At 38.6% G+C, this 144,179-nt stretch overlaps 3 protein-coding genes across 10 annotated transcripts in view; 1 reads left to right on the top strand and 2 right to left on the bottom strand.

Annotated features, from left to right (window-relative positions):
* The window catches only part of MYO6 (myosin VI), a 100,213-nt gene extending 73,828 nt beyond the window's left edge, over window positions 1–26,385 (bottom strand). Inside the window, exon 1 of one of the 2 annotated variants that reach the window (XM_042830171.1) lies at window positions 26,373–26,385. The gene's annotated coding sequence lies outside the window, so the exon portion shown is untranslated. Of the gene's footprint in view, window positions 1–26,067; window positions 26,116–26,372 lie in introns of those variants that run through there. The other variant, XM_042830162.1, reaches the window with a different exon arrangement.
* Window positions 26,386–40,384: 13,999 nt separating this feature from the next.
* On the bottom strand, window positions 40,385–107,075 carry SENP6 (SUMO specific peptidase 6). 3 transcript variants are annotated; one of them, XM_042822817.1, is made up of 24 exons: window positions 106,975–107,075; window positions 88,009–88,102; window positions 83,103–83,166; window positions 81,877–82,019; window positions 77,265–77,366; window positions 73,450–73,470; window positions 68,136–68,206; window positions 66,636–66,778; window positions 62,948–63,335; window positions 61,805–62,037; window positions 59,097–59,270; window positions 58,145–58,187; window positions 56,718–56,897; window positions 52,596–52,822; window positions 51,882–51,988; window positions 51,675–51,791; window positions 50,705–50,827; window positions 50,367–50,459; window positions 48,466–48,899; window positions 45,901–46,004; window positions 44,090–44,178; window positions 42,603–42,671; window positions 42,376–42,526; window positions 40,385–40,695 (listed from the first exon to the last, which is right to left on the bottom strand). In XM_042822817.1, the coding sequence occupies exons 1-24, from the start codon at window positions 107,024–107,026 to the stop codon at window positions 40,486–40,488; spliced, it is 3,432 nt and encodes a 1,143-aa protein (XP_042678751.1). In that variant the 5' UTR covers window positions 107,027–107,075; the 3' UTR covers window positions 40,385–40,485. The 3 variants fall into 3 exon arrangements, with proteins under 3 accessions (XP_042678751.1, XP_042678842.1, XP_042678917.1); XM_042822908.1 differs by lacking the exon at window positions 73,450–73,470; XM_042822983.1 differs by lacking the exons at window positions 40,385–40,695; window positions 42,376–42,526; window positions 42,603–42,671; ... (4 more) ...; window positions 50,705–50,827; window positions 73,450–73,470 and having other exon boundaries at window positions 51,671–51,791.
* A 32,684-nt stretch (window positions 107,076–139,759) lies between these two features.
* Window positions 139,760–144,179, top strand: part of FILIP1 (filamin A interacting protein 1) — a 103,925-nt gene continuing 99,505 nt past the window's right edge. For all 5 annotated transcript variants that reach the window (XM_042819226.1, XM_042819218.1, XM_042819191.1 and 2 more), the window contains exon 1: window positions 139,760–140,238. The gene's annotated coding sequence lies outside the window, so the exon portion shown is untranslated. The remainder of the gene's footprint in view (window positions 140,239–144,179) is intronic.

The following is a 144,179-nucleotide window of genomic DNA, read 5'->3' as shown; positions in this document are numbered from 1 at the left end:
ATGAACAAAAAAGGAAGCTCAGCTCAGTGAAGTATGAAGTACTGGACAGATTCAAAGCTAAGTCTGTACTATAAGTGTGTAACTTTATAGATATGTATACACAGTGACACAAATGTAATGAATCATACAACTAAGAGAGGCTTGTCTTTACCTGACTTGGGGTGCAAATACCTTAATTTCTGTCAAGGGCACACATCCAGGTACGAGCTGAGCAGCAATGCAGTCCTTTCTCATTTGAGACAAATGAACGTATACACTTCTAATACAGCTGGGCATATGGCTCTTAAATAACCCTTTTATGTATTTCTTACAAATATATTGATTTTTCATACTATTCATTTGAGATACTAACATCCAACACAGCAACGCCAAAACTCTCCCTGTTAAGGAACTTTGACCTTATTTTCTGTAAAAATACGGTGTGAAAATAGTTTTAGATTATGTGGAATCTACAATACACAAGCGAAATAGATATTAAGGCCAAGACATTCAAACCTCAGGCTCCTCAAGTTATGCAGCTAAATAAGTTCCCAGTTAAAAGAAGTATTTGATTGCATGCAAATCTCATTGAACTAACCAGGAAAGCTGCCAGCATTGGCACAATCTGAATGGCTAATGGTGCCATTTTAAATATGCTGAATGAGTTCTTTTTTTTGAAACCTACTTTAGAGTCCTTACCCTAATGAGAATAGGGATTCCTCACAGCTTGAAAGGCTCACTCCTCCTGGCTTTCTCTAATTTCTCCTCCAAAACTGATTCACTTACCAAAGTGACACGTTTTAGGGATCCCAAAACTTGTAAAAACATTTGCCACATCACTAAGGTGGAACTTGCCCCTCCCAGCAAGAATCAAATGAGCCCGCAAGCCAGAAAGAGAACACTGGCAGCAAAGTCATATGCTAGGAAACAAGTCCCATGTTCGTCTTTTCCTCACATCTGAACGAAAAAGGAGCTTCAAAACATCTCACAGTGGGTGCAGATCCCCTGATCACAAGCAGTGGCAAGGAGAAAGGTCATTGTCCCCCCAAGGAAGTTTTACAAGCACAAGCCAGAAAGGACATTCTCATCTCACTGAGAATGTGTCAGGACATGCTTCACATGACCTGCTTTTTGCTGCCTCCAAGGAATTTAAAAAGGTCTGAAGAGACAGCAAAGCCTTGCTGAGATTGCTTTGGGAATGCTGCTGGTCTTAACATCTTCATTGTCAATGCATAAGGCAACCTGTCATTACCTTCAAGGTTAAATAACAGAAGATTTAAAGTAATTCTAAAGCAAAGACTTCGGAATGCAAAGTCAATTTTTTTTTTTTTTTTTTTTTTTAAAAAAAAAAATTTTTAATTAAATTAAAAAAAAAAAAATTCTTAATAAAAAAAAAATTTTTTTTTTTTTTTTTTTTTTTTAAATCAAGTAATGTTCATAAGAGACTTTGAAAAAAATGGTTGTATAGCATACTTCATTTAAAGTAAATATCTCTTTTATGTTTAAATATACTCAACTAATCAGTTAATTTTTCCCCCTAGCATGCGGTTCTGGATGTGTAAAGGTAATGAGGATTTTAACACATGAAAGTTTATAGCATATTCCAATCGCACAGCTCATGCTATTTAAAATAATTTATGGAACACAGGAAGCCTTACAGTTTATTTTCCCCTGTGGTTGGAGCACTTTAACTTCTCTTAACTGCTTACAAAGTTTATGTGCTACAACACTGAGCATCGCATTCGCTTCTATTACTTCCAGCCTCTTGCCACATGCCATGAACTCTGCATACCAGGACCATCGTTAGCATGTTGCCAGCAACATGGGATACATCCTGTAAAACAACATCTGCAAGCACTCACACTTGGCTGCTGGCCATATTCTCTTTACTGTAGGATACTGTAAATCAGACCCAAGCTACATCACTGCTCTGTGGGTTATTTCTTCCAGCCAGATCTGACCTCTGATCACTGCCACAATGGGTGCAGCTGCTAAACATCTGAGTTTATTTCTGGATATAACCAGGCCTTCATTTCTTCACAAGCCTATCATCTTTTAAAATCCTACTTCAACTGGCACTTCAGCCATAGGTCACACACCACTAAAAACAAGGCTCTCCTCTGCATTCAGTGTATGGCCAACTCTCCAGACATAACAACCTTGCAAAAGGAAAAAAAACTCAACAGTACTGCCAAAATTTCTGCTTCAACATGAATCCAGTCCTTCTAGTTGGCATCTGGAGGCTTCTGCTTTGTTCACCTACAGAGACTTCTGCATTCTTCCACAGTCTGAAGTCTATTTCATGCTTTATTAACGAATTATGACATGGTAATGTCATGAGCTAAAAAATCCTCTTGAAGGACAGAGCAATGAGTGAATTCAGCCACCAGAATGCAAAATGCACGTTTGAGAAAAACTAATTGAGGTTTTGCAAGCATGTAAGAATCCACTGATTGCATCAAAATTAAATGTAGTAGTTATTCATGAGATAGCTAATTAGTTTTAAGAAATACAGTCTTCTGCCTGAGAAGCATCACAAAACCAGTGACTGTAACATTCTGCACTCAGCACTGCTGAGTATCTCTATTAGCTGGGACTCTGACAGGCTTCTGGCAGCACAACAAGATCAGCTGCTGAAACCTATCAGGCTGTACCTGCTCTACTATCTACCTTCCCATCTGATGCAGATGCCCCTGCCCTTGGGACTGATGCATGAAGTCTGTTCTGGAACCAGCTCTTGCACAGCCAGTTTTCAGCTCAGCATTCTGAGATAAGCTGAAACACAGAAGTACAAGTTCAACTACCTGAGACAAGTTTTTTAGGAAAAGGCAACAGCATTCTATTGAAAGAAAAATGAAAATGAAAGAAAATGCTTTATTGATTAAAACACACAGATCAGAGAATGCAAACTAATAGCAGCATTTCTGCTAATCACAGCAGGTTGAACACCTTAGAAATACAGACCCAGTTCTTACATGTCACTGCCTAGTGCTTGCAGTTTCTCACAAGCAAGTGCCTTCACTTAATTTTCTCTGACACACTTTTGTAGCTGTACTTGCATTGAATTTACCATTTGCATAAGAAATACCTGCTCTGCTGTTGTCTTTATTACTCAAAACATTTTTTAAAAGAAAGCCAATACCTTAAAGCAGAATAGAAATATAGTTTTATTTTCTCTGTAGTAAGTGGGACAATTCACAGAAAAATCCTGGATCTCAGCAAAGAAAGCACAAAATTCTCTGCATCACTGGAGCATTCACAGATCTCTTCCCACTATCTTATCAGAAATAATTATAAATTAGTTCTGAAATCAGAAGGTGAAATAGCAAGTGAACCCAATCCTGGAAGAACAAATGCTATGGAGTAGAAGAGGTGATGAGATACAGCCTACAGACCTATACAGTCTGTACTATACCATCTCACTCTCCTGTTTCTGAATTTCTGCTCTAGTCAGGTTAGCACAGCTCCATTCCTTGCTTTGCTTCCTTCCTGTCCACCTTGAGAAACACCGGTCTTTGTTACAAGAGGGTCCTGAGTAAGAACCAGAGCTTTGCAAAAACACACATCCATTTCATCTGCAAATATTCAAATGGCTGCTGCACAAAGAAAAGTTCTTAACAGCAGCCAGATTTACAAACTAATAAGAAATTTCCTTCACAGGAACACAAATATTTTTCATGTTTACCACTATTCAGAAAATACAGTATTACTTGCACTGTGCTGCATACAAGAAAAAATTGACATTTAAAAAAAAAAAAAAAGTATTTGTACAATGTTTTTTCAAATGTGCCACATCTAATCAATTTCCATTTTTGTATCTACATGCAACTTTCACAGAGCTAAAATGCAAGCCATTAAATCAAGATGAAATAATTAAGAACTATCATAAAAAGCTATCATAGAAAGCATATCTAGTATGTGCTTTAACTGAACTGATTTCAAAGGTCTAAATGCTGTTTAGCCATTATTTACTAAGTGACAAGAACCTCTGCACAATTAAGAAAGAAAAAAAAAAAAAGAATAAAGACCTATACAGCACAAGAAAATCAACCAAATAACATCTCAGTTTTACAAAGCCTACCTAAAGGTGTGGGGATAAGAAGCCCAATGGAAAACCTCTTATTCTGAAGAAAGAATTGGCTTACTGGAGAAAGCTTCGTTGCAGGTTCTGCCAACTGGGTTTGCTGGCTTTTTTAGAAATGCACTCCTCACCAGACAATGTCAGCACCAAAGAGCTTTGTGGCAATCAGTATACAAAAGGAAGAATGAATTTTGTATGACACTAAGTTTATAAAACTCCAAGCTTATGGTCTTTTGACTATGATACTGAGAAACTAAGATTGATTCACATGAGGATAAACATTTGCTGATTTCCTCTGTGATTCTTGTATTTCTGTCAGCTTTTCAAGCTACCCATCTGTTAAGAATACTGCTCCTACTTCAGTTTTTACTAACAACGTACACTGGCTTCTATCCCAAATCTCATTAATTAAAATAAACCAAAGTGGAACTGCCTGATAGATCAAAAAAAAAAAAAGAAAAAAATTACATAGAATCTACAGGAGTATTCAGTCAATTCAGTGAGTAGTCAACTCACAGCAAGTAATAGCAACAAATAGAAGTAACAAAACCCAAAACATAATGTCAAATTTAAGTAACACTAAAAACGCAGTCAAAAATAAAGCTGAAGTCAAAATTAAAGGAAGAACTCTGGACACCACTTCAGAAGCCTTCCTAAACAGTGGGGGGAAACAGTGAAACTGAACTAGAAACCAAGGCAGCAAAACAAGCTGAAGATGGGCAGCTCAAACCGCACTCCTGAAGGCTGCAAAAATCAGCCTGGGTTAAACAAGGAGAAGGGCACAGAGCGGCAGTGGGGAGACACTGGGAAGTTCAAGACAGGTTTCATCATTCAGATGAAGATCTCAAAGTAAAATCAAGCCATATCACAACAAAGTAGAAGGATCATGAGAGCAGAGAGGCACACACTTGCAGGTCTACCAGTAGCAGCTAGTGAATCTAAGCATGAACTCAGCAGTTTGTGTTGCTCTGGCTGAGGCACAATGCTGCTGGACTGCTAGGCCTGAACTCACCAGCACACCCAGCCAGTAGCCAAGGGCAGGGAACATCAACCTCTCCAACCAGCACTGGAACAGTTTATGCCCTCCCACAATACCTCTTTCCAAGAGTACATGCAAGAAAGAAATTATTATTTTTTCAAGAAAGAGGTTCTCTCTTGGCTGAGGAAGTTTAGATTTCCTTCCAGTTGGGTCACTTCCCAACCTCCCGCACCCAGCAATCCCCATCTCCCCAGTGGTTCAGTGACTACCTGCACTCCTTACCCATTACGCTCTGATGCTAGGCTGTAGCTCATTTTCAGGTGACCCAGTGCAAGAACTCACTTGTTCAGTCTCCTTTGAGAACACATGCCCATCAGTTTTTACCTCAGCTTTTACCAAGCTGATCCAGAAAGAGGCTGAGCTAGATTGAATCCCAGTAATTCACACGAAGATAAGCCCAACAAATTCAATTCACAAGGAAGTCATAGGCATATTTCCAGACACAGATTTACAAACAAACAAACAACAACAAACAACAAGTTTTGACTGCTTTTGAATTTTTGGTAATTTGCCAATTGTTCTTATGTTTTTGGTTGTTTGGTTTGTTTGTTGTTTTTTTTTTTTTTTCAGAAAAATACTTGAAGTAAATACACTACAACAACCAGGGATACTACTGTATGTTTCATCCTTTTAAATGAGTCATCCTCAGACCTTGACCTTCAAGTAACTCTACAATTTCAACAGAGAAAGTCAAGGCTGAAATGTAACCTTAGTCCATGTTGTACTAATAGCAATGTTGTTCTCCTTGGCTGCACTGGAGAACAATTTAGAAACCCCTCCAGGGCTGTGGGGAGTGGGTGACCTGTCACACACCAGCACACAGCTCTCACTCTTCACTGCACCCACTTGTCTTGTCAAGCTTTGAACTCCAGGTCTCCAAGCCTCTCTCTGCAGTGGAATTTAATGCAAAACACAATAAATAAGTAAATTGGAAGAAAAGAAAAACGGCAACCCAAACTGTTTTATCAGTCTGATAAATGCTTATACATATGCTTATGTATGTAAATAACAACCAAACAAGACATCTAATTGCATTATAATGTGGGTTGTTTTTTACTTTTTATCTTTTTAAGTCCAGCAGTAGGAGAACATTACCACTTCCTTCAGGTATATACCAGAGTGAAAAATGGAAACACAGAGACAGTTTTAACCTTCTTTTTCATTTCTCCATATCAGCTTGTACATCCTATGAAAAGCATGGGCGTAACTTATAGGTGCTGTAGAGTGACAATCTCAGAGATGTCACTGATAAAATATTTGGGAATATGAGACTAAAGGCATTCTCTTAATATAAATGAGCGTAAAAGCAATCTAAGACAGTCTTACCAAGGCCAAAGCTACCCAGAGAAAGTAAAACAGAACAAAACAGAACATTTTGTCAGTAAGTCCATCAGGTTTGGGGAGCATATCAGTATAACGGGCCATTTACAATGAGGCAAGAACATGAAACAGTAATTTCAATGAAAGACAGTTTACTATTTATCTAGCTCAATTTTTAAAAAAATATAAGGAATGTATGCTTGAAGAATAAAATCCATCTGAAATAACTTTTAATTCTTGTACTGATCTAGAAGAGCTAGAAAAGCTTTTCAAAGAAGCCACAGTGCAATAAGGACTTAGGCATCTGAGCAGCAACAGATCAGACAAAATCTGTTGTTGGCACCAACAGGAATTTGGCAGCACTAAGAACTGCAGACCAGAACAATTTCCACATTCTGACCACATCCTGACCATAGCTGAACTTTGATTTTTGGCAATATATTCATTTTCTTCAAGGGCTTCCCTAAACCTTGACAGAGTGCCGTGCAGATTATGGTCCCCAAACCACAGCTAATCTTGGATCAGGTTTTGCCACAGTGCAATACAAATGTACTCCTCCTAGCCAGACCATTTATCTTACTGTGGGCTCACAGTCTCTGGGCCTTGCAGCAGATGGCCAATGCAGCTCCACTGTTCGCTGCTTTTACAGAGAGCAAACACTAAGAAATCTAGCTCTTATTCAGAAAATGGTTAGACAGGCTGATGTAGAAGTCCAAGAGTATTGTATTGATTTTAAAATCTCAAATCAGAACACTACTTCCAATCACTTAACAGCAACACCACAAAAAAAAATGCCTCCCTGCTCAGAAGATTCTGTTCAAGTCAACACTGACCAAAAACTACCGAGCAGCATTATCACAGAAATCGAGATCAGTTTTCTGTTTCAGTGTTACAAAATTCATAAAAGGGACCAGGTTTGGTCAAACTCATCTTCTTGAAGGAACCTGCGGTAGCAATAAGGCTATGGCTGCAGGCACTACAGTACAAGCACTGCCTCTTCAGAGTCAGAAGAGTTATCCCTAAGGCTGGGTATTGTACTGAAGCAACCAAAGGCACACATGATCACAGCACGTCTGATGTTAAAGTAATCTGAAAATAACGCATGCAGAATCATGACTAGCAGGGTCGGCCCTTGAGCATAATTACAGATTCCCTTACAGAAGCTTATGCAGAAGGCAAACCACTGTGGTCACATGCTCTGAACACCCTATTTGTTTTGGCAGAGAAGCCAAAAGTAGAGTCAAGGAAAGCTTTCTGTCAGGTTGTAAATGCAGCCACAAAATGTGATTCAGGTGTTTTTAAATTCAAAACCTCCCAAGCAATTACAGCAGAAAAAAAAATTTCAAGAATAGTCACTGTAATGCCACCAATGCCACTTCCCAATCTGAGTTTGTAGCTCCAAGATTAGATATAGCATTGATCTATGACACCCGTGCTCTTTGAAAAAGATTTTTTTTGTAATCTGAAATGTGGGCTAACCTTGAAAGACTGGGAAACTCCTCTAAGAAATGAGACATAAAGTCACCACGTCCTGTCCCCACATAGTCTTCATTCAGACTAACTGGAGTAGTGTCAATTCATATGCCTAAAACACATCCATCCCGCGATAGCCTGATGGCTAGATACATTGAAGAAGGACAGCACATCTAAATTCCGAATGAAACTGAGCATCTGCTAAATAAAAGGTGCTGTAATATTCATGACCACTTTTCCTTTTCTTCCTTCAGTTACATGAGTAGGCATAGTCTTCATTTTGCTTCCCTTCCTTTAAGAAATACTGATGGGCTAGCATCCATCCTACATGCATTTTGAGGTGTTAACTAACTTTACTCTCTGCCAAATAGCTTTGCCAGATCCAGTCTGGTCTCCTAGAGAAAATGTGAACAAAGAGCTGGGGAATATCAGGTGACCTGCTAAGGAGCATCCTCCGCTTTATTTTCACCCCAAAGGAAACCAATTGGTGTGCCTGGAGCCAGAATGCAGCGAACGCAGGCAAGCAAGAGGCTCAACTTGTGAGCAAGCGCCTGAGATAACTAGCGCACACATCTCTAATCAGCCTTCATCCAGATGCTAATAGTTCCTGGTACGGGAAAGGAGAGAAATTGTAGACCGTTGCTCTACAATAATCAGGGCAGGGTTAGGGCTTCTTTTTTCTTTTGCCCTTCATTTATTTGCATTTTATCTTCAACTTGATCATAATTTTAATCTAATCTCTATGTCTGGATACAGTGCATTAGTGTTCATACAACACATAGCTACCAATCACATCACATTACTTCATCAGCAAGAAAGGGAAGATAGCTTACACTTACAAAGGAAAAAAAATATTCAAGAAGCCAAGTCATTCTTCTTTTCCCCTTCCCTAAGGAAGCACTATTCCTTCTGCAATACATTTTGCCTTAGACTCACAAAGTTCAGGACTTCACATGCATGTTTATGTTAAAAAATTGAGCTCAAGCATCAGCCACAGTGAGACTCCCCTACAGATCTTATACAGAGACCGTGATCTTGCCCTGTAAAAACAACACATGATTAAAATTACCTTCAGTTCTCTCTCAGTTGCCACAAGAGGATCCAGCTGGGCTTTAGGCCATGAGCAGCCACCAGGCAGCTCTCACAAGCCCAGCTCATCAGCACTGTGCTGCCCTGATCCCGCAGCCCCAGCTGCAGGGGGAAACCATGTGCTGGGACAGTGTCCTGTAGCCCAAAAAGGTGTCAAAATACTTGGACAACAGGCCTCAAGGAAAAATGGCCTACCTGCTCCTGCTCACTCCCCACAGACGATGACATGAACTGGAAACCTGGCAGCAGCAGGATCTGAAGTGCAGGGAAGCTCTGTTCCTTCATGTCCAGACATAACATTGTTCAGTTTTTCTGAACAAAGCTGCTGCTTATTCAACCCGCACAGAGCTTTAATCCTCATGTTTTGTCTAACACCGGGCCACAGATTCCTCTGCTTGTGGAATGGATGAGACATAAAATGGGGCCCGACATGCCAAAGCACAGCCAGTGCAGTCGTGCAGTTTGATTCGAGTGTCAAAATTTCCAATCATGTCCTTCAGCCACATCAACTTACATAAGCTTTTCTTTCAGGTATGGGCAGCACATAATAAAATGTAAATCCAAATTGTTTCCAAAACACATTAGAAGACATAATTTTAAAAACATTATTAAAAATAACTATCCTTGAAAACCATGTACGAGGCTTACCATGGAAACTTTCAATTTCCACATACAAGATCATACAAGCAGAATGTTACTCTTCTCCACAACCTATAGACACAAAAGTATATTCTAAACGCTCCCCAAAAAACACTCTTCTCCTCCCCTTGGGAAGATTCAGCCTCCTTACTCGCTACCTAATGCTTACTCCCCATTAAGTGGGAAAACACAAAGACCTAACAATTTGTGACTTAGGAAAGAGCATCAAAGAACAGGTGAGGTAATTTGAAAGCTCATTGCCCCAGGGACAAAAGTCACTTTTCCCAATTCTCTATCCCTTTCTCCCCACCTGGCCAGCACCAAGCCCAGAGCTCCTGCAACACTAACCAGGGTATCCAGTGCACCAGGACTGCATTAAAAAAAAGATCTCCAAAGGGGGATGGCTTCATGCATTTTAATAATTCCTCCCAGATCAAAATGAAGATGAATGAACTTCCATTGCCAGCACAAAGTAGCAAATATAACACCAAGAAAGCAAAAATCAGAGCAGAAACTCCTCCAGGCAACAAGCTTTTACATTGGATCTCCAGTCTTGAAAATCCACCACATGTGAAGGCTGTGAAGGACACAGGTGTAGAGAATGAATACAGACCAAGTATCACTTTTTCAAGACAGAAAACTAAGTCCTCTCGTACTTCAAGGTTCAAGCAGACTTCATCATTTTTAACATTCTGTACTTCCTTAGTCATGACAATTTCCTTCACTAAAACCAAAATATTTAATGCAGAAACACAAAGAAAATGTGACATACATAACATAGAGTATTTTTGTAATAACTCAAGTTAAAAACTCAAACCTCCCTAAACCTAATGGTTTCTCCACTGCTTTGAAGATTTTGTTCAACATTTCACAAAAGGCGTTGCATTTTCTACCTCCCCCAGCTGATGATATCTGCAGCACGTTGCAAAATTCAGCAAATATGTGCAAGCACGGCCTGAATTACCTGGGCCTCACCTTGACTTCAGATGTTCACAGCTGATCCAGAGAATTATGAATTTTAGTTTCAGAGAATAAAGGCACGTTTTTAAATATTTCAAAGAGAAAAACATGCAACAATTTTTTCCTTCTTTCCGTGCTTTTGCAGCACGAACATAATAGAAACTCCACTTGTGAAGCTTTCTCAACTGATTATTGGCACTTTTCTGAACTATCTGAGGTCAAGGATAGTTGAAACTGTATTCTCCAACTACAAAAGTAGGGTACTTAATGCGGATCACAGAAAGATTTGATCAATGTGACCTCTGGGATTTAAATAACACACTTCTAGACCAGTTGTTTTTAACTGCTGGTTCAAAAGTCCCCAAAAGAGAGATCAAGAGAAGTAGTATTCCAAAGAACATACAGATGTGAAGTTTCTGACGGAATCCAGCCACCCAATAGAAACATCAGGGGAGTATGAAAACCAGGAGGACTAAGTTGTTGTTATAGAGTGAAGAGAAAAACATAGCAGCTGACTTCACATGTTCAAATAATGTCCACATGTACAAAATGGAGTTGAGAAAACTGAAAGGCAATCAAATGGAACTGCCTATACTTGTGAGAAGGACCAGGCATAGGTGGAGCACTAATGCACCAAGCAGCCATTCTCACTTAGCGCTTTCATTTCATTAACATTCTTGAAGAAATTTCTAATTTTCTCATCACCGCTCCCGAGAAACAGGCACAACTTCATTTAATTCAACTTGCTCTACATCATTTGGATTCACTTAGGTGTCACAAGAGGAAAAAACAGACATAGTTAGATCAATTCAGATCAGTTGCTATAAAATCCATGGGTTTTGTCATTTGGCACATTTAAACCTATTATCCAGTTAATCAATTAGAGAAGAGGATAACGTGAAATAATTCTTAAGCACACTTCAATGAAACTTAAATCTTCTTATACTTTTTTGTTTAATTCAAACACCTTCTGTGATCAAGAAGAGCACCTTTAAAGCCTTCCTCCAAGCCTAGCCCCATCTATTAACTGATGAGTTTCAAAATCCTTCCCGTTTAAAACTTTATTTTTATTAATTTCTAAGTTTTAAGGCACATCCCCTTGATTCTTCCAAGGCCAAGGCAAAGGCAGTGTATTTTCTTCTTGCACATTTTCACAACTTTCTTATACTTCTCCAATTCCAGTAAAATAGAAATTCCGTGAAGTTTTAAACAAATTTGTTGCCTGACAAAATAGGATAAAGATCACATAATTACATATTAAATATACACACTACATGGAAAGCAGAAAAATCTGTAATCACTGGAAATATAATCACTGGAAACCACACACAGACCAGAAATAGACAATATTTTAAATACAATGGCAATGAATCATTTGGAAAATTCTCTGCTAGAATTACTTCCAACGCAGATCCTGATGGTTCTTTCCTTCTTCCCAGGTCAACATGTTTCAGCCAGTGACTCACAAGACTTCACACCCAGTCTGCAAAGCAGCTGCCTTTTTTATTTTAAACATAAATGTGGCCAAATGATATGTGTTATGTCCTTTTAACAGTATCACTCGAGAGAATTTCAGTCTCAACATTTGCAGATATTGCAAGTACTCAGAAACACTAACAGTGGCAATCAAAACATGAAGGAGACTGTCAGAAATGTCACGCATAACCTTCTGGTGACAGAAGCATTCAATCAATGCATTTGTAATTACAAGCCAGACCCTCACTGCTGACTGCCCACAGTTCAACATGAAACAGTTACTGATGTTTTTTTCCCTGCTGAAGAATGAGAAACACAGTTCTAAAGCACACAGACATAGCAGTGGCTGTACAGTAACTGAAAACCATATGATCTTTTGGAACTTATTTCAGTGAACTCACAAAAAAACAACCTGACCACTTCCTTGCTTTCTGCAGCATCCTCTTCAGCTTTATGGACTTTTCAGTTCAGGAAAGACGTGGAGCTCCTAAATTGGGTCCAGAGGAGAACCACTGAGATGATCAGAGGGCTGAAGCACCTCTCCTATGAAGAAGGTTGAAGAACTGGGCTTGTTTAGCTTGGAGAAAAGAAGACTCCAGGGAGACCTCACTGTGGCCTTCCAGTACTTGAAGGGAGAATATAAACAGAAGGGGGAATGGCTATTTACAAGAATGGATAGCAATAGGACAAGGGGAATGGTTTTAAACTGAGACAGAGAAGGTTCAGGCTAGATATTAGGAGGCAGTTTTTCACACAGAGGGTGGTGACGCACTGGAACAGGTTGCCCAAGGAGGTTGTGGATGCCCCATCCCTGGAGGCATTCAAGGCCAGGCTGGATGTGGCTCTGGGCAGCCTGGTCTGGTGGTTGGTGACCCTGCACACAGCAGGGGGGTTGAAACTAGATGATCATTGTGGTTCTTTTCAACCCAGGCCATTCTGTGATTCTGCAATTCTATAACTTCTGTCTTACAACATTCCAACTGAAGTTCACTGATGCACACTATCTGGGACTCCGATGTGGTGGTCTTAAGTCAATAAAACTTCTTTGTATATTCATGCAAAATCAGAATTCCTCAGGAGCTTAAATTGGAGCCACCAGGAAATTCTACAGAGAAGGCAAACACGATTGATTCAAACTCTTTCTTGATAACAGAAGTATTTCAAATCTCCTTTCACAATGGATATTTCTTCACACTATTACAGGATCCAAGCATGCTTGTGGAGAGGAGGGGAAGCACCAAGCCCCTCATAGATTTCCTGAAATCACTGGAGCTGTTTCCTCTTTGGAGGAAAAGTATTCATCAAAGTAGAGCTTTTGTTTTTGAATTTTTCAAAGGAACCGGTAAACTAAAGCTTTTACATACAGCTTCTTACAGCACCATGTATTTAGAAGTCTTCTAAGATCATCTTAGAAAATACTGAAAACATAACGTGAAAGAAAAAAAATCACATACAGAATAGAAATGTAGTACCACAAAGAACTCTGACAGTTAAATGAAGTCAGACACTTCCCGAGGAACTCAAAAAGCTCAAATCCATTGTTTGGTATTGAGATAGACAATACAGCAAAAAAAAAAAAACAATGTTCAGGCAGATTCCAGAGACCACTGCAAAAAGCTTAGAGCATCTTGAGGCAAGACCTCAAGAATAATTGAGTTCAAAAAAAGTGAAGGTAACAGGACAAATCAGACCAATCAACGAAACCCAAATCTCACTGAATTTAAAAAAAAAAAAAAAAAAAAAAACAACCAGGTAACAACAAACACAACAGCCACACATCCCATAGACCCATTTTGGAAAGTGTATCGTCAAATAACAAATGAATCAGCATCCCCATCACACCATGTTACTGGAGACTCCACCTCTCTTTACGAAGACTCATGTTCCACCCTTCACAATAGCATACCTGTATTCAATTACATGGACATGCATGCTTCCTTTTGCTGACTGAAGGACAGACCCAAGGTCTGAAGAATTATCTTATCATTTCTACTAAAAAATAGAGAATTTTTATAGGACACACTAGATTGTAATTTGAAATACTATATTTAAGCCTGGAGCGTATTTTTCCCAAAAGAGCCTACAAAGAATAAAAGCAGCTGATATCTCTTTCTTATTAGACAGAAATAAAATTAATAATATTAATCATCAACCTGCCTTTGTACTTCAGTATAGGTGCTCTGTTAAAAGGAAAATCCCATCTTTCAGATTTTCTGCTTCAATTAGGTAACTTAGAAACAGAATTCATTTAGCTGTAACTGCTTACATTGACAAGCTTAGAAGTAAATAAATAAATACACAAATTAAGGCTTCTTACTCAATTGCCATTTCTTGGAAACAACAAAGAAAACAAGAAATTAATCAAATCCCTTTTCTCAAGCACCCGCACAATCTGAAAGTCTTTTCCTACTCCCCTTTCACAGACAACAATGAGAATGGTGACTCATGCTGGCTAACCTCTCAGTCCCATGACCTGTGAAAGATAGAAACCTGATTCTGCTAGAAGAAAAATACCACTGCCTCTGGTCTGTTAACAGATAACATTATTATTATTATACAGAAGGGCAGAGTTAGCAAAATTCCCTATGTTCAAATTAAAACTGAGAACCAAAAGTATATTTCAAAGGCTATGTAAAAATAAGCTTCTTTTTTTTTTTTTCCCATTTCTATTCTGTAAAACTCATTCAACTTTTACTAGATGCTTTAACAATTAATTTCTTCACACATCCAGCATGCTGTGTGACACAGTGATCTTCTTCTGATATGGAAGTTTTTGACAGCATTCCTGAAATGCATACAGCGCCCTGTCATAAGAGCATAGGAAGCTACAGTAAGCCAGGCGTGGCTTCAAGAAGGAATACTGAGCCACCAGGAAATGCTGTAATAACTATGGAAGCCTCCCTGTAGCTTACTGCTGTAACGATCTCAAACCAAGTTTTTACTGAACAACATAATGGCAGGGAAGCATGGGGCAGAGGTTTCACCTGATCTGTTTCACCTGATCTGTTCCTTGGAGCAAGAATACAGTAAAAGACAGACCTTCATCACTGTGAATGATTTTAGTCTTCCTTTCCACTCATCTCCCCGTCCCTCTAAGGTATTCCACCTCACAGCCTCTGAATGATTCTTGCCATCTAAAAGGGGAGCAAATCACATTTACAGTTAAAATGTTAGCTATAATCAGGTCAACCAACATGGAAATAGCTGTATCGCTGGTGATATCTAAGAGAAAACATGACGGCAGAATGGCCACATCCTAGAAAATGGAGTGACATTATTCCAGGCAAGAAATTCTCCCTGAAGTGCTCTAGACTGCACTTGGCTATGGAGAGCTTTGGCACTCCCCTTGTAAAACGTTCTCTAAAAGTGCCTTCTCCTTTAAACATTAAGCTGCAGTGGAAATTAGCTTCAAAAGCACATCTTTAGCTCAATATAACAGTACTTTCATTCTCAGTTTCTTCCACTTTTCCCTAAACAGGAAAATACTGCTACTTTAGTCTAGGAATTCATGAGCATTTTGTGCATCAAAAAGCATAGGGATTTCTTTGCTAGGACACTCTTGGCACAGTGAAAATGTGCTACTGTTGACCAAGAACAACATCAGTGCAATATCATCCAGTGCAAGGACCCCAGAGGAGTCCCTAGAAGAGCAGCAATCCTCAATAACGTGCAACAACAGAAAATACTCCATCCTATGGATTTAGACACAGGCGAGAACTTTTCATTGCTGGTCTTGCAAAGCTGTGCGCAGCCCATATGAGCTAAGCCTCCTGGGACAGGAGCATTGCACACAGTAAATGTCACTTCCACATCACTCCTTCAATCTCAGAATGATTGCAAGGGAAACTGCAGGTTGATAGCTTCCAAGTAATTACAGTCATTGCCAATTCAGTGCTTACTAGCAATTCCACATTGGTCATCCTCAACATGGAAGGCAGAGTAGAGAAAGACATGGATTTTGATTAAAAGAAACTCTCTTTCCAATTCTTAAATTTCTCTTCCACCAGCTGTCCTGCACTGTCTCTCCATTACTCTTCTCATTAGTCATAAAGTCTGGTTGCCAAGGAAATCAAAAATCAGCATCTCTTTCATTCCTTGAAAACTGTAATGCTGCAGCCAGTTTTACATGCCATACTGTACAAACTCCATTTGAAATCTATCCTGATTTATGCAGTCCATGATGAGCAGGGAGATTGTGAAGCTGCATTCACATTTGTAGGACTGATGCCATGTAAATGCTTTTCATTTCCAGGAAGCTGTGAAAAACAAAAGGCAGGACAGGATATCCTGGAACTAGAAAGGTAAAAGCAAAAAAAGAAAAAACAGAAAAACGTCCTGGGAATAGCCTTTACACAGAGCTTCTTTAAGGACATCAGCTGATCCTAAAAGCAGAAGTATTCTATTCACAGGGAGTCACTTGGTGAAGCCACACACAAATACCTGCACCTGACATACCACAGATCAAGGTCACACCTTTGTTGCAGCCTGTAAAGATCCAGGTAGGTAATGGCTAAAATAACGCAGCCCAATCCAGATGACATGCTAGTAACATATCCTGGAGTGTTCACTATGTTTTATGTTCCAGTGAACTCCAAATAAATGCTATCACATGCATCTGGGTCAAAATTTGACTGCCATTACACCCGGCAGTGCAGAGATGTGGTATCAGCTATCACAGACCCAACTATGACTCACTGCAGTCTGGAGCCTTGCACCAAGTCATTCCCATTCCAGTTGGGTGGGTGCCCTTTGGGGAGACACCACGTACCTCCCCCTCAGCTGGAGAAGGATCATTAAAAACCCGTCCATAGTCTTCTTCCATTCTCTCTTCCTGTAAGTATTGAAAGATAAGTGAAAACCATAACAGAACACAGTGAAACTGAAGGCTGTGTTTTCTAAATTGCCTAATTCCTAAGTTCATAGAATCATAGAATAACCAAGGTTGGAAAAGACCTAAAAGATCATCCAGTCCAACCATTCACCTATTACCAATAGCTCCCACAGCACCTCAAAAAAGCAGGAACCCTTACAGGAGATTAAGAAAAAAAAACACCTCTATTTATCACATGGATGTGCTTACCTCAGTGTCAGACCTGACACTACTAGTTAGACTTCTGTGGGTATGCCTGCCTAGGATAAGTTTTTCATGAGAAAAATAGGGCATGAATCTAAAAATGAAGCATCCATACAACCCTGGTGCACAGCTGTATCTTGTCAGCTGTAATTTCACCATAAAATTCATGCAGTGCTTGAAGTGACAGGTCCTTATAAGAGGGCTCCTGCCTCAGCTGTCTCCCAGAAACTTTTTTTGGCTATTGTAAGATGGCTGACATAAAAGAGACTGCTCAAGAGAGGATGTTAAATTCGAGGCAAACATGAGCCAATTAGTTCTCAGAGACTACATCTCACCATGCCACGACTCATCCTCATCTTCAGGCGTCACTCCAAAACATCTACCTGTTAAAACAACATTTTGCCTCAATGTCATTCTTCAAGCATTCCCTTCTGAAACTTCCAGACTCATTCTGACCTGCTCAGCTCACAGGCCTCTCCTGCCTTGGCATCTTCCCTCAGTTCCCAAATGCTTGCCCAGAAGCAGCTTGTCTCAAAATTCTCCTCTTCCAGCTAGTTGCCTTCTCTCTTGCTCCTGCCTAGAACTAACCCAGCACAGTCACTGAGCAAACATGCCAACAACATAAAGTATCCTTTGTTCACTTTTGTCCCTCCCACAGGGATTCATGAAGAAACCAAGATTAATACAGAAAACAACCAATCTCTAATAGCCGTTTTTGTGTGAAATTAAACAGATTTCCACAGCCATTTGGTGCACTCAAAGTATATACTTACTAGTCATGTGAGCTACCTATTTCTGACTGAAAGAAATAAAAATCAGGGAACAATAGAACTGCATTCTTTTAGGGCGTAAATACGTTCTCCTTTTACACAGCTCCGTAACTGATCCACAACTGTAACTGAAGGGTTTGCAACAGAAGCTGCAAATGGCATTCAAAGAAAAGTCTAGGAATCAGCTCAGTCTCTTCAAACCACTGATTAAATGATGACAACATGAACAGACACAACTCCTTAACAAATACATAAAGAAGCCGACTTCCCACACTTGTAAAAAAAGAAAAGAAATTGGTTCCAAAGAAATTCAATACAGTACTTTAAAAATAAGTATATGCATGAAAAAAAAAAAAAAAAAGGAAATGCAGTAAGGATTTAAATTGAAAGAGTATACGGTCAAAATATTTTCTATATTTTTCATCACTGCTTTGTGCTTTGTTAGTGAACATATCCACATGTAATCAGCACGCAGCACAGAAATCTCCAACTCATCAGATGCCATTTTGTTTCAAGATTGTATTTATTTACCATAGGAAAAGAATGCTACAGCCTGAAGAAGAGCATCTATTTAGATGACTGCACTGCAAAAGCCACGTTCTGCGGGTGTTGACCGTAAGACATGACTTGTACAGTGTGACAGCACACTAAGAAACATCATGTTTAAGATTTCTCTCCCTAGCTTAGTAGCATTATTTATTTTTCTTTGAAAAGATGCAGAACTTCAAAGTAAAACATACAACAGCAGGTAAAATTTCAGATTACAATCAGAAGCTGATGGGAAACATATTTGAAAAAGCATCCTTACCCCAAGCCAAGGTTAGAATTTCTGCTTGTATAAATGACCAAAAAAATACTGAGATGTTGTGGGTGTTTGAAAAGTAGTGTAACAAGTCAGCGAACAGCTGAAGAAAAAAAATTATTTTCATTTCTGACACTTGTACAATGAACCAAACACTTGCTCAAAGTCCATATAATCTGAGATTGTGTGCCTGACAGTGGCTGTTTTCCACGGCTTGTGAAGACACAGCACAGCTCTAATTGGACTGCTCTTTAAAGACCAACATCACAGCATCATCTCTGGAACTTCTTCTATATACTCACATTTAAATACTTTGTTCCTAACGTTTCTGTTTCAGTACAGCTATGATAAATGAGCCCGTTTCTATTCTGTCTTCTGGGAGCTGAGAAATTTAAAACAACATTCATGCCATGACCACAAGAAGATCAGTTACTGATATTTGTAAAAACATTAAAGCCTCAATGAAACAGCTTCTTTGCAACTAAGAGCAAATAAGGACAATAAAGCAATGACGCAACACGCACGTGTGTATGCCCACAAATGAATACACAGCTGGTAGGTCTATTTTTAGGAAAAAATTAAAAGAGGAGGAGAAAATGGGCCCGGCAGATTGCTCATCAAAAGGGAAGGCAGTGAGTAAGAGCTGGAGAAACAGCATCACTCTGCAGCACCCACACAAGTAATACTCCTTGTGCCACAACGCAGAATGCCATGCATGGCCTGAACATCTGCTGAAGACGAGCTGTGTGAACACAGGGAAATGATCAGTAATGATCCAAGTGATCAGAAAACACTGTAAAAATAACCACTTACAAATTAGGCAAAGGTTTATCTCTTCAGTTTCTATACCTTTGTAAGGTACAAAGGTGAGAAAAGAAAGGAAAAATAAATCATTGTAGATTTGTCATAGAATCATTTCAGTTGGAAGGGAACCTTAAAGGTCCAACTAGCCCAACACCCCTGCAATGAACAGGGACACCGACAACTACGTTGGGTTGCTCAGACCCCTATCCAGACTGGCTTTGAACATTCCCATGGATGGAGCTTCTACCACCACCCTGGGCAACCTGTTCCAGTGCCCCATCACCCTTATCATAAAAGACTACTTTCTTATATCCAGTCTAAATATCCGCTCTTTAATTGTGAAACCATTTCCCCTTAGTCCCTGCTGAAGAGTCTGTCCTCTTCTTTCTTATAGCACCCCTTTAAGTACTGAAAGGCTGCCATCAGGTTCTCCCCAGTGCCTTCTCCAGGCTGAATAGCCCCAGCTCTCAGCCTGTCCTTGCAGGGAGATGCTCCATCCTCTGGATCACTTTGCAGTCCTCCTCTAGATACACTTTAAAGATTCTTATTTTCATACAGTAATAAAAGACTACACTATTTTAGGGCCCAGCAGAGTCCATGATTATGTAGAATCTTTTGCAGTCCTACTGTTCCAGCACTGAGAATCCATACGCATGCTCCTTACTTCTGCATTTCTCTCTGCTAATGAAATCAACAAAGGGTTACATAGGTTTAGAGGATAGCAAAATGCTGTCGTTTCTTGAGGTGGGGTAAACTAAAGCAGTAATCTCTCAACCTCCACCCTGCATTTCTGCTACTGTGTTGCTACCACTGCCCCCGTCTCCAGGCTCCAGCACTCATTGTGTCCCCTGCAGCAGGGAGATGTACAAAGGACTTTCTGTTACCTCCTGCAGTCTGCAAAGACAGGTGCAGGAGCAGCCAAGCTGCTGGGGGAACTGCAAGCAATTACATCCGTCCAGCTATGCACGGCATTACAGCCCTAGAGAATCATTGGAATTGAAGCCATTAAAACATTTGTTAGCCTTTTCATTCCCCTAATGCTTTGATCTTTCTCCTGGAAAATGCAGTGTGTAAGCTCTGGTGTCTGCAACAGAGGAGGTCAATGCATATGTGAAGCCCTGACCTTGCAGACCAGTTACAGAACGTTCCCTTTGCAGCACACTTCACTGTCTCTTCCTGGGCAGACCCACAGGCAGACGCCCACTGAGGAAATGGAAGATGCAGCAAAACGGCCCCTCTTCATCTCCAAACATTTTCTAAAAGATTCTCATCGCCACCACCTCTCCTGGAGAGTGGCTGCAATGCAGTGCACTGGAATAAATTTGGAAACATTTCAGATGGGAGCTCAAAGAACCGTGTGACCCCATACAGTCGCCCAGCCACGGCCCTGCCTGGCCTGGTGCCCAAGCAGACTGCAGCCCTTCCACAACCGATTCCATAATAACGCGGTCATTCCAACATCACCTCTCAGTCAGCTCTCTGTGCAATTAGGAACAAACCTGGCGTGACCAAAGCTTTGCCAAGTGATAATGAAAATTCCCAGAAAAATCCATGAGAACAGCTCTGATTTAGCTCAGGAAGCTGCTGCTGTCACTCCAGCCACCCATCCAGCTGACGTGACAGAGATGTTGGTTGGTCAAGCGCTGAATTGTCACATTCTCTACTTCTGCTTTTTCCCCTCCAAATTTCAAATCAGTCTGCTAAGCCATGCTAATTATAAAGAAGCCAATTCTTTCAAGATACTGAAAGTATCAAGATATCCACTATGAAAATATATTTAATGAAAATATAACTAACTTCTCTTGCAAAAATCAATTCAGCAAACTCACTGCATGAATTGCAACGTTGCTCCAAAAAGCAAATAGAAGTTTTGTTTTATTTGATGTTAAAAGGCTTTTTGTAGGATTACTTACGAATTCAGGATACACTCAGATCTCAAGGTGATGACTGAGAATTTTCCCGCTGTGGTTCTTAAGAGCAGACTGGACCCTGACACTCGAACATACTGCCCTGGCAATCCTCCTGGCCACTCAGATACCAACCCACACAAACCCACGGCTCCATAACGTGTTATAGCAGTAGCTGTGATGTGGCCTGCACAGCTTGAGCATGCCTACAGGAGCTGAGATCTACACAGGAACTGCAGGACAAGCACAGCCTGGCAGCAACTTGCTCCCACTACACTCATTCACTGGAAAAAACTCAGTGTTCTTCAGAGGCTCCCAAACTACCTTCCATATCCACGGGTAACAGCAGGTTTCCATTTTGACCTGTGACACAGCAGTGGCAGTGCCAGCCTGAACTAGCTCCACTGTGGCCTGCCCCATTTTTGCATGCTATTCAGCAACAGGGAAGTTGACACTTCATCTACAGAGATCAACTCAAAACATTCATTTATTTCAATGTGTTCTTTGCAGTATTGGTGCCAATCAGAAATACATCTTTTAAGTCTCAGTTCCCATTATTTACTACAAACATAACACATCCATTGCAAACAAATCTAAACATACAGTATGCTATGTTAAAATGTTACATCACAAGTCTGTTTTTATTTGCCCAGGCATAGTTCAAAAAGCAGATTCAGAATGAGGGTACCAAAATAAATGCAATCTATTTTACAATTGATAGTTATTAAAAAAAAAAAAAAAAAACCACCAAATTTGACACTGACAATTGTTTAAAATCATGTCAGAACAGAAGACACTGGAACATTTGGACACAGACTACGAAGTGACATACAGTGTATACTACAGTTGATGACAAATACTTTAGTTATTATCCCTCTGACTTTCCCGGTTTAAATCACAGTGTGGTTGCAGAACTACATTTCCTGCAGGATTACAGGCTGCACTACTAAGCCAGAGCGTTTTGGTGTTGAACACATGTTGCAATAACCTGCCTCAACACCAGCAACTTTAAAACAAAATGCATTCAGCTGTAACAACAAATCACCAGAAACAACTGAAATAATCTACTTTTGTATTACAGAATTTGGATTTCTCTTGAGCATTGAAATGACTTTTTCTTGATAAGCCCAGGACAGAACACAAGAAGAACCTGAAGAATTCATCAAGCTCAAAGCTCCGCACGAGAAGTCAGAGTGTCCCTCATGCAGGCTCCGTCCTTCTTCCAGTAACTTTCTCAAAAAGCAGATTCCACAACCTCCGCTCACTCCAAGGTTTTCCTGAAGCACAGCCACTGTTACTAACTAAATCAAATCCTTGGTACAAACTGGCTTCATCTTTTCTTGATAATTACCATCAGAAGAACAAAGACTCAGCACATTTAAGAAGGTATTGTTTTGTCTCCTGGTCTCAAATTCCTTCTGCTTGAACAGAACTTGCTTGCCTTTTGCATTTGCAGATCAAGGGCTATATCTGGCCTTTACAGATCATGCTTTCCAAACCCTTTCCAAGCCTTGATGACCATTTCCAGATCATAGCTCACGTTTATCTTTCCTAAAGGGCAGCAAATGAAACTATGCACATTATTCTATTAGCTTAGACTTCACACCAAAGGTTAAAAGATAAACTCTCACATTACTGCATCCTACTTCTTACTACAATCCCCTGAAACGTGCAGACTCATCCCCACAGCACTGCTGCCAATCTATTTGATGGGAACTCTTTTCTCTGAACACAGCATTTTGTACTTGATCACAGCCATGAAATTTATCAGAAACCCCTGTTCTCCAAAAGACAGCATCAAAAGCAAGGCTCGGAAAGCCTCCTCTGTCTCCTCCAAATTCTGTGCTAACCCAGAGCACAAGGATGACATCAGATCCGCAGGTGCCAGAACTGCCCTATGGTACTGCTTGAGCTACTGTTCCCATTTGACAATGACAACACAACTCCTCGAGAGCAGCCAACATACTTAGTATATTCAGACACGGTTCCTTAGGTTCAGCTGGTACCAAATTCTTCATATGAGCAAATAGTTTCCCCAGAATCACCTGTTTTGGGTCAAAGAGCAGATCTGCTGCTCCTGGGGTGCTGCCTGTAGCACTGCATGCAGCTCTACATGCCTAGAACGCATACAAAAGTTTGGTAAACACACGACAGTGCTCTGCCTGCATCCCATCCCAGCTGCACCCGTGGCCAACCCTGAGCCACAGCAGCTCTACAGGATGGGCCTCTGAGGAGTTTTCTTCCATGAATTCATCCGGTTGCTTTTTTTGTCCCTTTGAGCTTTTAGTATCCACATGCTTCAGAAAGGATTTTCAAAGCTTAAGTAGCTACACATTGGGTAAGTAAAAAACACCCTTTTGTTTGCTTTGAACCTGCCAGCTTAATCTCATGCTTTGGCATTTTGTACTGAAAGCGACAGTAAAAAATTATTCCCTTCTCACCTTGGCCACAACACTCACATCATCATACATTGAATTTCCTCTGTCAAACCCTGTAACATCTCAGGGTCTTCTTCAGATTGCCATTATTAAACACCAAGAGAGTGTGAAGGTTAGAGGGTTTTGTTTACAAGACTGCCTTTGCACGGGGAGCCAGGAGTTGACCTTCCTTATGGGACCATTGTGGTTACTGTGTCCAAACACCGATAGCGCACGGAAGACTGCAGGACCATTATGGTTACTGTGCCCATCAAACACTAGAAGGCAGTCATCCTGGATCCCAAAAGATACAGAGCTCAGGGCAGGTTGCACACTGACACCTACCCAGCTAGAAATACAGGGCAGGGGAAATGAGCTCAATTTGCAGTTTCTGCAAGCTACTACTTCTTCTTACTTCATGAAGTTAGTAAGCTTCTTCTTACTAACTAGTAAGTTAGTAAGTGCTTCTTACTTCATGAAGTTAGTAAGCCTTGCAGCAAACTTCTTTACCCCTACGTTTGCTTGCTGGTTTTATAGCTTCAAAAAGACGCAACTGTGTTTCCACAAAATAATTTATTAACTTACACATATTAAAAGCATATCCACTAAAAATATAAGCTAACTCTTAACTTCTACTTCTGAAACCTTTCCTATGTTGCTTTTACTAACTTGTGCTCCAACAATTCTGATATTTACCATCCCACCCCAGCAATAAACTCTTCCATTTTTATTCCTTGCAGTTATTTTATAAAATGTATACTTCAAATCTAACTTGCACATTACCACAGCTTTATGGCCTTTGAGCAAGCATCATAAGATGACATTTGCTTATGGTTATAGATTCGCACAAGGAAAAATTTTTTTTAGTCATTTAATTGCTTCTATTGTCCTTCAGCCTTTTCCCAGCATTTTTCTTCATCTTGAAAAGACAGCAGAAGAAAGATTGCAGGTTAATGCTAACTCAGGAGTCCATCCCTGCCCCTGGTTAATATGCCACGCTTGGAATAAAGGAAGGTTGAACGCAATGGCCAACCTTTGTCCCCCAGCACCTGCTCGCCTAGTCCATAGGCCACACTGAGCCTGCAGTGCCAGCAAGCTATGGGATGACTCCATGGCTTGTTTTCTCCCAGGAATAAGGTAGGACACCAAGGCTGGAGACATGACATGCTACTTCTCTCCACTTCTGCAGAAAAGTGCTGACAAGCAGCAATGTTTAAATGAAATAATAAGTAACAACCATGCATTCTTGCAATCTGTAAGCTTTTAATTCAGGTATTTCAATTTTATGGGTCACTGGTAGCATCAGGATTTACTAGTCAGGAATGTGATCACCCAGTATCAGGCAAGCATCAGCAGTACCTACAATTACACTGTGAACCATCTTCAAGCAACAGCAAATGAAGAGGAAGACACTTTTAGTTCTTCCTATTTAGCATCAAACACAAATTGCAGAAATCATAGCTGGGTTTCTGGCAGCTTATCACACTCATAGGTGCACTGCTTTCCCACAGGCAGCCTGCCACAGCACTTCGGCAGAAACCCTCCAAGAGGAACTGCAGCTCAGACCATGCCCAGTTTTGTCCGGACAAGGCTACAAAGAGTTTGTTTCCTTTACGGGGACAATCCTACAAGCACACAAGTGTTTTTGAAAGGATAAAACTCAGCGTCAGCTGGCACGTATGGCATTTCACAGAGAGAAAAAAAATAAGGGGAGAAGAGAGGGAAAGTTCAATGACTTTTCAGTGAAGGAAGTAAGGAGAAAGCACTTTAACCCCAGCAACACCTGATAAGGAAGGTTTGAGATGAATTCCTCCTACGGAAAGCGCTCAGGAAGGCGCCCTTCAGGCTCCGGCTCCGCACGGCCGTGCCGCGGTGCCGCCCGAGCCGCCGCCCGCCGCGTGCTGCCGGGAGCTGCCGGTACCTCCGCACATCTCCCGGCCCCGCGTTCCCCGGGACAGGCCTTGCCCGGCTCCCGCCGCCGCACCGCGGCCTCGCCCGGCCGCTCCCGGCTCCGCCGAGTCCCACAGCCGCAACTCCCGCTCCGCGCGTCGACCGCCTTTGCTGCCGGAAAGCCGCGTACAACCCCGCGCACGCCCCCATCCCGAGCCCCGCCGCCGGGAGCCGCCGGCACCTGCCCCGGGGCCGCCCGGAACGCTCCGGCGAGGGGAGGCCCCGCCGCCGCCGCCCCCCGCCGCCGGGCAGGGGGAGCCCGGCCTGCGGCACGGCCGCGGCGTTACCTGCTAACGCGGCCGCCGCTCCACGTCCCGCTGCCACCGCCGCGCCGCTCTGCGCCGCCCCCCGCAGCCCGACCCGGCCACCCGCCCGCACGTCAGCGCCACAGGGGCCGGCCGGGGGCGGGAGCTCGGCGGCGGCGGCGGCGGTGGAGGAGGAGGAGGAGGAGGAGGAGGAGGAGGAGATGGATAGGAAGCTGTGCCCAGCTGCCGGCCTTCTCCGCAGCCACGGTGGCCAACGAGGCGCTAGGACACCGAGGCCCGGGCCGCCCCGCTCCCCTCGGCCGCTCACCTGCGCGGAGCCGCCTCACCTGCGGACGCCACCGAGCCCTCACGGCTGGAGGTGGCGCTGCGGGGCGGGAGGGCTGCGCCAGGAGCTCCTGGGCCTGCCCCACCTGCTGCTGTGCGATGGGGATTCCCGTTGTTTTGCTAGGTGATGTTTCGTGCTGTTTTGTCTGTCTTTTTTGCGGAGTCCTCACGGACCTGTTGGAGTGTGGCCAGAGGAGGGCCAGAATGATCCAAGGGATGGAGCACCTCTCCTACGAGGATAGGCTGAAAGATGGGGCTGTGCAGCCTAGAGAAGGCTCCGGGGAGACCTGAGAATGGCCTTTCAGCATCTTAAGGGGGGCTATGAGAAAGAAGGGGATAGACTCTTTAGCAGGGTCTGTTGTGACAGGACGAGTGGAAATGGTTTCAAACTTAAAGAGGAAAAATTTGGATTGGATATAAGGAAGAAGTCTTTCATGATAAGGGTGGCGAAGCATTTGAACAGGTTGCTCAGAGAGGTGAGGGAAGCTCCATCCCTCGAGATCCCTTTCAGCTGAAACAATTCTGTGATTCTATGTTTCTTTAACTGTATTGCTTAAAAAAAGAAAAATAAATAAATAAATAAAAGTTGGGTTTATGTTAATTAACCCTATAAAGCAGGGCAGAAGATAGACTCTGGTTTCTATCCTGCTGTGGAAAACCTTGAAAACTGGAAATCATTTAGAAGCCACTCTGTTCCTTCCACAGGAGCTCCCCTTGTGTGCACCCCGCTGTGCTCACTGCCACCACGGCTATTTTTTGGGAACCCACAGATACACTTCACCTCACAACATGGAGGGGCCAGGGCCACAGCTGTGCAGCATACATGCCGAGCGTCCCCCAGTGTCTGCATCCTTTAAATGGAACCAATTTTCACCTCATCCTGACTGGTGCTGAGTGCCCAAGCTACCCTCAAAGGCAAGGGACACTCAAAACACCTCATATTTTATCTAATGAGCCCTGCAGGTGTCAACAAATATGCTTCAATCTGCAAACGTGCCTTTCTTGCCATCTGTGTTACCTGGTTAGGCTCGTGTCCTGGATCACATCATAAATGAGACTGTTTGTCTTGTCACCCCCACTCCACTGTTTATGTTTACAAGACTCTCTGCTGCAGAGAGCTGGGCAGCACTGCATCATACCTGTGACTCATGCAGCCTAGGACACGTATAGCCACCCCTTCTTAAGCACCCACACGTGAGCTCTGTGTCATCTCCCCCACCCTGGTTTTTATGGGCAGGCCTGGCACCACCCGCTTGTTGGCCAGCTGGCCATAAACACTTCTCTCTGTGCAGTGTTTCACAAGGGCACAGTTGTCCTGACTTCACATTGTCCCCCCGCAGACCCTGAAAGCCTTGTGAATTTTGCTGATGGAGCAAACCCAACCCATTTTTTTTCCTCAAAGCCCCTCCTGGTTTCCTTCATCTTGCAGTCCAAGCTATATTTCTTCAGCAAGGTGCACTTAGCACCTTTGTGAGTGTTTGGAAATGTCCAGGAAGGAACTGAGCACAGCCAGCATCTGGTGAACAGTTTAAACAAAGTATTTTCTTCCAGTCCTGTCTTCTCCCGTAGACAGGACAGTCATAACTGTGTCTTGGCCTCTGTCATGGGCAAGAAGAAACCCTGGGTGGTTTCATAGATTCATAAAATGGTTTGGTTTGGAAGGGACCACGAAGCCCACCCTGTCCCAATCCCCTACCATGAGCAGGGCTGCCTCCCACCAGTTCAGCTGCCCAGGGCCCATCCAACTTGCCAGGGGTTGGCAGGGATGAGGCACCCACAGCTTTCTGGGCAGCTGTCTGGCGCCTCACTGCCCTCCTAGGGAAGACCAGCAGGGATGTGCATGTGAAAGTGGCACCAGGGGACTCAGCATGCAAGTAATCCTGCAGCTCAGGCAAAGCGCTGGTGGGCGTAAATCCCATGTCCAGATTAACATTCCTGCCACTGACAGAATATGTCGAGAGCTTGCTGGAGATTTTAAACACACCTGCAAGTGGCAAGTTAAATTTGACAGTGGTGTACTTATCTGACATGACTTAGGAATGTTCAACAATTTTGACAAATTATTTTATATGTTCTCAAAAATGGGAGTTTAGCCATGTAAACCCATGTACATTACCTTTTAGGCCAGCTCTTTCAGCCTCACTTTTATCTGTGGAAGATAGATAACTATTGTCTGGAAAGGGGGGTATGGCTGGGAAGTTAAATGAAAATATAAATTCGCTGACTGGATAAAAAAAATAATGCCGTTCTGTTATCAAAACAGGATACGATGTCAGGAAACGTCCAACCAAATATTGTTGGTGCCAACAAGCCTGTGATTGTTTGTGACCTGGAAGCGCTGCAGCCAGGGGCTGTCCCACGGCCTGGTGCCCCTCCCTGATGAGGAGGAGGCATTGCTGCTCTCCCTTTCTTCTCCCTGGGAAACCCAAAAATATCCCAGAACACAGCAGCATCTGTTCTGTAATTCTCCTGGGAAAAGAGAGGAAGATTCACACACCAGTGAAATGTGAGCTCAGGAACTCGACCTCAGTAAAGGGAAAAGAAGATGAAAGAGAAAGTGGGTACAATGTATTTCAGTGTTCCCATGTTGTCTGCATGAGGAGGAAAGCAGGAACCATTTCAGATGTCCTCTATAGAAAAGTTACATTGAAACGACAAGCTGAGGCGTTTTGGAACTGCAGGAACAATAGGGATGGCTCGGCAAAACACTTTTTGCTCAAGAGCTCTTTCAGCCTATGGATATTGATAAGGGGCAGATGCAGCTCAGTGTCTGTGAGGGAGCCCCTTGTGCCTGTACCATGAAGGCGTTCCTCCTGTGCCTCAGTGCGTCACATGGGGACCCACAGTGCAGGTCCGTTCAGAGGTCCTAGCACACAGGTGATGTTCCCAGCTAGAGCTCTCCTTCGGCAGCAGGATCACACAGTGCCTGTCAGCTACAGGGACTGTGGTGATGGACAGGAAACCTGTTAACAGCATCTCCAGCAAGTTTGCAGCTGGCACCAAGCTGAGGGGTGTGGTTTATAGGCTGGAGGGAAAGGATGGCAGCCAGAGGGACGTAGCGAGGCTTGAGGAGTGGGCCAGTGCTAACCTCATGGAGTTCAACAGGGCTGAGTGCAGACTGCCAACAAAAGGCACTGGAGCTTTTTAAGAGAACTGTTGAAGTGCACGTGTCTCCTTGCTGTAGTCCTGCTGCAAAGAACTGACAATGTTCTAGATGTCTGTGGTGTCTTAGTTCACCCAGATATTATAACTATTTACATTTGAATTGGGGTCATTACAGATTGAACACTTTCTGTCTCTAAAGTTGCTGCATTAAAACAAAGAAAATTATGGTAATTTTATGGGCCACTGTCTTTTGACAGACTTGATGAATGGCGAAGTATTTGAAAGGACAAGCAGGTTAAAGGATCCCATCTAACTTCTTAGAAAACCCTGGGAGGATATTATGTACGCTTGCTTTTCAAAGAATACCACATAGTGTCCAGGCTAGTTGAATTTCTAAGAAAGTGAATTCTTATTTATAATTAAGTTGATTAAGATTTACACCAGCTAAAGACAAGAGGGTAAAGGATCCCACTGGTGGGGCTGGCAATCTCCCTACAAAGGTAGTTACCCTCAAGTTGTTGATACTGTGTGTTAAGTTTCTCCCTCCACACTCTATTATGGAAGATTAAACGCAAAAATCAAGTTTGACATCAACTACTGCCCTTTGCTGTAGGTGTCTCTTTAGACAAAAAGCTTGTGCATAAATTGTGCTGTAATTAGCTGGGTTTTGTTGTGGTCATATGTAGCTTCAACTGTTAAACACGTTGCACCTAGTGAATAAAATTCAGCCTGTAGAAATGTCTATGGGCATTGACTTAAGCCAACAACTTAATGAGGCCAGGAGTTCATTTACTTTACATTGCTTTGTTGACATCACTAAATATATATAAATGCTATGTTATTACAGCGTGTCTGTGTTATGTGGTCATGCTGTCAGAGTCAGCTGTTGGCATTTCCTGCCTGTCTATATCTCTGTTTAATGCCATGATACTCCCTAGAATCATTTTATAATTTTGCAGTTAATTTCTGAAAGAAAAAAGCCTAAAAATATGGAAGTTATCACCTCACTGGTTTCCAGTGTATTTTGGATTTACCCACACAGAGTTTCCAAACGTAGCTGCCAACTTAGTCCTGCTGGCAAAATTTATCTGTAATTTATCCAGATAAAGAATAGCTTGCTCAGACATTTGCAAAAGAGCACTTCTAACTTCTAACTTGATCAGGGTTTAGCAGCTGATGTCCAGAGACACAGTTCAAGAAAGAACTTTTTCTGGGATTTATATTTTCAGTTCCAAGAGGACTCTCCTTTCAAAATCAAACTCTGGTTTCTTTCCCAGGAAGTTTTCTTTAGATAAAAGGCATCCAACCCCGTATCATGCAAATTACTTATTGGAAATCAGTGTGTAAGCCCTATTTTATCCACTCACTTTCACTTAGCATTATATGTGTATACATAAATCTCTTAATTTTGACAGCTGTGCAAAGATATCTTTTTTTTTTTCCTCTTTCTTCCCCATAGACTTTGCATGAACAACCCTTGTGACTATAGCTAAGTATTTCAATAGTCTGACTTTTCCACAGGCCTTTTTTATTCCAGCCACTCCATTCTGGTTGCAAATAAATCAGATATTAGAGCTTAAGGCAACAGCTTCTCTTTGAAATCTTCTTGCTTCATTTCAGTTCATAATAGGTTCTTCTGTCACATTATCAGAAAATGCGTTATTTAAAGACGGTTGATGGTTTTGCACTTTCACTCCTTGCAATGTACAACCGGTTGTACTTGTTCCCAACTCTCAGTTGGGAATAAGTCTTCCAAACCAGCCCAATTTTTCTGTTTCCTCACCTTACAGGGTAATCAAATTAGGCAAAGAGATTGTTCTCCATTTTGAGTAGCTTGAAGCAAAGGAACACAGGATAGGCTTGCATAAAATAATAGTGTGGTACTACATGAGAGGGATCCCTAACTTGTCAAGTCACAGAATCACACAAAATCCCAGAACCGCAGGGGTTGGAGGGGACCACTGGAGATCATCCAGTCTAACCTTCTGCTAAAGAAGTTTTCCAACAGTAGGTAGCACAGGAAAGATGGGTTTTGAACATCCCTGGAGGAAGAGGCTCCACCACCTCTCTGGGCTGCTTGTTCCTGATGTCCATTGCTTTTCATTTTATTTGCATGAGCAGATTAATTCTATAAACCCAGATTGTGAGGTCAAGAAAATAAAATTGCAGTACCCCAGAGTAGTTGGAAGATATTCTTGGAGTCTTCCCAGTATTTCAGGATTCCAGTCCTGATGCAACACATCCATGTCTCAAGGGGAACTATTTGCTTTTGTTTTGACAAAATCTCCCCAGGCCAAGAGACCAGAGGCCTGTTCCCCTGGCTACAAAAGTAGCTTGGGATACCCTATCTCAGATATTCCTTCTGGAGATATGGAAGTATCCATAAAGTAGGAATAAGAACACAGTAAAAGTCACACAGTAGCAATTATTATAAATGTTTTCCAATTTTATCTTTTTATTAGTATTGTTTTTTTTCCCCATCTACATTGTGATCACTCATAAGGATTCACTTTTCAGTGGTGAACAGCTGTGGTCAATTAAATAACTGCAGGGCATGCTACCAAAATATGCATCTTATGTGAAAAACAGAAGTAGCCTGTGGTAAATAGGCAACATACAGTTATCAGGCACCGGGCTCTTCTACTTTCATTGGAGCAGAAGCTACCTGCCTGGAGTTAAATGAACTTTAGTATGGGTAAGGTAAGTCAGTGCTGAAGGCTTCTACAATCCTTAGTGAAACAGAGGGTGTTTTTTTTGTTGCTGTTGGTTTTTAGTGAGCTACGTGAGGGTATTAACTAATTTTTAAACTTTTCTGTAAAGGCCACAACTTATCCAGCAACTTTCCAACTGATTGTATCCTGTTAAACATGACATGAGGATTTTTATTCCATTCTGTTTCTAATATTTAATTTTAGACAGCTTCAGTTTTTAAGCCAGTCTTGGGAAAGGAAATCTGATGAGGAATGAGTGATCCCAATGAAATTCTGACACTCCTTGGGCTGGGAGCAGAGCAGAGGAGAGCTGACAGGAATGCAGTTCACAGAGGGTCCAGAAGTGAGGGCATAAGGATCCCTCACAGTTTCCCTTGAAGCGAGATTAGAAGTTATAGACTCAGTTACAGACAGTGAGGGGAATACGCTACTAGCCTGAAAAGGAAGATCACAAATGAGAACTGGCTGAGGTGTGGGGCCTGGAGGCGGGTGATTAGTGGCACTAAGCCTGGCTGGAGGCTGGTAAGCAGAAGAGTGCACTACTGGGTGCAGTCCTGTTGAACATCTTCATTAAAGTGTGTATGTCCAGTGCAGGTACTAGAAAGGGGGTTGTTGTTTCTTCAGAAGCAGCAAAATCACATGGATTCAGTCTGTAACCACTGCCATAAGCCTGGCTTTGTCCTCTTTGCACCCTCCCTTCAGCTGTTTCTGTACACTGATATAAGTATTTATATAGAAAGACTGAGACTGAGTCTCCTCTGGGCTGAGCAATCCCAGCTCTCTCAGCCTCTCCTTATAGCAGAGATGCTCCAGTTCCTTCATCATCCTGGTGGCCCTTTACTGAATTATTTCCAGCCTGTTTATATCTCTCTATATATAGAGATATAAATATATATATCATATATATCTATATATGTTTTGTACTGGCAAGCCCAGAACTGGACTCAGCGCTCCAGGTGCAGCCTCAGCTGTGCTGAGAGGAGTGAAGGAGTCACCACCCTCCACCTGCTGCCAATACTTTGCCTAATGCAGCCCAGGATGCTATTAGCTTTCTTTGCAGCAAGGGCCCATTACTCTCTCATGTTCCACTTGATGTCTAGCAGTACCCCCAGGTCCTCTTCTACCAGGCTGCTTTCCAGCTGGGTGGAACCCAGCACGTGCTGTTGCCTGGGGTTATTCCTCTCCACATGCAGGACTCAGCACTTGCTCTCATTGGACATCCTCAAGTTCCTCTCAGCCTATTTCTCCAGCCTCTCCAGGTCCCGTTGGACAGCAGCACGACTCTCAGGCATATCAGCAATCCTCCCAGTTTAGTAGAGTAGCACCTGCACGTTTGCTGATGGAACACTGCTCCATCAGCTGTATCCTTAATGAAGATGTTCAATGGGACTGCACCCAGTAGTGACCCTGCTGCGCTCTGCTCCTTGCTGGCCTCCAGCCAGGCTTTGTGCCACTGATCACCCGCCTCCAGGCCACCCCTCAGCCACTTCTCTATTTGGCTGCTGTCACGGATGAGCGTGCTTGTGACCATGTCACAAGTATTTTCCAAGTCATCAGCTGTGTTCCTGTTTTCAGGTGCCCAACCTGAGATGCTTTATGGGAGTATTTGCAAACATAATGCAAGTTATTGACAGCTCCACAAAAATACTGTAGGAAGCACTCACCTGTGTGAGATCAGAGCAAAAACTGGAAAGAGGAGTTGGGCACTCAGCTGACACTGAACCGCAGTGCCCAATTTTCATCTTGGTGATAATGACATTAGGAACTGTGGTTGAGGTAAAGGCTGAACTTCATTTGGAGCAAGTAACCTACATTACTTGTTTACTTTGTGTGATAAAATGAATGTCAAACTAGATTTAATTTTAGATTCAGTGGTTTTAGGATTAACAAATCCTAATTTATCTTATGCTCCTATCTCCTAATTGGCCTGAAAAACGTGTCTAAATAAAGTCACTTGAATCAGATGTCTTTATGAAAAGGTACATCCTTTGAGTCAGAGAACCAACTTAACTTGCTTTAGAATCACAGAATCACCAAGGTTGGAAAAGACCTAAAAGATCACCCAGTCCAACCGTTCACCCATTCCCAATAGCTCCCACTAAACCATGTCCCTCAACACAACATCCAGCCTTTCCTTGAACACCCCCAGGCTCAGTGACTCCACCACCTCCCTGGGCAGTCCGTTCCAGTGCCTGACCCCCCTTTCTGAAAAGTAATACTTCCTCATGTCCAGCCTGAATCTCCCCTGCCGTAGCTTGAAGCCATTCCCCCTGGTCCTATCACTAATGACACGAGAGAAGAGGCCGACCCCCAGCTCACTACAACCTCCCTTCAGGAAGTTATAGAGAGCAATGAGGTCTCCCCTGAGCCTCCTCTTCTCCAGGCTGAACATTCCCAGCTCCTTCAGCCTCTCCTCATGTGGCCTGTGTTCCAGACCCCTCACCAGCTTTGTTGCCCACTTTTGAACACGTTCCAGGGCCTCAATGTCTTTCTTGCAGTGAGGGGCCCAAAACTGGACACAGCACTCGAGGTGCGGCCTCACCAGAGCTGAGTACAGGAAAAAGGGATACAAGTTAGATATTGAAATTGAGCTGTCTCCATTGCTTCCAAATTCCTCAACAGTCTGAGAACAATTAGAATAACAGGCAGCAGCATGAAAAACTCAAAATGACTGCACAGTAAGGTACAGAGTGACCTTTAAAAATGTGAAGAACTAATAAACTAATGCAAAGAACACTGCCTTTCCAAAAGAAAAGCCTGGCTTTCCTGAGGGGTTACTGGGGGAAAAAGAAATGAAAAAACAGATAGCTTTCTGATTAAACCCCATCATTACACACTGCCTGTACAAACACATTCAACAAATTAATTCAGACCTTTGTGAAAAACACGTGCTCAATTCTGGAACCTGAACATCATCTGCAGCTAAAGAAGCCAACACAAATTTTGTTTGAAGTCCAGAAATTTCAGTGGCTTTGTAGAACGGGACGGAGCTGAAGAACTTCTCATGGCCTTTTACTGCCCTTTTGTAACACTGACAGATATCATTACAGTATTGTTTACAAATCAGCTCAGCTTTTAGAACCAAATAACATTTAAATAAGAAACATACTCCATTTGCTTGCATTCCTAGCACAAATTAGGTTCCATTTAGTTTCATTTTCTGCTAGAAACACAGCATGGTTCTAATGGTATTTCTTATGGGGCTGGCTTATCTCAATTTTCTGTACTGCAGAACCCACACTCTACCTGGTGTACTGCTGTTGTACACTATGAAATAAATTTCCAGGAGCTAAGTGATAAAACATGAAGTTCTCCGGAACTAAAATAAGTATCCTACTCTCTTTTGGCCTTTTTCATAAACAGCAAATTCATCCTACAGCTTTAAAATCCAACTAATTCCCAAGAGCTCCTATGATGAACACTGTGGTTTTCACCCAATATATACTGGTTTCTATCCAAGCTACCACTACACCACTCCCATACATGCAGAATATGAGTCAGGAAGGACAAACTCTGATGCTCAGAGTCTGACTTAAAGCTATCTGAGGAAAGTGGGGATTATAGGTTTGTCTGCAAACTGCTGCTGCAAGTCACCATCAGAATATTGAGTAATATGCAGTTAGATTTAGTACATATATTTCATTGATGCCAGTATAGGTGCAAAAGTAAGCCAAGTTTCTGAACTCAGAGATATGGTTAGAGAGATGGTGATGTATGAATATTTGATAAATTTCACAAAGTTAGGCTGCTGGGGAAGTCTAACATCCTTTAAGCCCTGGGTTAAAGGTCAGATTCTAAGTGTAGAATGGCTCAGTAGCCTGTAAACACAACACGACCACGTGTCCAATGGAGGGCAGCTTTCTCTGAAGCGGTCTTCTCACAGATCACATGGGAACAGATGCACAGCTGCACTAGTAGGGCTCCCCTCAACCACGCAGGTGTTTGGTCAACTTACAACAAAAGAGAACCTGGCCCAGTTGTTCAAATATGCAAATGTCATCTAAGTCAGTGGTGTAGCATCAAATGGTCACGTATAAAAATGTGGATTTTATTATTCCATTAGGAGAAACCATTTACTTGGAAAAGGATATGCAGGGGTTTTTTTTGTTGTTGTTCTTCATGATATACATAAATCTCATTTTTAAAATAGAAATGGTATTTTTTCTTCCCACTCCTGAATTATTTCTCACTCTATACTGATTCTGGTTTATGCTGGTATCTTGGTATGCACTGTTTTGGGGGTCATACCCCGAAGAACTGAGAATTTAATTACAGAACCCAATAAAATAAGGAGCGATGTAGAAAGAAATACATAAGCAAAGTAAGCTCCTTTATTTACCATAAAATCATGGTAAATCTCATATTTACCAGAATTTGGATACATCTTAATCCACAGAACCTTCTGTTCACGTGTATTCATATAGAACATAGTTCACGTATAATTTAAGTATCATGTATCACAAGAAGTGCTGTTTACTTCCCTCTGGGGAGCATCAGCTGAGAGCACAAATGGGGAAAAAAAAGGATCTAGGAAAGAAACAGCTTCGCTGCTTGAATGTAGGTTATGGCTGGCAACTTGTCACAGAAGCGCATCCTGAAGGTACGGTGTACATTACCAAGTTTCCCTTTGTAACCACAGGGCTGCATGAATCCACATGCAAATTTGTCACAAGCAAAGCAAAATCTCGCCTGTCAGAAAACTACAACAAACCACAACAGAGAAAGCAGTCCTTGTACATATTACATCCTTGTCACCAGACTGGATCCTACAGAAAACTTTTATTGCATCGTTCTTTGAGCACAGATAGCTGATATAGGCACAAATGATTTAGTTTTAAGACAAGATGGCAAAAGGGAAATAAAACGGCTGTTACCTCATTGTTACTGTTGCAAAGTTATAATTCCTAACATCAGTTCCCCAGCGACTGCCAGAAATAGACAGGAAGAGTCAAAAGACTTCGGGAGGCTGAGACCCTCTGTGAATTCAAGCACACAGCACAGAGGTTTCGTACTGAGCATGTGGAGCTGAAGGATAACAATGCAAAGCTTTAACCAGTGACTGGAAGTGTTTTCATTTAAAAAAGTCCAAAAAATAAAATATAGTGAATCTGCAAAGTGTGGAAGCTGCTGCTGTTTGCTCATCAGAGAGGTTCACTCAAGTTTCCAGAGGAGCTACGTTAACAGGATTCAAATTGAAAAGCTCCTTGTTCTCCTGTTCTACTTTGTAAGTTTACCACGCAGTAACAAATCAAATGTATATATGCACACATATGTATATATATAAATCACATGGTTTCCTCATCATGGTAAAATTTGATTTTTCAACTCTTTCTTTGATGAGTGTTTTAGAAAATATGTTCTTCCAAGACAGGAGTGAGCGTACCCACAGCAATGAACTGAGCAGTCCCTGTTGGAGCCTCTGCTCTTCAGATGGCGAGCTCAGTTCTTTCAGCAAGGAAAAACAATGTCTCGAGGGACTGCTGAGACAGCTCTTGTACTTCTGCAGCTAACCTGCAAGCGTGCACCAGAAGCACATCCATTTTTCATGCTAAGTAATCTAAAACTTTTAAAGGAACTCTTAACTGTTATTCTATCCAACGTGAAAAACAATACAAAGAGATACATTTAATTAGGCAGGAAGCTGATACCCTGTGCTGCACAACACAGCTGTACTACTCAATGCATTTGCGATCTGAAGGTTTATAAGGAAACACAACTTTCCTCAAAGTATATTTGTTGTCATAAAAACATTTAGATCCCTCCCTGCTCATCTCTGAATAGCTCTGATTCGGGAAAGTCAATGGTGATGCTCCTCGTTAGATTGCAGAACAGTGTTGCAGCTAATTCCTACGGAATGAACAAATGCCTACAGAAAGCACACATAGCAGTGAACTATTTAAATCAAGTCAGCAACATTTAAAAAAAACTCATTCTTAATTCTTTTTTTTTCTATTAACATCACATTTTATTAAAAAAATAAGTTTCCTATATTTAACATGTATATTAGCTTGCTATATATGACTGAAGATCTTCAGACCTTTAACATTGTAAGATAAATCAAACACCTTCTTCACAGCTCTGAAAATTGGGAGGGAGGAAGATGAGGACAACAGGAAAGAGGAAGGAAAAGGAGGAAGCACCAGGCCATTCCTAGCAAGAGAACCGAATAGTTCCACATCAAACTATGAACCTGCATCACAAACGTCAGAATAAGGCAAACTATTATACTGACCAAACGTGGATATACTCCATACCATGAGAACATGTAACGGGGGGAAAGTCTTAACTGAGAATACGTTGCACTTGCAATTGTCTCTATATTTCCAGGAAATTACTTTCCTCTCTGCAAGCCATCACTGATTCATGTGTATTTGTAAAGAACTATTCCAATACATCAGTTGCACTGAAAGCATACAAGACACCGCAGGGAAACAATCTAAAGTTATTTTAGTACTTATTTTCTTTATTTTGTTTTTACGGCAAGAATAGTAGACTAATTCCATGGCAGAAATAACTCCTACACGTGTCCCTTACACATTTAATTTGTAAACCAGAAAACTGCCCCCACATAATACGACCAAGAAACCCATGTAGGAGTCATCTGTAAGAGACATGCGGTGCTTACATATGCACGGGGACCAGAGTCTGCGTAAGAAGAGACGAAGGAATGAACAAGTCCTCCCCAGATCCCACGAGTCACCTGTGCAAAAAGTTAACAGCCCATGGCTGCATTGCTCTATGTGCAATCACTGCCTCAGTGAGTGAACTCAGTTTCAGAAATGCCCTGGCAGGAATGTCATTAGCAGCCATGTTTTCAGGGTTCAGGGAGAATGGAAAGTCACGGAGAAACCTCAAGTACTGAGGCTTCAAGTACACTTGATCTCGCGTGTAAAAACTGGTCTTGGGTTACACAGTTCAGCTAAGGAAGTCTCTGCTGCATCTGTTGAGGAGAAGGGAATTACAAATTACATTCCCAGTAGAAGAACCAGAAGAGAAATCCTGTGTCCAAGGAAGGATAGAAGGCCCCTCTCTACCTGTGAGAGACTCTGTCCCAGAAAGGGACGGCTTCCAGCTTGCTTCAGAGACATCTAAACTAGCAGCAGACTGGATATACATCTCTTTGTAGAATCCACTTCTTATTCTACTCAACTGAATACCAAAGCCTTTTTAACAAGGATAAAAGGCTGTTTGCACTGTAAGCAACAATGGCATTTTAAACTATTTTAAAATCAAAATGCACTGGAAATATCCAAACAAATCCCAGCATTAGTCTGATGCTACCTAAAGCCAAGAACAAACAAGCAAGCAATGAACACTGGTTTTTTTTTTTTTTTTTTTTTTAGTGGATATTACAAAAAATAGTAATCATACACTTTTTTTTTTTTTTTAAATGTTCATTACTTAGATAAAGCACATATGAATGTAACATTCAGAATTGTAACATAGAAAATGTAATGTGGGCAATCTGCTATTCCAAGTACACTTACCAAAATACAACTTTATAATGAAGAAAGTCTCAAAATACACCTGTACAACAATTGGGATCCACAAAATATGATTTAATAGTATCACTCAAGATCACTTCATCGAAACCACTTTTATAATACTGTTTGAATAGTAATCTCTGGTCAAAGAGCATTCTCCCCGTTCCCTTAGCCCGTCCCACTAAAGCAAGTGAGGAATTTTAATTGCAACGTGTATCTTTTAAAATCCCAAATCTGAAGCAGTCCTATTAACTATTACACTGCCTACACTTAGATACTGCGAGGATGGGAATCACCCTCTCTGAGGCCATGGTACACTGAGACACTTACCCATATTACTGTTTGTAGCGCAAGCAGAATAACCTTGTAAAGGGCAACTAAACAGGGTCAAAATATGAATTACCTTTCTACCAAATTATTTGCTACATGTTACGTAAGCCTGTAACATTACAGCTTTACTGAAAAAGAAAAAGTTAACCATTTTATCCTATAAATATTTTCTTTATTTGCTTTATGTTTAGAAGTTGCTATTTAAGTTCTATTAACAGAAATACATAACAAAAGCTCCCTAACAAGTGGAAAAGAAGTAATTACAAATGCTGAAAAAGGTTGGCCTCATTAACATATGTACAGACTTGCTTACTTAATACACATCTTTGTGGAAATTAAATCATTTTATGACACACATTTATACAGGCATTAAACATTCCCAAGTAACTTTGAGCAGAGAATACGTCAAATCTTTATTTAGTCTGGGCAGACAAAACGCATATTTCAGTTTTGATTGTGGAGCTAACATGCAACAGATACAACATTCAGTCTGAGCTGCTGTTGAGAAGTTGTTCTGTTTTTTCCTGCAAAGATCTTTCTGCTGCAGCTGGGTCCTTCTGTCCCTTCTTGTCTTTGTTCTGCTGTTCCTGCAGCTTCAGGATGATTTTTCGTATTTCTTCTCTTTTGGTTTTCATCCGTGGGCGTGGAAACCAGTCTGTTAAGTTCATTGGTAGCTCAAAACTCAGAATAGGATTCTGAAAAGAAAATTGGTTAGCACATTAAAGCGACAGGTTATGACCTAAAGAGACTGGAGAGAACCAGAATGGGAAAATGGGCGTTCTTCTCCGCCTCATTCCCTCAGCACGAAAAAACGAACGGTTTGCATCCTTTCTACATGTACAGTCAAGGTCATAACAAACCAAGTTTCAGCATGCAACAGCACAGCGCTCACCGAAAGGCCCCAGCACTGGGAGCAGCAGCACCGCCCCTCCTCCCCCCCCCCCCGGCAGTCCCGCCGCGGCTCCACCGGCAGTAGCACGCCCCGCCACAGTGGCGCCCGCCCCCGCCGCGGCACCACAGCGCCCCCAGGCGACCGCCGTCGGAGCCGAGCGGCACTGAGGGCGGGAGGCCCGGCAGGCTGTGGGCAGCCGACAGCGCGCAGCCGCTTCCACCGCGTGCCGTCTCCAACCAGCCTTGGCTTTACAAAACCCTACGCATCGTGGCTGTAATGCTTATCATTAAAACGAAGTTTAAACTTCAATCAACCCACAAACGCCCCATTTTACACACTAAAACTCAGCTTGCAGAGCTGCTGACAACACGTGAGACTTGACGGAATTTTTCAAATACAAGCTGAAATTATTAATTTGGTAATGTAAGGTAGCCAAGCGTCGTTCAGCAGGTGTAGGTTTTACATCCCCACTCAGGTCACTGCTGAGAACACCCTGCTCCTCACTGACACATCTCTGGGCACATGCAGCTGCCTCACCCTGCAGGAGCAGGCAAGACACAGCCAGCTGCCCTAATTCTACAGCTGGTTTGCAAGAAGGAAAGGTGCAAGATTCTGCAAATGGGTTGCTCCACATAAACCCTATGTACAGAAGAGAAAGCTCTCTAGGGCAACTCTAAGTTCTAAAGAAAGGCAAAAGTGTATTAAATGTTTGTGCTTTGTTTTGTACAAATACTCTCTGAAAGCCTTGCTGCTTTCTCATTAAAGTATGAGCAAAGAGAGGGTTTGAGGACTAAAGAAGTTACCGGTTTTCTAGGAGTAGGAACAGTACTCAAAAGCACTACGGATGGTAAGCAGGCTTAATGCCCCATTCAGGCACCATGGTCACTCTGTTTCTCCTCCCAGCCCACACCTGACAGAGCTCTGCATTCCACTTCTAAGAGGAGCTTCAATTTGAAGGCTGAGACAGTTGAAGTAAATAAAAGCTCAACCATTTCCCTCAAGAGAATTAACATTTCGCTTCTAACTGTAATGACTTTCATGCTTTCATGAAAGCTTAGACAGTCCAAACTAGCTGTGTTACGTTAATGAATTTATTCAGTCATCTTTCTCAGGTGAAAAACAACAAGCTTTTTTGTACCACATCTTCATTTTAGTTTTTGAACTCAAATGTGAACCCTTTTTGTGTAATTCTAAAGGCACTGTAACAACACAAAGGAAATCTCTCAAAATATTTTCTGAATGTTTTCTCAGAAAATTCCATGACTTTCAATACCTGGTGTGTACGTGCAACTAAAAACAGTAACTAGTTTATATTCCTGAAAGTATTTCTTATTATGTTAACATATAAATTACTTTCTAACGCATAATCTAATAAACAGCTGTAAAAGTTACACTAAAGAACCTTTTAAAATTATAATAATTTTAGCAGGACACACTTGATTGTTGCAGGAGACAAAACAAGCAACTACACAAATACACATACCTCAAAAAAGCTCTCTACATACTGCAGTATGTACACTCCACAATCACTGAAGTTGTTTTGTTGTGGCACTTTGGGGTTGGAGCCTTTCACGACATCTTTGGAAAAGCTTCTTTTATTGCCTTTCCTGACCTCCCATTCTACCTCTAAATACCTATGACAAAAGACCGTAAAAATTAAAACTTTTTTCACTTGCAGAATTTTGCAGAAATCACAGACACAAAACTTACTCCCTTAGTGTTTTCACGACATTCGACCGGGAAGGGCCCCTCAGTGAATCCATAAGCAAAATGCAGGGCCTATGAGAGAACACAGTATTTTACAGCAGCTCAGAAAACACAGCGTTAAACAGCTAGCAATAAAATTATTTGTGGGATGACCTTGAACAAATCTAGTTCTATTATAAGTATTATTAAAGTTTTGCCTGTACTGCTATAATCCCCTAACGGATAGCTGAATGCAAAGCTGAGTTATCTTTAGATTTATACACAAGTACAGAGAACTTAGAACTCAGAGAATTCTAGTACTGTCAAACTGAAGCCATTGGTTACAGGCAAAATCTAGTTACCTAAAAGCCCCTGAGGTGTCTAGTGCTATTTTAGACACACAAGGTATCTGGGACATCTGCAAGAGGCAAAGAGGCAAAGAACCCACAGACATCCTTCTGGAGTAGCAGCAGGAGGACAGACAGAACATCTATAGCACCCACAAACACACTAGATTCATTTGTTCTAGAAGTGATTCCAATTACTGAATTACTGAATCTAAAATGCATACCAGATAGTTACCTATAAAACACACACACTGTATTTGAAAGACTTTAGAAAAATAATGCAACTAACCAAACATTCTGTCTAGAACTGTCTGTTTGAACGCTTTCTTGTTGACTTGCATCACTCGGTCTAAAAGACAGCCTTGGCAGTAGACATGCAATGCTTAAATTGTATCAGTCATCTTACATGCAGCAGCTGGATTTATGCATCAGAGCAAACTCATTCCACAACTCAGAATCTCAGCATTAGATGTAAGTCGTATTTTAAGGGATAGTTATAGATTACTTTTCACAAAGCTCTTTTTTTCTTTTTCCTAACAATAATATACATGAGTATTCACAGAATATGCTCTTTATGAAAATTGGAGACCAGTACATTCAGGCTAATTATATGTATGTATTTATGAATAGGTTGGTTTATTGTGTAAATTATTTTAAACTTACACAAATTTATGACAGCAATATTCTCTTAACAACACATGATCCGATTTTTTTTTTGGAGGAGGGGGAACAATATGGGGAGTGGAATTGAAATCCTTGTCAAAGGAATTTTCTTTTTCATACAGAAGAAACTGAAAACTATGGTAACAGTGAAGTATTGAAGTGCCCTTAACGATTTGCCATATCTGAGTGTCAGAGATCTTCAGAAGGTTCATATTTGGATTAAAATAGTGACTTGGTGGAAAGTATTACGTACTGATAATCATCAGCATGGGAAAATTTAGCTCAAATATAATTGGAAGTTCATAGCACTATCAAATATTTTTAAAGCTGGTAACAAAGGTGGATTTTTACTCCTTTGTTACAATGCATCAGGTATACCACCTACACATTCCATATGCTAAAAATTATTCCCACTTTCCTGTACTGAGTAAACTTCATAAACTTATAAGATTTTAATTTGCCAAACATCTTAATAACCATTTTAACTGTTTCACTACTTACTGTTTGCAGATAGTAGGCTTTAGGTGCCACTGTCCCATTTCTGAATTACAGCTGTCATCCAGAAGGCCACCATCATCACTACTGTCTTCCTACAAAAGCAACATATTTATAGGTGTTTTAAAGTTCATACTATTTTTCAGTTTCAAAAAGGAAGTACTGCTGTTCTTCCAATTTTTATTCAAGACAAATAAAATCTAGTTTGATAAAGAAGCAATAGCTTTCATTGAAAACCATTCAATATTTGTACTACTATATTTTAGTCTCTCTCAAATCCATGCTGGAAAGACACAGAGCTAACAGTGCTTTTTTTGTAATGATCATTGAAACTAGAAAAAAAAAAAACCAAACAACAACCAACAGCTACTGACATTTTCTAAGCAGTGCTGACCTAAAAGCAGTGCTGACCTAAAAGCAGTCCATCTCCCTTCAGGTTATAATCCATATTGTAAGTATTTTCTCCTCCTAATAATTACTAGGAATTTTTCTGATAATTTTATGTATGCTATCTTCTAGAAGGAATGGGACAAAATCTACAACGAACTCAGAAAGTCTGATTCCTGCTCCAGAATCCACCAACTTGGTCCTCCAGGCAAGGGAAATCTGAAGGGAAAACGATGTAACTGCATGTTGCAAAACTGACATGCCACAAACCTGAGAATGTTCTTTAAACTTCTGATTTCAGCACTGATTGCTGATTTCCTACTCTACAGAGCTCACTATTACTACCACAGACCACTGCATTCAGGGCCAGAGATGCTTTCCAAAACCACAAACTACCATATCAGCAAGGCTGGTGAACTTGCTTCTTCACTAACAAGCAGGATCCTATGACCGAAATCCTCATGTTACACCATTAAGATTTTATCACATTAGACAACAGCTGCCTAATTCCTATTCCATCTGTTTCTGTTGCAGCTTCAACATCATTTTTGGCAGATATGAAGGTGCATTCAACCTGTCCCGGTTTAACATTTCTATACTTGCTTTGTGCATTTGGAAAGGTATCAGTGACAGCTTCAGCCCAAGCTAAATTCTAAGCTACTGAAACCTGGGAACTTGGCATCTTACCATCCTCTCAAGGAACACAGCTGACACAGCTAAGAAATAAGAATTGGTATCAAGAATAATTGCTTTCTTCACTGCCTACACGCCATTTATTTCAGCTTCGAAGAACCCTACTCATCATTCTCCATATTGAACTTACACTGTATAAGAAATATGGCTATGGAATCACATGGTCATAGCCTCACACAACTGAATCAATGAAGGACACTGAATGATTTTGTGGACTTTACACATCCCTAAAATCTAAGTCTTCCAATGTGAACAAGAGCACTGCCTAATTATAAAACCATTTACTTAAGCATGATTCAGAAAAGCATCAAGTAGACTGAACAGCAGAGTAACATCATCTTATAAATATCTCTGTTTATGTCCATAAAATGCAGTTGAAATAACAGTAACTTGTTCTTCGGTCTGCTACCTAAACATGGGAGCTGGGGAGATGAGAAAGTTTCTCATTTCCAGAATTTCCACTTAAACCATTGTGTAATACTGCTGCTATGCACAAGACTCACAGCACTAAATGTAAGATCAGTACAGCAGTTTCCTGATAGTTTAAGGAATGAATATACAATTTTGTTCTATCAGCTAATTTGTAATTTTTTTTTTTTAAAGTAATCAGTGTTTTGGATTTGACATTTGTAAAGATATCTAGCTTTGGACAACAGACATTTACAACACAGATACTGCCCATTCAAAACATAACACAATATTTTCCATTTCCTAAATAAAACCGCTGAATATTTTACCTGATTATCTTGGTCTTCAGAAAAATCTATAAGCTCATCTTCATTTAATTTACCACCATCAGCTGAGTCTTCACTGTAGTTTAGCCTGATTTTGTGCAATCCATCTGTACAAATCACAGACAGTAGAATTGTGTATTTAAACATCAAATGCTACATCGTCACTGACAGCCAAAATAATTTTAAATTACCTAAGAGTTGCTCACAATGACTGTGATACATCTGGAGAGCAGCATTTTGCTCACGTATATAAACCAAAAGTGAGAAGTTTCTTTCAAGTAACACAGCAAAGGCCATCACTGTCTTCCCGTACCACCTTTTAAGTCCCCAGAACACAAGTCGAAGGAAAAACTAATGAACTAAGTGAGTGTAAGCAATAAATGCGTATCTCATGTCAGCAAAACTTGGTATTTTCAGAATAAAACCTTCCCTAGAACATAGTTGTATAATGTATCTAAACCATCTCAAACTTAAAAATGTTGTTTCTTTTGGCACTGAAGTAATAGTATGCTATCAGTTACTAAAGAAAACCAGATCTCTGTAAGAACAGTAAATAGGACAGTGAACTAGCTAACGGAAAATCACAGAAGATCTGCATTTGTTGAAGATTGGAATGAGGTTACTAGTGGATTTCCATAGGGACAAACTTTGAAATTAATCTTACTCGCTATCTTTGAATAGACCTTGGTGAAGAAAATAGGCCATATATAATGGAGTGACACACTGCTGACAGTCCTGAAAAATAAGAATTGGTATCAAGAATAATCACAGACGATATAAAGAAGAATTGGATGACCCTTCTATGTTGATCATAAAAAGAGGGTTAGTTAAGTAATAAAATATAAATATTTTGGATGGTCTCTTCAAAATTATTTTGGCATTCATGCCTACTGACTTACAAGTCCAACACCAGAATGCATTTTGAGATCAAGACTTGCATGTTTAGGCCGCCTGTAGTAGGCAACTATGGTGAAGACCACATACAGAGCAGCTACTCAGCTGAACAACTACTCTGTGCCTGTTTCAAGTGTGAGAGGAAGAGCTCTCTTGATTTCACTAAGTATATTATCAAAGATACAGCTGCTGCCTTTTGAGATACCCTAAGATATCTAGCACATAGATATGGGCGGTTTGGCAGAGTCAAGAGCAACAGCAGAAGGCTGGACAGAATATCAAAGATCTACATCCCCATCTTCATCTGACTGCAACAGGAGTTCAAGTTCATGGTTCATCTACATTTAGCTCCCTAAGCATATGCTCAGTGTCAATCTCAAACTGAATTGCCCTCTTGAACCATGACGGTGACCAATAATAGTGCCTGCATTAATCAAAGGGTACGTCACCTGCCCTAGCTGGGAAAGGAAGTCCAGGTGTTTTAGTCTTTGACACAATGACCACCAGTGAGGCATCAATACAATGCAGGCATTAAAAAGGAAAAAAACCCATAATCCTAGAAAAAACGTATTTCATGAGGAACATACTCATTAACGACAGACAAATAACAACAGCATCATCCAAGATAGGTAAGTTAATGTACATAGTGATATCATATACTGTGACAATTGCACGTAATGAAAAAAATCAATTTAAGCAAGATCAGCTCCTCCTCTCCCTACCCACAAAAACAAAAAAGAGCTTCTAGAAGTGACAATGTTATCATAGAAGAATAAAGTATCTGTGAATAAGTTTTGACTAGAAAGTAGGAAAGGGTTTACACCCAAAGATACGGAAGTTACAGTGGTCTGCAGTATACAGAATAGATTGATACGAGCCATATGATGGATAGAGCCTTTTTGGACTTTGTCCTAGAAACTAAACAACTATTTACTATACGTAAATTAAGTCAGTAGGAGTGCCATCAAGGCCTGACATACAAGTTTTCTCACCATCAGATATTCTGTACTTCATACCTCAAGGATCCAAACCTTGCTGTGAGCAGAGAAAAATATTTTCCCAGTTCTTTATTTTGTCCTTAAAATTATGTCAGTTACTTTGTTTACTTTGGTACAAATGCTGCTCTAGATGAATGCAACTACTGGTAACAGCCCCTAAAGAAGTGATGCATGGAGAAAGTCTCTCTAAATGCAACAAGGAAGATTGATGTTTTTTTGCTGGTTTGTTTTTTTGTTTAAAAATTTCTTCTCAGTCTTTCTACATGCCTTCATCAGGACATTAAAGAACTTAACCGTACCTCAAATGCTAGAAGACACTAAGGTTCATCTTAATTCAGCTGTCCCTCATAGATACATTATGAGGGTTAATGGTCTACTTTTTTTCTTAACAATTACAGTTTCATCTGATTCAAAGCAAGTGACATTTACAAAATATTCTGCATGAAAAAGTGTCACATAACTGACAAATTGATCTCTCGTATCTCTAGTCTTATGTGGCGAGAACTGAATCAACAGCCACAAACCAATTTATACACAGTGACTATAAATTACTTATACTGCAAGCAGTCCAACTGGAGTCACACAAGCATTCAATGTTTACGCAACTGTAAATATAGGAACAGATATGAAGCTTTCAATTTTTTCATTAAAGTAAGTCCATTTTATGATAACATACCCATAGATTGGCTAGCAGTTGTGAATTCACCCTGTACACCATTTTCATCTGGAGTCCTATGGTCCAGTCTGTGGCATGCCGATTCAACAGTATTAGGTTCTTCCACATCACTGTCTATTGGATTTAGTTTTTTGAAACCGCTCTTTACCCTACAAGGACTTCTTCTACAACACGAAGAGTCACTGTCCTGCGTTTCAGTGCTTGAATCAGTTAAAGCTGTATTGTATTTTTTGGTCAATGTCTTCTTTGCTGTGGATTTAGAAGGCGAGTTTTGTGTATCCAACTCATTTGGTAAAGGAGATGGTGTGTTGCTCTCTCCATCGGAAGAGGAAGATTTTATCTGTGCTGCAGCATTTTCATGGTAGTGGGGATTTGGTTCATATTTGGGTTTCTCTAAGCCAGGAAAACAGATTACAGCCAAAAACCAGTGGGCACTGCAAAGAAAAAATACTTTATTAACTAGCAACTACATTGGGGCTGTTAAACCTTAAATCTGGTAAACAGAAAACAAAATGCTGTGCATACACATGCACACACAAAACTGAATCCTGCTTCTCACAGTCATCAAAGATAGACTGTACAAGCTGTTCACTTTTCTGAGCAGGTTTTACTCAAGCCTTCAGAGATTTCTGTTAAGGTAGGATCATTCCATGTAAGTAGTCACTAACAAATATATTAATATGATGCAGTTAGTGGAGAACAGGTGCTAAGTATTATTTCAGTTTGACCACCATTTATAACCATCTTTTTATCCTTTGAATAACAACTTATTTCTTTTTGAATATTTATCACAGTAAGAATTAAGCCACGGAGTTTATGCTTTATGGTTGTACAAAATTTTCAAGAATCTCATAATTCCTGGTGAAAGCAGGCAACTCAACAGTGACATGCTCCTGCTGTATATGACACTTTCCACTGTTAAAAACAATCCTGTCACCAGTGAAGAAAAGAGAAGAAAAAGATGGTAATGCTATCACCTCAACTCTGTTGTCCTATTTACCCTTCACAGAACTACAAGGAAGAGAACTGACATTGCAACACTTTCAGGGTCAAATACAGTAATATCTTCTAACTCACAATAACATAGGAAGTAAGTTTTGTCCCACTTTCTTCCTTACATTCTTGCCATTTCAGACTTGACTGACTTGCCTCTCAAACAGAAATGGAGCAGCAGGGAATTCAGGGATTGTGGCATTGAAAGTACATTTACACTGATCCTATTTACACATTTTCTGAAGGCTTTCTGATTTCCTATACCAATTAACAAAATGGAATCTAGCTACATATTATATGCAGATGAAATCATACTCGAATGTGCTTTAGAAAAAAGAGCAGTAGCTAAAATGCATGTCTGACATATTAAAAAGTTAGTTAGATGACTATGAAGCCCAAATTCCATCAAAAGTCAACGGCAATTAAAGTAAATGGCCTTCCAAAAGCAATAAACGAAGTACGGATGCATTTTGATTTGAATGATTCACCACACCTAATTAATGAATTTATTGCAAAACCCTGGAATATGGGCAAAATTCTATTAACATATACCTTCTGTACCAATTAAGTAAACAAATTAGCATTAACCTAGATTTGAAAAGAAAATAGCTTGTAACTTTAAGAACTAATTATTTCCACTGGAAACTTGAAGTGTACAACAAAGGAGAATGACACACTTCACTCAAGGCCAAGTCACACATCTCATTCTTAAGCTAATTCTTCTGTAGATTCATCCTTCCCAGGATGCAGTTCTTTGTTATTGCAGCTCTTTGAGTGAGACCATTGGAAAGCGAAGTTTATTCTCTTCATTTTTGATTTCATGTCACACTATAATACACCTTCCTATTGTAGAACGCAAAGCCTAAGCTTTTAGCACGTGTATTCAGTAATAAAGAATGTTTACTTACGCTTCATTAAGAGGAACAAAAATGAAATCTTTCTCAAAAATGTCAACGTGACGTGTCCACGTTTTTACTCGCCCATGTCGTTTTTGTTGTATTCTGAAAGAAGAAACACAAATGTGATTTGTGGAATGGTTTATTTGCATCAAAAGAATACCTTTTCTTGTATTTTCACATTAACTTTCACATAGTTTCTAAGGATTTTCAAGGTATATTTTCTATTTGTTATAGGTCTGGATGTTTCCTAGTTCTGTTTGTATCACGATACTGTCTGTAAGGAGTTCATCTCCTGTAATCTTCATAGCATTCAGCTCTTTGTAATACAGACTTATCAAAAGACTTACGAGAGGTTTGAAGTTTCATGAATATTTCTTCTTTCTCTTTGATTAAGGCGTTTGTAGAAGAATGAACTGAACACATGTATTCTATCAGCATCTTCTTTTTTCAGTTTCTCAAGTACCAAATACCTAATTAAAAAAAAGTTACAGAGGTGTCAACATACTGAATTTATCACTTGAGTAAAATGGACTGCCAAGAGTACAACTCCCACAAAATTGCTGCAGCCTCTTGACAGAAGTGAAGAAGTTGTAACAGTATCAGGGCTAACTAACCACAGTACATTAACGAGTTCTTATCTGTGTCAGCATTTCAAGGTAGTAAGTGCTCTGCTAAAAAAAAGCAGAAAAAAGTTGTTCTGCTCTGTTCTGCTGTGTTTATTTTCATATTATGACAGAAAACCAATTTGTCAATGAGTTTCTTACGTACATATCTAGAAATGGTCTGTGTTTTGTAATTGAGCCACTGAATCTCTGAACACAGCCCAGACTGCTGCAATACTTTTCTTTCCCCCTTCATCACCAAAATTGTACACACAGTCCTTATGCACAACATAAACATGGCAGGTATGTATGAACTTAATATGCTTCTAACATCTGTGGCATCACTGACACAAAAAGATTAATTTACGCATTACGTTATTCAGAAGAAATGAAGTTCTAGGGAACACAAATACTCTGGGGAGAGAAAAAACAAACAAAAAAAACCTATAAGTGCACTTTAAAAGGTAGTTAAAATTCCACTTCAGATGCAGAGAGATTTTAAGGAACCACTATTCCAAGTGAGAACAACGTCACTGTCAAAAGAATGACACACCAAACAAACCAACATTTCTACTAAACATACAAAACAACCTGTAAAATCAGTTACAAGCAGTTGACGACCAAGTGTTAATAAACGACGTAAAGAGTTTAATGTCAGAATTTCTCAGTTTTCTAAGGAAATGAATACTAAGTATGGATTTGAAATAAAACTTACTTTAAATAAAAATCAATAATAACATCATTTAAAAATTCTCCTTCATTTAGACAGTGGAGGTCTTCATTGGTCACAGAAATACCACCTTTAGCTGGAGGAGGCGGATAAACTATCAGCCTGAAATGAAAAAATACATTCAATAATTCATGTGAAAGATCAGAAAAGAAAACCAGAAACACAGTCACAAAGCAAATAGAAATATCTTACTTTTCTATGGGACCAATAAATACTGTATGTGGTTCTCCAATTTCTTCTTCATCATCAAAATATGGTAACTGTTTATTTCGCGGCTGCACTTTGGCGTCAGGAGCAACCTTATAAAAATAAAGCCAATATTAATTTGAAAATCATGCTCAAATTTATCAAAAAAAAAAAAATAAAATAGTAAAGCCTTGAGAAGTCCAGAGGTGTAAGACCCACTACTTCTGAGAAGGACTTCAGTTTTTTTCCCCCTTCCCTGGTACATTATATTACAGTTATCCCTGTACTCATTTCTTGCAAAACCACAAAGCTTTCAAATTCCCTCAATATGTAGTTTTGTTTAAATGAAGCATTAATTAAATTTAACTGTAACACCACAAGCTAATTCTCATAATAACACTGTATTTTACCAGTAGATGAATCTGGAGACAATTATATTTCAAATTATACTACAAGTTTCTCATCCTTTAATCATTCTAAAATAACATTATGTGGGGATCAGTGTGCAACCCTACAAGTAAACTAAACACACTAAGAACTATGAATGCACAGACTATTTCCTAGAGCCTAATAACCCACTATAGACCACTATGATGGTCTTCATAAAAAAAAGCAAGCAGGAGTTTTTGAGGTATTTGCCTAGAGACTAGCACAGTATCTTTAATGTATTTGTAATCCAAATGATAAAACAACTTTGTTCTAAAATGAAAATACAATTACATTTTTAATTTTGTTTTCTCTATGAGAAGGGCTTCCTTTGGAATTGTCTTCCAAGCATTTAGTAAATGCAACAAGTCTGCCATTGGCTTCTTCAAAGGAAATTTTCACGAAGAAGTCAGAAATATTATTTCTAATACCAATGTCAGTGATTATTTTTTCAAATATTGAGTTTGCATGAGGATCAAGGCCAGTTTCAAAAATTAAAATGATGTACTGTTCTTCTTGACCTAAGAAAAAGCAGAGAAAAAATTATTCATTTAGAAACAAAGTAAAGTGTCACATTTATAAACAGATGTCAAAGAACCACGAGACAACACACGTATGCTCTCTGCTGACAACACATACATGCAGAAATAAACAGGTTTGCAGACAGACAGCAATCCCTACTACTTACATTTGAAATGAGTATATTCAATTTCTGCCCTTAGGAATATTAAGCATTATGCCTTACACATAGGAGACATACCGAATGCAAAGCCAAAACCTATTTCAAAATCAGAAGTTGCCTGCTAATTGAGAATAAACTCTGAGAACAATTTTTTTTTTTCCTATTATGGTTCCTACAATAACTTTTCAATACAATTACATAAATTACATATGAAGCATAATTCCCTCTCCATATAGGAAGCAGCACACATTAACTTCTCAAGAGAAGCACATGCATTCATCTGTGGAAAGACAGAACTGATTTAGAGGTGTAGACAGGCTTTCGTGTTCTCAATACTAGAAATTCTCAGAAATAGTGACAAGTTGGGAAAAAAAAATCCTATTTTAACTGGAGGTAGCAAACAAATAGAATGCAAAATGATAAACCACTGCTTAGAAAATACACTGAGAACAACTCAAACAACAACAACATTTTTGAGATGGCTTTTTCCAGATGTAAGTGAGGAAAAGAAGCATGGTGCTTTTCCAAGTAGCGGATATAGAACTGTACACCACACATTAGAAGTTCTAACAAAATTACTGCTGCTGATTCCAGGCACAGATGACTTGAGTATGCAAAAAGTACAAAAGCCCATAATGGCAATTTCACAAAAGAAACACTTATTTTTTCCTGATCAGATTTCGGTTACCATAGAAACAGAAATCTCTTAAGGTTCTTTGATTCAATCACAAGAGAAAAAAAAAAAGAGAAGAAAAAGTATGCATCTGAACAAGGAGAGGAATGAGAGGAATTTAAACTGTCACTGATCAAAATCTTCACATCTTTCCACACGAGAAGGGATCTTACCACCTAGAATCAGAAAAGCCCTGCTTTCAGGCCGTGTAACATAACCAAACCCAAACTTACCCACCTCAGGTGAATATTCTGGAAACAAAATACCACCTCTCTCTCTAATGAGAAACAGTGGCCTAGCTTCAGCAGGTCAGCTTGGCCTACCCCTTTACCAGAAAGTTGGGCAATGAGATCAATTAGCCACTGCAGAGAACTGCTCCCATCATCTGACAAATAAAAAGGCAGTAAGCCCCTAAAAAGAATGAATTAGGCACACAGTTACAGGAATAGTATTCAGGCTGCAAATTCCTGCCTCATGCAGTTGGCTAACTGCAGGGACCTATTTTTCTCTAACAGAGGAGTTTCAGGCACTTGCATAACCATTTCCTATTCTTAACTCAGCATGCAAACCATTGTGAAAATGTTATTCAGCAGCCTGCCTTCGAATTCATTGCATTCCAAATTTAAGTGTCTAATTGGATTTTGCTAAGTCTTATTTTGTGAACTAGGCACCTACTCGCTATTGCTTACATGGTTATAGATACAAGCTTCAAATAATTTCATCATTGAGAAAGCAAACAGCAACTGTGTTCTCACAAGGTATTCATAAGTACCAAGTACTACAAAGCTGCTGTGTGAGAAAATAGCTCAGAGCCATACTCTCAGAGGAAAAAGCTTGGGGTGGTAGAGAAAGAAAGGTTGAGACAGAAAATCACAGAATCACCAAAGTTGGAAAAGACCTTCAAGATCATCCAGTCCAACCATCCACCTATCACCAACAGTTCTCACTAAACCATGTCCCTCAACACAAAATCCAAATGTTCCTTGAACACCTCCAAGGTCGGTGACTCCACCACCTCCCTGGGCAGCCTGTTCCAGTGCTCCGTCACCTTCACCTAAAGAAGTTCTTGCGCACATTTGTGCAGAACTTCCTATGCTGCAGTTTCCGGCCGTTTCCCCTTGTCCTGTCTCCACTCACCACTGAAAACAGTCCGGCCTCACCACCCTGCCCCCCACACCTCAGATATTTATAGACCTGGATCAGGTCCCCTCTCAGTCTTCTTTTCTCAAGGCTGAACAGACCCAGTTCACTCAGCCTTTCCTCATAGGAGAGATGCTCCAGGCCCTTCACCATCTTTGCGCCCTCTGCTGGACTCTTTCCAAGAGATCCCTGTCTTTTTTGTACTGGGGAGCCCAGAACTGGACGCAGCACTCCAGATGAGGTCTTACCAGGGCAGAGTAGAGGGGGAGGATCACCTCCCTCGACCTGCTGGCCATGCTCTTTTTAATGCATCCCAGAATGCCATTGACCTTTTTGGCCACAAGGGCACACTGCTGGCTCATGGCCAACCTGTCGTCCACCAGGACACCCAGGTCCCTCTCTGCAGAGCTCCTCTCCAGCAGCTCATCCCCCAACATGTAGGGGAGGCTGGGTTAGGGTTAGGTTGGTCAAGCAGAACCTGCCCATCACGTGAACCCATCACTGCAGCCTGGATTATCAACAGAGGGTAATAATCAGAGGGGCAGATCAGACTAGGAAGTTTTCCAGAAATATCCCTGATCCGGGTCCCAGGGAGGCAGCACACCTCCCTATGGGTAGGGGCAGGCCAACATAGTGGGCCTTCAGTTCCTTTTAGAAGGGAGTCACCTATGACTGTCACCCTCCTTTCTTTACTGGAGGATGCAGTCATCAAGTGTGGAGCTGACCGCCTCTCCTTAGAAAAGCTTGGAGGCAGTACTTCCACCTCATTCTCAGTCACCTCACCCTCCAGTTTCAGGGCTTCAAACCTGTTACACAGAGGCAGCAGGGGAACTGAAGTAGGTTGGGACGGGCATTGCCAGCACTGCCGAGGTGGGACCTGCTGCCATTCCTCCTCTCTTCTCAAGTTGGCTCTCTGTTTGACTATGGCAAAGGAGAGGGTCCACTACAGTTTGGGGGTTGCAATCTCTGCGCCTTTCTCGCAGAGTCACACCACCAGTCTGTCTCCCTCTCACACTCTCTGATGGTTAAAGAAAAGATTTCTTCCCCAGCCACGTCAGGAAGTTTTGCCTTTGTTCACTTGTGGACACCTGTGTTTGGCTGGCGGTCAAATGCCTGCTACTAGGACTGTTTGTATCATCCCCTGCAGGCTTTTCAATTACTTGAGTAATTTTAACACTCCTTACAGCTTAAACTTTTTATAAGATATGGAAGAGCTCATTATAACAGTATTTTGTGTTGAAAGCACACAACTCTGACATTATTGAAGGTTTTCTTCTTCCATTTGCATTTGAATGCATCATGCTTACATAAAGCCGCATACAAGTATAGATAAGCACAACAATTAACCTTAAGAAAAACGTAATTACTTGAGGGGAAAATGACTCTACGCCAATTAAAAAACAGAGTGTATACAAACACTTTAGACCCTCAAGGACTACGTTGAAATTAATTTTAAGACGTGTGAAGACAACATGCTTATTTTACAAACAAGTATTTGTCTACATTTTAGAAAAAAAGACACAAAAGCCAACACCACAAATAAACCCATACAGAAGTTTCTACTCAAATCGTGGCCTGAAAACAGAACAGAAAACAGAGGTACACATACCGAAGTCAACAAAAAGATATAAAGGCATCTAGAAAAACACTAAATAAACCAACTTCACTTTGGTTCAGTAAAACTATTAGTGAAAAAAGTACTAAACTAAACTAGCATGTATCTGGACAATGAGAAAACTGTAATTTTACCAAGTTGTTCTGAACTGTTCTCCCCGTTAGCTAGGGAAGGCAATACCATCAGGAAAAATCTACATCTGCCCCAGACAACGATGCCAATTTTACTTCTTAGTGCACTCAGTCATGATCCAAACATTAAAAGATAATTTGAAGTGAAACAGTGAATTAAAATTGGTTTACTTACTGTCTCCTTTACATTCGTACCAGACATTATCTTTACTCATTTTCAGCTGGTCTCTCAGGCTACTGCAGGTTGATGGTACTGTTTGTAGAAAAACTACTGGTAATTTTCTGACACTACACCATTCACATTTGGTAAGTTCTGAAGTTTTCAGGTTTATCTCTCGGACATCACTCTCTGATTCTAGAAGAAAATTATGCAACTGTATCACAACCCAGTCAAAATGCAAAGATTTCCTTGATCATTTCCCCCTTGATTTTAATAAGAGATCAAATGCATTCATTAGCCACTAAAGAAAGTTTTAAAAAAACTGAAAGAAACACAAGTGATGTTTGTTAAAAGACCTACTTAATTCTGATGTCACCTGGCAAGTAAGAAATTTTTAAAACTGTTTTCTTCTCACCAACTTTAACCTAGTTCTTATTTCACAGAAGAACAGAAGAAGAAAAGTGACCATCTAAATCTGCAACTGTGGATAGGACACATTTTATGGTAGCTTTGTAAAACATGCTTTGTAAATTTATCTTTGTCCAGAAAGTAAATGTATGCAGATAACAAAAATCTGATCACCTATGGAAAATAATGTCCTGCATTTAATTGACTATTAAATAGAGAGAAATGCCAGAAAAACAGTAAATTGTTAACATATGAAAAAAAGTTCATCTGAAAAAAAAAAAAAAAAAAAAAGTACGTATGCACCTGATTTTAGATGCAACAAACACCTGAATGAGAAGAGTCTACACTTACTTTTGCAGGCCTTGTGAGACATAACAGTTACAAAAAGTGATGGTTACCTCACAAATAACAAAAACAAACTTCAATTTTAGGTAGGACAGCATTTTCAAACAAAGGGAAGAGGAACAATTGTTAGCTCACCTCCTTAACTACATCACCATATTTCTTTCAGTAACGTGAAACATACATGCTTGAGAAAAAGAATGTTTAAAGGAAGACACACACAGGAAAGATATTAGGCACCTGTCTAGCTTTCACTTTACGTATTTGAAATACAGATAATGTTTTAGAGAAGGAAGGATTCTCCTGTTTGTGGTTTTCGTTAATCATTTTAATTAAGACCTTTGCGCCAATCACCACCAGTAAAACTGAAGTTCTTCAATCAAGTTGAGGGTGAAGAACTAATGACCAATTTGCACACACACCACAAGTTGCTAATTCCTGTCTGTGAATTTTATTTCCGTCAGTACGAAGAAGAGAATGTAAAATCATTCTGATTCTTCTTCACTAGGCACCTCAGACCAAATTTATACTCTTGATTCTTTTGTTCTGATGACTACTAACACCCAGTACATTTTGTTACATATACAGTAAAACCAGATTTGACATTTCATTGTGATTCACCTGTTAATTCCTTTGATAAAGTCAATTAAAAAGTATATATTGAATATTAACATAATGGGAGAAGCACTCACCTTCTTGACTTTCTAAGCGTATTTTGATATAATCCAGACAAAACTGTGGAAGATAACACAACAGTAAGATTTCATATCTTCTCCCTAATAAAACTGAGTTAATGTCTTCTAACTGTTACTACAGGGGTTTCAATAATTTTTTTCAAATACAAATGTAAAATGAAATACAATACCAAGATAAACATTTTATCACAACTCAATGTATCAAGCATGTTCTCTACAACTTGGTACTACTCCTTGGTACTACTCCTAGTCATACTGTCTTAAAATTTAAAACATCTATGAAATACTTTATTTCCAAAAGGTTCAAAGCATTGAAAAAACAATGCACCTGAAAAAATGCTATGAACTCTAAGGAGAAAGAAAATCCTCAAAAGACAATATCATCTATTAACATTCAAGTGAATCAAACAACAGATATTTGTAAAGAAGTGAAAATAAGTACCGTTATCTGTTATTTGTGTAGATACTTGGGTAAGAAACACACATTTCATGTGGCCTACTATATGTCCTTGGCATTCAAAGATTCCTTGAAGCCCCTCATGAACGCAAAGTTAGCAAAATATATTTTTCTACAGAAGCAAAATTAAACACGTGTAGAAAAAGACATGGTTCTTCCACCAACCTATACATTTATTTGCTTTTAATAACCATGCCTTCCATTTTCTTAACAAATGTACCCTAATTCACACATTGCCTTCCCCCCAAATACACAAAGTAAGAGAAAAGGAAGGGATTTTGTAAACATGAGGTTTCTCTCCAATACCAGAACAAGACAGTATACATTACTACACAACGGTATCTATGTAATGTGCGTGGGAACCTTAGTCTTTGAAACTAGAGACAGACTTGCTATTACACAGATAAAGGCAAAAAACAGTATGTTGTTCAAGTATGAAAATACACATGCCCAAAACCAGAAAGGAAGTTTGTAAATAACAAGTTTACTCACAATCACTGGTTCCACTACCATTCTTCGTAGGGTTCCTATTCGTATACTTCGACAGTTCAGAATGACACTTTCACATGAATTTTGATAAGTTAGTGGTGGCACAGCCTCAGTTACAATTTCTTGAGAAATCAGTTTACGACGTTTTATTGGAGTGTTAGACACAATGTTGCCAAACTGAAAAGCAACGTTCAAGGTTTCAGAATTTTTCATTACGATTTATTGCTAAAACAAGCTGTTAAAAAGTACTGACTGATTTTTTTGGCTAGTTGTCTGCTGTCAACAAGACTGTTTACATTAAGTCCACCAAAATTACATATAAAAGCTTGAAATCTCCTAAAAAAAATAAAATCTTTTTGCAACATTTGAAGATGTCAGTATTTTAAAACTTAAGAAAAAAAAAAGTTTACACTTGTAGATATTTTGCTAAAATTTTGAAGTCATAAAAATTGCCAAAACTGCCAAAGAATAATTTAGGTTTACTTATATTCAAATACGGAATATCTCAGCAAAATCAGGTTATTTAAAATACATTTAAATTCATTTATACAAAAATAAATGTAAACAGTAATGCTGCGTAAGCACCTCAAATACTGAAGATTTTTTTCATTTTTTTATTAGCATAGACTTCTGGTGACTGAAAATATTGACTTATTACTGAAGTACAGTGCAATAAAACACTAGCAGTAGAATTTTCAAGAAATATAAATAAACAAATACAATCAAAAAACCATAAAGGAACTCTGAAGAACCACTAATGTGTTTTTAGGACAGACTCCTGCGTTAGAAGACTAAACATTGAAACAAGGCCATGTGCAGTTTGGCTCCAGCTCAAGAAAATCTCCAGGAGCTGACTGACTACAAAAAGAGCAATCGTTCCTGTTAGTTTTTCTTACAAAAAAAAAAAAAAAAAAAAAAAAAAAAAAAAAAAAAGAAAAATAAGAAAGCTGTCTGAGAACCATCAGAAGAGAATATATTTATTTGTTGTATTGCTTTAATTGATACATTTTGTTAAAGAATTTTCTGCACAACAGTTTTGATGTTTTGCTCTTAGATACTATCTCCTTATTTCTGCCTATAAATAAACATTCTTTTAAGATAAAAAATACAATTCAAATGCCACAGAAAAATATTTTAAGGGACTTAATACTCCATTAAGACTAAATCTTGAGGACTACTTGAAAGCCTATAATCATTAACCTATCTTGGTCATAATTCATAATATTCTTTTGGATACTTCATTTAAATACAGGTGAGAAGACAGAGAGGAGAGGATCTACATCCCTGTAATTAAATATTTTCCAAAGACTCTTATTGAAGATAGCTGTCCATTTTTTCCACTGGACTACCAAAATACTGTAAAAGCTCAAATCTCAAAGACAAACAGTAACACAGTAAATCTTCCAATTAGCACTCCATTCAAGGACTCTCTTCAAAACTGAATGATTGCTTATAAAAATAAACCACCTTAAAGGATTTTTATTTCTTTTCAATCACACTGGCAAGCGTTCTGGTATCAGTACTCTTATTTGTTTCCTTGAGACAAGTTTGTGATAAGTTTCACAAAAATAATGTTCTTTTCTACTATTCACTCAAGTACGCAATACATTTCTAATGTAACAAGTGGCTGTTTAAGGGCAGTGGACAGGAATACGAATATAGAAAGGAAAACGTCTGGGAGACAATCATGCCTTCACAATGCAGTGCGTTCACTTAGTCCAGCATATAATGCCAGAGTAACAGAAATTCCAAACTATTTACTGTCCAAGCTTTAAGCCTCACCAGGCTCAGAGGCTCACAGATTTACACTGTGATTATGCACCACATCATAAATGTACATCGTTTCATCAGTTAAGACAGTAGACTACTGGCTTCTGAATCTCAACCTTGCTTGAAGGTTTCAACATTACTGGCATTCCAGTTCAGAAAAAAAACGTATAGATTTCAAATCTTAGTCACAATTCCAATCAGATACTCTTATTGGACCAAACTCACAACAGTGAAACTGGACAAGAGAACCAAGAATTATTTTAATCAGCAGAATTAACTCAACAATCATCACAAGGAATTTATTTAATTTATTTTCCTCCTGTCTCACTATGAGGTAGGTATTTTTTTTTGTTATTGTTCTTGGTTGTTTTTTTTTGTTTTGTTTTTGGTTTTGTTTTTTTTTTTTTTTTTTTAAACATACCATGAAAGCTGTCCCCTTTGACAGCACTTAAGGAGTCTGATCATGGTACATTTTTTGTCTTTGTTTATCCAATTCTTGCAGTGGTTCTCAACCAAAAAAACAAAAGCCTCACCATGAAATCCTTAAAGTAAGTGCTGTTAATTGGGACAGTTGTCAAAGTATTTTATTTATAAATGGCCAATACTGTTCCAAATGTTTCCTTTCCTTTTCAAGTTTAACTATACATGTCCCAAGTCTCACCAGGAAACAGTTTTGACACTTTTCTGCAAGCTGAGAAGGCCCTGAGTTTCAGAGATAACCTGTCCAGTCTCAGAAAGCAAGCATTCAACACAGAAGCATCCACGTTAACAGCACATTTTCTTATGTTTGCAATACTGTATAAGCAGAGATATTAGTAGATGAGCTGGTGAATAAGAAAAGCAATAAAATATAGCCAACTTCCAAAAATGCAAGACAAACCTTCACACTTCTCATTTATTATTTGATTTTTGTTTTCTTCAAACAAAGCATGAAATAGTACCTGATCTTTCATTCTTGCTTTTCTTGGTAGTGTGACTGCAATTTCTGTATCTGTTGTAATACTACCTATTCTCTGTTCTATTCCACAACTGTTTTCCTTTAACGCTGCTTCCACCTTTCCTGTAGAAGGAGCTGGGGAGGAGCGGGCTGAATCTGCAGGACGAGGTGAAATGCTTTCCATTCTCCTAGTGCTGCCACTATCCTCCTCCTCATCATCATCACTAGATAAAACAACTAAACAGAAAATATTAAATTCTCAACCACTACATTTTTCTGTAACAGAAATTTCTTTACAAGCAATAGCTTAAAAAATAATTTATGTAATTGTCCTGCAGTAACAAAAAGCAGTCCACATTCACCATTATTTATAATGCTTTTACTGATAGTTTTTTGGAATCTGCTCACAGATGCTCTCTTCCTCACTTTTTATTTCCCACTGTTAGCTATACAAGAAAGATATCATCAACCCCCTTCTAGACATAGAAATGAAATCACTCATGTCATGTATCAACAAAGAACTAACAGTGAACATTAAGACCCTCTCTCTGGGAAGCTTAGGTTTTAAAAGGTTATGTAAAATAGGCAATGTAAAGAAAAAAGTCATAACTCCTTTAGTCAGTTTAAGTTGCTCAAATCAGTAACATAACACGGCCTACAACACTAAACGTAGAACAAGAGCCACGATTCCCAAATTCCATTTCCCATCTGCTTATTATTCTGAGTCACACAGTGAAAACAACAAAAAATAAGATTTTAGAAAGCATGAAACTTAAATGAGAAAACCTAGGTAGCATTCAGATGTGTAGCTCAGAACAAAATATGGGGGAAAAACAATATCAGAAGTATTTCCTTTCTGAGAAAAGATGACAGTTCTGCTAAGAATACATTTTAAAAAAATGTAAAATTTACATCTTTAAAAAAAACCCATATATATATATACACTTTTTTTTTTTTCCCCCCGTGTTCACCTTTCACAGAGAGTACCTCAGGGTATGAAAAGGACATAAAAAAGTATGTTACACCCCTCTTTCTCCAAGAACAATCCCATAAAAAGAACTCCATACAAAGTCAGCAAGTAAGCTTGTGTGGAACGTTTCTTCATTATACAGTATATAATACCCTGTATTCATGAAATGGTACTTACTTGGATCATTTAGTTCTGATGGTCTTGTATTTCTCTGTCTTAAGTTTCCAGTAATTTTAGCATTTTTTGTCCCAGCTAGAAGACCAACTTTTCCATTCTGTCGCAACAGAGAATGTCCTACAACTTCATTACTCAGTAGAATATCTGCTGGACCTTTCCCAACAGCAGAACTATAAAACTTCTTTGTGTTGAACCCTGTACCTGAAGATTTTTGCCCCGCTGAGTTCTGATGTATTGAAGAACGTGATAAAGGTCCCACAGATTCACTTAATGTTCCAGCTTGTCTGGAGACTCTTTGCAAATTTTCACAATGTCGACATTTGGTCTGGTTTTCATTTGCCCGCCCACAATTTGGACAATCAGTAGAGTACTCAATTGGTTCCAAAAGCTAGAGGAGAAAAGAAAAAACAAACCCCAACCGGTAACTGAACGATCTGAAAAAAACAAAGATACTACTTGCAAATTTTGCACTTAATTCTTGTTCAAGATGAAAACTGTCCACGATACGTTAGCAATTACAGTAAGCACAAAGCAAATACTAAAATTCTGTTACATGTTATCATTTAGGATGATTTCTAGTATGAAAAAATGTTTTAAAAATTTTTCTGCAGCTTAGCAAAGCTACACATATCTGAGCAAAAAATAACAGAAAAAAATACAAAATTCACAGCAGACATATGAGTGATTTGAGTGATGGGACAATATGTAAAGTCACGGGAAAAACAATGTTGTGCCTCAGTGCTGAGCTACAGAATCTACTTTTTACAATAATACTGCTAAGCACATCAAAGTATTTTGATCAGACATGAAAACATTCAACAGAAGCTACCAATTATATGTGAAAGATCTTAAAATACAGAATAAATATAGACCTCCACCTCAACCACAAAACAAAAGTTTAGATCCAATTCTCTTCTATGGCTTGAGAGCCTACATTCTGATAGTAGGGGTATCAATGTCTGCTTAAAAAGGGCAAACTCTTTTTTTTTTAGTTGGACTCTATTTCAAGATTAATAACTACTTAAGTAGATGTTTTCTACACATATGTATGTGTTGTAACTTGAATATTAAAGCATCCATAAAACAAATATTATAAACTTTTGAGCTAGGTTTGTAACATATAAAATTTTTGCAAAATTTCAGCTTTTTTTTCAGTAAGGATATACGAAACAAAATCCTCCATCTCATAAAACTTCTGTAAATTTTTAATAACTACAAAGTGCAACCTGTTATGCTGTAAGAAGATGAAAACCATTTGTATTTTGCCTGAAAAGTAGTTGGTTGTTTACAATTCCTTGTCATGAAACCACAATTAACACTCCTTAATTTTTCAAAGGTTCCATTCATTTAGATACTCTGGCAATGAATGGTTCATGAAAAAGCACAGTCATGAAAAAGTTCATGACAGATGCATAAAACATGTCTTAAAAGCCTACAAAACCTTTAAAAAAAGCATTGTTTGTCATTAAAAATAATAGAGTTCTGCTAATAATATCAGTTGCAGTGAGATTTTTTCTGACTTCCATATTCATCCACAAACTTGTAATTCACAGCAACAGAATTCTCTCCTTAACACGTCTATTATAATACCTCCTCCTCTGTATCTGTTAAATTGCTGAAAAGTAATGCTCCTACTCAGAACCCAAGGCTCAAGTTAACACAATAGGCGCTACATGCAGAAAAGCATATCCACAAACAGCAATCATAAGGGATCCTCTAGGATCCTCTAATCAACCCTGAGGTATTGGAGTAAAGGTTGATCTGGCTTTGTGCCACACTTCTTGCACTTGCTGGCATTGGGCAGCACAAGAAACAAAGTTAAGGACATATCTTGCGAGCTTCACATAAAATGAAATTTAGGCACCTGCTGAATTACGGGTTTAACTTAAATCAACCTGTTTGATACAATTTGTGAGGCCACATCATTATTAATCTCTCGTAACGCATTGTGGAAAAAAAAGATAGACTCTATTCCCTTTTTAGGATTACTGTTTCACAATTTTACTACAAGCACAGAGCTCTTGTGTCTGAGAAGGAGTAACTTTCCATTTATGAACTCAGCGTTCTCAACTCTACACACTTCCAAGACATAAACAGCAAAAAGCAAACAATGTAATTATTAAATTCTTTTTACAAGCACAATCTGTCTGGTGGTTTTAGAAATAAAATCAAGACCCTGAAACAACGTAATCAAGTCCACCACTTTTTCCATCAGAGACACAGAAGACCAGCTCACTATAGCAATGTGGTTAGCTACACATGGCCTAGCCCAAAGATTCTAATCTGGAACAGTTCTAGTGTGCTCTTCCCATGTGTGGCAAGTGGTTCTAGAGCTCACTACCATGGCTTTGTAATAGGAAGGAATAGTATGAAAGCAAACTTCACTTCTACATGAATATGGCCCTCCAGCTAGACCCAGAATTTGCTGCAAGATAGCCTACAAAGATCAAAATCCATAAACGATGAGGCTGCTCTCCCTTCTCCTGAGCTGATTCACATAACTTGAAACAAAAAAAAACAAACCGAAAAAAAAAACCCAAAACCCTCTACACATTAAAAGATGACGTTTTTTAGATCCTCTGAATGAAACTTCACTACACTGCTTTATCAAGGCCATGACAAGATTTAATTTTTTTTTTTTTTTAACATTTTCAACCTACAAGATTTTCCCGCTTTTGTCCCTTACCTGACAAGACACAACATGTAACGACTGTTTCACTTCTTTAAAGGAACATAAACTAAGCATCAATGTCTTTTAAGGTTTGTGGTGTTGTTTTTTTTTTTTTAAAACTGTTTTGTTATATTGATTTTATAGAGTATTTAAATACTGTGAAGTTCAATGCATCTGTAGTTGAAAAGCTCACCAAAACATCCAGTAACATTATATATTTAGTTAATAAAGCAGTAATATAATTGAAATGTCTAATAGTAGTGTCAAGTGTTTCATTCCAATGAAGAAATACAGGTTGACTGAGTGACTAAAACACAGGAGAAAACAAAGCTGATTATATATAGTAATCATAGATCTGTTTAATTTTTACCATGATCCCCTTCCAAGTTATTCCACTTTGATAGGCAGCAAGATCTGAACACGTGCATTACAAATCTTGTACAGTAATCTAATAAGAAACATGGAAAGAAGAATTTCCAAGACAACTTGCATCTGACATTCAGAAAAAATTCTGGCTGCCTGCATTTAGGCAAGAAAATGCCATTTGCATGTCTGCTGGTTTCACTGAGAAAGAAACCTTCTTAACTTCTTGAAACTTTGTAATACTGCTGTACTTACTGAGTACCCAATTATTATTTTTTTCTTTTTTTAATGAATTCTGACAAATAACAAAACATTAATCCTCTACTTCACAGACAGCAAACCAAAGTTGTCCGTTCCTGGCTTATAAAAATAAACAAGAATCAATTTAAACACAGGTTCTTCTGATTTCCTGTATAGCACTTGTATAACTCAGGAAACATGTATTTCATAATAAGCATCAACAGTTGAATATCTTTATCACCATACATATATTTTATATGTATGTATTTTTTAGAATGTTTAAATCTTTCTCCTATCTCTTACAGATGTTTGGAGTACTGACTTATTTCAAAACTGGTTTTTAAAATATGCTTAAAGACTGAAAATTAAACTAAAGTTTACGTGGTTTTTGTTTGTTTTTTAAATCTAGCCCACCTTCAACTGGGTCAAGCCTTTTTTTGCTGAAGATAGTGACAAGTCAGACTGAAATGAGTTGCAGTGACGTTTTTGTTGCACTTTTCTCTTAATTTCAGATTCAGATTCTGACTCTGACTCTTCTGTGTTTTCCATTACACTGTCTAGGAGAAAAAAAAAATGCAAACGTGTTAACAAGAAACGTCTGTTCAGATGTGCTTACTTTACGGTCTTATTTCTTCCCAAACTCTAATGTTAACAATAACTCTAAAACATTCAAAAACTACACTGTTTAACTCATGGAAATAAATGTCTCATGATTCTTATCATGAGCAGGTAAGAAAAATTTCCTCCAAATAATTCTGAGAATGTTGTTTTATTACTATTATTTCTGTGTCTCTTGGGGACAATTTATAGCATCGTGTCTTTGGAGGAGGCCTGGGTCTCAAGAATATACAGCAAATTCACTACAACTGGAAGCAAGTTTCTGCTGAAAGGTGATGAGGAACTGCTACATGATGCTGATGGTAATTTTCACAAAGAGACCACTGGTGAATGTATTTAGAATAAATGAAAATATTCTGTGCAATTTAGGATTTATTCCTTCCTCACAAAACTCAGCAAAATACAATGAATTATACTGCCATGGCTTGTTTTATATTGGGGTATTAATTTAAATACTAGGAGAGTACAGAAATAAAGAAGCCCACAATTCACTGCAAACTAAAACATACAGAGCGAGATTTTGTTTATAAGGGTCTTATTTCAGTGCAATGTAAAAAAGCCAGTCTGATTCACTAGTTTAATTCCTGTTTCCATCCTGAAGTTTTTAAAAGGCTACAATTTTAATATTATATATGAATACTTTCTCAATTCATATACTGAGAGTCAAGCTAGTTCACAAGTTATCTATATCAGTATTGACAAAGCTGAAAAGAACATGGTGATTGTTATTGTTATTATTTTTTTTTTCTTTCCAATTTCACAATTTCCAACCCCTCAAACCAAATTACATTTTCCCTCTTGCATGAGGTTATCTCCATAGATGGTCTCTACCAATGAGATAAGAGCGTATATTAGGCGACATACAGGGCAGGGCTGATGCTGGGCTGTCCTACTCTTTCAGTGCATAAATGCACTTCTTACCAAGTGTGGTTTAGCATGCTACATTTTGCTTATACTAAAAGTATTACAGAAATTCCTCATCTGTAACTCAAGAACAAGTTGGGGGCTTGGTGTTAAGACAATAATCTCCAGACATCTGTTTCAAACCCAATAATTCTCTGGTTCTAAATACCATTTCATCTGCATCTAAATTAGAATGCTGTTAAAGTTCATTAAAACATCACGGAACAGGTTGTAGAAATCTGTCAAAAAGAGCAACATTTTTCATACTTGCACAAACGAGAAGATATACTAAAGATTACTCAAAGTTTGGCAATACACCTGCCTAAAGTACTGATTAAAAAAAATAATTCTGCTTAAAAGGAAAGAGAACTCCAGTACTCTTAGATAACTTACCCAGTCCTTGAGGCCGTGGTAACCTAATGTGGTCTGCTTCTACTTTCTGAAGCTGAGGAGGGTATTCTTTTCTGGAAAATAAATTACACATACAGTTGTTCTTTGGAGAGACACCATTATAATTCTGGCACAATTACAAAAGAAAAAGAAAAATCAGAACTGCATCTGAAAGTTATGAATGAGTAACAATTACAAGAGAACTTTAAAAATATATATCAGAATGCTAGAAACCGCTACAGTGAAGGCCTTGAGTATTTCTGATCTAAATCCTTATTGATAATAATCAGTAGTTGAAGTCCCACTTTCAGACCAAAGTCTTCAAGAACTGATGCAAATATCTCCTCCCCCATATTCATGATCTATTAACATTGATACTTCAAAGGCTAAAAATGGAAAACAACTATTATTTTAATATTAGATTCCACAGCATAGAGTAGAAAAAACACAGGCAAAACAGGAGAGACATGCAATGTCAAAAATTGTGGCCAAAACCAAAAATAGCATAGAAGAAATAATTTCTACATCTTTAAGAAAACAATACTGTGTAGACAAACTATTTGACAAGGGAACTTTAGACAGTATAATTTGCATACTATCACATTTTTATTCAGTCATATAAAGCATTATAACCTGATTCTCCTGAAAAAAAATTTCAGTTGCAAACAAACGTGCCAAATTATCCTACTGTCAAATTAAGATTCCAAATACAGCACCTTAGTTACTACTTACGACAGCCATTCCCCTGCTCATGCACTGATCCACAGCTGTAGATTACTGTTATGTTATAACATAAGATGCCATACACCTGAAATACAGTAGGCCTTGCTAGTAGCCTACTTAATTCACTGCTGTGCAAATGGGTCACATGCATTACATAATGCTTCCTGTGATTGCAAGGACAAAAATCAACAGTGAAGGAGGCAAAGGAAACATCTTCAACAAACACAATTAAATCTTGAGGGTTCACCTGATAAAAGAAATCATCTACGGTTGAAACAGACCAGAACTAGGAACAAATCTTAATTTGTTTCAGTACGTAATCTCTTGAAGCACCAAATTATCAGGACCTTTGAAATTATCACGTGGGTTTTGATTCAACTGTACTTATATGGTAGGCAGGAGAGGTGGAGATAGGCCTGCACTGCACCCTCCTCTCCACAGCTTTCTGATGTCACTTGCGCAGTCCACACTCAGTTAAGCTATGCATAACTGACTCATGAAAAATAGTTAAAAATAACAAAATAATATTAAAATTGTACATCCTTGTGAGGCCATCTTACTAGTCGTCCAGGGCAGTATGCAGCTCACAGCTTGGACAGAACTGCTGTAGTTGAAGAACGAACACTTTGTTAACAAGTTTGCCTTATTTAGGGAGAACAAAGTAAATGCCAACCATGAAGCTTCCTTTGTTGGCTTGGACCCTCAGTTTTATGCATAAGCTCTCAACCTGCTCCTCACTTTCTAGATAGCTCTGTGCAGCCTATCTATTTTTTTGCAGAGAGGGCAACTGTCCCAGTCTTCCTTCCTTGTCTATCTCCCGAACAGTGTACAGCTACTGACTGACTGCAGTGCTTCAGCTGTGTGATTCATCCCACCAAGTTTCATTAACAGTGTTTAGATCACAGTACTCTAGGCACACAGTGACTTCCAACTCATCCTGTTTGTTACCCAAGCTACCTGCACTCCTGCACTGGGCACAGAAAGACTTCAGCTGGACTACTGTTACTTCTCTAGTGTAACGTGCCTTAACACTATGGACATTTCCCAGACATTTCCCTGTTGGCTGCTAATACATCAGCTTCTGTCTCTTCTGCTATTCAAAACTCCACTATCTTTTCTCCACTTAGAATCACACAATGGTTTGGGTTGGAAGGGACCTTTTTTAAGATCATCTAGTTTGTCTCCCCTTCCCTGCTATAGGTAGGGACAACTCCTACTAGATCAGGTTGCTCAAAGTCCCATCCAGCCTGGCCCTGAATGCTTCCAGGGACAGGGCATCCACAACCTCCAGGCAACCTGTTACAGTGTCTCACCACCCTCACAGTAGTCTTCCTTAATACCTAGTGTAAACCTACCCTCTTCCAGTTTAAAACAATTTCCCCTCATCCTGTCACTACCTGTCTGTCCCTATAAAAATCCCTCCCCAGCTTTCCTGCAGGCCCTCTTCAGGTACTGGAAGGCCACTATAAGGTCTTCTCAGAGTCTTCCCTAGGCTGAAGAGCCCCAGCTCTCTCAGTTCATACTCACAGTGGAGGTTCTCCAGCCTTCTGATCATCTTTGTGACCCTCCTCTGGACTTGCTCCAGCAAGTCCTTGCTGTGTTGGGGCCCCAGAACTGGACGCATTCTCCAGGTGGGGTCTCACAAGAACAGAGTAGAGGGGCAGAATCACCTCCCTAGACCTGCTGGTCACACTTCTTTTGATTCCCCAGATGCAGAACCTTGCACTTGGCTTTATTGAACTTCATGTGGTTGGCTTGGGCCCACCTATCAAGCCTGTCCAGGTCTCCCTGGATACATCCCTTCCCTCTACTGCATTAACTGCACAACTCAGCTTGGTGTCATCTGCAAACTTAATGAGAATGCACTTGATCTTACTGTCCATGTTGCCTACAAAGATCACAGAATTATGGCATTGCTCAGGTTGGAAAAGACCTTAAAGATCATTAAGTCTAGCTGCAACCTAACCATACTACTCAAACTCTACCCTCCACTAAATCATGTCCCTGAGCACCACATCCAAACAGTTTTTTTTTTTTTTTAACACATCCAGGGATGGTGACTCAACCACCTCCCCAGGGACCCTATTCCAGCACTTAAAAATCCTTTCTGTAAAGAAATTTTTCCTGATATATAACCCTGGAGCAACTGAAGGCCATTTCCCCTTGTCCTGTCACCTGTCATCCGTGAGAAGAGACCAACCCCACTTTCGCTGTAAGCACCTTTGAGATATTGGAAGAGAGCAATAAGGTATTCCCACAGCCTCCTCTTCCCCAGAGTAAACAGCCCCAGTTCCTTCAGTCGCTCCTCATGGGCCATATTCTCCAAGCCCTACGCAAGCCTTGTTGCTCTTCTTTGGACCTGCTCCAGCACCTCAATGTCCTTTCTGTGCTGATGTGCCCAAAACTGAACACAGTACCTGAGGTGAGGCCTCACCAACGCTGAGTACAGGGGCAGGATGACTTCCCTGGTCCTGCTCACCGCACCATTCCTGATAGAAGCCAGGATGCCACTGGCCTTCTTGGCCACCTGGGCACACTGCTGGCTCATATTCAGCCAACTGTCCATCAGTACACCAAGGTCCCTTTCCATTAGGCAGCTTTCCAGTCATTCCTCTCCAAGCCTGTAGGGTTGCCTGAGATTGTTGTGACCAAAATGCAGATGTTAATAGCACTGATCCCAAAACAATCCCTGAGGAATGCCACTCATTATGGGTCTCCACTTGGACATAAGCCATTGACCACAAGTCTGAGTGCGGCCATCCAGCCAATTCCTGAAGAAAACTGAAGAAAAAACCCAAACTCAACCAAAGAAACCCATACAAACAAAAAGGCAAGGACTACTATAGGCATATAGTTTTTACTGCTAAACAAAGACTTCTTCAGCACAAAAATGTGCTGTCTTTTGAACATTGGCAGATCCATTGATACATTCTACAGTGAAGTACTTAACACAGTGAACAGTTTGTGTATAAACATAAAAACATAATGCAGAATGGAAATACATGCTTTAAAAGATGAATAAGTCATCTACTCATCTATCCTTAAAAGGACTATTTGGAAAAGAATTTCAGTAGTTTTAGAAAAGAAAACAATATTACAGAGTATTACAATGCATAAAGCACTTCAAAACAAATACCTTTTTGCTGTTAAATCCTGTTAATGAAACTCAAACTAGTAGTCTTCCTTAGGGATCAAACAGCTGAAAATGCCAGACTATCTACACATTGTATCTAATAAAGAAGGAACAAGCAGGGATTCCAAAGGGAAAATTTAAGATCACCAGAATGCGACTCAGTCCTAGTTTTCTTAGGGCATAGAATACCAAATTAAAAGCATTAATGACCAAATGGTTAATCAATAACAAACACAGAACAAAGAAAAACATGGAAAAAGTACGTGAAATCAAAGCCAGGCCAGTAAAAGGGATGACCAAACATCTTAATGGTTTAAATCTGTGTTACAGCAGGTTCATTAGACACTAGGAAAAAACTTCACTGATAGAGTAGCTATAAACTAGACCAAGGCTTCCTAAAGAGATGGTTGACTTCCTGCTCCCATCCATGATTAAGAGGCGTTTGGATAACACTGTTAATGATACATTTTAACTCTGATTAGCCCTGAAATTGTTTGAAAGTTGGATGCGATGATCTTTGCACGTCCCTTCCAACTGAACTACTCTATCCTATTCCTTGCAATAGGGCTAAAGCTGACTGGTCAGTACTCCTTTGTTACTCTCTAACTAATAACAAAGGTAGTTAAACAAAAATGCCTGGTTTTACTACTAAATTTGAAATAAATCTACAAAACTGTGAATTGAAAAAAAAACATATCTAAAATAGATTTGTTTTATATTGTTACTGGTTAAACATTATAGATGCATTTTAAACAATTAAACCTGATATCAAGCTTATACTGTCAAAACCACATACAGATATATAAATAAATAGAAGTGAATAGATTATTACCAACAAAACGAAATACAAAATATGCTGCTAAATGAAAAACCACAGGCAGTAAAAGAGATGTCTAGCATTTGACAAACATGCGACAAGCCTTACAGTGTATCTGTTCTTGCTAACACTTCTTCAGTTAACTGCTTTCACATACACACTTTATTAGCAGAATGTATGCAGTAATACAATAAAAGCCTTTAATACTACTCAAACCAAGACGAAAAAATAAGAGCTAAGAGTTTAAGTTGTCAAACAATCTACTAAGATATGCCTCAGAAACATTCTATTACATAAACTTTGTTACTCTAAGAAGGCTTCAGAATGAAACTCCAGAGAAAGTTAAAACTTATCTCTTTTAATAATATGGATATCCATACCCTTCCCCTTCCCCCAACACAGATTTCCAGTGGAAATATACCCAAAGTTCACTGCAACATGGTATTATTCAGAAATGGATGTAAAGGTTCTTTTTGTGGTCTCATTATCATCTTTTATCAAGAAAAAAAAACAAACAAACCAAACAAATCCCTCACATAGTTATGATTGACTGGATTATTTTTTAATTAGCATTGATACAATATTAATTCAGCTGATTTTCTTAATGCTCATTGCCATGCTCATTTCATCAACAGCAAGCTTACCTTTCCTTTCGGTCCAGATTGCTTAAAATATGAAAAAAGAAAAAAACACATAAGATGCAAAGCCTCACATGTGTTGCACATCACTAAATTCAAAAGTTACTAGATGTAAGCTATAACAGTTTCACTGCCTCCTGTACTCACTGCACTAGCTTTCAAATGAGCATTATTATTATTATTCACAGCATTTTTGCAATAGTAACTATAAATGCACAAACAAGAATTACTTCACAGAAAGCAAAGGTCAGTAGGCTAAATGCTACTTGCCCCCTTTTCAGTGTATAAAATTTAATTCTGAACAAATTCTGAAGAAAAAAAAACCACATACAATCTGTAGAATGCCTGGTATTCTGGGAAGAGAGTAAAAGGAATTAAAAAACTATTTGAACACGTAATGTTTGAGAAGATGGGATGATCAGTAAATGCTGCAGTTAAGTGGCTTAAAAATATCACAACTGGAGGTTGACTTTACAAACTTTTGGGTAGATCACATCTGAGTTTATGAATCCAGTTAGATCCAAACCACCTCCAAACGTAGCCATTTTCCAGTATCTTTATATTCTTGGCACAGCAAATGTGTAGCTTGGATTAACTGTTTGCAAGTACAATACAGGCACTGTAAAGAATGGTAAGTGATAAAGAAACTGAAAGATTGCAGAAAAAATATACTGCACACTGTCATTACACTAAATGCCTCACCTGCTTGTTTTAAAATCCCCTATTAATATAATGCATTGAAAAAAATATCTCCATTTTGCATCTTAGAACGATTAAGAGATGGCAATCCTCAGCAGAGCCCAGAATCGTACAAGCAGTGTCCCCACAAATTGCTCCATGCAAGTCGTGCATTAAGACTGGTTAGACATGCTGTACATAGCACGCTCTTCCAATGCCAAGTCTTAGAGAAAGTCAGTCAATAGCGTTAGACAGAACTATGAGTCCATTAAATGAAGCAACATCTGTTTGAACCAACCACAACACCAGCTATATCTGAAAATCTCTTGCATCAGAAGTGAATAAAGTTCAATTTCATCCCAAGATTCCACTGGAAAAAATATGAATAATATTTATCAAAATATTATTTTGAAATGCTCCTTTTTTTTTGTATTGAAATCACATATTTGAAATATCAGCGCAACAGATATTCAGCTAGCATTTAAATTAACATGCATGTGCAATCAAGTCAGAGGAAAAGATGAGAAACACAGCACATATCACAGAAGCTCCAAATTCAACTCCGTGGGGTTTCACAATTAGAATGCCCTATGTGACCCCACTCAAGGAACCGTACGATTCAGTCATGTCAGCGCCAGAGACAAAACCTACTCAGAAGTAATTTGTTCTTATTTTTATTTTACCAATTCAGTAACTCAATACAGATTTAAGAACAATATGTTAGGTTTGTTAAAATTTTCTTCTTCATAACGAAATTGATCAAGGAAAAAATCTAGAAACAAAACTTCGTCAACACCTGTAAATTTACACAAGAAAAAAATAACACCTTAGAACTGTTTCCACGCTACCAACTTTCTCTGTCTTGATCTACCTGGAATTTTACAACTGGTTACGTTTTCTGCACATATTCCTTTCTAGTAACTACCATTTTCTAACTCATAAATATAGACCTTCCAGATTAAGCAGCATTAGGAACCTCTTGCCTTAGGGGAAAAACGGTATGGCATGAGCCCATCTTCTATCTGCTAACTCATAAATAGATTTAGAAGCATTCGAAGAGTCGTCAGTCGAGTCAACTGGCAAAAGATAATGAAATTAAAAATCCTCTGGAAAGCTCACCCTTAAATTCTAAATACAAATCAGTCGGATAACACTGATCTGCGATTCCCCAGTTGCAAAACATTACTTAGAATTTTTATGACTATTTCCCACCTCTGAGAGACCAAAAACATTCTTGACAATAAGCATTAATTATGTGGAGTTAATGTAAATGAAGTAAAATAACAATGCCAGAAGTACATTTATTTAGAAACAACCAATATGATTTTTACCAATTACTTCATGCGGTATTCAACTTGCTTATATTACGTGTTAGTTTTCTCTCTGTATGTCACACATACAAGGTCACTACTTTCTTTTCCTCCCACATTATGTTAAAAGCTTATTAAAAAACCAACACATCTCTCATTGGTGCAAAAAGGCAGGTAGGCAAGTCAAATATCCCCTTATGATTAAGATCAAGGCATTCTGGCCAGATTCAGCCCTTTTAAATTTAAGCAATGAATTCAACAGCCCAAACAAATCAGCCATCAAACATCTTTGAACTGCAAAAGAGGAAAAAAGAGGCACTACTCAGAAATCTACACACTGATGGTGCCTCAGGGATGTCAGGTAAGACAAATCCATCTCCATAGGTCGCTTTGAAAAACCATTTCATAACAGAAGTTTAATCAGTACGCTAACGTTGTTAGGGACAAGAGCTCTCTCATGCGGTTTTCTATCCACTTTAAGTAATTCTGATTAGCTTTTATACCTCAATTATTTTTTTTTAAAGGAAGAAAAGGAAAAATGAAGGGTAATTGCATAAACGTTTAAAGATGCCTCATGCTTTTCTCAACAGGATGTTGAACAAAACTGTTCTAAAAAGGACTGCATATAACAAGAGCATAGGTGGTGCAGTCTAAATCGTACTGTCAACATAAACATTGTCCTCTGATTTAATTCCCAGGAAAAACTCTACCAATCCTCTTCAGAGACCCTTGCCTCACGGTGATGTTAAGTAGAAAAAAGCCATGACATTACTGCTGCATCCGCTACTACTGAGAACTAAAGGGAAGTGTCTGTGCTGTTTGCCCTTTACAGGCCACAGCGTAGGTAGAAATGGAAGGATGCAACAATGGTGTATGTTCTCAGAGACTGAAATGTAAAATCCATTCTTGGTTTGCTTCCTCAGTGCCACATTACCCTCTGCACTTGGATCACATCACTCATTCACATTTGTACACGGTCTCTGTTATTCTGAAGACAGATGTGAAAATGAGGGAAGTGGTACAAAAAATAGGACGATGCCCACATATGATCTTCATGACCCCAAAAATTTACACACATACACAAAGGATAAAAAAAAAAAAAAAAAAAGGGCAGAAAAATGAGGTTACAAAATGCTGAGGTCAGTGGAGATTCATAAAACCCATAAAAGGGGCTTCGAATGGACAAATTTTAGAAGAAAATTTCTTAATGCTCCTATGTTAGCTCATATGTTTGTGAAGATGTTTGCATATGAGAAGTCCGAAATACTCGTATTATTAAAAATGTGGTATGCTCTGAGTTTTCAAAATAACAATGTTTAAATCAACATTGTTGAGTAAAATCCTGTAGTTTTATATAATCTATTCCAACAGACATTAATAAGTGTAAAATTTCACTTCTGTGAACTGGACCAGTTTATACATTTTATGCTGTATTTAAAGATATGACCATCACATCTATTGCTTAATCGTTAAGTAGGCCTTACACAGCCAGAATTTTCTTTGAAATATTATTTGATTATCACATTGCCAGTTACATTAAATCCTACTGCATGCTATGTCTATTTCAAAGTATCTTCTCAACGTATTTTCATCAGGTATTCTCCTACTGAATGTTTGTCAGCATGCTTTAGCATCAGTAACCTCTAAGAAGTTATGCAATGAGTTATAAACAATAAGCTTCATTAATTGAGATCAAGGTTCACGCTCAAGTATGCACCACGTAATTATGTTTCCTTAAAACACTTCACAGCATAAGGAAAACAATTATGTACAAAACCAGAAATAACTTCCTACAACAGGAACACCTGGATAAACAAATCCACTTAGTCCTACCTTTGGGCTGCTGTTTTTACTCCTGTTGTCTGTGCATGCGCATGGTGAAAGCGTCTACCATGTACCACAGTTACAGGACAAGACACATTCTGAGCATTTTCACTGCAAAAGTACAGAAAAAACGGTTTAAGAAAAGATTCAGTTGGGGTTTTTCTTGTTTGTTTTTTGTTTTTACAGCGCTTACAGTTAAAAATTGTGCTGCCCTACTTTTACAATAGTCACATAAAAACAATCAACAAATTACTGAATCATTCTGAATCAATAATGTCATTTGTTAGCTTATATTCAGTAGTCATAAAAGCATTAGATCGCAGAATAAAACAGACAGATAAGAATGCTCATCTTTTTCCCCCTGAGAAGGTTAACATTTTTTTTAATCAAATTTTATCACTATTCAAAACACCTGTGAACCAGCTCTCCTTTGCTCCATCTCCTCACTCCAATACTGTCTTTTTGAAATGAGATATAAGCATTTATAATTAACTTAATTTTCCCATCTACACATTTTTCAAAGACAAAGCATTTAATGCAATCAAGAAGATTTATACTGCATAACATATAAGCAGACTGAACTGTATGTTTGGGAAGTTCTCAGATATCACTACTCCTTAGGGAAAGCAAACACAGCAGATGTGTGGCAGTAAGATGGCTGGTAGCTGGAACAACGCACCACAGCTCAAAAAGAAAAGACGCTGCTGAACTATCCTGACAGGGCTCTGCGCAGAAGTAGTATATTCCCCAATATTCTTTACTATTTCTTCATTTTCCTCATTTATTAAAAGCCTTTCAAGGCTTTAATCTCATTATCACATAAACCAGGTAATTCTGAAGGGACACCTCCCTCTTATAATTTTTTTTAAAAGGAGATACAAAGAAACAATTTTCTGTCTGATAAATGATTAACACGATAGTCCTGTGAAGACAACTATTAACCTGTACACTTCTACTACAGAACACATAATATTGCATTTAAAATGTTTAAAAAGTCATGCAATTTGCAACAGGTTGCATGCTGATAACACTAATTGCTTCAAATTATGGAAACATAGCTTAGATTTAGGTTGTAAAATTACTTGGACGTTTTTACTGTACTAAATAAAGGAACATGAAAAAGCATTCCAATTGATTAAAAATATTTATCAGAAGTATTATTCAGCTAAATATTCATCTTGTAATGAAAAAATCAGGAAATAGTAAGGCCTAGATTTTCCAACAAAACTGCAAATCAATTCCTAATCCTTCCTTTTTATCCCCCAAAAGATGAAGATGAAGAAGAAACTCCTCATTTTAATTTTTTAAATTTATTTTTAGCTTTTTTCATTTATACCAAATATCGTAAGAAAAATTAGATGCTTTCCAAGCATTTCTGAATGACTGTAGCATAACGTGACTGTTAGAATCTCACTGATCATAACAGAACTGTGCATATAACAGAACAAGACCTACCTCAACCAACCAAATGGTAAAACATCACATTGAATCATCATCATCATGGAAGTAAAGATAAATACTTTCCCACAAACCTCTAAGCCAAGACTGCACGTTGTCTAGACCAATTTACAGCCAACCTTCAGTTTAGTTCACCTGAGAAATATAATCCTGACAGCAGCCTGTTCTAAATACTTGACCATCTCTCAGATCCTCCCTGACTTTAGGTTTCTCTCCAGAATCTCTCTTCATTATGAAGAGATACTAGACAAGAAAACACAGGGAGAATGCAGGAACTTCTTCTCAAATGCTAAAGAGTTGCACGGTTTAAAACTAGCAAGTAAAACTTGAAACATTCATTATGTTTCATGATTTTATCTGTTGTATCTGAGCTTTGCCGAACTATCATGATTTGGAGACTTCCAGTCTTCTGTTTCCGCAGCAGATAAAGCCATTTAGCAATGCTTCTGCTTTGTGCCTCACACTCCAGTAGTGAGACACTCCCTGTAGGCACTGGAAGAGAACATCACAGTCTGCTGGGTGATCAGATTTGAGTCAAAGCAGACTGTTCTAGATGGTACACTTAATCGTTTCATATGGAGTCAGATATCTTTCCATGCAGGACAGCTGTAAAATACTATTCTGCTCTATGATCTTAGTCTTAGAATAGAACATAATCAGTACAGACAGAATCATCAGAGAATTTCATCAGAAATGTAGCAAGTTGCAGCACAGCCACAACCAAACAGAAATTGCCTTTGCAAGCTTCAGCACAGCTTCAAGAAAATCACAGAACATTGAAACTTGTCAGAAAGTATGTCCAAAGAACAAACGTTCTAGAAATCTCAAAGTTAGACTACAATGACAACACCGCATCACTTAAGAGTCTAGGCGCTGAAGAAAACCAGGTTACACTATCACATTAGATCAGCTGATCCTGCTAGCTTGGGAACATCGCAGATTAAGAAGTCAAAGCACAGAGAAATCTTGCACTGACAACAAGGGATAGATCTAGAAGTAACCGAGCACAGCATTTCAGAAACACAGAACAATATTACAGACTACATTAATTCTGCTGGTCATTGAATAAATTCAACTAAACATTACCAAAAAGAAAATCTAAGGGTTTTCATCATGAGAACCTTTGATGTAAGTTATTAAAAACTGGCAAAGAAATGAGCAATCCAAAATGAGATCTTACAACAAATTAAAAAAAAAAAAAAAGCAGCTAAATTAGGGTTTGATATTAAATTTGTTTAAAACACATGCCTTGTTGTACAACACCAAACAACAGGTAAAAACTATGGGTTGGTTTAAAATATCCTTCATGCAAGTAGAGCTGCTTAAGGAAAATTTCTTCTCATTAGCTCTGCATCCTTCTATCCTTACCATCTTCCTATCCCTCATTTCCTGAATTTTAGGAAATACTAACAGACAATAATACTAATATTACTGAGTCACACTCTCAGTAATCTTAATGAAAACCACCAATATGAAGTTTTCAATTCTTACTCTGCAGACAAGGTTCTCAGGCATCTGATCTTCTTGAACTTCATCTAGCAGCTTAACTGCATTACCAATCCTTGAAACTTTCTTTAGTCCAGTCATTCAAACACAGACCTGATCACTAGTAAGCACCTTTCATGATACACCCTCAAAGCTAACACATCACCCAATCTTCACCACAGCAGCTGGATCACAAACCTTCAGTTATTGAGGATTCTGTTGGATTACAAAAGACGTAACACTATCACAGTTACAGTACTGAATTGAGGCAATGGCTTGCAGTATACTCACATTTCCAAGCAAACTGATTTTGCAAAATTCAAATAGGAGTCAGTAGACAACGATCAGTAATACCAGTGTTAATCAAAAGTCAATTGTTTACATCAGTCACAACGGCCGACTCCTATCCCTTCTTTCCCAATAAATTCATCCATTAATAACTGTTTCTTAAGGAGAAGGTGGATATTTATACTTTCCACGTAACTTCGTGCAGCTCAGTAGTAGGCAAAAGGTGGTTGCTGGCTTTCAAAACAGAAGATGGGATCTTTCGGTAAGGTGACACACGTCCAACAGATTTAACTTTTTTTAGTTGAGTTTTCTAAATTTTCTGGTTTTAGGTTTATAGTAGTATCTGTCAATGGAAGGTAGATCCAACACAAACAACGGAATGTTGGAATTAAATGCTGAGCACTTCAGCAACTATTTATCCACATGCATTTATTTTTTTAATTTCAGTTACGGAAGAAACTTCAGGATCCCTAAGAATTGTTTTTTTTTGTTTACTAATTTGTATTTTCTTTGATAAAAAAATAAGAAATGAATTTAAGACCATACACATTCTACAGAAGAACTAAATTAGGGACTTGCATAACAATTGGTTAAGATATTGTGTAAGCTGTCACAATGTTGCTGAACTCCAACAAGACAGATTAACATATGTAAATAGGTTACAGTTACAACGTTAAGACAAAAAGCCTTTATTTTGCAGAAAATATCTGTAATTCATGCATTCATTCTTCTGTAAGAATCTGAAGGATCAGTTCAGACTGGAAATTCAGGATTTGTTCCCTATACATCAGGTTCAATGGAAGAGCAGGAGAGCACACACATCACACTACAAATGTAGGATTTACTTTCTGAAGTGACTCTGTCGTAAGTCCCACTAAGCAATGATGCACTACGCCTCATATAATTACATACACATTAAATATCTGATGACTGGCAAAGTTATAGCTGGATAAGGATCTATTCATTCCTGCAAAAGTAACCACACCAAGAGTAATCTAGCAATATGAAATTCTTCCAGAGAAATTACATGAACGTATCACTTTCTGTTACACATTAAATTAAGTGATCAGTCATATAAGACATTAGAAATACTCTTCTGTCAGCACTGTATAGAGGATAACAATAGTTCATTCAGACAACACTGGTAAAGCACCAACAAATGCAAAAGCTCTCACTTTATTTTAATCTTTTTCACTGTTTTACTAGTGTGCTTTACTAAGATTTCAGAAGAAAAATGATCTACTCTTCTGTCTTTGTTCAGAAGTGCAGAACAGTGTAGTTTCTTTATATGCACAGAAGATAATGTAATCATACTACAAGTTGTCTTCACTTGTCATTAATTTTTATCAGTGATTAAGTAGTTAAGTACACAGAAAACTCAATGCAGTACCTCAGTTTCTTGCTATTTCCCATCATGTTGAGGCCAATTGCATTCCCTTTAAAAGGTCTCAAGCTTGCAGCTTTGCCTCGCCTCGCGTATGTTTTTATGGAATCACCACTGATGCCGACAGCTCCAGGCCGACAACGAAAGGACTGTAACAACAGAATTCATGTGCATGACAATACAATACTTGTATAAAAAGTAAAAAAGTAAAAACAAAACTTATTATATTTATAGAAATACTACTTTGGCTTCATTTTCAGATCGCTTTGACAAAATTTTATGCACAATCTACCCAGAAGCCAATTTGAACGGAAGTCTTGCTTTTAACTTCTTAGAAATTCTTCTGAAGTTCACTGTACAAACATGATTGACTGTAGAGTTCTCCTCTATGTAATTTTTCATCCTGGAGAACAGAATTCTACAACAAGTCCTCTAGTTATTCTTTTCCAGACAGCCTATTTATTAAATATTTTACATGTGAAACAGCTTTATGCCTCTCAGATGAACATGAAAAAATATACACAACAAAGCTAACCTGCTTCATATCTAGAATGCTGGCACCAAAGTTGTATGCACACCTTAGATACAAGGTATGTCACCTTTCAGATGCAGAATAATGGGAAAGGCATGTTTTGAGAAAACTGAAATTCAGTGAGACAAACAAAACAAAAAGACTTTTCCAGAAGGTCTCCCATTCCAATGACAAGGGAAGTCATTGGATACAATCACCCTCAAATTTGCATCTGTCTCACAGAACCAAGAAGTGTAAAAGAAACTCTAATGTCTGAAATAATTCATTTTCTGTAAATGTAGTAAAATGCTCTTAACTAGTGGGATTCCTTGCTAAATAAAACAGTGATACTTTCAAAGCATTATGAACCATCCCTGCAGTAATAAGCTATTTCAAAAAACACAAAAAGCATGAGTTCTGCCTGTATATACACATGTATGCATAGAAAATTGGAAATTTGATATTAAAATAAGCTCACTAATGAAAATTGTCTAAACTTAAAATTCGTTATTCATGTTATTTTCAGAACACTCTAACAACTAAGGATCTCCAGGCTGAATAGGAAACAAAAAGCATGCAGATAAACAAGTTGAGCATACAGGCTGCCGAATCAACACGAACTTTCACTTTGCAACAATGGACAAATGACTATGCAACATTGTTTCAAAAACTAGCAAGCTCTGAAGATACCTCTTCACTATGAGATAAACCCAGTACTTACCTTTCTTTCTTCATTTGGACCGAAGGGCCCATCACTGTCATCTATGCTGAGCAGATTTGCCTCACTAGATGATGATAGGCGTGGGAGAAAAAAACAAACAAATGTTGTAAAGCAACAGAGTATAAGCAAAACATTTTAATCACACAAAGGTCTTCTTTTTTTCCTCTTATCTTTTAAATACAAATGCATATACACGCCCAAAACAGCAGGAACATTAAAGTGGGCAATGTAATTATCAGGATATATTATGGGAACTTAAACTTGAAGCCTACATTGAACTAATTCCGGAATAGCAAACTTAAAGGACATTACTAATTCAAAACAGAGAATGCTATTGAAACTTCACTACTGTCATAGTAATTTTATTGACATCATGAAACATTCTATATAAACCTTGAGTCAAGTATTAAACTAGAAAATATACCATTATTTTGTTCATAAACAGAATGGTTTAAAACACAAAACTTCACAATGCTTCAGGAGAACAACTTGTGTAACAAATTATTATCACATAGCAATTACTGTCAAATTATGTCCTCCTAAAAACAGCACATTCCATTTGACTCATCCATTCATTAAAATGTTTCTTTAGTAATTCGGCATCCATAATCTTCAAAAACTGCAATGGAGAGCAGCTAGATTAGGCTAACAATTCTTGCTTCCAAGAGAAGCAACCTGTTCAACACCATCCCTGGTAAATTTATTCCTCTCTCAGCTGCAACAAAAAACAACTTTTATCCAAGTGGTTCCTAATTAAGAACAGACAGGCAGAAATCACATAAGATTAGATGCAGATATGTCAAAAAACTCAAAGAACATCTACAGCTTGTCATGAAGATGAAAAACAGTGATGGAGACAGGGGAAATATTCTTGGCTGCAGGTATGACGTCCTGACCATCACGTACATAGTGACTATTTCTAGCCTCCGTGTCAAAAGAAAGTAACAAACTGCAAAAGAACATTGGAAAAAAAAATCCTTAAATCAGACTGAGCAGAGTAACTCTTCTGATGCAACTAAGATGACATAGCTAGAAAAATATTTGGAATTGGATGTTTTTAAAGAACCAATATTTTTAGATTTTAAGGAATGCGAAGTATAAGCAACAGTAACAGAAAGAAAGGCTGTTTCTTCAGAGAGCAGAATACACAGCAACTGAGTAATGTCTATTTGCTCACGTACCACATGCTTGCACTCGCTTGGTTAAAAGATGTAATTTATACAGACAGAGGAAAAAAAACATACAGCACTCTTACATATCACGCAACAACATTTCAACGCTACTAAAATGAAACCTCAGTGGTCCTCCTGTGAGTTTATGTCTTCATATTTGATCTCTTTTCAGACAGGAAACAACAGATGAATATTTTCACATTAGAACAATCATTTCTAACTACATTATACTTCATAATAAATGAAAGTTAAGCCTTTACTAAAATTAAGAAAAAAAATCAGAATTATGTAATTTAGGTGAACTCCAAGAAGTCAATTCAAAATTATGCACTAATATTTAGGCACTGAACAAGAAAAAAAGATGTTCTACTCCTCTTTAATCACTTCTCATTTGTTTACTGTTTAAAACCATCAAGAATCATGCAATAGCCAATTAGGCAGCTCAGTTTAATAGAACATACTTCTACTTCCAATTCTGAGAATCAGAAGTTGATTTCTGATGCTGTGCCAATAAGCTACAACAATATTTTCATCAACAGTAGAATCACAAAACGGCTGAGGTTGGCAGAGATCTCTGGGTTCACCTGGCCCAATCCCTGCCCAGGCAGGGACACCCAGAGCAGAATGCCCAGAAAGTATCCAAGAGGCTTCAGAAGACTACCAAGGAGGAGACTCCACAGCCTCTGAGAAGCCTGGGCCAGCGCTTTGTCATTTGCACAGCACAGAAGTGCTTCCTTATATTTAGACAGATCCTCCGGTGTTCCAGTTTTGTGCCTGCTGTCTTTTGGGCCATCCCTGAGCATCACTAAAAAAATACTGGCTCCATCCTCTTTGCACCTCACTTTAGGTATTTCTAGACACTGCTGAGGTCTGAGCAGCGCTGAGTAGAGGGAAAGAATCACCTCCCTACACCTACAATGCTTTGTCTAACACAGCCCAGGATGCCATTAGCTTTCCACGTGCACAACTTGGTGTCCACTAGGATTCCCAGGTCAGTTTCTGCCAGGCTGCCCTCCAGCTGTGCAGCCCCCAGTATACACAGGTGCCTCGGGCTGTTCCTCTTTGCTTCTGTGTGATCTCCAAGTATAAAGCAACAGAAGTTTCAAGTCATCTGCTATCATCCTGACTGACACTCTAACTAGATCAAATCTAGTACATCATCACAGTTTCTGTTGTTTCAGGTGGGGTGAAGATGTTCTGCAGGCATTTACTTCGGGATAAGAAACTCGTCAAACGCCATTTTCATTCTCTTTAACTTAGCTCCAAACGAAATATCACCTCTAGCAGCATTTTAAAAATGTATATATTCTGTTTTGAGTGATGGTGCTATTTTTCCAAAACCTCTTCATTTTATAGAAGTTTGTATTCCTGAATATGAGATCATTGCTTGACATCTTACCATGACGACACAGCCCATGTAACTCTCCACATAAGTTAAATGGTACACTTTTAAATACTGCACGTATACTAAAAATTGCTTCGGTATAAAGTCCTTAGCCACATATTTTGTGTTGATCTCAGTGAAGAAAGAATGAAAGCTGCCACTGAGTACTACCTAACAATATCAGCACAGACCCCATTCTTAATTCTTAAATCACATCCGTGTTCTAAGCATTGGAATGGTACTCTTGGGCTAGTCCAAAATAAACTTTATGTCTGTCATTACCACCGCAAAAACCTGTGACACAATCAGATGCTAAAATGCCAGGGTTTCAACAAGCAACAGAAACATCTAGGTGCTTGTTTCAGATTTATAGCTTTTTCCTTACAGATATGCAGTAAGCTAAAAGCACTGCCAGTAAACATTAGCATAACCAATACAAGGGACATTAAAAGAATCCAAAGAATTACTGCTTGGCATGGTCAAGACAGGGGTTGGGGGGAACAACAAAGCTTTATTCTGGACACAATTATATGAACTCAAGTTGCCAATCTTTGAAATGTTTTGCTAAGTGTGAAAGGTTGTTTAAAAAGAACTGACAAATTATTGTCAAACTGCTTCCTAAAGATTCTGACAAAATACTGACAGATGTTATACGAAGTAAAAACATATCAGGAACGCAAAACTCAAAACTGCTCAAAGTGAAGCTTATAATGCCAATCACAAAACAAATAAAACAAACAAAAAGAAGCAGAAAACAATCAAAGAGTTTGTTTTTAACCAAAAATAAATACTTGGGCAGTTTAAAAGGTACAGCTGCCTGAAGTTTGTTTGTAAGAGGATGGCTGGCCAAAAAAGGCAGGATCTTCAGTTGAAAGCGATTTTCAGATGCTCTTTTACCTATACTACCAGTAAGGTTTTGCATAATTCACAGATATAAAAAAGAACTACTAATGTTGAGTAGCAGCACTTCTATACTGGCTAGAGGAAAACTGTTCTATCATACAGAACATTTTAAAGGACTGAGAAATCATTCAGGAATGCCGTTATATAAAACATATGTTCAACAATCAGGTATTCAAATGTCATTTTTTAAATAAAAAGCATTACTACTCTATGCACATCTCATTTTGTGTTAAGTCAATATCAACTGGAGATGGAAAACAGCAGTAAATGACTACAAGAAGAAACTGGGATACTTACAAATGAGAGCTATTTTTGAGGACAAGTAAAATGCAAATGCTAACTCTGCATATGCATTTGCTGCCATCACACTTGAAATGTATTACTGTGCACTTGAAATCATGTTTGCTTTTATAAAACTAAAACGTCTTTAGTTTGAAAACCTTTCAAAAAATTCTTTTTAACTTCTCACACAGTTCTCTGGACATACCTTATAACTCACAATTAAACGAACCCCTGTACTGATGACTGAATGACTGAAATGCTACATTTCTTACATTTTTTTTAATTATAGCTTGCTGCTGCAGCCTAAGTGGTTATGTGACTGTATTCCTACCTCCTTTCTGCACACAATATTCAGCAGAGTATTACCTACTAAAATACTACTCTATAGCAGTCTCTTGAGGTTATTAAAGAGGTCAAACTATAGACCCATGTAAGAATTACTTTTGTACTTAACCACCGGACTCAGCTTCTCCTCATGACAGAACTATAGCTTTTTAAACTTACAGATTTAAACTTCAAATATCTAAGAAAGAAATAAACACATTCTTCACACATGGAACTTGCTGTTCTTTTAATAAATTATTAGATTTTTTTAGAAATGAATACTTATTGAATGAGAAAGCATACCAGTAACAACAAAATGTTAAAGGGACAGGATTTATTCTAACTATACAGATAGTATTTAACTTTTTGGAAAAATGCAAACATACTAAGTAAAGAAATAAATGACAAGGGAACAAAAATTTATACTGTGAGGTAAACAAGGGAGGAAAAAAAAATCTTTTAAGCTTAGTTTTTTAAATACCTTACTCATAACTGTGAAGTACTGAACGATATCACCAGTATAAGCTCTAACGACTGTTTCCTCAGTTTGCACGCAATGCATTTCCTGTCTGAGTTCTCCAGACTTCCACAGTAGCTCTGAAGACAGCCCCAACACTTCCCAAAATGTTGTGAACCCCACATCAACAATTAAATTTACAATATAATGCACTTTCTATATCATAACACTAGTTAAAATAAGCATTTCTACCAGGATAATTTTCTCTTCATCACTGGAATTTTGAAGACGTTATATAATGTTTCTTATTAATAAATTACAAAAAAATATTTATTTGTAAATAGACAATTATACTTTCAATAGCCTAGATAAAAGCATCCTTACTCTTTCTCTGCATCTCCTTCACTTTCTTCTGCATGATCAAAGCTCCAATTATTTTTAAAACCTCCATCTCTCTTGGACTGTGATCTATCCAAAGCTGAAATGAGAACAAGTTAAGATAAGTCTTGGTTTCAAGTGGAGTTATTAATCAATACAATCTAGAGGAGTAAACCAGGTGTATGTATTTTCCCCATATATTCATTTTATTTTGTTGACATCAGTGTTTAACTATCATTTGAGCAAATAAGTTCAGTAATGCAGCAGCAAATAACTTTCCTAAATAAATAGAAATAATAATCAGTCAACATCTTGATTTGTAATAAGTTAACATGCTACTAAAAATTATGAAGTGAGGGTTTTATTGTTTTACCTGTAAATTTAAGAGTTCCTTTTGTGATATGAAGACTCCTTACATTTATTACTTAAACGTCTAACACCCAAATACATGTTTCTTTTCTCCACATGTAAGTTACAGTTTTGAACTATTCCAAGCACAGTTTCAACATGCCATGTTTTTTTAATCCATCATCTGACAAGGACATGAATTAATGTCTGCCGCTAACTGAAATTTCAGGGTTAGCATCAAACAAATGAGTGAAAACTTGGATTTCCTGAGAACAGTCACACTACACCTGATCTCAAATTTATCTACTCCAATATCCAAAAGTATGGAGATTTTTTAATAAGGTAGAATGCGGCTATCTAAGTGAAGGAGATTCAGAACATGGAGGCAGCAGTCATTAAGGTTGTTCACCCAGATCCCAATTACTGCAACTAAGAGCTGCCACGCACCAGTTCTGTAGAACTAATTTTATAGCAGATTTGATTGGAGTGCAGTTTAAATGCATCTTTTCTTACTGTTTTTACATATTTTACAATACATTCAGAAATAATGAATGCAACCTCATGCTTTGCAAGGAAAAGGAAAGAATCATAATCAACAAAATATGTATAGAAAAAAGTACGAACACTGCAAAAAGCAAGATTTAGCACTTTCAATCTCAGCGTCCAGCTATTTGCACCTACCAAGGACCACCTGAGGCACAGATGATATTTTCACGAGCAACAGCTTTTTTTCTTTTTTCTTTCTTTCTTTTTTTTTTTTTTTTTTTAAATCAACATTACTTTGTAGAAGAAATAGTATTTTGCAGCAAACAGCACTGCCTTTTCACTATATAAGTAAGTATCTCCTTTTTTTATTTATCCTGACTTAATCTGGCATCTTTTACTTCTATTTAGCACTCAGCTCTCCTCTGGTTCTTATGCTGGCTAAGACAGTAATCCATTCCTACAGCAATTACATACATCTCTCTTGTGCTCTTGCAGTCATCTTTTTCCCAGGCAGAAAACAAACAAACACCCTGTCCTTTTCATTTTTCCTGTGTCATACTTTTAGATAACCCTCAATCCTCCTCTCTGAACTTCCTCTAGCTCTACTGTTTTCTTTTTGAGATGGTGAAGAATGGAAACCCAAACTACTGCAGGTAATATTCAAGATACTAATGCACCATAAATTTCTACAGAAGCAATGTGGTATTTCTCTTTTGCTATTTATTCTTTTCGTAATAAATAATATGCCTGGAAATGCTATTTTCACTGCTATTGAGAACTACTTTGATGTTTCTGCACCAGTTAATTTCCACCTTTCATTTGATTGGTAAGAACCAGTTCAGATTCAATCACTGCATACAAAAAATTAGATAAATCATTTTCTTATTAATTTTTCATCCAGATGCATTACTTGGTGTGTGCCAACATTTGATTTAATTCATAATTTTTAATGCACATAGCACAAATCATGAGCACCTGGAACTTCCTTGAAGTACCAAACCATTCTACTAACCCAACTAATGCTTGCAACATCTACATACTTTTGTCACTTCACTGTCAAAATTTTTCTTCTATCTGCATTCATATTATCACAAATCCTCATGGGATTCAACTGGTTATTCCTACTTTTAACAAAATGAACCACTTCTGCCCTCACTAGTAATCTGTTGCCAGTTGTTACTCATAATACTTTCCATTTGATCTAAAGGAAACCTAGCATTTCCAAAAGCCTGTGGTAAAGAATATCACAGAAGGAAAGACTGATCCAATCTTGGTCTTCATTAACATTTCTATAAACTTCAGTTATAGTCACAAAGCTGACCTATGAAGAGTTCCTCAACCAGTCCACCTACCTATCAAAAAGCTGGTATCATACACAGATATCAGCTACTTGTAGCAGAAAGACAGTCCTAACCAACAAGTATCAGGCAACAGCCATTTGCTCCTTTATCACCAAGTTCCACTCAGAACATGTGGATGAATGCTATTTCATCCTCACCTATTGTTTGCCTCATGCATCTTTTCTTCTACTGATGCTTCATTTTGAGACGTAAACCCTGTCACGTTCCTTAAGAAAAATTATGGCAATAAGACCTCACTAAGTGTTGTCAAAGTGGGTGCAATCAATTGTTTGTCAGTTTTCATCTCACATACACCAAGATTTTCTGCAATGTTTCTGTCTGCTATCTCCACAGCTTTTACATTTCCAGCAGGCTACTGGTCAGGTAATCCCACCAATTACATCTGACTAATTTTCTTTATGGTCATTGAATCCACCTAGACTTCACATCACATTTTGAGCCATTTAAGTATGACCTGACTTGAAGGTGTTATGGAATACGTTGTACTTCTTCAACCAACAAAATCTATTCTCCATTAGTCCCCTTCAATCTCCATTTGTCCATCGTCTCTCTCATTATATTCCTTTTATCTAAGTTCACTCTGCCAGCTTCCAGCTCTCTCATTCCACCTGGACTATTTCTCCAAGCTCCTTCACACAAGTAAGGCAAACATTTTTATTGTAGGATTTTTTCGCTTGTGTTTCTTCTGTTTAAATCAGACTACTTGCACATGCTTGTCTTGGATTCTTATTTGAGTTTTAGCAGCTTCAGTAGAGAATATAATTTTTCGTGCTAAAAGTACATTACATCAAACCACGTGCTGCTCCACTACTATCAGTCTCTCCCCACTCTTCAGGTGTCAATAGACTGGCTCTAGACTTATTTTGAGAAAATCCATCTCACTGCACACAACTCCCTTCATTTAGAAGAAATTTGCTCATTTATTCATCTTGGCTCTACCAAAAATATAAATCTAAAAATGTATTTCCACTTGGAATTAGATTCTATGCAGGTGTCTTTTTAAACAAATGCTAAGTTTATAACTATTTTGTAAAACCTGAATTTACAACCTGTATGCTGCAGTTTTTTCTATGCATGCTACCAGGGCCAGTACACATTGCATACTCTTCTATGCTGTCAGCAGTGCTATGCAGTGCAGGTGGTACTCCTGCTACCAAGATAGATTCGTATCCAGACATAATTTTAATTATTTACATGCCTTTTTTAAAAAAGCCAGTTGAGCAAAATTTGCTGGAATACTGCGTATTTTAGCTTTCACAAAAACTTTTTTATTATTAGCCACATCCCAAAGCCATCCATTCTGTGTGAAATTTACTCAATTCACATTTGGGATGACAAAAATCAGTGCACTCTTAGGACAAATGGCAGAAAGCAGATTAACATCTTTATGCCCCTACATGCTGACACTGCTTTGAACTCCTTTAGCAGGAGTTTCCATCATTTAATAGTATTATTCATACAACCATTGAATGGCCTGGGTTGAAAAGGACCACAATGATCATTGAGTTTCAAACCCCCTGCTGTGTGCAGGGTCTCCAACCACCAGACCAGGCTGCCCAGAGCACATCCAGCCTGGCCTTCAATGCCTCCATGGATGGGGCATCCACAGCCTCCTTGGGCAACCTGTTCCAGTGTGTCACTGCCCTCTGAGTGAAAAATCTCCTAAAATTATTATGAAAGTCATTCCTGAACTTGAATGGGAAAAAATAAATAAATTAATAAAAATTTGCCCATCTGCAACAGTGAAGTGAGGAGTATTTAGCAAAGTGCAAAAGAAGATGGCATCTGCTGAGATCTGCTTTTAAGTCTTGTGCTCTGTGGCCTAGGACCAATCATTACACATGAATCTATATTATGGCCAGAACAACACACCTTTTTATTTTTTATTGTTCTAAATGTGATGCCATGTGCTTACTGATCACATGAAGAACACTTTCAACTTTTCTCATAAAGTAACTTTTTCCTATTTATCAACAGAACGCCTAAAAAGCTTCCTCCTGAATGTGCCAATAGAAACTGCAACATTTCTACTACAGCACAAAAAGACAGTTTACAGGTCTTTAACCCGCTGAGATCACATCTATTTTTGTGCATCCAAGAAACACCCCAAAAATAAACCTAAAGCACACAAACGTTTCATTCAGGACTAAGGACTTGTTCCAGAAGAACCTCAAATTTCCATACTTCTTCCCCGTTACGCTGGTCTAAATAACGCAAACCTTATCTTACAAATGCTTACACTATCACAACTGCAAACAGCAGACACTGTAACATTCAGCACAAGAAAAAAAAATTCATTTCAATGCACTCAGACTCACTCTCTTCATCTAGACTCATATTTAAGTAAATTAAAAAGAGCTTTCTAATCTTTTGTTCATGTAGTCACTGCATATATTGATAAGAAGGTACAAGTACTCATAAATATCTGACACAGGAATCATTTTTAATTGTGTTTCTTTCTCTTTTGTTTCATCATTCTATCAGAGAGGCTTCTTCAGGCTTCTATGCAAACTAGTTTTTTATCTTCCAGGTTCAATATGAGCAGTTCTAACATGTTAACTGTTTAACCACAGTGAGGGTGCATTTTCATACCCCACAGTAAGCACTGCATGAAGAGTTTTATGCACATCCTCACCTCCTAGAAGCTGGGGCTTCTTGCTCCTATCCTGCACACAGCAGCACAGCGCCCACCTGTTCAACCACACTACCACAGCACAGCTGTAACTGCACAGTGCAGGAAAGAAGCATCCACAACCAGAGACTCTTTTAGGCGCTAATGAAACAAAAAAAATCTGCACAGAACTGCAGTCTAGCCTGAATTTATAAGTAAGCATTCAGAGATTCATTGTTTAGAAGATGCTTCACCTTTCCTCTCCCAAAATTACATGCAGATGCAAAAAAAAAAAAAAAAAAAAAGTCAAATTTACTTCCAGTAGTAGACAATGATTATAAATTGATAGTGAGATAGTGAGATGTTCCATTTAGTACAGAGCTCAATGGCAGAGCTGTGTGATACATATGTAAAGGATACAAGTATGGACATCCTGTTAGAACTGAAGGCAATTTAACTTCTCAGCTATCTAATGAAAAAAAAAAATCATAAAGTTCTAAGAATGGTATTTCAACAGAAAGCCAGTGATAAAAAAGAATCCACTTCCAGATTAGAAAGGAAAAAAAAGCAACAAAAAAGCATTTATAAGCAGTGCAGAGCTGAGAGATAGAAAAGCATCTGCATATCCTGATAAAAGATTTCTTCCTACTCCATTTTCATACACATCGTACTCCTTACTATAGAGTATTATACAGAATGACTGGCATAACAAACACAGTACTGCTGCGGTATGATCCAAACAGTCTAACATTTTCTGAGAAGTACTGACAACAAGGACTAACAAAGTACAATAGCTTAGAAATACATAAAATGTTTTCTTTACAACCTCTTTGATGGCTTTTCTGGTAAGACAGCAGTGGTAACCATACAACAGACAATCAGTGTTTCCTTTCTACTAGTTCTCCCAACAAAGAAGTACAGGCTCCACAGAAGGATGCTGCCTTTTCGACAGCATCAGAAAACAATACAGATTTCAAAAGAGCCTCTTTAATCACATCAGCAGTGAAAGAATGCTAAAGAAACGGTGGGCTGGTTGCTCACTGAGAAAGGAGAAACGCACCTAGTTACAAGGGTCACTGAAAGGACTGATGAACTCAAGCCTTTTTATATATTTTTTTTTAGCTCCTCCAAATGTCTCTGCTAAGTTCTGTCCTCCAACCCTCAAGTTCCTCAGTGCTACCAGCGCAATCTAGTCAAGGAAAAGATGATTAATGTACAATTAAGCCAACTATACATGCTGAAGTCCACAGGACCAGACAAGAGGCTGATAGCACTGATAGCATTGAGGAAGCTTGCTAACATGACTGCTAGGCCACTTCTATTAACGTGGAAAGGTCGTGGCAACTGAAAGAAGTTTCCCATGACTGGAAAAACATTGTATCTTTCTTCAAGATAAGTAACAATGATGAACTGGAGAACTGCAGGCTAGTATTTCTCACCTCTACTCTGGAGAATGTTATGGATGGTATTCTGCAGAAAAAAACTCCATAAGGACAAGAAAGTGAATGCCAGTTCACTAAGGACCAACTATGCCCAACTACCTGACTGCATTCTGTGCATTCCTTCACTGCAGCAAGGCTTTTCACATGGCTTCCCATGGGGGCCTTATATCCAGACTGGAGAGACATGGAATAAGTGAATGATAAGGTGAGTGAAAAATGAGTTGGACCAACGGGAAACCAAAAGAGTCTAAAGGATGATGACTAGCAGTACAAATCAGCTGAGAGCACACCTCAGCGATCTGTACCAGAACCAACACCTTTCAGCTTCTTTGCTAACACTCTAGATAATAAGACCAAATATACTCTGCAGGTTTGCAGATGATACTAAATTAGAGGAAGCAGTTCATACACTAGAAGCAAGGGCTGCTATTCAGAGAGACGTGGCAGGCTGGAGAAATGAGCTTACATAAAACTTACTAAGTTCCACAAAAGAAAATGCATCTGGGACCCCAGATCTAAGTCCTGCATCAGAGACAGAAGCCCGTGCAGCAGTACAGACTGGAGGCAACTGGCTAGGAGCTGCTCTTCAAGAGGATCTGGGGGGTTTCAACTGAGAAGCTGAAGATGGGTCAGCAGGACCACCCCACAGCAAGGAAGGCCAACCACTTGACACAACTGCAAAAGTTCCCTCGGTGGGGGGAAGTGATTCTTCCCCTCCATATGACCCTTGTAAAACCGTATCTAAGGTACTGCAGTTTTGCGCTCTCCAGTGTATCAAAGACACCAACACGCTGCAGCAAGTCTGGAAGAACGCCGTCAAGATGGCCAGGGGGACATACATCATATCATACAAAGAGAGGCTGAAAGAGCAATAAACAAATAAATAAATAAGAGGCAGAAAGGAAGATTAGACCCTTTTGCCATCTTCCACTTCCTAATTGGAAGGAAGAGAAAACATGAAGCCAGACTCTTCGAAGATGCACAGCAGAAAGATGTGAAAAACCATACACAAGCTGGAACAAAACAAATCCAAACCCATTGTAAGAATTGATTTATTTCTATTTATTTCTGTAACAGGGGCCAAGCAACGAACCAGGTCATTCTGACAATTCATGGATACGGAACAAGGCCCTGAGCAATCTGCTCTCACTAGGCGTGGGTTGGGCAGGAGGTTCCAATCTACATGATTCCAACCAGCAGTCAAGTGATTTCTAATCTACATAATCCTACCACAAAACTAAAAAAAAAACCAGTCATTAGTCGTAGGTACAAACTTTCAGTTAAAGCAAACGCATCATTGTCACAAAGACTCCCAGAATTATGTACCTCAATCACTTTCATTCCTTCCTCTCAATAAGTCTGACACCTACACAGTCTTCCCAAATAAGTTAAAAAACATCAAAAGCAGAATCCAAACAATAAGTAAGGTTAAAAAGGAGAAGAAAAAAAAAAAAAAGAGAAACAAGCAATATTTTCATCTCAGAAGTACAGAAGTACTAGCTCTGCTGCTAGACTGAAGGCATACTAAAAATTCAGAAAGGAGACTGTTCTCATATGAAAGATAGATGCAGGAAATATATTCTACTGTTACATAGGAAAATTCAGAGGCTGAAAGGTTAAAATAGGCGAAGGATGATTTCTGAACTGTCAACTCATTCTAAAAAATACTGGAGTGCATAAAGCACTTTAAAGAGGATGATAAGTAAGAATTTCAGAACACAATTTCTGTGGCAGGTCGGTATGTGATACCAATCATACATGATCATTGTTAACACTGGAAGAGTTTTTTTTAAGATAAGCAAAATGAAGTAAGAAACCTTACATTACTTTTCCAGAGTATCTGGAAAATTTCCCCTATATTAAAAAAAAAAAAAAGTGTCCAGAATGTTTCTGTGAGAAAAAAAAAATAACATGTAAAGGTATGAAAGGAACTCTATGACGTAACTAAAGGAGAAATAAAAAACATAAAACTAGACACTTCTTCGATGCTGTCAATTCTTCAAAATTCCCCCAGATAACATCAACAACAACAAAAGCATACAAAAGCATACAAAGAATGCTCAAACAATACAGAAAACTTCAGTAATTTATCCAAATGAAAAGGTGCACCTTAAGAAAAAAAATCTGAGTAAGGAAAGCATGAAAGGAGGATGAAAGAGTTCTTTAAACTCTAAGCTGTGGGAACAATTTGCACTTGCCTTTCTGTACAGGCCAAAGATCATCTTTTTTTCCCCCTTATTTGTGAGGGCAGTGAGCTGGACTAGATTGCTGATACAGCTGAAAGGTAATGCAGACTAGCTCCACCAACACTTTCCTATCTATCTAAAATTAGTTTTCTGCCCATTTAGCTCAACTTGAGGTGAAGCGCTGGAAGCGTCAGCGCTGACACAAGGAAAGCAGCAAAACACTGTCAGTGGGAGGGGCAGCAGGACTGTCACTCTGAGCAGCACCCAGCAGCTAGGAAGGCCTGGTCCTACTGGAAATTGCTAAAACAAAGACTTGCAGGCTATACATTATGGCCTCACATGTGGGAACTGCGAAGAGTTAAACTGCCTTCGCAATCAGAGATAATCAGAGCTGTGAGTCAAGGGAATCAGAGAGCAGCTCAGCAGCCGGCTGGTCAATTGAAAATGTTCAGTAGGCTCCACTGGCTACATTTTAACACTAGACATTCCGCTCCTGTATCTCCAGTATCTTCACTGAATCTTTACTGAATCCCATCCCACAAAGTTTAAATAAAATGTGAAGAAAATAGTAATATGTCTGTAAATATGTTTGTATTACATTATTTTTCTAATAGAAGTACTAAAGTTCCAGATCTAATCATGCTAAATTTCAGAAGCACCAACAACTGTTAACAAAACCACAGCATGCTAAAATTCATTACATAGACTTCTTTTTTTAAACAGCTAAAAAACAAAATAGACTCTACCTTTAATATCCCTGGAAGAACAAACATTTTCTCAATAATTACTTTCAAAGGCCATGAACACAACTGAAAACCACTGATTAAGTAATTAAAAAAAAAGGGAAGAAAAAAACAAAAAACAAAGTAACACTTGCCAGCTTGCTAACTGCATCCAGTTCTGAACTTGCTTTTCAAGAAATACCACTCAAAAGACAGATGAAGCAAAACGCTCAAGCTTTCAAACTACTATCCTGCAGCTGGAGATAGGCTGGAGCCATCTTCAGCTAAATACTAAACCCACAGTCACCTTCATCAAAAACCTATCAAGACCTACGAAACTGCTCTGAGTTCCCACCTCCTTTTCATTACAAGCTGTTCTTCAAGGAGCAGCGTCTTCTCCAGGTATCACTTTGCTTGATGAGAAGGAACTTTCTGACTGCATTCATGGCAGGGATTTTTCTCTGCTATCCAGCAGGTAAAGATTCTGAGATCACCTATTTCCCTTACAGCAGTATCCAGTAATCTTGTTTAAAAGTTTATTAGCCCGCCATGTTAGGTAAATGTAGCCATCATAACCCAGATCAGAGAAACTCAGAAGTCTATTTTCAAAAGCTTATTTTAGTTGTAAACGATCTTAAAATTGTGTTTTGAGCAGCAAGCCCTGGTAGAAATAAAATTACAATGGACAGCAGTGTTTCTAGAAGACGTGAGCCTCAGAATTTACAAAAGCAACTGCAAACATGAAACCTTCCATCCCCTGCATAGTTTGAATTCTCATCTAATGGGCTCTTGAATAATCTTTCTGTTAGTCTGTCATATTAAATTCTATCATCAGGGAGATATTCATATCTTGTTACACGAGCCATAAAAATGGGATATGCCAAACAAACACCACATTATATCCTACAACTTTAATAAAAATACAGCAGTAGGATGAATTTTTGTGTAAAAGAAATAACTTTATGGCACTAGACAAAAACAATCTGATGAAAATAAATATTTTTGCAGCTGTTTCTTACATAAATTTCTAAGATTAAATAATATTAATCATGTCACACAGCATGATGTTTTACTGTAACAACCAAACACTATTAGCATTTATCATTCCCAAAAATCTTTGTGGCAAGTTTTACCAAATGTGTGCACACACATCTCACACACACACACACACACCAGGGAGTTTGCTCCAACTCCAGCAGTTTGAAAACAAAGAAAACAGGAAGGCCAGCACAGTTTCTGAATGATTACTATTCTTTACTTACAATCATTCAAGATTTAACCACAGAAAGATACCCTACACTCAGTGCCTTTCACTCCAAATTATTCGTTTATAGGACTTGGACAAGCACTCAGGAAAGTGTCCTTACATCATGCAGCACTTCCTCATTAAACAAAAATCTTTTAAAGGCCAGCTGACCAATAGGGGAAGAATAACTACAGCTTCCTAATCCTGATAACTTACTCCTTCCAGTCTCCAGCCTTCACCATAAACTAGTTCTACGCAGAACTTAACCTGTTATTTAAAATAATTGAGTTTTCCTGGGCAGAGTAAAGCTGATGTTGCACAAGAGAATTAATTCTGAAGATGAACTTAAGAACTGCATCTTAAGTTGAATTTACACTCACTAGAGACAAAGGAGGCACATCCTACACCTCTCACACCCAGGGGCTGTCTGCTCTCCCCAAGCCCACCCAGTGTCCTACCCCATATGTTCCCCTCCAGTGAGCCAATTCAGAGTTTTGGCAAAGCACAGTCTGGCAAGACAGTACTCAACAACAAGCTTCACCTCTTTGGCAATACAGTGGTGAGTCCCAGGAGAGGAGTTTGAGATGCAGCACAAGACTGAACCATGGACAAGGTCAGAGGGGAAGGAGCAGCTGATCTCCCCCACCTGTGGCAGGGAGCCCTCAGAGCAGCACAGCTGCGGTATGTTCTGTAATCAGTTTAAAACATTCTGTTAGTCCTCGCTGTGCCTAAACCAGTTAACTATGCTAAGCCTTGCAAAGAGAACCAATAAATAGTTGGCATGCAGCTTTACATTCAAAATGGAGCTGCAGTACCATAAGACAAAAGCAGCCATGTCATAGTTCACTGCTTCAGGAAATCCACACGCACAATTTATCATCACTCCGTATGAGACAACAGCACCACACTGCAATCACCTCGCTGTCCTCTGGATAGTTTGTTCTGAAAGAATTATTTGCACATTTGATATCTGTGAGCTGCAGATTGCTAGTTTACATTAACCACGAGACATCGGTATTCATGCTTTTACGACCATCATTTTAATAACTAACTATCCCCATATATTATTAGGACATAATTCTTTCCACAGATTACTTGTAAAGAAAAGTTATTCAAATAACAGCATTGCCAAAGCTTTATTTAACATCTAGCGGATATTATACCATAAATAAAAGTAAAAAAACAACTTCAAGTTATTTGCTCTTCATCATTTCTGTTAGTTATAGTACCAAAATAACCATTAGCTGTTCTGTATTCTGATTTATACTACACACTAATTCAGAGATTGAATCCCATTTGGCAAAATCCCCAGTCTGATTCAGGGAGAAAACACAGTACAAGAAAATCAAGTAAGTGTACAGCAGTTTTACTCCAATCTGTTTAAAGTACTCAAAAGGCATCTCACGAATTAGTGTACACACTAATAAACTAAGTTCTAGTTCGAAAGTGCACAGTTCTCAGAAGAAAAGTTTCCATCCTAGAATCACAGAATGGTTTGGGCTGGAAAAGACCTTCAAGGTCACCTAGTTCCAGTGCCCTGCTATAAGCAGGGACACCTCCTTCTAGACCAGGTTGCTCAAAGCCCCATCCAGCCTGACCTTGAACACCTCTAGGGAGGAGGCATTCATAACCTCTCTGGGCAACCTGTTCCAGTGTCTCACCACCCTCGCAGTAAAGAATTTCTTCCTAGTATCTACTCTAAATCTATGCTCTTCCAGCTTAAAATCCCTTCATTCTGCTACTTTCCTGTAGGCCTCCTTCAGGTACTGGAAGGCCATGGTGAGGTCTCCCCAGAGCCTTCTCCAAGCTGAAGATTTCAAACTCCCTTACCTCAGCCCATCGTCGTAGGAGCTACTGCCTAATTTGTGCGACCAAATCAGGCAATGATTTAATTTGATATCATTTGATTTTAAATCACTGAGTAATACCTCGTTATCTTTGCCACACTTCCTAAAAGCCAAGAATTTTATTGGCCTCAGAAGCAGAATCAAAACCATCTTTTAGCCTATATTTTTGATGAAAAAAATAGATATTACTTGGTAATTATTTGTGTATCTATCAACATGGGCTGCACAGCACGTATGAAGGCAAGTGCCATTTAGTCTTCTGACCATAGCATTAGCAAGCACCCAATCTGCAAACACAAGACACCAACTTTGACTTCACAGCTTAAGAACAGCATAACCTAAAGATACTACACATTCTCTGCTGCCGAAAACAGTAACAGAAAGCTTAAGACATAAAAAAATAAATAAGATGAAGATAATAAAAATACATTTTTGACTTAAGCAAGAACCAACAGAGAGCCTCAGGGAGATTTCAACCTATGAAACACAATCCTACCTTAAAAAAATACTCAAACTTTAAACCATATAGGCAATAAAATTGAGGTCAAGAAATATTCCAAGCCTCTGTTTCTCCCAATGGAAGTATCTTCTAGAATAAGTAAGAGAATAATTATACTTGCCCTCTAGTTGTCCCCTATACCTCTACAGCCTCCTCTGCTAGAATATCTCCATTTTTAATCTTGTTTTCTCAGCCACCTGCTGTATCTTCAGCTTTCATGCACGTTCTTTCACTCCTTTCTGCAGTGCACACACATATGCACGTGCACACCCTGACCTGCACATCAAGCCCTCCAGCCACTCTAACCCCGACTGCTCAGCCAGCATCCAACATCACTTAGTAGCAAAATGAGCCATGCTGAGGAAGCACTGAAAACTTCTGCTTCAAAGATATTGATTTCTGATTTCTCACTTTTAGGAAAGTGCGCAAGTTTCACAAAGTTTCTTGCTATTTACCTCTGCAAACAAAAGGCTTCAAAAGATATCAGTGAAAAGGAAGGAGACAAAATGATGACCGATGACTCACAAAACAAAACAAAAAAACCCACCAACAATCCCTCATTCATAAAGCAATATTTGAAAGCAACAAGTTGAGTTTGGTGATTAGTTTCATTTTATAGGATCTGCTACAGCACAAGGTAGCTGGACATCCCTCAGTTATCTCAACTACAGCCACAGCTAAAGCTCTGTAGAAAAAAAAGGCTGATACTATACTGAAATCCATGCATAATGTGTTAGAAACAATAGAAAAAAAAGAAAAAAAAACCCAAAAAACAACAACAGTTGTTGAAAACACAACAATAATAATCCACTATGTTTTTTGTCCTTGTACAAAAACAGGAAGCAAAACATTAAAATACCCATATAGGCTTATTATAAAAGTATTTGTGCAAAAAAGGTATATGCAAAACGTTGATTTATCCTTCACAGAATCATTAAGGTTGGATGAGACCACTAAGATCACCTAGTCCAACCATCAACCCATCACCACCTTGCCCACTAACCCACAAAGCTCAGTGCCACATCTACACTTTTCTTGAAAACTTCCAGGATAAATGCACTTCTTTGGGCAGCCTGTTCCAGCACCTAACCACTCCCATTCACATCAACCTACCCACCACGTCACATACTGATGATATCATTATATCATTGCTATTATTTTTACAGTTGTACTTACACACAGAAGAGTGCAAAGATCTCTTTTAGGAACATTCCCACTTGGTGGTTATTATTTTCTTTCACACAAAGACAGAATTTCTATACTTTCTCTGAGGGCAGACTAATGCTTTCCTATCAAACCTCCCCAAAAAAACCAACAAAAGCAGATGAAGCCTCCTGCGCAAGGCAGTTTCTCTTACACTAAATAACAGATGCTCCCATCACAAAAACAAACACACACACACACACACAAAACAACACAACCAAAAAGAAGCAAAGTAAAACAGAAAACTGCACAGAGGTGCCTTCCAATTCAGAAAGCTGAGGACAAGTCTGGGCTCCTAAAATCCCATCTCCAAATTAAAGGAAGGACATCATGTGGAAGCAGAATTAGGCACAGGATATTATTTTAGAATGTGCTACCAAGTGCATTACAGCGTTTTACAGGGTTTTTTTTACTATCTTTTTAAATGCTTTAAGAAGCAGTTAATCTTTTTATTAATATTTTGTGCCACTTATCAGTCATATTAGATTGATACATACAAAAAATAAGACAGTGTGGAGACAGTTTCAATTTAATTTTGCTGAGAGAATTCTCAACCAGTGGGATGAAGATCATTACTAGCAGACAATATTACTTAGGTGAACGAGGTTTCCTGTTCTTAACAGCCTTGCAAGGAACAGCGAAACAACAAAGAAGAGACATACACAGTGCCATAAAGAAACTCTGAATGGGACTGAGGACAGGGAGACATAAGAAAGGCATCAGCATCATGAATTCCTCACTTTCAGGTAGAAAATCATTCTCAAAAAAAAACAAAAACAAAAAAACACCAAAAAACCAAACCAAAACAAACAAAAAAAACCCCAGAAGAACAGAACGTATTCAGACACTGATTGAGCTGACGGAAACCAACAGCATAAAGTAGTTCAGATTCTGAAAAAGATGTGGAAGAAAATGAATGATCTTCCTCCAGTTCCAAGTTAATACCTATCTCCATGAAGTCATAAAAAAGCGTCAGAGATGGCAGTGGAGACACTTCAGACATAATTTCACAATCCAGAGAAAATAAATAAGAGAACAGTCATAGCAGGTAAAAAATTTTCAAGTATTCTACCTAAATACAAACTCTGCTCTGCCATCCTAATTCGTGTTATTCTCATCAGATATTTCACAGAAAGATAAAAATAATGAAAAAGCAGGAAAGGCTGACGGCTGCTTCAAGTGGCAGCACCCTGTCTATACAGTCATACACACAGACTGTGTGCTTCTGTGCTGCTTCAGAATCTCAGCTTCCCTTAAGAAAACACACAAGCCCGCAGCCTCTGATTTTGGGAATACAGTTCTTAACACGTGAGATGAATGAAAAACCAAGCAGCTTTCTGGATTCCTCAGACAACTGAAGCTTCAGCTGCTGCTCGCTGCTAATGGTTTATCCAAGTAGTTTTCTCTATTGCCATTAGGAAACTTGTAGCCAAGAAAATGGAAAGAAAATTGTGCAAATTCCTGTCATGGCTGCACCAAAGTCTCTCAGCAGCTCTGAAGGTAGTGACTGGCCACATTCCTTAGAGAGGAGGTCCTCAAACAGAAACTTAACAGAAAATCAGCTCTTGGTATCACTATTTTAACTACTAGGAGACTGAAAAAAGAAAACAGGAAGGAATAAAAGCATTTTTGTTTCTTCTGCAAAATAAACGTGTTTAGGAATACTTTAAAGAGTTCATCATTCCTTGTTCTCCAGCCTTAAAGTTTCTCTATGTTTCTGTAATAGGTAACAGGCAATTTCCTCGCAGCTCAATAACATCCAAAGCGGCAGAATAAAACACAGTTCCCCAAATTTTTCCACAGGGGAAATAATCAATAGCACTCTCCACTCCTACAGCAAGCACTGAACATTTCCCTATCCTAAATCTAAACGGATTTGTCAATCCTTGCATTACATTTTATGTCTACCAAAAGCACATGAATTGATGCAGATGTAAATCTCTGTTCACCAAATTTCTAGTCCTCCAAAACAGGAAAGAACTCCCATGCATGGGGCCTACTTTGTTAGCATAAATTGCTGCACTTTCTTCCCATGGCTAAAACTTACTGGAGGAAAGTAAATCCAGAACAAGGAAAAAGTTTCAGTAATTCTAACTCCAAGCTAGCTTAAATTTGGTACTCTCAGTTCTTCTGAATGTTCAGTGTCTCAACATTTCAAAGAAAGTAAACATGCAAGTTATATATACCAACATATACAATATCAACATCATTACTACAAACTAGGAGCACTACTGCAGAAGGATAGCAAACTCAGCTTTTAAGAGACAGACATTACCATTCTAGGGACCTTTTTCACAACTTCCATAAGACAGTCTGTACAACACACAGCATAACAATATGGAAAAACTGGCCAAAATGAGTATCTGTATGAATCACACCAGTGAAGAACAGCGCTACCAGAAAGACAGCAGATAAATCAGTCAAGGAACACCCTTCCAGAAAGATTACTTTGTTTTTATTGGAGAATGAAACAATAAAAATATTAAAAGGAAACACTTTGACAACAGAATGACAACCACATTTCTTCACAGTAATGTCTAATACACTAAGTTAAGAAAAAGAAGTAGTATCTTACTGGACAGTTGTTATCCAAACCAAAATTCTGAATATCATTCTTGGAAGGAATGACTTATTTTAACTGCATGTTTATTTTAAGTCAGATTGATAGTCAACACAAGTTTGACAGCATCAGAATTTTCTTTCTGTGTATATATACAAATACAAACAGAGAGACACGTATTTCTATTAGATTGAGTTCAATTACAGTTGACACAACTGCATTTGGTACCTAACTCATTTGTTTTGCACATTAATGGCAGAGATTTACAGAGGAATTCTCAGTTCTCCCTCTCCCAACCTTCCAAAAAACATCACATAAGCAATTGCTGCTTGCTGCTTTTGCAGATTTCTGCATACACTGGAGTCTGTGAAATATATAGACTCAGACTAAGTATAGTTAGAATTCTAGGCTCACACAGTAAAGACGACCTTGCAGTAGAAGTTGTCATGCCCCCTACTCAATACACGTGTATCCTTGCTTCTCTCCATGCTGTACTTGTTTCACAAATCTGGCACTCTCATGCTTGTCTAACATTCAATCTTTGAATAACGGTTGTTCCACATCATCAGGGTTAATCTAACATGCTGTCATGTGTGTCCAGATTAAAGACTGCTAGAAAACCTACATACATATAGCTTAAATACCGTTATTTTTCCCTATGAAGTCAACCCTCCCTTCCAAGAGCCTCCCAAGCAACATCTTAGGCCGTCTTTTTTCTTTGAATTCAAATGAGTACAAAGTTAGACTGCTCTTACTAGATCTGCCCCAGTGTGATTATCCTATCTGGGATTTGGTCCACCCCTCAGGTATTTTTGTCACCACTGTCCACATTAGGTTTTCTTCACACAAGATTCCTAACACACGCTTGCAAATGCACCCGCATTCTCAGGTTTTGTACCCAATCATGCCATTAGTGCTAAAATTAACATGACCCCAAAAAACAGGGAAACACAAAACTGATTGATTACCCTGTCCATCAGTCATGCAATACTGAAACTTCCAAGGAGGATGCTACCCAGTGTCATGCTAGTAACTGCTACTGAAATATAACCTCAAAAATAAGAAACGTGGATACCGTGTATGGAGCTTATCGTCTGTAAGCCGCTGCCCAACCAGTATGCACGCAAGGTGCACAGGGGAGACGGCGAATGAACATCTTTGTGACACTTTTAGCAGCACACCATCTTCATGGTATTCAATGGAGAGAGTTCAGAAGAAAAATGCAGTGCCTGCAAAGGAGCACCTGTGTTTCACCATCAAACGCTTTAAAGGCAGAAGGAAGGTAACGGAACGGTAGTTACTGACCAGGGGTTTCTGAACATCGGAACTTCAGACCAATTATTCAGAAGAACAGATACTATTTTATTTATGCAGAAATTCCAATCCAGAACCTCTAGTAATAAAAGAACAAAATTCAGCATGCCTCAAGAAGATAAAGGCTGCGAAGGACAATACCTATCAATACAGGCACACAAAATCTCAACTGCTAAACTTAGATCTGACTTGAAATATACTCATGAGAAACAGTCTATTACATCAATATATTTTTTTTACCTATCACTATGGTAAAAACCGAGCAGCTATCAGCCTGTGTCAATCAGCTACGTGCTTACTGCAATTTTGAGAGACTGCAATAATATTTTCTTTCCCATGGGTTAAACTGTGAAGATTCAACAATTAAACATATTCGAATTTCAGCAGACTTTTTACACTACAATTAAGAGCTTTACAGAGGAAAAAACAAAAAACAAAAAACAAACCCTTGCAAATTAAAAAAAAAATTACGCAAGGCTTCACAACCACTAAAGGTTCCTTTCATTTGCAGCTGACAGATTCATCATCGGGCTTGTAAAACAAACGTAAGAATAAAGAGACCCCCTCCCCAAATTAACCTCAGCCCCACGTGGGCCTTTACGCTAGCGATTCAGAAGCGGACCAGCCGTACAGTGGGGGGAACGGGCTCAGCCCAGGCCGGGGCCCGGCAGCAGCACGGCAGGCAATGCCGCCCGGGCGGCGCTGCCCTCACCTCGCGCTAACCTTGCCGGCCCGGCAGCCCCCGCCCTCCCGCGGCCGCTCCCGCCGCCCGCCCGGCCGCGCTGCGCCCGGCCCCGACCGCGCTCTGCCCCGGCAGCAGAGCGCCACGCTCCCACCGTCCCCGAAAAATACAGAAAGAAAGAAAGAACCAGAAATCAAATCCCCCTCACTAAGCCCTCCCCCGAAGCAGGTCTCTTTTTACCAAACGAAGCCACCCTCTACGGCACCCACCCTTCCCCCACGCCACCGAGGCACCTCTCATTGTCGTCGTCCCCCCCAAGGGGACCCGTTCCTCCCCCCCGATGCGCACACACACACACACACACGCTCGCCTCCCCCGTCCCCCAGTCCGTATCATGCCCCTCGCCGGTTGCCAGAAGGAAAGGCGGCCCATGGGCCGCTCTCCCCCTGCCAGCCGTGCACGCACCTTCCAGAAACAAGCTGTCTCTGCAGCCGCCGCCGCCGCCGCCACCGGCCATCTTCCTCGAGCCGCGCTGCCTCACTCCATCGCCCAGCGAGGCGGCGGGGCCTGGCCCTTCCCCCGGCCTGCGCGCTCCGCCGCTCACCCACCCCCACTGCGGAAGGCTGCCTGACCCGCAGCGGCGGCGACGCCGAGGCCCGGCCCTCCTCCCGCACGGCGCGCACGGCTGCCCGGGCCGCGCTGCCTTCCGGCCCCGCGCAGGAGAAAGCGGCGGCGGCGGCGCGCCCGCTCCTCCCTCACCCTGCCCGCCCGTCGCAGCCCCCCGCGCCGATGCCGGCCGGGCCCGGCCCCGCGGCGGCCGGTGGCGCCCGGCGAAGGGAGACAGGCCTGGCCGGGGCTCCGCCGGAGGCGCCTCCGAGCCGAGGGGGAGGACGAGGAAGCGGTGCGCGCTGCGCTGCCGCCCCTCTCCTCCATGAACGGCGCGGCGGGGCCTCCCGGAACCCTAGCTCGCCCGTCCCCGGGCGGAGCGGGGCCGCCGGCGTACCCCGGCCCCCGGGCGATAAAATGGCCGCAGTAGGGCTGCGCCCGGTAACGGCTCGGGTCCGCGCTCCCCCCTATCAGATCGGAGGCGGCAGCTTTTTGGAGGTGAGGAGGTGGATCGGACTGCGTAAAATGAATGAACTTTCAAGAAGCAGGGAGCTCAGTGCGCAGGACGGGGCCCTGCTGCCTTCCCCCTGCTCGGGCACAATACGGCAGCGGGCCACAAAGGTCTGACGGACCGTTGTCGGTCGGCTTTCTCGTGGCCGAGTTACGTTTAAATGCAAAACTGGGATTCTGCAAAAAGCACGGCGTTGGCAAGGCAACTGCACAGAAACTGCAAGTCATGGCCTGAGATATATGTGATTTTTACAATAAATATAAATAAATAAAAATACACTTGTTTTCTAACGTGTAGATATTTATATTTTAAAAAGGATACTTCTAAAATACTTTCCCAGGATACTTAGCTACCAAATGCACAGTTTTTAAAAACCAGAAGGTAAATTCTGACCATTTAGAACTCTCAAAAACCAGAGACAGCTTTATTTCACAGGTTCCTAATGCTGGCATTTCATTAATGCTACTTTACTGCAGAAATGAGGAATTTTTATGACCAATTACTGAAAAGCAAGCTTCCACAACTGATGAAACTTAAAGAGTACGTACGCCCAATGAAATCCTAAACTAGGTTGAGTTCACGTGCCTAGCGCTTCTGAAGATTAAAAGTTAGACAAAGGAAGACTGCAAGATTTCTCAATTATTTTCATTCCTGAGGTTTCTATGCGCATAGCAACCATAAGCCCATGTGCTTAAAGGCACATAAAGGAGAGTGCTTAGTTTGGACACAGAAAGAAATGCAGAAAAACAACTAAAAGCACAGAGGTGCCCTGTAAGACCTGAAAGATATCAGACTGCTCCCTGAATGCTATGTTGCCAGAGCTAATAAATAAAATAATGAAAATAAAAATACTGAAATAAGAATTCCACAACCTGGATGAGTGCTGCCACATTTACACTTCTCCATTCTCAACATATTTAGATGTGGAAAAATGACTTTTCATGAGAGAAGTATCACAAAATATCCCGCTTTCATTAGTAACAAAATTAGATGGAAATAGATTAGGAAAATTCAGTGCAAGCTAATTATAGATTAAAAAAACAGAAGACATATGTGCGTACTAGAAACCTAACATTAAAAGATCAAAGTATAAATAGCAATAGAAGAAATTATTAGTATTAATCTGGCTACAGAGTTGATTTTAGAAGAGCTCTCAAATTACATCTCATTGCGATATTATGTTTGGTTTTGTTCTGTGTTGATTTTTTTTTTCCCTCTCTTTTAATAGGATACAAGCAGCTAGTATGCAGTAAAATCTTTCTCTCCTTTTATTCCATGAAGCTTTTTAAAGTTATTTTATTATGCTCAGCTTTGTTGGTTTGGTTGTTTGTTGTTTGTTTGCAAAGTATCTGGGGGGAGCGCCATACTGATGAGCCAAGCCTTTCCACCAGCCTCCTAACTCTGGTTGGAACCATAGGATTTTGTCATGTATTGATTGAGTGAGCAGTGAGGAAATGAGCATTCCTATCCCTGCTGGCGAAAATCATACAGAATTTACAGTGGTTTTTTTTCAGTCCAAACATTAGTTCTCTGAGTAAGAACCCAAGAACAAAATGGAGCAGCTCATTACTTCCTGGCTTCTAGCAGCCCGGACAAGCTGACTATTTCAAGTATGGATTTACAAACACTCACACCAAGATCCTGAATTTACAAACATTTACATCTGCATTGCTCTATTGTCACAGCACTGCATAGAGTGAAAAGCTGATTACCACCTTAGGTGAAGATGGATTTTTATTTCATCTCCCAAATCTCATTTTTCCTTCTCTTCCCGCATTAAAACTTGTATTAATAAATACAAATTAGATGACTTAGTAGTGAAATAACAAAAACGTGTTTTTCTTCTTTATATTTCTAAATGTTTCCCAATTAGTTCTTGTTTTAGCTATAGTTTTGTAAGATTAGCCAACAGAACAGGGAACATTACCCCTTGGAACTCTATTTCCTCACTTAAGAAAATAGAATCAGGGTTACATTTTTGCAACTTCTACAGTTCTGGCTGTATGCATTACTTGTTTTGTTTTACTGTTACATAAATAAAATATAGACATTTTAGAGAATTTATAGGTACTCTGAATCAAATCTTTGTAATGTACAGTCCACGAACCCATTTTGCAGACTACAAATTTAAGTTTTTTAACAGTAATGCCATTTAGAAAATAACGATTATGGACTGAATTATGTTTCATTGTTTTCCACTGCTGCTTTTGGAACAGTTCTTTGAACGTATTATTGATGCACCATCTATTTCCTTTATTAAATATATATTTTCCTTCTATCTTTATGACCTGATGCCCATTTTCCCCTATGCATTTTTAAAGCAAAATCAGATATATTTACTCTTCCAGAATATTCCCAGATGGAAAAGTACCCCTTGCCTAGGACAATGCATCAAGATAAGTTTTTCTTAAATTTTGACATTATAGATAGTTTGTTGAGTAAATAGTAAATAAGTATGGGCTGTGATCATCAGGACTTAGTCTGAAATGTCTTCTTAAATCTTTCAAATCTGATCAGCCTATCTCAAAATGCAAGGTTGTGTTCTTGCAGATTAACCATAATGAACTAGAAAAATTAGATTTTCTGTTAGTGTCATGAGTATTTTGAAAAGAAAAATCTAGCTATTCATTGCTGTGGCTTTTGCTTAAATACCTTCTTAGCCATTACTGCATTATAATCATTCAGAGAGAAACAATTTTTCCTTAAATTTGAGTTCTCTGAGATCAAGCAGATGTATGGGACCAAAAAAAGTTACAACTCGTTCAGCATCAAAGTGAGTGTTATAGATATAAAAGACTGATGGAAAAGTATGCGCAGCATCATCAGCCTCAGTAAAGGGCTTCAAGAAACAACCTTTCTTTGTGGAAGGTCTGGGTTACATCTGGATGGTCACATTTTTCTAGAAGAACACAGGAGTGTGGTGCACAGCCCAGAACCGTGCACAGCTACTGCGAAACAGTACCTCTGCTAAGTCAGAGCTGTGATTGTGAGCAACAGGGAAACTTTATGGAAGGCAGTGATTTCAAACTTATGTATGGAGTCATGCAGAAGAAGAAGAAAATAATGGATGCAACTACGTCATGGAAAATAAAAATCAAAGACTACGTAATCAGGAAAACAAAATTATAGAAAAATTTAACGTAGTAAAAATGAAAGCACTTAAGGCATCCAAAAACATCCCACATCCAAAACACACTTTGTATACATGTACAGTGTCAGATTCTGTCTCTAATCTCCTGCTTTTCAAATCTAAGGTATGTGCCCAAGTCAACTTTAAAGCAGTTTTAAGCACACTTAATAAATATGGAATCTTTCTTCATGTTAAGTTACATAAAAATCTCACAATTGCACATGGAAATAAAAGTACTTAATTGTCAGTTAATAAAGCAAGGCTTGCTGATGGTCTTTTTTTGTAATGGTCTCACCCTTTAGAAAAGTAATTGCTGACTTGCAGCTGAAATCATCAGAGATGCTTCAAAATTAATCTCAAGGTTTTTAAGTTGGTAAAGCTATCCAATTTAAACAAATACGTGTCAGAAACAGAAAATATGTAATTGAAATTGTTTCAGCAGGATCACACATGTTGGGGGAAGATCACCTTTCCTCTGCCTGTTTCATGAGATGCCCATTTCCATAAGGCTTTAAGAATACTTGTGTTTCAGAGCAATTATGGCGGTCTTTCCCCAAATGGTCTGTATTATATGTAGGTAACTTCTGTATGCATCTTAATTGTGTTTCTAAAATTAAACTACATCCAGGACACATAAAACATCAAATATTAACCTGTATGCATACAAGCAGAAATACATATTAAAAAGCAACAGAAAAGCAGGTTTGTGTACAAGGGGTTGTGTCATAATCAGAATAAAAGCAAAGCAAAAAAAAATCACTACATCCTACCAATGATCATTGTAAGTGTTCATATGATGCTGGCAAAAACACTGAATTTCTTTCTAACAAATTTCCCTCTCATAAGAAGAACCTCCAAAATCTGTTCCCACTGCACAAAATTGATGAGAGATCTGGACTGTGATGATGGATGTTCCTGTCTGTGTACTTCACTGGTTTTAGTGTATTCAGTCTCATCCATGGAGTGGAACCAGTGAAAATACACGTGGCAATAGCTACACTGCAAAGAACAGAATCCACACAATAAGGATTTGAAAGATGCAAAGGGACCATTTAGTTTGACTTCCTGCAGACAGCTAAGTCTGTTGTTACGCTGTCTCTGGTGCATGCCTTTAAAAACTCTCAGTTTATGATCAATCTTCAGTATCCACAAATGATGTTTTTCCCTAGTATTAACTTGAATTATCTTGTCTATGAGTAAATTTCTTCTTGTACTTTAACTGGAGATCACTGAGCAACTTCTATGTACCGGGAGAAAGCAGATACATTTTTCAGTTTTTTCTATAATTCCTTCAGCCTTCCTTAATTTATTATTTTCAATCTTCTCCCTGGAGTCCCTTTAACTTGCCTGCATTTTAAAGTGGGACATTCAAAACAGGACACAGTACTAATGTAGGTCACTAAAGTCGAGTAAAGCAGAATGACTGTCATCTGCTTCTGACATACTGCAATTCCCCTTAATATAGCCTAAAACTTTTTCAACGAAATCAGTTAGATCATCAATTTGTAAGCCAGTGTAACTTCTTGTTCCTTTTCCGTTCTGTTGTTCCCTAGCCAGTTATATCTCATTTTGGAGTAGTTTGGTTGATTTCTCCTTCTGAAGTCTATGATTACTTGCCTTCACTACATATTAGCTTGCTGGTTTTAGACCACTTCTCTTAATCTCTCCAGATCGCTGCAAACTCAATCCTGTTGCATTAGGGGCTTACAACACCTGAGTTCTGACAGTGAAAATGCTAGCAGAATTCTGGCTAGGACAAAACAGCACAGAATCAAGTGCCTTTCTCAGGCCCACTGAAAAACTGCCATTTTTTTCAGCCTGCTTTTCCTAGTTCAGTTTTAAGATGTCACACAGGACAATGGATAAAGTCTTACTACTGTCATTATCACTTGCATTTTTTCCCTAGTTATCCTGTATGCCAACAATTCCATTGAAGATAGACAAAACTGTACTTTGACATCAGAATTTTCTGTTTATTCTCAGGAACAGGAAATTGGAATACAAGTCCAAGAGATGCATAAGAAGACCTTGACATCTGCGTCAAAGCTTAAGCCCTTGCTCTTCTCAATCTTTTTCTTCTCACTCACAAGAGGAAGGATGTTATTCGGTGGCATTATTTCATCTGTCAGAAGGTTGTGGATGTCTGTTGCTATTTCTGAAAATAGTATTTACATTGTTTATTGGAAGTATATTTTAATACCATAGGTCCACATGAATTACTGTCATACACATAGCAATTTAGAGAGCCATGGGCTAAAACTTGAACATAGGAAGTTCCATACTAACATGCAGAAGAACTTCTTTATGGTAAGGATGATGGAGCACTGGAGCAGACTGCCTGGAGAGATGGGGGAGTCTTCTTCTTTGGAGATAGACAGAACCCATCTGGATGCCCACCTGTGCAATCTGCTGTAGAGAACCGCTTCAGTGGAGAGGTTGGACTCAGTGACCTCCTGAGGTCCCTTCCAACCCCTGTGATTCTGTGATCTGTAATTGTCAAATGATGGGATGCATGTTTGAAAGGCTCTGAGCAAGATGAAGTTTTCTCCAGAGTTGTATGGATATCCAAATTAGTTCATGTAAAATCACTGTGAAATCAGAAGTAAGATAAGTTCATGGAGTAAAGTCTTGGTAATGAGAGAGTAGAGAATTTTGACTGATGGAAGTTACGTGGGCCCTGACACAGGAGAGTTTAAAGAAAATGGAGTTGCCTCACGTGCTCACATTTCTACTACACAAAAATATCTCAGTGCGAGGAGATTTGCTAACTCATAGTGAGTACTGAAGTATTTGCCAGCATGCTGTTCCAGTTCTTGAAGCGTATGAAGTGTCTGATTTCAAGGTTTTTTTTTGTTTTGTTTGTTTGCTTGTTTAAATTTAAAGATCTTCCAGGCCTTTACACTCTTTGATAAATAACAGTGTCTTCACTATGGGTCCATCTGATTAATTCATTCCAGGTGTATGCCATCCCTTATCACAGTAGCTACGTGCATAAAAATTAAATGACTCTGGTTGTCACTGGTGTATTATTCATAATGGGTACCATTATGGATTAAGTTTTTCTAGTAGTCACATGTAGCTGTTAGGAAGCCAAGAGGCTGGAATGCACTGGGTTGGTTGCTCCGTTCTAGAAATCCCTGGAGACCCCTTTATTTCACACACCCATGTCACATAAAAATGTCAGTAATGTAACTTCTGATTTTGTCAAGAGTGAAGGGGATGTTCACTACATTGGGCGTAACAGGTGTGTGATCTGCCTCCAGTGGATTAGACTGGTTTAGATGTTTCACTCCTTTTTCCGTTAAAATTTCATGAGAATTACTTTGGTAGTTATTCACCTTCTCTGGGAGCATGAAGTCCACACAGTAGGTAAGTATATTATGAACGTGCATAAGCATATTACTTAGTCTATTTAGAGTCAGAAGAAAATGGCTGCTGCTTTTAATATTAATGAAGACAATTATCTCTATTTCTTTTTGATAAAACTCTTCAAACTCTTCAACATGAAATTAGATTTACTTATTTTAATATACAGAATTCTGCAAATTTCTACAAAGGGGTCTGAGATCATAAGGACCATCTTCTTCATTTTTAAACAAAATAGAGATATGAACTCCAGTCATTCATCGGTTTGAAGATGTGAAGTACTCTGACTGAGGATTTATGGTTGCTAAAACAATGTGAAATTTCAGCAGACTGTTTAAACTACTTACCATATGATATGATGACATTTAAATTGGAGCATACCTACTAATAACATCTGTTCTATTTGCTGTCTTGTTGTATAGAAGCTTAAAGCACCAAAAGTTTTAGAGTGCTGTATCAGTTTTCATCATAAAAATTCCAGATATGTACCAACCATAAGGATGGATAATAGTTGTAATTGTTCTCTAGAAATCTCAACAAATAAAATATAATCTTTTTAGAAGTAAGTAATATAATTTAAGAAAGGAAAATTAAATCACATTCATTACTTACAAGCGGCTTTCTAAAAGGAAAATTATCAAATAACAATTCTAGAAAAGTATTGGGAAGATATTTAATGCTATAGAATGCTTCTACAGTGTTTTCTAACAGAGACTTTGCTCTTGCTATCTGCTCTGGTTTCCATGGAAATAAATAGGAGGCATTACTTCTGGAGAGATATGCACATATGCTAAATATGTTTAAATATATTAATATGTTTTTATGGTTTATAATTAACAGGATATGATTAACAATATTTTCACAAATTGGGGACATTTGTTTTGGAGCCTCATTATTGCCCTCATCACTCTATTTAGCAGCAACCCATCTGCTGCCATCTCCCCTTTAGCAGACAGACTCACCTTGTTCTCAAGGGTCCCTTTACCCATTTGTCTCAGTTCTCCCTGTGGCTCCTGTACTAAAAGCAATCCTTCAGCTTCTTGTCTGTCATTGTTCAAGCTCTCTTCCCAGTATTCCCCAAAATGTTTCTCTGTGGCTCTTTTTATTTAGTTTCCATTTTCAGCTTCTTTCCCCCTACCAAAACCGGTACCAAAAACTCCTCCCATGCTTCCAGCAGAGATTTCTCCAACTCTTTCCTTTGACAATTGCTACTCCATTCCTGCCTATTATTGCAGCTCTCTCCCACTGCTGTTTCTTCTACATTAGTTTGTTAGTATCCATGAGCCATATTCAATAACTGAGGGTAGTAAAAGCTGAAATTTAACTAGATGAATAAAACCTAGTCCCTATTGAGTATATTTTCTTCAGTGCTGTAATTCAGTTTGATAAAAAGAGAGATTCTGTCCTTTTTCCATTAGCTAACACAAGTCATTTTGTTTTTAAAAATGTTGCACACATATATGTAAAACTGAAACAGCAATCCAACAAATTTCATATTCAGTGCAAAGAACCTCAGCAAAAACATAATCAGTGCAACACAGTGTTTGAGATTTTAAGCCAACAAAAGCCAGACCATTTAGAGCTAAGGTTCCCATAGCAACCTTACTGTCTCCTCCTGTGTCTTTTTTTTTTTTGAAGAAAAGACGACATATTGATAGAGAATGTGCTATATGATTCCATAAATAGAACCTCAGCCTAATAGGTAAGTTAACTACAGAAAAACTTGGAAAATTGTATATGTGACTGTAAAGGAAATTAAGGCAACGTGGCTCATAGAAGTACTGCATGTATATAAATACTACAGGAAATTTTCATGTAAGCTGCTGTTACAACATCATCATTAGCACAAATTCTGGTTGCAAGTAAATTTTTGGCATGCTTACAGTTACACCAATTATCTATTTCCCCAGATATATAGAAAATATAAAAGGTAGTTAATTAGAGGAGGAAACATTTCATATTTCTTAAAAAAAATACTATACAGGAATACTCTTCAACTTTTAAGGGATTATTTTTCAGAGAAGGCAGCTACATATAAGTACCAAGGAACTCAAAATAGGCAGTCAAACTTTAGGGCCACTTTAACATTGATTTTGCACTTTACATTGAAGTTATTTTTGATACAGAACCATCTCAGAGAACCTAGAATATATCATTACAGGCACAGCAGAAAGCACTTCAGCATCCAACTCAGGAGTTTGAGTTTCTCATTCTGGATGCTGGTTTAGGCACTCTAGTTCAAGAGAATGAAACCCTATTTTATTTTTTTTTTCCCCTGGATCTAGATTAAGAGGATTAAGTTGATGTCCCTGGTAATTTACCATAACTTAAAATTGTGCTTTTTAGAATTGGAAACATTTTATGTACCATTGATGCAAAACTCTGGCAAACCACATGGTAATCAGTTAATTTGGAGAGGATTTTAAAACAATAACACAATGAAGAAAAACAAGAAATGTCATTAAAAGAAATACTCCTGAAACAAATTAGAAAAATACCATCCATTTGCTCAGCTGGGCTGTAGCATACATTTTCCTTATTTAGTTTCTTTGTAAAATCTACAATGAAGCCCTGGTTAATGTCCTGACAGTTATTAGCATCAAAGGAGGTGGATACTCTTGGTATTCAAGCACTGTTAGCTCTAAAGAAACCTGATGCTCAACAATGAGATGACCGGCAAATCCCTGAAGAATCTGCTTTTCTATAACAATATATGGACAATAACAGACAGTGTGTCAACTAAAAGTGGGTAGCAGTCTGAAATACTGAATAGATCCCCAGAGAAATAATAATGAGGAACTATTCAACCAATACCCTCTATCTGGCTCTCAAGGACATTACAAGGCAGTAATCACATTTTGCTAGGCTGGATTCAAGTTTGTTGGAAGGAGCAGATTAACATTTACTTGTTAATCTGCATTTAAAATAGGAAAGGGAGGAAGTTAAGATTTTGGGGGGCGAAAACAAACGAAATGCATGGAATCTTAGGGTCTGAATAGTGAGTTTTCTTCTAGATAATGGTTAAGGTAGGCACAGAGAAGTAGCATAGATTGAAAATACAGAAACAAAACATGAAGAGAAAAAAAAAACACATAATGATGAAAAAAAGAGACGGAGAGTTTGAAGAATGTAAGTGTGTGAGCTCAGAAAAGCCAGTGGGCAGAGCACAGGCCGGAATAGTTTTCCATACCATGAACAGGGGTTTGAAGTTACCTAGCTCCCTCTTACACCCAGGGAATTTAGAGTCTTTCAAATTCTCTCAAGTGATCAGAACAGTAAACTGGGGTATTTGACTTCCTTAACAATTTGCCTTCCAAACTAAAAAAAGAAGTTAAAAACATTCCTTATAATGGGTCGATATACCTTTCACCCACGTTACAAACTTCAGAGATAAGAACATATAATTTGCCCTTCTAAACCACAGCCGTGTGCTCGAGCTAAGTGCAGTGTAACTGCATCAGTGCTACTCCATCAGCTCTCATCAGCACTGCTGGTGAAATCCTTCTTCCCTCACTGGGCTTTCGGTCGTGTGTGCAATTTTGCTTGTTTTTCCTTTTTAAAGTTTCATCACAAATGATTACTTACATAGTGGAAGCAACTTTCTGAAGGAAGCAGAATTGGAAGCAGGGCTGAGAAACATCTTCCCAGTGTTGCCTCGGGGGAGGCTTATGAATCCAGAGAGAATGGAAAAGCCTTGGCTTGTGGGAAAAACTGAAAGCAACGCTTGTAGCCCAGGAAGACTAGCTTTCACCCGTCGGGTGACACCAACGCTGGGCTTTCCCGACCCCCTCCTGCCCGCGGGGACGAGGCTACAGCACAGGTGCGCGGCCGCCTGGCTCGGATCCAGCGGCCGTGAGGGAGCGACAGTTGGGCGGCCCCGGGCACGCGGCCGCGCGCCGCCGCCTCGTGCTTCCTCCGGCAGAGCGCGGGAAGGGCGCGCCGGCCCTCGCGCCTTTGTGTGCGCGGGTGGATAGAACAAATTTTCAACTACGAAATGTTATTTTTCAACATAGCCACCAGCATTACCCGTGCGTTTTCACCAGCCACGAGCAAGAGCCTGCATGACACATTCATAAATGTCTGCACCAGCAGAGGGAGCGCTGTTTGTGCTGCTGAAATGCGCCACTGTGTCAATGGGTGCCATCTTCTTTCCACACGGAGGAGTTTAATTCCACACCTTTGCTTCATACACGCTTCCATGTCAGATGCCATGCTGTCAGACTGCCCCACTGCTGCCATCTGTTGAAAGGCAACAAAATGGAATGGATGATTGATAGGAAGGTTCAGCCTCCACTGTTGTACCACCAACATCCTCCTCTGATGCCGTGGGCAACGTTGTAAGATAGGAGGCCCTACTTTCAGAGCAGCCCTTGTAATGATATCCTGCCTTCGCAGGTAAGCATGAGGGAATCAAGTTAGCATCAAGTTAGCAGGTATTTATTTAAAATCAATGTTTGCTTTTTTTGGGTCACAAGGATTTTTGTGATGTTCTTATGCTCCGTAAGTGTTCGCAGGATGTTTGCAAGCCATAACACCGTGGGAGTTGTGTACGTATAAAATAGCTCAGAACTGGTTTGGAGCACTGTAATGGCATTTTGATATTGAACTCTATTTTAAGAAATAGCTACAATTTGTGACTTTGGTGAATGAACTCAGAAATTTATGTTTCAGAGGTAAAATTTTCTGGATATATTGCTGCAGCAGAGCTTAAGTTAGTTTACTAGAGATCCACCATCTGTCCTTGTTTGAATCATGACTTCTGGGGAAATATGTTTAATTCTTTATTGGAGTTTCTGGTGCAATACTCATAGTTTACAGCAATCGTCCAGCTTTTAAATGTGTCGTTTCGTAGGTCCAAAACCAGAAGCAATTACCTGCATTAGCAATGAAGTATCAGTGCTGCAAGATAAGCTCATCTGTCAGCATGAGATAAATTAACCCTTAGATTACTACTTTTTTTGCTTTACTGTACCATTCAGGAGGTTGAGAATGAGCAGTCAGCTGTAAGAGAAAAACTCTGTTTTTCTCCTTTGCTTAATTTGAAAGAAGGTGATGAAGGTAATTCCATCAGGTCTCAGTCAGGAGCTGTTGAATACAGCAACTCTTTCAGTTATGAAAGCAAGGAATCTGAAGAACTGAAAACAGCGTAGCTCAAGCTGAGAAGAGAAAAATACTTGAGATAAGACTACAGAAAGAGGAGAAGATACAAATCAAAGTCTTTATCATCAGGACCAACTGGTGAATATTTTGGAAAGTTAGGTAATTTATTTAGACAATTTATTATGAAATTAGAGAAGTAGCACTTTGCCTTACTTTGTATTTTAGGAAACAGCTGTAATAATATTTATAGTACAGACAAATTTTTGTAAAATATATGGATGAAGTGAGGTACTATTAAGAACAATATATATATATATTTATTATTACATATATCTATAAAATCTCAAATTACTGACCCCAAATATAAGATTTTTCTATAAATACTATTACATAAATAAAATTGTTACAGCTACCTGCCCCATAAAAAGTCAATTTTTGAGATATTCACAGCTTCTAATGCCTTAAAATTCTCCTATTGAAGTCAGAAATGCGGTTATCCTTTGTTGCAGAAACACAGACAGTGGGATTCATCACTTGCCTTTAGATAACTACAGAACTGGTCTACTTTTGAGCTAGAGGTCTGCCCTTCTTTTAAGCTTAATAGAGAGGAATAGGCACTTTTAAGGTACGATTTATTTCAGATATTTTCGGATAAATACCTGAGTTAAATTGCTCCATCAGCTCTCCTGTTTCTTTCAATTTACTACATGGAGAATTTAGATTCGTAGCTCAGACATAGATTTCTATAGCATAGGAATCTCTATTGGATTAGATGAATCCTATAAACTGGCAACTGAGTTCCAAAGTAGCGTTGGAATCACAGAAACATCCCTAGACTCGAAGAGGAGAGTACTGGATAATTTTTCTTTTTTATGCCACATCCAAGTGTCTCCAATATTAATTGAATTGCTTATCCCTTTCCTCGTTGATGTTTCTGGGCTAGTTGTCTTCTCTGATGGACTTTGCAGATGTAGTGGTTTTTCTTACTTTGTCACCAGGGGGCAGATTCGTACTGTACTGGCTAATCTTTCTTTCTTTTTTTCGCTATCAGCAGTAACAATCTGCAAAAGATGTGTGTGCAGGCTGATCATTTGAGAAACCTTGAAGTATATACTGTTGCATACAGTTTCATTTTAATATGACTTTTGTGTGATTAGGGTTTTGTGGAAACATTTTAATTACAGACTGAATGTTTGATCAGGGATATTCTATTTATAATCATTTAATTCAAGAAATCAAATTAAACAACAGAGTGTAAAGAATTTTCCACTCTACTTATCTCATTACTTACTTCAGTCAGTCATTACAAATGGTTAGATATCATCACTTTTGTAATTTTTATCTTACAAGTGTGAATGAGAAATAGTTGATTAAAGCTTGCTTCCAAAACTTCTATCTCACGCTTATGTGATAGTAGTGTATAGTGCTGCTTAAAAATGCTAGGAAGGTTCAGAGGTGACCTGATAGCGGCCTTACAGTACCTAAAGGGGAGCTACAGGAAAGAAGGGGACAGACTCTTCAGCAGGGTCTGTGGTGACAGGACAAGGGGAAATGGCTTCAAGCTTAAAGAGGGTAGAATTAGATTAGATACGAGGAGAAAGTCTTTTACAGTGAGGTTGGTGAGGCACTGGAACAGGCTGCCCTGAGATATGGTGGATGCCCCATTCTTGGAGGCTTTCAAGGCGAGGCTGGATCAAGCCCTGGGCCGCTTGATCTAGCTGTGGTGTCCCTGTTCACTGCAGAGCAGTTGGACTAGATGGCCTTCAGAGGTCCCTTCCAACTCTAAGAATTCTATTATTTAGTGAGAAATAAAATTTATTTCTGAAGGTAATTTAAAAAGTAGAAATATATTTCCTCAAATACACCTTTTTCTTAAGCAAACAAACAAACAAAAAACTAGCAAAAGCAAGCTTTATTCTGTTCTTTTCTCTCTTTTACCCTTTAATTTTTGCAAGCAGTATGTTCTTACCTCATTCTTCTGTTATTTGCTACTGAAATTTAGTAGCTGAATGAGTTGAATGATGTATACCTATTTAATCTTAATTTTAGAAGATTTTGCCATTGCAGTCTTTACTGCAAGGCGGCAAGAATTCTTTGTTGAAGTAAATTTTCTCAAACTGAATAAAAATAACCTGAGTCAGAAACTGAGATCCCATGTAGAAAATTCTGGCTCAGATGTTTAAAGTACGAGGCAATTGTAAGAAAACAAAGAATCTAGCTAATAGTGTCACTTCCCCTCCACTCTTCCCATTCTCTCACCATCTCTCTTTATCTGTACAATATATACATAAAGTTCTTTTAAGGGAATTTGCATTTGAGTAAAACATACGACACGTTAAATTCTGATCCCATTTTCAAACCCAAATTGTTTAAATGAGATTATATCTCTTTGTACCTTTGTAAATATATATTCATGTATCTTCAGATGCCGGGCGTTGCCGCAAAAAAAGCGAATACTTTAGATATCTGGTCTCAGTTTGCAGGTCAGAGGTATGTGGGATGAAGTACAGAGTGGTGATTGTTTTAAGATCAAAAGAAAGGCATTAAATAACCTTATTGTTGAAATTCGTGCTCTATTTTTAAAAGAACAAGATGTCAACTAGCCTTTGCCTTTTCCTACATCAAAACTTACATATTTATTATGTGTAATTCTCTTGCTTTAAACCGTCCCTTGGTAATAGTTAATGGGAGAAACAGAAATGTATTAATTATGCCAAATATTTATTCCATGCTGCCATTACTCCTACTGGTAAATCTAGTGTGTACTGACCTTATTCATTGTATCCAGGACATTATGTAAGGGAAAAGTATGCATAATGTTGTTGTGGACAGTACATCCCACACTTACACAGAATCAAAGTAGTCTTTAAGGCATTTTCTAGAATCTGCGCAGTGATACAGACCAGATGGCAAACATTTAGTATACTGTGTTTGCAAATTTCAGCTGAGCCCTCTAAGAAATCTTTCTGGGTGTGAATGGACTTTCTACTCTTTATATACTTTAAAATACCATTCAGGATTTTTGTTCTTTTCACCTTCAATTTTGAATTTGGCAACAAAATATTATGTCCAGAAACTTTTGGAAAACAGTGACAAAGGCTATGGTAAGAAAGTGTGTTTTGTTGCTTTTTAAGCTTCAGATTTCTGATATAATCCTTCTAGAAAAAAAAGTTGGAAAATTAATTTAAATTTTAATTCAGTGGATAAACTTATTCTGTTGTTTAACATATATGCAATTATGATTTACATGATGTAGCATGAATTTTAAGACCTGATGTCAAATATTCTGTAGCTAATGTTTATGCTGTTTGGATTTTTTTGGATAATTATACTGATACTTGCATTTGTAGTGTATGCATATACATGAAACGTATCCTAGTGAGATATTTGGTAAGTTTATTACATTCAGAAAAACGTACTTTGTCATTCTTAGGATGGTATTTTTGTCACATCTACTCATCTCATGACAAAAGGTTATACATTTCTACAGGAAGGAAGATGGTGTTCAACTGAATGAGAGTTAGAGAGTTTAGAAAAAGTCACTGCAAAAAATGAAAAGGGTATCATGCATTTTAAGTGTTATCCAGCATTGCAGTGAAAATGTCTAGACACACACCATGTAAAAATGAAAGCTTAGGCTGCTACAGCTTTTCAGGAAACATCGTGTAATGGAGCATCAGAAATGCTCCCTCTGTGTTCTCTGTAGAGAACAGGAGATGCAAATGGAGAATGGGAAAAAGTTTGTGAATTATTTTTGTAAGAAATATATATGGTTAACTTATCCACCATTTATATGCGAATCCAAGACAGAAAGTGTTGAATGCTTCTTAAGAAGGGGCAATCAGATATGGCTGTAGTTCATGTGTTCAAGCCATGTATATACATGAACTGTGAGAGGAATGTCCACTTGTAAGAAGTTTTACCTTGGAAAGAAAATAGGAAATGCATATGCAATGCTTCAGGTGCCTAAATACCAGGTCTGAGTGGAGTTCCTAAAACAGGAACCTTGCTGTGCAGTGACACTGGTGGTGCTATAGGCCTGAGAAGGTTAATGTAGTGCTGCTGGAATATTCAGGAACCATTTCTTTCCATCGCAGGCTAAATACTCTGAAATACCATTTACTGCTCCACCTGACTATTTCTGAAAAGGCCGCCTCATCTTTCAGAACATCAGAGGGGCTGTGGTAAGCTCTCTAGTAGAAACTGAGCTCTGTGGCTGTAGCTGAAAGGACAGCTATGAAAAACTGAAAGATACTTCTTTACTGTTGAATTAAACTGGTGCAGAGTAGTAGCCTGAACACCGCCATGTGACAATACAGTTAAATTATTGGAGCAGACTCTGTGACAATTTTGCTTTGTACCAGCTAAACACTTTCCTAGATAGTGTCTGGGGAAGGTTCAGGTTAGCGCAGTACAAGGACTACTAGTAGGCAGTCTGGCTGCAGATAAAGGAATGCCATATGGCCAGGCTGTTATTTACTTACACAGATGTAGACAGGGATGGTGAAGCCAGAAGCCAAGACTCAGGTTAAGGAAACTGGTAAAATGAGACGTGAAGGCTTGTATGAAGGGATTTATTTCCAAAGGAATTGTATAAAACATCCGGTAGAACAAAAGCTCCTGTGGTTTATCTTGATTTACAGGGCACATAACTGTGCTGTGGGTGCTGTGTACCACACAGCGTGTTCTGCACTGGCTCTGAGGTGTGACCTGCACAGAGAAAGGATATATGTAAAATGTAAAGAGTTAAAAATAAATAATTGCATCATTATTATTTTTTGTTATACGCCTCATGTTTTCTCTCTAGTATACAAAATACATTTGCGTTAGAATGGGTGCTGTATATTTGCTCTCAGACTCTAAATATTTATTATACCTGCTATAAATGGATAATAACAGGCTTTGCAATCTATATAAACACGGTTTGAAACATTTAAGTGTAGAAGAAAAGTTAATTTAAAAACATCAAAGTCATAATTGTGATGCTTTTTGGTCACAGGTTGCACCATTAGATCTCCTAAGTGACAAAGTTAATTTAAAATTCAGCTGTTCTCAGAAAACTACAGGCCTCACTCCTCTAGGTGGCATTATGTAGTCATTTAAGTCCCATGGATGCTAATAACCCATACAGGAATGTGAAAGGCTCAGAGTAATTCTGCAACACAATAAATCTTTTTGTTTTTAAGTAGTAATAAAAATATATCGTACAGCTTCGAATGGTATCACTGCAAGAGCCAGACATAGGATACAGAATTTGAGTATTGTTTTTGTAACAGCATGCTGGTAATTACTAGCTTATTAACTCAGACTAGAAGCAAATACATATTTAAAATTATCTCTGTAGAAAATGTCGTTATGTTGTAAATGGAAACAAAAGACAAGGCACTGTGAGTGTAATGCAGTCAAATGATGGAAGTTTTTTTATGAAGTTTCTCTGTTTTTATCCAGCCTTGACTTTGAGCTACAGATGAGTTTCAGTTAAAAAACTCTGGAGATTCATAACTCCAAACACTGATGATATTCAACACTCATTTCCAGTTAGGAATTTTGCAAATGTTCCCTATGTTTAGAATGGGAAAAGCTTGTGGAAGGAATTACTCCTGATCTTTGTTGTGCTTGAAATCCAATCTCAGATCCAAAATCTGCAGCCTTAGTATATCTCTACCAAGAGTACTGCAGCTCTTGGGACTTCTTTAAACAAAGGCAATTCAGTTTACTAGTTGCTCTGATGGCTTCATAATGACAGAAAATGTCCATGAGAAATTGCTTTTCAAATACCTGTGTTCTGCAGGTAATACCTATAGCCCAAAGGCTTGTCCTAACAGTCTCAGTTCTGATCACTTCTATCCAAGCATCTACCTCTTGTTTCTTGCATCTATCTCACGTTTCTAAATAAGGGCAAATTCAGTATTTAAATTTCTCAAGATTTTGATGAAAAATTGAGCTTTAATTACCTGTAAATCTTGTTTAAAGATGCTTTTAGTTTAGGTTCCTTAAAAATTTCTTATTTCTGAAGTGTATTAAACAGACAAAACAATCTTTAGTCCTTTCCCACTTTACTAGGTGAATTGAGTTCAGACCCCAGTTCCAGTGAGAAAAGGCTGAGCTCTGGCTCAGTTCTTTGCAGTCCCAGTAGGGCAGATTTTAAATGCTGTATTTTCAGCTTAGGGGAAAGCTTACCTATCACATACAAGAAGTGCACATCTAGTAATAAGATGAGAAGGCTTTAAGCATAATGTTTTAGATCAGGATCATGCCTGTTGGTGCAGCTTCTGTAAGCCCAGGACTGCACTAAGTGATATACCTGCATTTCCTCATCAGTAGGTTACACCGTACGGAAGTACAGTTGGGACAGACCAGCCATCTGCACAGGATGTTCTCAGGACTGGGCAGAAGAGTGACAGCGACAGGCAGCTATTGCTTTCTGAGATGCAGGTGCAGCAGTGGGAGAACCTGGTATTGAATATCATTCCCTGTGGAACAGATCTGCCAAGAGAAAAGAGATGTTGTTACCAAGTAGCACCTATGAAATAAGAAAGGGGGCTGTTCCTTTTAACACTTCTCAGTTTCTGCTGCATGGTGAGACACTGGAACAGTGAGGTTGTGGATGCCTCCTCCATGGAAGCATTCAAGGCCAGGCTGGATGGGGCTTTGAGCAACCTGGTCTAGAGGGAGGTGTTCCTGCCTATAATGGGGTTGGAAGTAGGTGACCTTAAAGTCCCTACCAACACAAACCATTCTGTTACTCTATAGCATAGGCTGTCCTGAATGAATGAGTCTCCTAACAACCAGAGCTTGGTGATACATACATTCTCGTGTCATTAGTGATAGGACCAGGGGGAATGGCTTCAAGCTACTGCAGGGGAGATTCAGGCTGGACATGAGGAAGTATTACTTTTCAGAAAGGGTGGTCAGGCACTGGAATGGACTGCCCAGGGAGGTGGTGGAGTCACCGACCCTGGGGGTGTTCAAGGAAAGACTGGATGTTGTGTTGAGGGACATGGTTTAGTGGGAGCTATTGGGAATAGGTGAACGGTTGGACTGGGTGATCTTTTAGGTCTTTTCCAACCTTGGTGATTCTATGATTCTATGATTCTGTTGGTAACTGGCAAGAAGTGGAGAGATGCAAGTCATAAGAGATGTTCAGGTGGAAATCCTCCATGGGTTGTAGCAGTGTCGTTCAGAACCAGGACACTGCCAAAATCTGCAGCCGGCATTTCTGGTGCCTGAGTAGGCGCTTCAGCTGGTTGCTACAGGAAGAGGCTTTCCATCCCATATGTTTGTCATTAGGATAGTGAACAGAAGGTCTGAAAGTATACATTACTTTTAATTTAACCTTGTACATCTCATTCAAACATACTTACAGTAAACAATCTATTCTTTCACCATCTCTGCTACTGACAAAAGTATCTTTGAAGCAGTTGATTTTTTTTCTGGTGTTTCTGGTGTCTTTTTGGCTATTTTTTGTTTTGTTTGTTTGCTTGTTTTTTGGTATACACTGACTATGATGAAATGCTCTTTATGAAAATCTGACATAAATAAGACTTGGATCTAATTAATAAGTCTTTCCTGAGATAACTAGGATGCTTTCAAGAAGTTTTAGTTTTTGTGCTTGGCCCTTCCCTGTTTATACTGGCTTCAGCTGTTGTAAGCATGACCACAGAGATAGTTTACTTCAAGTTCAAGTAGAAAAGTTCGGATGAAACTCAGAGGAAAGCATGATTATTTAGCTAAATGCATTTGTTCACAGGGACAACTCTGTTGACCCTTTATTAATAGGTCTCAGCAATCTTGTTGCATGTCTACTTGTGTCATAATCTTTTGACTAGACAGAAGAGCTGAAGAAATAATGAAAAAATGAAAGTGGAAAATGTCCAGAAATGCAAAACTAGCTGTTTGAAATAGATGGTTGAATGAAAACTGAAAAGTTTGAAAGAAATACAATCCTTCTGTTTTCAGGGTAGAGACTGATATCTAGGATCACAAAGCAACTAAGACAGCAAGGGTGAGTGTTTATCAGCTAATTTCAGACATCAGGGAAGTCTGATTTAACCTCAGCATTTTGTCAGTGGAGAGAAATAAATACTTCTAGGGAGTGATTTCACAGGCTGTGTTTGTAAAGGAGGAACTACACTTTAGAACTGCTTGTTTCTCTTGATGCCCAGGAAGTCTGGATAGCTGGCCAAGAAGCATTCATCAACAATATAGATTTCTGTATTAGTACAGGTGAATCCCGAGCTGATCATAATGTGTATGATCCACAGTATGGATATCATGGTGATGGAGAATTAAATGAGAGCTTGGGTTAAAGAGGATCCAGCCCTATTTCTTCATCCTTTAGGATACAAAACTCTCTAAAAGTAATAGGACTATGGTACCAAATGAATAAACCAGGGAATGTTTTTTTGTATGCAATTTATTGACATCATCTTATAGTATAAAAAGATGTTTGTTTGTTTGTTTGTTTGTTTGTTTAAAAAAAAAAAAACAACCAAAAAGTGCATTGATTTTTTACCATGAGGTGTACTGCAGAAAGAATGAGAAGCTTCAGAAGTTGTGGGCAGTTCAGGGAAATGTATATATATCACTTTGATTCCATATTCTGTGAAGGTGAGGTGAAGGCTGATGTAATTTTGTCGGCAGTTAAACAGAAAACAAAACTGTTTACATTCAGAGGAATTAATTTAATGATTGCCATGAAGTCAAAGAAGAGGAATTTGGGAGGGTTTGTTCATCAGGGATTTTTCAGACAAACGTTTTGGTGCTTCTCTTTTTTCTTTTATGTGTTTGATTTGTTTCATTCTATTTCAACAGTATTAAAACAATCTGTTGCCTTTGTTTTTGAAGTTATTCTTTATGAATACTGTTTGTTACAGATGTGCTTATTTGGTTGTAATAAGTAGGTAATTCCACAATATTTACAAAATTCTAATTTGAGAAAATAATGATATTGGAGAATTATTAAAATATGAAGAAATTTTGCTACCTACTCTTGTATTTACTTATTCACTAAAGAAACCTGAGGCAAGATCTGGGATGTGAGAAATATTTGCAGAAAGGACAAGATAAACTCATATTCAGTTCTATAAATGGATTTAAAATATATTTGACCCATATATGTTTGGACAGAACTTTGTGCTTTGTGGTATCTTTTGAAAGTACAGATTTTAGTGGAAAAATAGGCTACTCCAAAAATATTCGTTCTTGTAATGCATCCAAGAAAAAATCTGGGATAGAATCAAAGGACATGCACTAGCTAGGACCAATGGTTTGAAAAAAGTGACTAAACAGTCAGAGGCTATTCACTAAAAAACCCTCCTGCTTCTGTCCATTACTTGAAGACAATAATGGAAAGACACCTTCCCACTGTGCCCCTGTAAAGCTTTCACTTGATTTAATGGAGAAAGATCTCGAAGATACAGCTCTTCATTGGGACATGATTCCCTTTTTCTAGGGTGCAATGTTGGTCTGCCCATACCCTTATTTCCAGCCCAGTGGAGACTCTTCTCTCTGTGCAGCGGAGTTATGCTTTTAACTTCAGATCCTGGCAGTCCTATGCTATTATGTAACTCGACTACACTCAACTTCCACTAAATCTGTTATAATCAAGAAGATAAAGTGTAGCAGGCAGCTGCTCAAGAGCTGTGTTGTTTCCTACCGTTCTAATAGAGCTTCTCACATGTAGCTCTCACTCTACACCCACCTTATTTTCAACTCTTGCATCCTGAGAATTGGAGATTAATAGTTCGGTAGTGCAGGAGTGTCACAAATTATCAGCTGTTCCTCAATGAAGTGTCTGCCCAGATTAACCTTGTCCATCGGTTCTAGGTATTCAAATGGCATGAGAGGGCTGGGGTAAACTGCTGCACCATGCAAATGAAGTTTCAGTGACACTGTGCTTCTGCCTTGTACACTGATATTCCTGAGGCCTGCTCCAAACATACTGTTTAGCAAATACAAAACAGTTCTTTATTTTTCTCCTTTTTTTTCCCCCTGTACTTCCTAAAGGCTTACAGAGCCTGCGTGACAATACGATCAGATGTGCAGAATCAGATGGAAAGAATACAGATTGCCCATCCAACACATTTAGTACAACCAGAGATATGCTGCCTCTTCCTCTCTTCCGAAAACAAAAATGCTTTGAAAACGGAACATTCATGCAATGTTTTGGCCTTTTTGAAATGAGTGCTGTCCCCTCTATCCTCTCTCTCAGGCTTCTCTCAAGCATTCTCAGGAATGCTTATGGTCATCTGTGTTCATAAAAAGCTACTTTATACTTCACTGTAGTAGTTAACTGGATTCAATTATCAGTAAAGAAAGCTATTAAAAATCCCCGTTTCATTATTTCTCATCATATTTCCCTTCCCATATTACAGTAATCCGTGAACATGATTTTTGATTCAATGGTTTTTGAAGTTCAATTATATGTTTGGAGGCAAACTGGTTTCTTATATGTATTTAAATAATTTCCTGTATGTATTTATTAAATAAATAAATGGATTCAACATGTTTGTAGCTTAAGACCTGTCTTAGTGACTTTCACTTTATGCTAAAGTTTCTGATTTCATTACAAATGGCAGAAATTGACCTCAGTGCAGGTGACGGCTTGGAACTCACATGCCTACTGAAGAGTATTTTTGTGGGATTTGAAGAGATGTGTTTAACAGTGTTTGTCAGCTGGCACTGTAAGCCAAACTGATAGCACAAGACAGTCATTTTTGTCTAGGCAGGTTCTTAGACTGCCTTCATCACTGGCATTTCTGCATTCCTACACTAAGTACACTTAGCCATTAACTGCCTATCTCTTCATTCATTTCTGTTTTTGTCAGTGTTTAGACAAAATTTCTGTTTTCATCCCTGTCCTGTTTGGTTGGTTTGTTTGCCTGTTTCCCTTACAGGGTTTTGCTTTTGTTCAACAGAGAAGATACAATTCCTACTGATGTTTAAGGTGAAGGAAGCAGAGGTTTCTTTTTCCTCTCTTTGACAAGCATGCAATTTTTTGGTTTCACTGTTTTATAGACTTCAGCTGCTACAGCTTTATATGACAAGCCAGCCATATCCTTCAGCAACAGCAAATTAATCTTGTCATTAAATGTTCAGGTTCTGCTTCAGCACATTTTCAACTCTCTGTTGAGAATGATTTGTTTTACTTGTTTTGCAATGTTTTTCTGATTTGTCTTATTTTTAACTCAAAATGGTCATGTAGTTCTATTCTGCTTGAGTTAATTGCCAGATATGTCACCATGGTCTAGTGAGTATTAGCTTTTTTGTAGTCTACTGCTTGTTTTCTTGAAGGCTAAACTGCCCCTAGAAGATTCTCAGTGATGGTGCGCTGGAGATTTGTTATCTGTTGGAAAATGTTTATATCCCAGTCTATCACACAAGCAACCCTAAAAAGAAGCAATGCAGAAGAAACTTAATGGATGATCTGGATGGCATCCTTTTGACAGAAACACAGAAGAATAACTGGAGGTTCAGGAGGACCTTCCTGACTTTCTAGAAAGATTTGCGTACATGTGGAGGAGAAAGAAAATTTACTTAATATGAAAGAGTTGTGGGGAAAAACAGGATAAAATAAACAAATTTTTAAAGGTATGTATGTGAGAAGGAAACACAAAACGCAAATCTTGGCCTCTTGTTTTCTGTAAAAGGAGGAATGTGAGGGTAATATTTGCCAAATAGAGATCTGTTTCTTGTTAAGGCTATCTTAGACTTAATACACTTTCTAGGGATAATATGACAGAGGTAGAGCAGAGTGTATCAGCTCTGAATATATAATTGAATCATCTGTTTTCTCAGTATCATTTAAACATGCAGTTCAAAAAATTCGTTGGACTTTTCTTGGGCAGTTAAACATCAGCTTTCAAAGACAGACACTGTGCTCTTCAGTGCTGGAAGGCCTACCTCACTTCAGTGAAAGTACTATCAGTTTGAGCAACCAGCAATGCACATTGCTCCCTGATTTTATTTTATTTAGAAATGTACTGAGGCTTAGGTCTTAGCACACTAGAAGTCTTGGAAGCATAAAAATTAATACAATTGCAGGAATTTTGAGGGAAATAAAAGAGTTATCTTTTTTTTTTTTTAGAGTTAGCTTTATTTACTTTCTAGTTTGAACCAAACATTATTTGCTTTCAAAAAGTGCAGCATAAGATAGCACATGAAAAATACTACTAGATATACTCCTTAAATTTATATAAATTGTGACTCTGGGAAAATGATTAAGATGTGGAATTGTGCTGCAGAGCAGATTCTTCTCACGATACTCAGACCATCCCAAATGATTAAACATATCTTCACAATAAAAATGATTCCCTGTGAACCAGCTCTGACTGTACGCCTGATTTCATGAGTGATATAGGTGAGATAAATTCATCTCTGATGTGCTATTTATTCTGTGCATTGACTCCACCCTCAGAAATATTCACAGCTGTCTGAACATGGTGCCTGGGTAGCCTTTGCTTTAAGAACAATTGGGAGATTACTCCAGATATCCCTGTTGATGAACCGTTCTGTGATTCTGTGCCATCTTAAAATAAATACATAAAAGTTGCAAGTAGAGAGAAGCAATATTTGCAACGAAAAAGGTGCCCTAGTAAAGCAAGTAATACAATTTTATTACAAATTTCTGAAGCCAGTACTAGCTCTAGCTTCTCTGCTCAATCTTATTTGTTCTGGTGTGCTTCTTGAGTGCTGCAAGATGGGATACTCAGGAGTTAGTTAAACATAGATCTACTGAAATTAGTCTGCTAACAAAAAGGAAGAAAAGCAACGTGGTTATCAGTTGTGATTTTTTTGCTTCCATTTGAACTGGTACGTACCTCCTTCTGTTGAGGTTGCTTATATCATGAAAACCAATAGTTCAGTGGACACAGAATATCTAAGCTATTTTCTGTTTTTCTCCCTTTCTGTTTCTAGGCAGATATGCCTTGCTTTGCTTTTCTGCAGTGCTCTTGCTATAGCACTGGTTCTGGTTCCTCTGTGTATCCCCTCTCATGGTTTCTTCACCATGCAGTTACACACTGCCCTATTGACTAGGGATTCCCCATCTCATCTGCATTCACATCACTTTGATTTCTCTAAAAACTGCATTTTTATTTACAAGGACTGAAAGGAAACTCTAGTAACTTACTTTAACTTACAGATTTAATAATGAGTCCAAATATGTTACAGTTTGATCTTTTTCTGTTATTGCAACAGTTGACTGATTATTAATAACAGTACTACTGGGAAAATTGGTCCTAAAGCAATAAAAGCTTTTAACAAATAAATACATTAATAAATAGATAAATAATCCTGCTGTCATTCTCACTTGTTACTGTCAAAATTCTGCTACCTACATTTTTTTTCTTTTCCAGTGGTTAACAAATAAGCAATTCCCCCTAATGCTCCCCAGTGATGTTATGTGGTTAGAGAACTGTTTTCAACATTGCTGCTTAAAATAAGACATTTTGAAAGACCATTTCATTTTTGAGTATCACTAGCAAGCAATGTGTCTTCATACAAATGAATGTTACAGTGATTTAACTCCTCATTATTGTTCACCGAATTCTTAAATAACAGGAAGTAGAAATAAGTGCTTTGGCAGATTCCTCCTCCCTGCAGTTGTGAAAGTAATACCACAAAGTGTAATTTATGGCAAATGTTAAGAGGTACGTGGAGAACAGGGCTTGTTGTTTGCTGACCTGTTTGACAGTAGTAAGCTATTTCACATATATCTTCATTTTCTTTATATTTCAAGCTTCAGGTTTTTGAATCTTTGTAGAGAATGTAATCTTGGATTTTGAAGCCTTGCTTCCATCCCCATGCAGAGATGTTCTTCAAGCATGGATTTGACCCTATCCTATCTTGTTCTCCTTTTCAGTGCACACAAATTCTTTTTGCAAATACTGTGACTGTCTTTGAGAGGTGTGTGTGCACAGTTCAGTAATGGGACTAGAGACAGTTCTTCATGAAAAGGTTAGTTGGACAGTTACTTGCATTCCAGAACACAACCGTGGCTCATCTCTGGGCATCTTGTCTTGAGGTAACCCAGGAAACAAAATTAGGAACAGCTACTCCTGTTCAGCCTACCTGTTCGTAGGGAGGGGATGTCCAGAAGTTCTGTATTTTGAAGCTGCTGAGCTGCTCACTTGTGTTTTAGCCACTGCTTTCTCCTCAGCAGTTTTTAGTTCTACATCTCCACAAATAATGTAACAATAAATTTAGGCTTCTGCCAATGAAATCTGTGGGAGAACTAATGATGTCAGAGACTTAGCTTGAAACGTCTGAAATGAGGTGAGGTATGAACAGTGAGGACTTGACACGTGCATGCAACTGAGCTGGTGACAGAAACCAGTGTCTTTTTGGAGAAGCAGCTGGTGTCTGGAGCCTCCTCCTGTCAACGTGAAGCCAAGCCATGGAACAACGGATCCCGCTAAAGTGGTTACAACTGAAAAGAATCCCCTTCAGGTCCTCTCTTACCATGAATTAACCCTGAGGTACTGATAGGTGGCACTGTGCTATTGGGGATGTCCAAAGCAGAGCTTCACCTCCTGTTAAAATCCAAGAGATCGGGACAGTTTGTAAGGGCAGAGGTGCTATTCAGACTGCAGCAATTCATTTGAAGATGACAAATTCACGTGGAGAAGAAAGATCTGGTAAAAAGGACCTCTACAGCAAAAAGATCTTGAGAAGTTCTGGTGGTACCTGTAATGCCATGTAATTGCAAGAATGAAATTACATCTATTTGATAATGTCAATTTCCTACTAGCTGCTGAACTAACAAAGGCAATGCAGTAGAAAGAAATGAAGCCATCTTTAAGCTAAATGGCCAGACACTTGTATAAAACAGCTATAGATCTACAGACTGTGATTAAGCTACAGTTTTCTCATTCACAGCTTGTTAGGTTTTTTGAAGAGAGTAGTGCTAAGTGGGCTGAGCACAATTAAGCTGAACTACAAGGAGAACAATGTTTTGTTTGGCCATATTTCATTAAAAAAAAAAGAAGTGAAATTTGTGTTTCATTAAAAGTAAGTGTTTATAAGATATTTTCATTTGTGCTACTGATAATTACTTTCACGTTCCTTTCCAACTCTTTTTTTTTTCCTTTCACATAGATCTTTAGAAAAGCTTCATACTAATATTAAATGAAAAGCGATATTCAAATTACATTACAGTAACTGGTAACAGTTCTTTTGGAATCCATTTGGGGATGAAGAATGCACAAACAAATCTTGAGAAGATACAGGACTGCTGTCATTCAGTGGGATTATTCATGAAACGTACTCTAGGTGTCTTTTCAAGGAAATGTTTAATCCTCAAAATAGTACATTACTTGTATCTAAACTTATCTGCATTTACCCATATTGATCTGAGAGCTAATTTTATCATAAAATCATCTGAGTAGGAAGGGATCCTTAGAGTTCATCGATCTCCTCTGCAATGAATGGGGACACCTACAGCTACACCAGGTTGCTCATAGCCCCATCCAGCCTGGCCTTGAAAGGGGGGTGTATCCACCACCTCTCTTGCTTGCCATGCTCCAGTACCCTGAAGTCCTTTATGGGGATCACAGGCTTGCACAAGCACAGTACTTGCTTATTTATTTGATTATTTTTTTTTAACAGCTGTAGGCAACTTGAGTGGACTCTTTCACAATATGCAAATAGCTGCTAAGGGATAGTAAGAAGCTCACTGAATTTAGTCTGGAAAAGAGAAGCCTCATAACCAATTTGGTCTTCAGTAACTTCACCAGGGAAAAGTAGTTCAGAGCTTTTTCATTCTGTGATCCAAGGACATCTCTGCACTGTTTCCAAGGGGGGCACAGAAAAACAGGAAAAACAAGTCTAGCTTCTGTAGACTTAGATTTTCTCCACAGGACTGTTAATCTCTGCAGAAAAATGTTTAGAATTCCACAGACTGAGAGAGGCTGAGTGTTGCTGACTACCCATTGAATGGGCTGAAAGCTGAAGTCAGCCAACAACAAACTGGAAACAAATAGTAAAGTTTTCATTAACTTGAAATAGTAAGAATAATTACCTGTTGGTCTACACTGTATGTTGATGTTTCAGATTATCCCTATTTGATTTATATAATCTTTCTGAAAGTTGTGCTTTAATTCACTGCAATTTGCTGCTGTTCTTGAGGAAAATTCCCCTGCGTTTCTGTGAAGGAGACTATATTAGATTATCAAAATAGTCTATTCTGGCCTTAAAAACAATCTATCTTCAGCTCATTTTTTATCACAGTCTTTGAGCAAGTTGCATACCATTCCTGGGGTGTGGCAGCTGAGCAAATGAGCAAATTTGTTCCATTTCCAGAGACCTGAGCAGGCATTTTCCCCCAGGCTTCAGACTCTCTCCATTTGACCCAGTTGGGAATGAGTGACAGGATTTGGGGCTTCAGACTTAAGTGTCCAAACATGATATAATATTATCACTATTTTTACTGTGCTTTGTCACAGACAGTGTCGTGCCCCTCAAAGCCTGATAGGCCATCTGACAGTCTTATTGTGACTGTGTATCTGTCTGTATTAATCTTTGAATTATGTTTATTTCATTTGGAAAAGACTTATGAAATGGTGATATTTTTGTTGGCAGAATGGAGAATGGCAGAATTTTTAAATAAACGAAATATCCAAGCATTTTAACATTTCTTTCATTAAAATTACAAAAAAAAAAAAAAAAAGACAAAAATTATTTATGAAGATATAGATGAAGACAACATATGATAAATCAAAATGAAAGACACTCTATTTTTATATTTTGATAAAGCAAGATATTACAGGAAAAATTATAAAGCTCAAGGTAGTGTTCCTGGAAGTTTGTGGCTGTGGCAAGGATCTTAAGGTGCTGATTTTTTTTTTTTTTTTAATATATCTGAAATGTTTACAACTTGCAAAATTAAGATTGATTGTATCTGTTTTGCAGATAACAAAAAAGGGAGAAAAAAGTATAAGTAAAACAGAAATAGCAGTGTTAATTATACAATTTACTTTTTAACTTCCCTTAGGAAAAGAATTTATGTATCTGGGAAGATATTTGGGTTGTAGAACATCACCAAGTTTTATTAGTTTTATTGATTTGGCAATAGTATCAAAAGAGATAGCTAAATGAAATCTATGAACTAAATGGCAGAAATGTTTATCTTCTGGTTCTAAAAAAGCAGATGCTTAATCTGAGGTTTACAGTTGATCTAATGTCTAAAAAGCAGTATCAGTTTCATGAAGTGACAAGAGTATCAGCAAAAGTGAAAGAAGAAAAAAAAACCTTCCCTTCTCAAAATAAAGACTGAGAAGATGCAGCCAAGACCATGGCAATCACAGTGTGATCAACCACCCTCCCTGCCAGGTAGACTTGAAAGACTATACAAAGCTGGAAGCATCAATGCAACCTAAAAGAAGATAGCACTGATGGAAGGGAACAATAAGAATTAGGAAAGCAGCGTGTCAGAAGACCATGGCACACTACCCTTCAAGCAAATGAAAAATTAATTACTCAGAAACTAAAGTTCTGATGACTCTTTACCCTTCAAAGTATTTTAAATAGCAGTGTAATAAAGTATTGACCGTGGATGCTTTCACCAAATTACATCCACAGTAGAGCTTTTCAGGAAACAATAAGGCATTTGTTTAGATTGTTTCTACTGTATTGGGCTAGTTAGTTAATTATCATGTAAAACATTTGAAAAGGAAGAAGATATCATGCCCTATGGCTTAGGAGAATGATAGTCATGTACTAAATGATGTAGAGTTAAAATAAAAATTATTTAGTAATAGTGTTGTACACATTTCAGAAAAAGCATATTTACAGACACACATTTTAAGGTCAAGAGAGACCAATAAGGTCAGAAGAAGAAATACGTTTTGATCTTGTCATTAAAAAAAGAATGGATTTTCTGCCAGTTATTTCTGCCTATAGTCATGAATTCCCCTAGAGCAGCTATGGTTAAAAAAAAAAAAAAGAAAGCCTTCCATTTTGTGGTTAAGTAAGCACAGATAAATATGACACTGTGAACAATGACAGTCTGTCTTCTATATCTGTCTAACGTTATCTCCAAAGGTGGGAATAGGACCTGCTCCTCCTCTTGTTCACTCGCTCAGGCCAAATTCCATCCCCTTTGATTTACATGGCTTTGGGTTTTTGTTTGAAATAATGCTGAGTACTTTGGCTCCCATAATTGTCTTTTGAGGAAGTATTTGCATTGTATTCTTGTACCCTGGTTGCTTAATTAGGAGATGTCATACCTTCTAGATACAGTTATAGGATGTTACTACGACTTAGGATGGTCTGTGTTGATAGTAGGACCTCATGTAGGATGCCAAGCTCAAACATCTCTTCTGTGGTTCAATTTATCTTCTTATTCTCCAGCCTCCATCTCTTATGTGTTATAATTATCTTTTTCTCTCAAGGCAGTAGGGAAAACATTTACATACATACACGTGCAACTGTGAAACATTTTTATACCACACTAAATTACAAGCTTCAGTAATGCAGATTAATTGCATTATTTCCTATGCAAATGTCCTTGTAGTCCTTGTATTTTCCTCAATTCACCTGCAAAATCTTTTGTTTTCCCAAAATTTTGTTGAAATTCCCACTTTTATAGTACTGATGTTTTTTGGTGCACAGCCAAAGAGTAAGATTGCAAGTGTACCAGAAGTAGCAGCCTTGCATCAGCAGGTCACTGTTGAAACCCACCCACAAGGGCTGGCAGCAGAGATTGCCTTCTTAGAAGTTGCATTGTTTTCCACACAGTGGGTATGCCACTAGCTAATGGGAGAGAAATGCTGAGAATTATTTGGTTTCTGTGAGTTCTATGAGCCGAGTTAATTGTTTTGTTTCCTAATTTTTTGTAGGTGAATGAAGTGCTACTAATATTGCACTTTGAGTAAGAAGTTAAGGCCAAAGTCATCAAAAAGTTGCTCATCTGATTGATGTACGCTAATTTTATAAGAGAGAACAAATTTAGAATGTGGGTATGTGTAACTCACTTCAGTTCAAAGTGGAAGCATGCAACAGCAAGCTTTGTGCCAATACATTATCTGTTCTTACAGTAATCTTCCAAATAGCTCTTTCTGTAAAATAGAAGTGTTTATATTTTTGTACATTCTAGATATTCTGTCCAAGTTAAATATTTAAATGGACAACATGAAATTAGTGTTTATTACTCGGTCTCCAAAATAAAATATATTTCATACAATGGAAGCATTTGGGACATTTATAAATGTACTATCCATGTCTAAATATCAGTTATTTGACATAATACCTAATATTTACTACATGTTTTCCTTATAAGCTCATTGGGAATGAACGTATTCCTTCACTCTTCCTTCCTTGTTTAGAAAATAACACAAATCAAGCAAAAGGCAATCCTGTCTCATTTCAGAGACAGACAGCACCAAGCTACAGCTGCTTCCTGTAACAGCTTGTTCTCAGCCCTTGTCATCTCACGTAGTTGTGGCTAATTAGGTTCCTACATGTTGAAAGCACCCTAAAGAGCATGATCCAGTTCTGCTGTCCATCCTGTTATCTATACAGTGGCCCAGTGTCAACAAAGAGTGTTAAGATTTGCTTGAATCTCTTGCTTTTGCTCTGAAAAGGATAGCATGTTTCCAGGTGCAAGTATGAAAGTAATTAAATAATTTTTTGGTATCTTTCTACATTTTTCTTCCTTCCTTTCTTTCTGTCCTGCCTCTTCATTTAACCCTAGATGAATATGGCAAATTGTCACTAAGGTAAGTCATTCTAAAAGAGCCCTTTTTGACTCAGGTCAGAAAAGAATTGTTAGGGTCAGCAGTTTTCCTTGCCAGGGATGTTTACAGGGGCTGTTGTGGCATGATTCTCTAGAACTTTACTCTGGATTCTAAGACTGCAAATTATTTGTAGAACATTAATGGATGGTTGTCTGTGGGCTGAAAAGCTGTCCGATGTTCCTGCTGATCATTTGATTAAGAGGCTTATGACTTGGAATTAGCATCAGTAATTAGATCCAGAAGCAAGCATGGATACACCAAAATGTACACAATACTAGAGTGACATATTCCTAATGCTCCTTCTTGCCTGCTTCAAATCAATCAAATGAGGCTTGTGTGGCTGTACTTTTCTTCAGTCAGAGTATGAATTTCTATAGGAAGTTCTTAGTCTAAAAGAAGAAGGTTATCTTTGGAATAAACATCACACTGAAAACTTTCCAGCCTAAGCCTTTCATTAATTTCTCTTTATGTCACCTTAACATATTTAAACTCTGTAAAAATTATTCTGCAAAAAGTTCTTCCCGCATGTAATTTTTCCTCAAGTGAAGTGCATACCTTTCAAATTATAAACTTCCTACATGTCTTAGGAAAATCTTCACTGTATAAATAATTGAACTCATCTGCTGTGAACACAAGTATTCTTTCTCTACCAGTCTAAAATACATGCCTAAATACACATCTTGTACTTAGTGCTTTAAATAGTAATTACCCCCATGAAGTCACTGGAAGTCCATAAAAGGATTTGACAGTTTCCCCACAATCTTTCAGTGAATGTAGTAGTAGCTGGGCTGTGTAGTGCTACATCCACTGATAATTCAGCAGCTGAGGAACTCAGTAAAGCCTGCTCCAAACTTCTCAGCTGTTGACAGGCTTGACTTGCTGAGAACACTGGTTAAATATAGCACAAGCGAGCTGAGCTCAACAAAGTCATTGCTGTAACACTGTGTGAAGAGACCAGAAGAGGGGAAATACAATCTGAGAACTAAACTGCCAAAGCCTAACACCACCTAGCAACAGTTGAAAAAACTTTTAAACAAAAGTCTGGGTGAGACACAGACAAAGTATACCTCCTACTTCTTCTGCCTGGGATTTCTGCGTGAAGCAACTCCGGTCCTTAGTACTCTGCCCTGTTTCCTTCATTACTTCAGCTGCTGGTAGACCCAGAAAAGTGGGAAAAGTTCCTGTCTTTGTGTTCTCTTGGGCTGGATCAGGCTACTGCTGTGGGACAAGCTACTGCAATCTTGCAGTGCAAAGGATATATCCTAAGTTCCTGCTGACAGGTAAGACTGAACTAACCATTCCGAGGCATTCTTTTTACAAGTTGGTTTTTTTTTTTTTTTTCCTAGTGATTATTGTCTGCTTCCTTCTATGGTCAATCTTCTGCATGATTTGGAAACTTCAGTAGGTAGAAGCTGGAATAAACATTTTGGATGTTTACTTTTATGCTTTTGTCACAGAAAAGCTTTGCTCAAATAACTTTCACTGTTCTTAGAGCAAGCAGAATCAAGTAGCTAGTAGTAATATGAAAATAGTGTGCATATTTTGACTTGTATCTTTCTTATATCTGCTCATGTGCTGACAGAAGACAAACCAAGCTTTAAGAATAGAATACATATCACCCCTTACCAATCACAGTTTAGCAGCTATTAAAAAGCAGTGACAGCATGTGACAAGTAAGAGAAAATAGCAGTTCGGCAACTAAATTAAGTGAATACTTTGTGACCTAGGACATTTGTTCTTTTCGTTTCCTTAACAACTCCAAGCATGCAGGCACACCTGGAACCTTTCATACTACCGTTGTGACAACAGCTCTTGGTTCTTCCTCTTGCACTTATTTATATCAATTTATATTTATTTATGTTTGACTGAGTAGCTGCATAATGCAACCTTCCTAAACTGACCTTACATTTACTATAACCCAGTATGCTTGAGCTGGGGTATTGCTGTTAAAGTGTTTCGTTTAGGAACATAAATCAGAAACCAGTTCTCAGATCTTTTACCCCAACAGCACAATAGAAGCCTGTTTATCTGTTTGAATATCCTATGGTCACATAATGGTCGTGTAATTTAAGGGAGGAATTGCTCCGTATGATTTGCTTTGACTAAACTAACAAAAGCTGTTTGGTCAATTGAAGAATGAATTTCCCCCCATCTTTTAAAGCCATTTTCTCCAAACAAAATACATTCAGTACCCATGATTTTCTAAAAGATGCAAGGATTATTAATGTAATACAAATTTAGTTATGAAGGCAAATATTTAAAAAATGCACTTAACCCTTGCAAAAACCCTGTTTGCAGATTTATGTGGAATTGTCTCAGCTGAAATATATTTGTCCTAAGAAAGGAATGGATTGAGTCTGTACTGACTGTCTGTAGTTTGACACGCAGTTTGTGGACTCGGGCTGCCTCAGGTACAGGAGAAGGTCTTGCTTTAGCTGAATAATTCTAGGTTCATGCCTGCATACAATATAAATCACATTAATACCACATTGAGGCAGTGACATGCTTACAGATTGGATGAAAATACAATGCTCTGAAGTAACTTTGACTTGGTGTTTGGGAATGTAACTGCCTATGAAAAAATAAGATAAATTAGAACAGAGAAAAATTCTTGAAAGCAAAAGTCATATAGTTTGCATTTCATTTCAAAGCCAGGGGCACGCTACTTAAGCACTAAATAGGAATGCATTTTGGTGGCCATGATTTAATGTGATAATGATTACTGTGGAATTACTACAGCACTATGGTATCCCAAGTCTGAATCTGAGAAGGAAAGTTTGGTATTACTTTTTAATATAGACACATCGTGAGAAAGTTCTGCTTTTCATAAAAAAAAAAAGCTGTACAATAAGAAATAAAGCTGAGATGATATGATTTGTGCAGTTCTTGTAATTCTGACTTTGAGTAATGTTACTGCTTTTTATTTTCAATGAATTAATTGGCAAATGATAAAAACTATGGAGAAATGGCAAATTTGACCTTCTGAATACATTTAAATGACAAAATGTGGGAAAATGTGTTTGTAGTTGTTGCTCGGTATAACATATGGTTTTACAATTTTAATTTTCTTGCACAATTTACAATCAGCCAAGCTCTTAACTGCTAACAGCAAATTTATTAGCTGCAAAATTGTATCAAATGAAAAGACTTTTGAACCTTCTGATAGCAACTTCTAATTCTAACACATGGAGTTGTGATTCTATGTACATCTGTCTTCCTTTCCATTTCAAAATGGAGAAGGAGGCTAAAATTACTCTTCTCAACAGGTGTCCACAAAGAGGCGCTGAGATTTTCCAATCAAATCTCTGGAATATGCAATGTGGCTATTCAACAGATGGCTTCATTTTTGAAGAATAGCCAATTCTACTAATGATTACTGTGAAACCAAGCTCAATTTTATATCAAATCAAAAAGTCATTACGGTTTTGGCAATATTCTCCTTTGCAGAGATTTTCTTGGAAGACAAGCACACTCATTTATTTTTCCTATTATATTATTTTGATTTTGTTTATATTCCCATAGCTGTGCAAAATGAATGATGCCATTCATGGTGCTAAAGACTGTTTCCCTCCCATTGAGAATCCTCTTCTAAGCTCAGCCTGTGTCTCATTCTTTCACCTTCATAATAAGAATACTCCAATTTATGACCTCTTTTAACCAATCTAGTCACAGTAAAAGTCAGCATCTAAACTGAGTAATTTGTCATCACCTCAGTTATTCGATCTCTTTATAGAACGTCTGGTTCTTTTTAACACCAATTTCTGAGACTTGAAGTTCATCTTCAAAGCTCACCACTCTACTGTCGTGTTTTTTCCTTAAAGTATGGTATGACCAGGTCTTGGTGTTCAATAATTAATAGGTAAATTTTCTGCTTTCTCAAGAGCATTTAACAGAAGATATCATCTCTATTACTATCCAATTATTATTTTTTTTTCTCAAGAGACATTTTACTTTTTCTCTCATTTCCTGTTTCTTTTGTTCCTTTCTCAAGACTTGCTGTTGCAGCTTGCCATACTGTTTTAATACATAATTTGAATTTGGGGCAGGGATTTTGCCCTTCTACGTATCTAAAATGCCATTTGGAGATTAGAGCTATAATGTTTGTGAATACTCCAGATGAAACAAAAAAACAAATTAGAAGGAACTTCAACTATCCATATTTCCCATTTTAACAACAGTATTTAATATTTAAAGCCTGAAATAAGAACTGAAATCTAGAAAAACATGTATGTGACAAGATAGTGCTGTTACCTGCTAAAATTTGAGCACTTCTTTACAAGAAGCACAAATACCCGTACTTTTCAGTTTTGTCATCTTATTCTGGTTCTTTTGCTCATTCGCTTTTTCTCTCATTTTGCCTGCTTTTTCTGCTGAAAGTTGTTTCCTAATTTTATGTATTATACCAGCAAATTTCAGAAATCATTTGTTGCATTAAACTGATGAGAAGTTGGAATTACAGGTTATTTTGATACTGGCCTTATAAATAATAAGTATTTCTTAACCTCTCTTCTTCTCAATTAGTAGTTGGTTTTTGTACCAAGTTAGTGATACTGGAAACAAACTAACTTATAACACAATCCTGTAATTGTTCTTTGAGGTACTGGTGTCCAAAGGATAAGAAAAATTGTTCTTATTTCCTGTTCAGGAGAGGCAGTGGGAGTCTCTAGCATTGCAGATTGTGTGATGCCTAATGGATTTGTGAAAATCTTGTCTCAAGTTTAAAGTTGCTTAGAGGTTTGGGGCTTGTTTGTGTTGTATTTTTTTTAATCTCTTCTTTCAGCTTCTGCAGATAATCTGCATTTTCTACATTACTTTTAATTCTTAGTATCGTAACACAACAAATACTGTAATCAATGCAAACAGAGTCTTTCCAAATTGGCACAATTTTTTTTTGTTTTTGTTTTTGTTTTTACACTCAAGATGGCTTTGCCTATCACACTCATTGTGCTTCAACTGGACTATAAATCTTTTTCAAAGGTGATATGTAAAATTGCATCGATTGTGGTTGCTTCCAAAATGATTTACACACTTTGCAAATACAGAGAATGAAAGAATTCGTACCATTAAGAGCATATATCCTAAAGGCACAAGTAGATGTAAGAGAAGAAATGCTTTTTGGCATTACAGAATGAATTGCTGAAGGAGGGGGACAAACACATGTGAAGTGCAGGGAAATAGGCTGGAGCCTGTAGTTTTTCCCTTAAATGGGCAACTCATCTAG

The sequence above is a fragment of the Centrocercus urophasianus genome, unplaced genomic scaffold (genome assembly GCF_019232065.1).
Source record: "Centrocercus urophasianus isolate 14NV4802_14NV808 unplaced genomic scaffold, USGS_Curo_1.0 seq_10, whole genome shotgun sequence".
NCBI classification, from domain to species: domain Eukaryota; kingdom Metazoa; phylum Chordata; class Aves; order Galliformes; family Phasianidae; genus Centrocercus; species Centrocercus urophasianus.
This window is presented reverse-complemented; position numbering and strand designations above follow the sequence as displayed.

Coding starts and splice junctions, on each gene's coding strand:
- SENP6 (XM_042822817.1), bottom strand. CDS start 107,026: ATGGCCGGTGGCGGCGGCGGCGGCGGCTGCAGAGACAGCTTGTTTCTG. Junction 52,823..56,717: donor GTACGAATGTAAAGGAGACA/GTAAGTAAACCA, acceptor GCTTTTTCTTAG/GTCAAGAAGAACAGTACATC. Junction 48,900..50,366: donor TTTGTTCCTCTTAATGAAGC/GTAAGTAAACAT, acceptor TTTTCTTTGCAG/TGCCCACTGGTTTTTGGCTG.